The sequence below is a fragment of the Schistocerca serialis genome, chromosome 7 (assembly GCF_023864345.2).
Source record: "Schistocerca serialis cubense isolate TAMUIC-IGC-003099 chromosome 7, iqSchSeri2.2, whole genome shotgun sequence".
NCBI classification, from domain to species: domain Eukaryota; kingdom Metazoa; phylum Arthropoda; class Insecta; order Orthoptera; family Acrididae; genus Schistocerca; species Schistocerca serialis.
Window position 1 is genome coordinate 508,547,209 of NC_064644.1, and position 144,179 is coordinate 508,691,387.

Below are 144,179 nucleotides of genomic sequence, written 5' to 3' on the forward strand. Positions count from 1 at the left end.
TGGGACACGGGGATGTGACAGTGGTTTGATGGTGCAATGAACGGTAACGTGAGTGGAGGTGTACTAAAGCGCTGCAGACGCGTGGCCTATCCGGGTGGCCTGCACGCACTGTGATGTGCGAGTGAAAGAGCGGTTACACTTCGCGGGCGTTGGGTTTGCCGATGCTAATGATGGACGCACGGGTGCATGTAAACGTGACTGTCACAGCCGCGAGAATGCTTGTCAGCAGCCATGCGGATTTCATGTGCCTTCTCTCCCTGACCCATAGGTTGCGAATCTGCAGTGGGCATGTTCGTGATTTGCTTCATTCAGCACCAGACTTGGGCGTAATTTATGAGAATGATGAATAACGGATGCAGATATAAATCACGATTCTTCATTCATGATTAACAAATATTATTTCATACATTATTCACTTACAAGAATAAAAACTAGTAGAAGCGGACCTCGGGGAAGATCAGTTTGGATTCCGTAGAAATGTTGGAACACGTGAGGCAATACTAACCTTACGACTTATCTTAGAAGAAAGATTAAGAAAAGGCAAACCTACGTTTCTAGCATTTGTAGACTTAGAGAAAACTTTTGACAACGTTAACTGGAATACTCTATTTCAAATTCTGAAGGTGGCAGGGGTCAAATACAGGGAGCGAAAGGCTATTTACAATTTGTACAGAAACCAGATGGCAGTTATAAGTTGAGGGGCATGAAAGGGAAGCAGTGGTTGGGAAAGGAGTGAGACAGGGTTGTAGCCTCTCCCCGATGTTATTCAATCTGTATATTGAGCAAGCAGTGAAGGAAACAAAAGAAAAATTCGGAGTAGGTATTAAAATTCATGGAGAAGAAGTAAAAACTTTGAGGTTCGCCGATGACATTGTAATTCTGTCAGAGACAGCAAAGGACTTGGAAGAGCAGTTGAACGGAATGGACAGTGTCTTGAAAGGAGGGTATAAGATGAACATCAACAAAAGCAAAACGAGGATAATGGAATGTAGTCGAATTAAATCGGGTGATGCTGAGGGAGTTAGATTAGGAAATGAGACACTTAAAGTAGTAAAGGAGTTTTGCTATTTGGGGAGTAAAATCACTGATGATGGTCGAAGTAGAGAGGATATAAAACGTAGACTGGCAATGGCAAGGAAATCGTTTCTGAAGAAGAGAAATTTGTTAACATCGAGTATAGATTTAAGTGTCAGGAAGTCGTTTCTGAAAGTATTTGTTTGGAGTGTAGCCATGTATGGAAGTGAAACATGGACGATAACCAGTTTGGACAAGAAGAGAATAGAAGCTTTCGAAATGTGTTGCTACAGAAGAATGCTGAAGATAATGTGGGTAGATCACGTAACTTATGAGGAGGTATTGAATAGATTGGGGAGAAGAGAAGTTTGTGGCACAACTTGACTAGAAGAAGGGATCGGTTGGTAGGACATGTTTTGAGGCATCAAGGGATCACAAATTTAGCATTGGAGGGCAGCGTGGAAGGTAAAAATCGCAGAGGGAGACCAAGAGACCATTACACTAAGCACATTCAGAAGGATGTAGGTTGCAGTAGGTACTGGGAGATGAAGAAGCTTGCACAGGATAGAGTAGCATGGAGAGCTGCATCAAACCAGTCTCAGGACTGCAGACCACAACAACAACAACAAGAATGAAAACACGTATTCGTCATCTGCGAATAAAAATGGTTAATACTACTGGAGAAATCTGTAGCCCAACTGCATTTATAGCTCCAGTTCCTTGTCATTTATTAGACGAATGTATTTTTCGATTCTTTTAAATTTGTCTTCTGACAACCACATTTTTGTAACTTCTCATCAGAAACTTCCATTTGATTTTCGGAGATTTACTGTTGTAACACTAAGAAGATACGTTGTACATACGAAATGCACTCCTGAATTCGTCTTTAATCTTGACTTCTATGAAGGACTTTCAGCCTATAGTCATCTTCCGCAAAAATGAGAAATCATCAATTGTGCTATATTTTTTGGCAAATAATTCGTTAATTCGTTGTGATTCCACTTCACGTCTCAAATCACTTGCCAAATAAAACCTCCTTTTTATTTCATAATGTCATTCGAATCTCGCGACCCGATTTTTCTGACATTTCTTTGGCTATTATACGTCTGAAGTTAGTTGTAATCCTCCCTTGCTCATGGAATACTTGTCTTTCAATTGTTGATAAGACTTTGATGCACAATTCCAGATGGTATAGAAAAGCGAAAAACGTGTTCCAACCATCTCTTGACACTTTCACAATGAGAATATTTCAAATGTGCTGCGAAATTACGAACTCTTGTATGTACTCAAAGCCGTGTCTCTTCCGAAATTTATGAATCTCGATGCTCTGCATAATGGCATCGACAGATATCGGATCGAAGTACCATTCCATATTCTAACGGAAAGCTCACACAAAATTAACCTTAAAATATCCTTTGAATGACTTTGGATGTGCAGCAGCATTCCATAAATGTTTTAGGAGACTTTAGACTAAAAATTCAGTCATGCCAATTGCTAGGAACCACGGAATTCTTGTTTGGTTCACTCATTTTGTAGCATTGCAATCACGAATTGCCTAACTATATCAAGAGGACGCGCATATCCAATGGTGCTAGCAATCTAACAAAGGTGTTGAAGACTGAGAATGTTTGTCGGCCAGTGCTGTGATAGTGCCACGCAAAACAACAAGGGGTGCGAGCCCCCTCCATGAAAAACACGACCACACAATAACACCATCGCCTCCGATTTTTACTGTTGGCACTACACACGCTGGCAGATGACATTCACCGTGCATTCGCTATACCCACACCCTGCCATCGGATTGCCACATTGGGCACCGTGATTCGTCACTCCACACAACGTTTTTCCACTGTTCAATCATGCAATGTTTACGCTCCTTACACCAAGTGAGGCGTCGTTTATCATTTACTGGCGTAATGTGTAGCTTATGAGCAGCCGCTCGACCATGAAATCCAAGTTTTCTCACCTCCCGCCTCACTGTCATAGTACTTGCAGTGGATCCTAATGCAGATTAAATTCCTGTGTGATGGACTGGAGAGATGTCTGCCTATTACACATTACGACCCTCTTCAACTTCGGCGGTCTCTGTCAGTCAACAGACGAGGTCGGCCAGTATGCTTCTGTGCTGTACGTATCCCTTCAAGTTTCCACTTCACTATCACATCGGAAACAGTGGACCTAGTGATGTTTAGGAGTGTGGAAATCTCTCGTACATACGTGTGACACAAGTGACAGCCAATCACCTGACCACGTTCGAAGTACGTGACTTCCGCGGAGCGCTCCATTCTGCTCTCTCACCAAGTCTAATGACTACTGAGGTCCTTGACGTGGAGTACCAGGCAGTAGGTGGCAGCACAATGCACCAAATGTGAAAAACGAATGTTTTTGGGCGTGTCCGGATACTTTTGATCACGTAGTGTATTACACTGATTCGTTTATTTACTCAAAACATTGTATTTATACTTACGAAATTAATGAATTTCCTTATTATTATCTAAAATGAGATAACTCAATATTTTCAAATATTTGGTTTTATTATAAAGTTCGTTTCTCGTTTCTATGTATCTTCTTAGATATTTAATTTCTACATATTCGAATTTCCAAAAGATCGTCGATTTCTTACCTATTTATAATACGTTTTAGAGAGTCCAGAAGCACCGTTCGTCTTATTTAGATAATTTATACCGACATCAGTTTCTCTAATCATCATTCTTTCACGATTAATTTAACCTCGTTTTGAATTTAAATGTCCTATGGTGTACTAAATTATGAGTATTTTGCTTAAGAAACGAAATGTTGATACACAACAATTTTATTTACTTTTCGTGTTGAAAACCGTAAATCTACTGGTTTCAGCTTTGTTTTCCTTCCTCTATTAATAAAATATTGGAGCTTCTTGATGACTGTATGTTATAATGCAGTAATTTGGTCAAAACTATCTAACCTCGTTCCTTTGCTAATTCAGTTAAGTAGAAACCTCATTTTGTCGATTTCAGTTCTTGTATTACTCGTACTTTACACTGGACGATCCAAAGGTATTTTGCTGGGTTCTTTTACTTCCTTTCTAAAACGGCATTTGAAACCATTTTTATAAAGCAGGTCATCTAAATGGATGTGTTACCTCGAAAGAAAAGATATACCAGGGAAATTTTATAGTAGTCGTTCATTTCCCACTGATAATCACTATTTATAGCGTTATTTAGCATATTACTGACGGTTTTCCGAAGTTTCAGTTTGTTTCTTTTGCTTGTGTCCTATTAAGACACTTATTTCTTTTACTTTTCTTGTTTATTACTGTTCGAAAAGCATTTTGTATGGTTTGTAACTATAGCACGAAGCGGCTGCCGCCATTTCACGCGTTCTTATAAATATGAGGTTTTCTTTTTTTTCTTTTCGTGTATGTCTGTGGTGTGTTGCGTGATTTAGGACTTGATTAACGTTTGAGATGTTTGATTATGTGTGTAGCTGTGTGGGTAGACACACAGAGAGAGATAGAAAGATGGAGAGAGAGAGAGGGATAGAGAGAGAGAGAGAGAGAGAGAGAGAGAGAGGGGGGGGGGGCGGGGTGAGAAGGAGGGAGGGAGGGAGGGAATTGAAAGAGTGGGAGGGAGGGAGAGGGAAAGTGAGTTACGGAGAGGCAGGTAGAGTGAGTTGTGTGGCATATGGGGTAGAAAAAATGATTTGAGAGGGTCTCCCTATCCAGTATTAGAGAAGGTATTATTCTTACAGTTCTTATACTGTAGCGAAGATTTCTTTATTGCACAGTGATGTGTATCCGTTTAGTAACTTCCTTTCTTGCGTTACTGATTTTTGGGAATGATAATTTTCTCTTATTGTTAGTTTATGGTACAAGCTGTTACTAGTTTTGAGAATTTTTAATTTAGTTTCTATGTTCGTCTGGTGGTGATTCTGTGTTATTAGGTAATCTGCAAATGTTGAATGGGATCTACTGTTTTTCAGTACCCTGAGTTTTTCTGTGTATCTGGTTCTAAAATTACCACATTGTTCGCCCACGTATACAGAGTAACAGCAACGTATGTTAATTGGTATCTATCAGATTTACTGTATTTGTTAGTGCTGCTGGTATGTGTCGCAAATCTCTTCCTTATTGTGTTGTTCGTTTGATGTGTTATGTTGATTCGTCATCTTTTTAGTATGCTGTCCACTCAGTGTGTAACTTTATTATTGTGTGCCATTGTGTCCCATTTGTTGCTTGCTGCCTGCTGATTTGTTGTATCTTGTATTGTTTCTGTCTGTGTGCTTGTTTTTTGATTATGCATTGCCTGTTCTGCTCAGATCAACTCTCTAGTGCAATTGCTTTGTTGTGTTTAGTTCTTCTATGCAAGCCAGTTTGTACATGGGTGTTCTCTTCAGTCTCTTTAATATGTTGCTAAAATCGGCCTGTTTATTTCTTATGCAGTTTTTGGATTGGTTGCGATTAATTATAGGTATCCTACAAATTGTGAACTCATGTTTGTTGTTTCTCTAATGTATAGTGAGATCTATGAAATTGAATCTTAAATCTGTCTGTGTCTCAGTGGTGAAATGTGATTGTGGATGGATGGTTCCCATGTCATCATGAAGTTCACTTATGTGAAAATTTGGTAACATGACATAAGCAAGTGAAACAACACGGACAGTGTATTGCAAAGGTAGTGAGAGCGGGCACCTGCAGAATGTTGCTATTGTAATAGTTCACCAGGACCAGTACAGCGTTGCAAGGCAGGTTAGCTTGCTGAAACAGCAGACACAGCGTTACTGCACAGACTGTACTGCAAGGGGCAAGGCGATTTCCATATCGGCAGCGGCAGTTGTATTTTAGGACAAGTGGCTGGGAGCGGTGTATATGCACGAGTGCGCCACTGTAGACTAGGTGTACTGTCATTTTGTGAGGGTCACTCCAAAAGAAATGCACATTATTTTTGTAAGAATACAGTTTTCATTCTGCACGTGTGAAAGTTTTACAGTGTGTAGATACACCCTTCCCGCTTGTTTTCATACTTAGTTCAACCTGTTCCCGTGAGTGGCGCCGTCACAGCATGTCTACTACACTTGACGTCCGTCAAAAGCAACGTGCTGTCACAGAATTCCTGTGCTGTGAAAATGAGACAGTGGGAAACATCCTCAAGAGGTTGAAAAAGGTGTATGGAGATGCTGCTGTCGATCGCAGTACAATTAGTTGGTGGGCAAACAGGTTACGTGATGAAAGTGGGCATGGCAATATTGTCCTCGCAGCGACAGGCCTCGTACTGCACACACTCCAGACAATGTGCAGAGAGTTAACGAATTGGTGACTGCTGCCAGACGCATCACAGTGAACGAATTGTCACGCTACGTTGAGATAAGGGAAGGAAGTTTTTGCAGAATACTGAAAGTGTTGGCGTAAAAAAGATTTGTGCCAGGTGGGTTCCCAGGATGTTGACAGTGGATCACAAAGAAACAAGAAAAACGGTATGCAGCGAACTTTTGGAACAGTACGAGAATGGTGGAGATGAATTTCTTGGAAGAATTGTGACAGGTGATGAAACATGGCTCCATCATTTTTCACCAGAGACGAAGAGGCAATAAATGGAGTGGAATCATGCAAATTCACCCAAGAAAAAAAAAAATTCAAACCAATACCTTCTGCTGGAAAAGTTATGGCTACAGTGATTTTCGATTCCGAAGGCCTCTTGCTTATGGACATCATGGCAAATGGAACCACCATGTGACGACACTGAAGACACTTCAAGCTCATCTGAGTCGTGTTCGACCACATCGGCTACAGCAGGATGTTTTGCTGTTGCACGACAATGCACGGCCACATGACAGTCAAAAAACCATGGAAGCGATCACAAAACTCAGATGGACAACACTGAAGTCTCACGGTCCTGACCTGGCTCCATTGACTATCTCCTCTTTGGGAAACTGAAAGGCTCTCTTCGTAGAACAAGGTTTGAAGATGATGACTCCCTTGTGCATGCTGCCAGTCTGTTGCTCCAAGAGGTTGGTCCAGAATTTTACTGTGCGGGTATACAGACGCTGGTTCCAAAATGGTGTAAGGCAGTTGAGAGGGATGGAAATTATTTGGAGAAATGAAAATATTGTTCCTAAAGGATGTATCTACACACTGTAAAACTTTCAAACATGTAGAATAAAAGACGGATTTTTTTTAAAAATGTGTACATTTGTTTTGGAGTAACTCTCGTACAACGAAATATTCCCGGTATCGTAGCTCCAGGAAGACGGAGGTATGCTGCTTTTGAGTGCTAGCGTTAGTCACAAATCTGAGTTCCTGGTCAGGCAATACCTCTATGCGCTAAACCACTCCTGGATTCAGTGCCATGTGGCAGCAGGCCGTCCAGGTCTACTGCAGCAACACGTCGAACTCATACCTGCCTGAAAGGAGGGGGAGGTGTTACGCCCCAGTTTAGTATCGTCAGTGGACTCTAAAATTTCGTCCAAGTTGTGGCTTGGCAGCTCCTAGAAGCCGAACCGCCTGTGACAATTATTAGTAGACTGTCAGCTAGTAGAGATACTTAGGAAGATGCAGCAAATCCTGAAACTATCGCAGTTTAGGCAACGACCAAGGTCCCAAGCCTGCAGGCGAAGCGTAATGACGTTATGGAAGCCGAGAGAAACCATCATACTAGTGACAAGGCGGGGTACAACGCAGCTATAAGTGTTCATGCGCTGCTCCAGAAAGAGTCTGTGAAAGGTGAAGCTGCGGAAGTTTGAAGTCACTAGGATAGCTGACAGCGAGAGAAAACCAGGACACATGACGTCATAGCCACCCCTACCGCCTCAGAACGCACAGGGAGCGTCAACATAAATATCCTACCCTTCTTAGCAAATGTCGGATTGCTGAGTGCTGATAGCCGACCAGCCAGTGCGTAGTCTCAGGTCTTGTCAGTTGCATCTAGCCAGGGAGAGGGCAGGCTATGGAAGTCGACCCTTGGTACATCTACTTGTCTCTGTCGTCAGTGGAAACACAAGTCCAGCTGGAAGGACTCTGCCGATGGCAGCTGCGCTGCCAACTTCCGAGGGAACGCTGATGGAGTGTGGATGCTACCGTCGCTGGAGGCTTGACCTATGTGACCTGGATGCTGTCCATCATCCGTGTTTAAGAGGAGTGGTACTGCTGCTCCTCAATCCATTCCTGTGGCACACACGGATGCTGCTGACTCCTGTCTCCGAAATGGGGCCTGAGAGTCGACCACTGAAGGCCAGCGAGAACTTCTGGTAGACCTGAGGCGAGACTCCTGAGGGCAAATCTTCGATGTCAACGAGAGCACTTTGCTGATCCATACATAGAGCTGGAGGCTGCCAGAATCCACAGGGTGATGAACACTCCACAACGTAACAGCTGCTAACCCACCCTTCGCTGCCTTAGTGGTACTACCATAGGACGAGCGCACGAGCGCATGTTGGCCTTCCGCTGTTGATGCTGAGCTGCTCCACCAGCCTGACTGGCGTGGCGCTTTGGAAGACAGTTCTGCATTACTGCCTACAGAAAGCTGTTATTGCCAAAGATGTTTCCTGGCACTCTTACGCTTAAGTATGTCCTCGTCAATGCGTCCTGCCAGGTCTCTCCTGACAATTGTAAGAATCCGAGATCAGACTTCTATATCTGGCATCAGGAAGTGGTTGCCCCCGGTAGAGACGTCTACGCCTGGAATCACGATCGCACATCTAGGACAGAAGCAGCAAACCACCTACGTACTTCGACGTGAGGTCAGCCGCTATGATTTGAAGTTCCTAAGAGTGTCGTGAACCACTAATATTTGTTTGCTTTCTTTTTATTTATTATCATGTGGCAATGTTGAGCCTTAGGGACCAGCGCTACATGTTAAAAGTGTCGTTTGTTAGACGGCAGGAACCTACAGACTTGTCTCATTTCCTTGGGAACACTAGGGAAGTTAATTTGCAGCCATCGAGGTGTCTACACTGTAATTTAGCTGGGCAACGTGCTCAAACTGTGTCAGATATGCGTAGAAGGATTGGTTACGAAGCACACCAGCGCATAGAATCTCGTTGGGCTATGGAACGGCATACAGATTAAGTTTAGTTTAAACCCTATTTTTTATTTTTATTTTTATTTTTTTTTGCCTATTGGGTTTGCAATTTAATTTTTTCTGGTATAACGGCAGATGGAGTTTACTCAAATGCTAGACCATCGAGCAGTGACTCTGAATCAAACGGTAGAAGCTTTGAAGGGACAGCAGCCGAGTCGTTACAAACTACAGCACAACAAGAATAAGATAATGAAGCACTGCTTAGGAGAGTAGAGCAATTGGAAGCCGCTGAGGGGCAAGAACTCCTTCATTCAGGAGAAAATAAAACCGTGGCGAGTATACCTGCCCAGTCCAGCAACCCTGCAGCAGCTAACGTCATAGCGCCCCCTTTGGGAAAAGCAACTGACGATATATCTATTTTTATTAGTAATGTAAAGGCTGCCCCCAAGTTGGCAGAATGGTCGGAATAAAGGCTCTTAATATGGTCACATTAAGGTTAGTGGGTGCCGCAAAAGTGTACGTTTTACACAACGAGACTCTCAGTAAGGTCCAGCTGTTTGATGAAGTGGATAACGGTCTGTTATAGCGCTATCAGAAGCAGAACAGCGCGAGGTTCTTCTGGGAGAAACTCGATGAACTATCGCTGAAGCACGGCGAATCAGTGGAATCCTTTTCTGATAGAATTAGGAAACTGAAACCGCAAACGTATGAAGTAACGCAGAATGCCGAGGCCGATGGAATGTTTATGCACGAGGCAGAGAATAGGGCTGTGGATTTTTTGCCAAGAGAAATTTCTGCTGATATGTCAAGAAGGGTCACAATAGAGAACCGAAGCGACTTACCTGTTGCCAATAGGATTGCTCTTCACGAAGAGAGTGATCCCGGTGTTTTTTTTCTGAAGTGATGTGTTTTAGATGCGCGCATACGGGTTGCGTCAGGAAACATTGTCGTCACCCCTAGTGTTATGAATGAGGGTAGGTGGTCCAGAAAGCGTGTGATGTCTGTCGGATGACAGCACGGCACAAGCAACTTCCTAATAATTGGTCGATAAACGGGAATATAGGCGCCTCATCCGTCGGACATTTCCAATAGAACATTAGACTCCAGAAACGTATGCTACGCAAAGTAAATGGCGCGGAACATAAATTTCTGGTGAACACATGGATTCAGATGTCACTAGTCACTCTGCATCTCTTGCAGAGAAAGAGACTTCGGTCACCACGGTGCAGGCTATGCGGAGTAGCTGATACTGACCTGAAATCATTGGGGACAACGCAGTTCAGTTTTACAATGAGAAATAAGTGTTTTCGAGAGCACGTAGAAGTAGTGCAGTGTGTTGTTGAGGGGTAGTGAGCGACGATGGGAGTCGACTTTGTTGCTTAACATCATGCAACAACTGACCTTTTGCAGTGTATGACTGAACTTCGTGGGACATTATTTCCGCTAGGGGCGACAACTACAAGTATTACACTGTTACAAGATCCACCGATCATGAAGGTGGTACGCAGTCAACTGCGAACACAGGCTAGGTAAACGTAACAACTACGGTGTCCCAAAATATATTTTATTAGCGTGTTACCGTTTCTCTGTTTGCCGTGCCTTGTTATAGATTACAATTTAGGTTAATTTTTTTGTACAGAGTATGCTTATGTTGTACCAAATTTTTGAATGCAGTTCATTATCGCAGTGGTATGGCACTGTGCTGCCTCCTTGATTGTTGTGCATTCGTGCTAACGGCGTAGGTATCAATCGTGCACAGGTAGGGTGACGACTCCAGCGAGCGACCAAATGGTGTAGATTGCCCTGAAGATGACCCCATCGCGGGATGAAACCGGTTGGCGGCAAAATAAGTTATGCGATTGCGACTATCGGCCAGTCGAGCGGTTCAAGGCGCTTCAGTCCGGAACCGCGCGACTGCTACGCTCGCAAGTTCGAATCCTGCCTCGGGCATGGATGTGTGTGATGCCCTTAGGTTAGTTAGGTTTAAGTAGTTCTAAGTTCTAGGGGACTGATGACCTCAGATGTTAAGTCCTATTGTGCTCGAAGCTATATTTTTACTGTCATTTTGAATAATTGATTATAAATAAATCAATGGCTGTTATCTCCACACAACTATGCTGTCCAAAAAAAAAAAAAAAAAAAAAAAAAAAAAAAAAAAAAAAAAAAAAAAAAAAAAGCTGACAGACATGTCCATAGTGCAATTATCTGCTAGTATTTACACATTCCACATCATTCAATAATTCAATTAAAATTCTTAATAATGGTTTTACAGGCACTTACACCGCATAATGTTATACAAAATGTGGAGGACTGAATGTCTTTTAAACTATTCTTTACGAAGTCAGTAGAGTGGCATACAAAACAGCTCATCACCTAAATCAAACTGTACAAGAATACTGAAATATTTTAACACTCATTCAGAGTACGTATCAAGAATCCTTTATTTGCACCATTACACGCTGCACATCAGCCTCCTTCCACCACCGCAGAACGAGCGCCCAACTGCTGTGAGCTTCCCCGCTATGACACAGCCAAGGCGCCGCCGCGGGCTGCAGCAGATACTGTATCGTCGACCGTGCACGCCGCTTCAGCCAAGTCTCGTCGCCGGCCTACATATATATATATATGTATACTTGACATGACACTGTTAGTTACGTATCGCGATAGCTTTAATTGTAGTACACATTGTACAGTTTGTCATTTACACAAAGAGCAAAATACTTTCTATTTTCCATTTTTCGTGAATTTCCGGGTGAAAGTAACAATATACTGTTCAGTGTGCCCAGTGCAGGGAGGGGCACCAGGAGGCAGGATGGTGCGAGAGGATATAGGGAGTCCAGGGGAGCCCAGGAGGATCCGGAGGAAGGCAGCTGCTAAGTTAACACGTTCTTTTTCGAAGAATCCGCGGTGTCTGTGGCCGCTGAGTTATGCTGGACTGGTTGCATGCATGCTCCGCGTTGCTGACGCGGAGTGACCGCCGTGTGCCATCAGTCACGTCATGTAAGCATGCGTGTCCATTACTTATATCCGCCAACTGTGCGCTTCGTGTGCATAGTGGGTGACAACACAAGTCACGTACATATACATATATATATATATATATATATATATATATATATATATATATATATATATATATATATATATATATATATAGCGTAAGTCACCTAACGTTACTGTTGAGTCCCATAGTGCTCAGAGCGATTTTGAACCTAACGTTACCGCTGGATGTATTTCGTAAACCACATCAAATACAGACGAATCGATTCCACAGACCAAACGTGAGGAGAGGGGCTAGTGTAATTGGTTAATACAGACCATAAAAAAATGCACGGAAGTATGTTTTTAACACAAACTTACGTTTTTTTAAATGGAACCCCGTTAGTTTTGTTAGCACATCTGAACATATAAACAAATACGTAATAAGTGCCGTTTGTTGCATTGTAAAATGTTAATTACATCCGGAGATATTGTACCCTAAAGTTGACGCTTGAGTACCACTCCTCCGCTGTTCGATCGTGTGTATCGGAGAGCACCGAATTACGTAGGGATCCAAAGGAAACAGTGATGGACCTTAGGTACAGAAGAGACTGGAACAGCACATTACGTCCACATGCTAACACCTTTTTATAGGTCTTTTTCACTGACGCACACGTACATTACCATGAGGGGTGATGTACACGCACACACGTGGTTTCCGTTTTCAATTACGAAGTGGAATAGAGTGTGTCCCACTGGAAACGCGTCGACGTATGTGGTATCAGCATGATGGTGCACCTGCACATTCCGCAATTAACACTAGGCTGACCCTTGACAGGATGTTCGAAGGGCGTTTCATAGGACGTGGAGGACGCATAAATTGGCCAGCCCGTTCTCCTGATCTTACACTTCTGGACTTCTTTCTGTGGGGTACGTTAAAGGAGAATGTGTACCGTGATGTGCCTACAACCCCAGAGGATATGAAACAACGTATTGTGGCAGCCTGCGGCGACATTACATCAGATGTACTGCGGCGTGTACGACATTCAATACGCCAGAGATTGCAATTGTGTGCAGCAAATGATGGCCAACACATTGAACATCTATTGGCCTGACATGTCGGGACACACTCTATTCCACTCCGTAATTGAAAACGGAAACCACGTGTGTACGTGTACCTCACCCCTCATGGTAATGTACATGTGAGTCAGTGAAAAAGACCAATAAAAAGGTGTTAGCATGTGGACGTAATGTGCTGTTTCAGTCTCTTCTGTACCTAAGGTCCATCACTGTTTCCTTTGGATCGCTACGTAATTCGGTGCTCTCCGATACACACGATCGAACAGCGGAGGAGTGGTACTCAAGCGTCAACTTTAGGTTACAATATCTCCGGATGTAATTAACATATTACAATGGAACGAACGGCACTGATTACGTATATGTTTATATGTTCAGATGTGCTAACAAAACTAACGAGGTTCCTTTTAAAAAAACGTAGGTTTGTGTTAAAAAACATACTTCCGTGGGTTTTTTTACGGTTTGTATTAACCAATTACACTAGCCCCTCTCCTCACGTTCGGTCTGTGGAATCGATTCGTCAGTATTTGATGTGGTTTACGAAATATATCCAGCGGTAGCGTTAGGTGACTCACCCTGTATATATATATATATAACTTGCAAATCCTTACATATTACACCCACTCGTATTGCTGTGACCACCTGTCAAAAGCATAAATAACCACATTCAGCAGCATGGACCTCTTCGAGACGTGCTGGAAGAAATTCAGTGAGGTTCTCAAAGGTACCAACAGACACGTGGAGGCACGCCGGCTCAAGTGCTGTGGCCAGCTGCGCTGTGTTTCTTGGCTGATGATTCATTGCGCGAACAGACAGACCGAGGTGGTGCCACAAACTTTCGACTGGGTGTAAGTCTGAGGAGTTTGGTTTTCCCTAGCAGTCTCTGGTCATCGGGTCTCAGTTCGGAGTCGTACTAATCTCTGAAGACAATTCAAATGAAGGTCGATGCCGTAGACATGTCTGGAGATGCCGCAGACCGCAGTGGGATACCAAACTTACTGTCGCCGGCCATACTGCCCGAAAACCAGGAGTGGTGGCCTGGAGTGCCTTTCTTTCCATAGCGGGATCTCTTTGGTGGTCATCAGCGGCATCCTTACAGCACAGCGGTACGTCAACGGTATTCTACGCCTAGTTTGTTGCCCTTCATTTCAAGCCAAACCAGGCTTACATATCAGTAAGATAATGCCCATCAGCAAACGCCGATAGTTTCTACTCCTTCACTTCGTGTTTGTGTATCCCTACCTTGACCAGCAAAGTCGCCGGATCTCTTCCCATGTAAGAATGTTTGGAGAGTTGTGGACGGGGTCTCCAAACATTTCGGAGTTGGACAGAATTTGGCACAGTATGGAATACAACAACTGTGTCAATCAATGGCAAGCCGAATCGCTGCTTGCATAAGGGCCAGAGGTGAACAAACGCGTTACTGACTTCCTCAATTAGTGAATGTCTTCCTCTTGAATAAATTACCAAATTTTTCTAAAATTGTAATCATGTGATTTTCTGTACTTGTACATAAGAGAGTTGGCCGCATTCTATACTGATTGTGACAAAACAGTAAGCAAGATTTATTAATGGCAAGTATGTTACACAATCTGTAGTTTACGGGTTACATAAAGGTAATGTTTCTTAATCTTCTCCGATGTTGGCTGTGGTGATACTTTCTCAGTCTGAGTGAGATGAGAACTGTGGTTATTTTCCAGTTAAGAAAAGAATCCAAACAAATTCATAGATGTCCATTTCCTTTGCTCTTTTTGGTATGGATAATTTTCTTAGTGAAGGAAACTTGAAGCATGTGTATTCGCTCCAAAACTTCCAAAATAAAATGATGTAGTTGTGATACCGAAAGAAAATTATACATGACAGTTTCCTTTGATTCAAGTATTAAGTAACATGTGACAAAGTACGCAAAGAAATACAGTTATTCAGAAACAATACACTGGAAAACAAGCAAGGAACTGCTACTGCGGTTCTATCGTTAAAAGTATTGGTATGTTTTCCAATTGGGTGCGCAAAGTCATATCTACCTCCACCAGTTATGTGCAGAACCTTTCAAAGTACCCATTCAAAGATATTGTGAGTGACGCGGAGTGCACGCTGATGAAGTAGCATTGAGGAGATCGATGAATACGGAACAATACACGGATACTGGGAATGTAGATTCAGAAGTTCTTTTACGTGTACAAGAGGAATATGTAATAGCAATAAGGAATGAGAACTATATACAGAATTGTTTGCTTAAAATGCTTGCTGGAGACGCGACTATTTTCTGGATTTGATATGACCTGATTAATGTTTGATGTTTTGGTTTTAATGTGGAATTTCCTGTCTTATCTTTCTCTCTCTCTCTCTCTCTCTATCTCTCTCTCTCTCCCTCTCTCTCTCCTCCGGTCCATGTGGTCGAGCGGTTCTAGGCACTTCAGTCCGGAACCGCGCTGCTGCTACGGTCGCAGATTCGAATCCTGCCTCGGGCATGGATGTGTGTGATGTCCTTAGGTTAGGTTTAAGTAGTTCTAAGTCTACTGGACTGATGACGCCAGATGTTAAGTCCCATAGTGCTTAGAGCCATTTGAACCATTTTTTGTCTCTCTCCCTCTCTCTCTCTCTTTCAACATGTGTTGTCATTGACGTTTAGCTACCTGTGATAATGTAATTCGTAGACAATTTTTGTCGTCTCTGTCGTTTCGTTAAATGGTACTTAGGTATTTTATATCAACTTGTGGATGTATTGCTGACATTCCGCTACTAAATTCTAGTTCGTTAAGGAAGGGGATGAGAGCAGTAAAGTAGAGCTCATGATTGGCATATCACACGCCTCTGCAGACAAGCCTGTTGAGTGAGGAATCTGTTTTCGGCCTAGGTTTCAACTACTAGGAGCCTAATAATTCCATGTGTGCCCGTCATATATAGAATTCACTAACTATTAACAAAGAGTAGAAAATGACAGTAGTCAAGTCTCCTGCTGTAGGACATTATGACAGCAGCTGATTGTGCGATATTTTGCTGAGTACAAGAATTTCTTTACACTTGCATCGTTATTATTTTCGCTTCTACGTGTGGAAACCAGCGTAATAGTCGGTCCAGAAATTGATTAAAACGTTGTGTACGTCGTCCTTTTACCCGTCAGCAATGCATGCCAGAGAGAAGCACCATAAATGACGTCTGGTTGGCTCTGAGCACTGTGGGACTCAATTTCTGAGGTCATTAGTCCCCTAGAACTTAGAACTAGTTAAACGTAACTAACCTAAGGACATCACACACATCCATGCTCGAGGCAGGATTCGAACCTGCGACTGTAGCGGTCTCGCGGTTTCAGACTGCATCGCCTAGAACCTCACGGCCACTTCGGCCGGGATAAATGAGGTCTTCCCCGAAATTTCTCACAGGGTTTCGATGGTATTATCCTTCATATAGAGTGCCACCTACGTTCCCTTCCGTGAGATTACGTGGCATCGAACTCTGATACGCCGACGGCGACGTTCTGGGACGGTAGCGACAGCGACGGCGCTGGCTGTGGCGGCAGCCGCGGCGGAGGCGGAGGTAGGCGCGACGCCGCGCTGGAGACCGCGGGGTTGAGGATCGCAGGCGGCGGCGTGCTGATGATGACGCTGGAGCTGCGCGACGGAGGCGGCTCCTCAGACAGGCGGCCGCCGTCCACTGCGACGGCGCCCGCGTGGCAGGCGACGTGGGAGCGCAGCTGGTGCCTCTGGGCGAAGCTGCAGCCGCAGTGCGCGCACACCTACGGCGGCAGGCCCGCGGGCGACCTCTCGTGTACCGGCAAGTGGCTGCGCTCCGCCAAGCGCTTGCCGCTCTCCTGAAAAACAAGTCGCGGTAAGGGACAGCCGTGTAGCGCGCGCAGCGTGTCACGTGATGTTTAGTATTGACCAAACGGCAGTGCTACTCTTTGTTAGCTTATACGCTCTCTACAATGCCTATGTGTTTCACGAGATATTGTGATGAAGGCCTGCTGTGAAGAACAGCTGCAGGCTTTCTGCAGCTAGTCGCCACTAGCTCGTATTTGAAAAACTCATATTTTAAAGACTAACAGCTAGTGACAAATAGTTCATTATTGTTGTTGTAGGTGTTGTGGTCTTCAGTCCAGAGACTGGTCTGATGCAGCTCTCCATGCTACTCTATCCTGTGCAAGCTTCTTCATCTCGCAGTACCTACTGCAACCTATATCTTTCTGAATCTGTTTAGTGTATTCAAAAATGGTTAAAATGGCTCTGAGCACTATGGGACTTCACATCTGAGATCATCAGTCAGCTAGAACTAAGAACTACTTAAACCTAACTAACCTAAGGACATCACACACATCAATGCCGGAGGCAGGATTCGAACCTGCGACCGTAGCGGTAGCGTGGTTCCATACTGTAGCGCCTAGAACCGCTCGGCCACACACCAGCCGGCTGTTTAGTGCATTCATCTCTTGGTCTCCCTTTACGCTTTTTACCCTCCACGCTGCCCTCTTCTAATCTGTGATCCCTTGATGCCTCAGAATATTCCCTACCAACCAATCCCTTTTTCTAGTCAAGTTGTGCCGCAAATTTCTCTTCTCTCCAATTCTATTCAATACTTCCTTATTAGTTATGTGATCTACCCACCTAATCTTCAGCATTCTTCTGTAGCACCACATTTCGAAAGCTTCTATTCTCTTCTTGTCTAAACTATTTATTATCCATGTTTCGCTTCCGTACATGGCTACACTGCATACAAATACATTCACAAACGACTTCCTGACACTTAAATCTATACTCGATGTTAACAAATTTCTCTTCTCCAGAAACGCTTTCCTTGCCATTGCCAGTCTACATTTTATATCCTCTCTACTTCGACCATCATCAGTTATTTTGCTTCCCAAATAGCAAAACTCATTTACTACTTTAAGCGTCTCATTTCCTAATCTAATTCCCGCAGCATCACCCAATTTAATTCGAATACATTCGGTTATCCTCGTTTGGCTTTTGTTGATGTTCATCTTATATCCCCCTTTCAAGACACAGTCCATTCCGTTCAGCTGCTCTTCCAGGTCCTTTGCTGTCTCTGATAGAATTACAATGTCATCGGCGAACCTCAAAGTTTTTATTTCTTCTCCATGGATTTTAATTCCTACTCTGAATTTTTCTTTTGTTTCCTGTACTTCTTGCTCAATATTCAACCCTGTCTCACTCCCTTCCCAACCACTGCTTCCCTTTCATGCCCCTCGACTCTTATAACTGCCGTCTGGTTTCTGTACAAATTGTAAATGGCCTTTCGCTCCCTGTATTTTACCCCTGCCTCCTTCAGAATTTGAAGGAGAGTATTCCAGTCATCATTGTCAAAAGATTTCTCTAAGTGTACAAATGCTAGAAACGTAGGTTTGCCTTTCCTTAATCTATTTTCTAAGATAAGTCATTGGGTCAGTATTGCCTCACGTGTTCGAACATTTCTACGGAATCCAAACTGATCTTCCCCGATGTCGGGTTCTACCAGTTTTTCCATTCGTCTGTAAAGAATTCGTGGGAGTATTATGCAGCCGTGGATTATTAAGCTGATAGTTTGGTGATTTTCACATCTGTCAACACCTTCTTTCTTTGGGATTGGAATTATTATATTCTTCTTGAAGACTGAGGGTATTTCGCCTGTCTCATACATCTTGCTCACTGGATGGAAGAGTTTTGTTAGGCCTGGCTCTCCCAAGGCTGTCAGTAGTTCTAATGTAATTTGTCTACTCCCAGGGCCTTGTTTCGACTTAGGTCATTATTAGCAAACGATTTCCATCTAGAGATCATCATCGAGTGTCACTGATAACCCTCTCGTCACCCATTACAATCGAGTTTCATTTCTGCACATGGGGCTACTCTACATACTTAGATAGAGCAATATGTATGTAAAGGATGTCTACTGGTAATGGTAAAACCCGAGCGGTTGTAGGTGCTACAGTGTGGAACCGCGCGTCCGCTACGGTCGCAGGTTCGAATCCTGCCTCGGGCATGGATGTGTGTGACGTCCTTAGGTTTGTTAGGTTTAAGTAGTTCAAGGTTCTAGGGGACTGATGACCTCAGAAGTTAAGTCCCATGGTGCTCAGAGCCATTTGAACCATTTAATAGCAGACGAAGATTAATTGTGATGCTTGATCTGAAGATGTTGTAAATAGACAATCATTCATCAGTAGCTAATAGTGCTTGAAATTTGTTGTTTGTGATAATGAAAATTCTCTTAGAGAGAAACCGTTGAGGGGGAACTGCCTAAAACCAATATTAGGCCTAAATATCCTGTACAAACTACCTAATTAAAAGTATCAGGACATTAATATGCCGTGTGTCCACCGTTTGCCTTTACGACCGTTTGCGCTCTATTTAGGACTCTTTCAGTGAGGTACCTGAATGTGTCTGATGAAACACCATACGATTCTCTCTCAAGAGCCGCACCCAGGGAAGGCTGGATGTCGTGGAGGGGTGGGGGGAGTTGGGAGTTGGAGGAAGTCTATGGTGAAGTTGACGTCCTAACTTATCTCAAGACGTATGCCTTTGGGTTCAGATCGGGAAGCTGGACAGGACACTCCATTTCAGAACTCTCCACATATCATTGTGTGATAGATGCTGCACAGTGCCATGGTGTATTGTCATGGTGATACAATCATCGTCTTCGAATTACTCCAGTACACAAGGCCGACAGAGTGAGGTCGCGCAGTGGTTCACACAGTGGACCCACATTCGGGAGGATGACGGTTCAAACCCGTTTCCAGCCATCCTTATTCAGGTTTTCCCTGATTTCGCCAAATCGCTTCAGGCAAATGCCGAGATGGTCCTTTGCAAGGGCGCAGCCGATTTCCTCCCCGATCCTTCCATCATCCGATGGGACCGATGACTTCGCTGTTTGGTCCTCTCCACCAAATCAACCGGCCCACCAACACAATGCTTTAAAATGTGTTCAGATTCTTCAGAATAGAGCGTTTTCTTAAGCGCAATAGGGGGAGCACACAATAACCACCAATAAGTGTCCATACACTAACTGTGGACACAGCATATGATGGGCAGATAACGCTCTCCAGGCATTCACCAAATCCAAACCCTCCCATAAAATTACCACAGGATATAGCGTGATCTATCACTTCAAATCTCTCGTTTCTTGTCATCCACTGTCCAGTGCTATCGCTCTTTACTCCACTACAAACGTCGCTTAGAACTGTCTACAGAAACGTATGGATGATAGGAAGCTATTCGACCATTGTACCCATTCTTTTTTACCCTCTACGCTCTGCCACTGTGCTAGCCGGACTGATACTATAGCTTTAGAACTCACAAATGAATTCCACCGTTGATTTCATGTGATTATTTACATCCACCCTCTGCAGTACCCTACGGTCCCTGTCGTCAGTACATGTGGTCTCCCTGGTTTTTGCTTTAGCATTCTTTGTTCCTTCACAGTTCTACTTCACAATTACATCGCAGAAAGTAGCTTTCAGCAGACCAGAAAGATAGAAATGTCCCTGCTGGATTTGTTACTTGGGTGACATCGAATGACCACGTTCGAAGTCATTGAGCCCTTCTGATGGACCCATTCTGCTGTTACTACTTCTCTGCTGACACCGCAGTACTCTCAGCGTCCTTTTGCAATAGCTAGTAGCCCATTTCGCATTGCATATGGTTGACCGGACACTTTTGATCGGACAGTGTATGCTACCGTGCGAAGAAGTAGTCAGATAGAGCTGTCCTTAAACCGAGCGCTAAACAAGTTCCTCTTCTTACAGAAACTCTTCTAAGCAACATTTGCTGAAAGAAGCTACAGCGGTTGTCGATAGCTAAATTTATGTCTAACCTACGGCAAAGAGGAAGAAATAACTACAACCAGCCGCACTCTCCTTCAATGATAAGTTTATTTTATCGTAACCTGTCTGAGGCCTAAACACTAAGATGGTAGCAAACATACCTTGCTACAACTTGTTTATTTGAAACGGATGCTACTGAGAAGGTCTGAGCAAAGTATTTGAATAATGATAAGAAAACCAGCGGCTGTATTTCAATTCACATCGTTTATTCCTTTTAGAACATGCTACCAGATTTGACAACAAATGATGTCATCTTCGGACCCAAGCATAACCTCCCATTCACAACAGTTTTCGTGTGCAATAAACAGAATCGTACGCAGGGAGCCAAAATTAATAGGATTCCGTACCTTCGGTTGCAATAACAAGCCCAGCATGGTCAGACGAACTGAAGATGATACCATTTGGTGTCGAAACTGGTAGCATGTGTTGAAAAGAAGAAGCGATGTGGATTCAAATACAGCGGCTGGTTTTGTTATCATTATTCAAATACTTCGCATCCGGCAGCAGTAGCCGGAAGTTGTGGCCGAGCGGCTCTAGGCGCTTCAGTCTGGAACCGCGCGACAGCTACGGTCGCAGGTTCGAATCCTGCCTCGGGCATGGATGCGTGTGATGTCCTTAGGTTAGTTAGGTTTAAGTATATCTAAGTTCTAGGGGACTGATGACCTCAAATGTTAAGTCCCATAGTGTTCAGAGCCATTTGATTCGAACCGGCAGCAGCCTCACTTTCCTCGTTGTCACAAATGAAAAAGCGATAAATGACAGAAAGAAATCGTAGAGATGATAGTATAGGGTTCATAAATCTGTCATTAGATGGAAGGGTGACTGGTTTCAGTGATTTTTCCCACTGGAGTCGCATCATCAATGAACTAATGTATCTCCGGTAGTTTCATAAATACCAATTCTCGATATTTGTAAAATTTCTACTACAACCCTACGGAGGCGCTTAAATAGCTAACCCTCTGTACCTGTCATCGACGCTGCACTTTAAGACAAACTTCTTACATAACAGTGGGATCTGGTGAATTGTGGAACATTCTACGGAGGAAATGACAATCACTCCAACTCTAAAGAGAGATACATTTTTCTAAAATTTTAATTAGATTTACATTTCTTGTTATGTGCACAAACCTTGCACACGGATCACCGAAGTAGTTGACACATTTGTATTAGAGTGGAGGAGTGGGTATAATAGCGCTTTCTCATCATATTCTAAACTGTTGTTTGCTCTGTTTTATTATTATTCCTAATACTTTCTTGTGAACTTCTGTCATGTACAGTACTTTTCAGTTTTATAATTTACGACCGTCAGTGCTAGGCCTGCTTGCATTATAAAACGAATTTTCAAAATAAAATGGACGAATTGTAAAAAAAGGAAACATTACGGCCGCAAATGTAACGGTTAATAAAATATTCCGGGGTTTATGCCGTGGTGGGATGGACTTCACATTAAAACTCAACGATTCGTCCTCATCTGCGGAGGACATTTTCAAGGCGGATCGTAGCTTCTTTGAGTGTCCAGACCATCGATCGCTACTGACTGAGGCAAAATTCCGTTGACGCTTGGTCCTGCGCAGTGGCGTGACGTCACGTGATTTGAATACCAGAACGCAATCGGTCGTTATCGGCTAGTTTCATCCGCTGTTGGTATCACCCCATGGTGTAGGACCTGTACACATCATCTTCAGCACTGGGACACAGATGTCATTTAGTTTCACGACCTCCTCCTTTTCACTGAAATTCCTGGGATATCTGAAAATCTCTATGGCCTCTTTGTATAGCCTTACATGGTATCCGCTTGTGTCTGCTAGTACTTGAGTCCTAAAACAATGAATGTTATGACTTCCTGGCTGCAAAGCATGTTCGGCAACCGCTGGCCTGTCAGTCTCCCAGCTTCTACAATTGCCCTTGCGCTCTTCTAATCGTTTTTTGACCTATCTCTTTTGTAGCACCCAAGTTCACTTCCAAACAAATACATAAAACCTGTTAATTTCTGCTTTGTCCAGCTGTCTGCGAGCATCCTTGGCCAATTTTAAGTGATCACACAGGAAGTTATCGGATTTCATATAGTTATGGAGAGATGTATGTGGGTTCTACAAAAAGAACGGTGAAAGGGCGAATAAAAGAGCCCAAGGGTAATTGTAGAAGGGAGGAGATTAACAGATCAGCTGTTGCGGAAAATACTTTGCAGTCAGGAGACCATCACATTCATTGTTTTAGGACTCAAGTACTGGCACCCCAAAAGCAGATACCATAAAAGGCTATACAGAGAGGCCATAGAGATTTTTATACACCGCAGAAATATCAAGAGAAATGAAGAGGGCGTGAAAGCGAATGACATCTGGATCCCAGTGCTGAAGGAGATATGTACTAGTCTTCGACACATGGGGTGATGCAACCGCCGATTGTGCTCGGATATTCGAAGTATATGACGACACGCTAATGCTCGGCAGAGCACGTACATGGAATTTCGTTGCAGTCAGTAGCGAGCCGCAGTGTGAATTGGACACTCAAAGACGCTACTATCCTCCATGAGATGCACCCCGCACATGGGGACGAAATGTTGGACTTTAATGTGAAATTCTTCCGACCACGTCATAATAGGCCGGAATATTGTATTAATTGTAGAAAGGATAGATTCCTTTAAAAAAGATTAAGAGTCAGGAACATTACTAAATAGATTTGAAGCATAAATCCACCACCATTGTGTGCTATGTTTGGAAACCTCAAAAGATACCCTAAACCTCCCATTCGTGTCCTATTTCTGCTCAATCTGACTAGATCTTATGTTGTGTTCAATTACATCATTAACTTTGTCTCTTAAACTGTACAGTCGTTACCTCACTGAAGATGGTTTCGAAGACGCTTCATAAATTCAGCCTGCGTCGACCATCAGTTGTGTGACCTAGGAGATGCCACTTACTGACTGCGATGTTTACTGTGGTTCAAAGAGTTTACAGTGCCACATATTAATTGAGATTAGTGGCATTATGTACTCAGCGTCGTTTACTGTCGCCAGATTGTGTAATGGAATCAGCTTTCACTATTTTTTCTATGTTTATCGTCGTCACCGGATATCCGTATTTGTTGTTCGTAATCTCAATAAATAGAACCATCTTGCATGCAAAATGTTTTTTGTCACATGTGGATGCAGCCCTCTGTGTTACACACAACATGAACTTGGTACGACTCCTTGAGTCCTCCTTTTTCACCTGCACCTGCTATTCTTTTTTATTTCCATAATAATTGTTTTCCTTAACATACAAATGTGGTCGCTTAAAGTCAATCATTGGTGCATGTGAACTCGTAAGTATACAGTGATACAATTCATATTTCTGTTTCCTCGTCGAATTATCGGCATGTTTCGTTTTCAGCTTCAGACTCGTACATAACGTTTCCGTAACACCATGGTTCATTGGCTCTGTTGTGCAGTGTCCCGCGCTCTCATTGCTGCTGAGACTATGACCAATAGCTAGTCTTCATGGCTGTGGTATTATAACCTGTGCAATCTTCGCCTTATGTGCTGGAGTGATTCCCTTGATGGATCCAAAGAATGTACCACGTATAAAAATCTGTGGGTATCGTTGGTGAATTTTCCCAATCAGTTTGTGGGTGTCTGCGCGCATAACATTAGATTTTCTATATTTACCACTTTTCTGATTGCTGTTGTTTTCATTGCTAGACTTTGAATTTCTAAACCCAAAGTAGTGCGTGTTACGTCTGTGGAGTTGGCTACGAAGCTGTCGTTGCAAATGAGTATCCTCTGTTACTAGCAAATAAATAGGTCAGTATGTTTTTCGAGCTGTCGATACTTACCCAGATATCTGTAAATATTGTTAAATGCAGTTTCTTGTAATTCATCTGTTATTTTGCAGGTGGCAAGCACTTTTCCCTCTTATAGTAGTTCACCCAATGCTAGTTTGGCGTATAAGGATTATTTCTGTCGCATTATCCAGTAACTTTGGTGAATGAACACCGTCAAAGCAATGACCTATCCTTTTTGTGTTGGTTGGTCAAGTAGTGGATTTCATCGGTTAGAAGTTCATTCAGTAGAAATGCGCTCCTTCCCCTTCACGTAGTGGCATTGTTGATATGCTTCAACGTCGAGGACGGTTTCCATTTTCTCCCAATGTCTTTCAATGTTTTGTGCGTTGTTGCAACGTTTGGCTCTGTTTATGTTCTACAGTAGATTGTCATATTCATTGTTTGCTGTCACTCACTCACAGAACAGTTTGTACACAATAAATAAGTTTACATTTCCCTAAGTGTACAGAATGGCAACAAATCTCTATTATACCGGGTGATCAAAAAGTCAGTATAAATTTGAAAACTGAATAAATCACGGAATAATGTAGAGAGAGAGGTACAAATTGACACACATGCTTGGAATGACATGGGGTTTTATTACAACAACAACAACAACAAAATATACAGAAGTTCAAAAAATGGTCGACACATGGCGCTTCATCTGGTCAGAATACCAATAATTAGCATAAGAAAGCACGATAAAACAAAGATGATGTTCTTCACAGGAAACGCTCAATATGTCCACCATCATTCCTCAATAACAGCTGTAGTCGAGGAATAATGTTTTGAACAGCACTATAAAGCATGTCCGGAGTTATGGTGAGGCATTGGCGTCGGATGTTGTCTTTCAGCGTCTCTAGAGATGTCGGTCGATCACGATACACTTCCGAGTTCAGGTAACCCCAAAGCCAATAAATGCACGGACTGAGGTCTGGGGACCTGAGAGGCAAGCATGACGAAAGTGGCGGCTCAGCACACGATCATCACCAAACGACGCGCGCAAGAGACCTTTCACGCGTCTATGGGGTGGAGCGCCATCCTGCATAAACATCGTACGTTCTAGAAGATAGTTATCAGCCAGGCTGGAGATGATGCGATTCTGTAACATATCGGCGTACCTCTCACCCGTCACGGTAGCAGTTACAAAACCAGAATAACGCATTTCCTCGAAGAAAAAAGGCCCGATAACGGTAGATGTGGTAAATCCAACCCATACCGTAACTTTCTCGTCGTGCAATGGAGTTTCCACGACAGTTCTAGGATTTTCGGTAGACAAAATTCTGCAGTTATGGGCGTTGACAGACCCTCGGAGCGTAAAATGAGCTTCGTCGGTCCATAACACGTTACTCAACTAATCGCCATCTTCCGCCATCATTTGAAACGCCCACACCGCAAATGCCCTTCGCTTCACTAAATCGCCAGATAACATTTCATGATGCCGATGGATTTTGCACGGATAGCATCGGAGGGTACGCCGAAGTGCCAACCAAACAGTAGTGTATGGATTGCGGGTGCGACGTGCGACTGCACGAGCGATGACTTCCGCGTGCATAGACGAACCCACTACAGTCTCCATTTCTTCCTGAACTGTCTCAGCAGCATTACGTCTTGTGCTCGGTCGGCCACTACGGGGTCTATCGTCCAAACAACCCGTGGCTTCGAACTTCGAAATCATTCTCGCGACAGCTGCATTTGTCAACAGATCTTTACCCGTTCGAATCCCCTTCCTATGGCGATAGAATCGTAACGCTGAACTAGCACATTCCCCATTCTGATAGTACAGCTTCACTAAAAGCGCCTTTTCAGGTAACGTGAAAATGCTGCGACTACTGGCGCATCTGATTCTCTCTCTCATTACAGCTCCTTTTATACACGAGTGTCATGCACAGTCACTGACGTTTTGCTGTTCAGCGCCATCTGTCGGACATTTTGTGAAGTGTGTTTTTTTTTGTTCTAATAAAACCCGATGTCATTCCAAGCACGTGTGTCAATTTTTACCTCTCTATCTACATTATTCCGTGGTTTATTAAGTTTTCAAATTTATACTGACTTTTTGATCACCCGGTATTTCTATTCAGTCCTTTATCTTTTGATCTCGTTGGTCAAAATTCACACAAATTGCCGTTATTGCGTTTCAGATGAGGTAAATTGTGTGTTTGTATATCGGTGTGAAAGAATCACACACACACTCACACACACACACACACACACACACACAGAGAGAGAGAGAGAGAGGGAGAGAGAGAGAGAGAGAGTCGAAGTATACCTTAAGGCATAAAAGAAGAAAGTGATTTGTGTACCAGACAGGCTAGGGGCTTCTCTTTGGTGTGGTTCTCCATATGCTGCCTGAGCAGCGCCTTGCGATAGAAGGTCTCGCCGCAGACGGTGCAGCGGTGCGCCCGCTCTCCGGTGTGTGTACGCACGTGCGTGTTGTAGGCGACGCGCTGGTTGAACCGCCTCCCGCACTCGGTACAGGCGTACTCGCGCTGGTCGCGGTGGATCTTCATGTGGGAGCTCAGGTAGCCCCGGTCGCTGAACACTTTGGCACACACCGGACACGATGCCTCGAACTCTCTCGAACCGGAGTGTAGCGACAGGTGGTAGCGGTAGTTCCGGCGTTGGCTGAACCGCTTCCCGCACTGTGCGCACATGTGTGGCTTTTCTCCTGTGTGCGTACGCGAGTGGAGCTGTTGGCAGGCAGAAGATTCGTATTAAGGAAAGTCACGTTCAAACTAGTAAAAATAAGACTGTTAGTTACAGGAAGTCACATTTTAGAAACATCAAGCGCTGCAGATGAAATTTGATTCGTTACCCCAGTTTCCAATCTACATTCAGGTTCCATCCTATGTGCAGCGCTGTTTGCATGGTAAAGGATTAGTTAACTATCTTTAGATATTTACAAACTTTGAGAAACCAAGTCCTCAAAATAAATGACATTGATACTTAAAAAGGTAACATGGTTCAAATAGCCTGAATATTTCTATTGTCCATATACTCGTAATTAGCTAATTTCGACTATTGGTCATTTTCCAGCAGTTCTCAATAGCCTCTAGCTTCACATCACATTTCAAAAAATAGTCACTACATATGTAAAGGCACACGTAGCTCTCAGGTGCATGTGTAGCACAAGTACAATCCAGTTGCGCACTAGATCACATATTTTCGTAGCGAAACGGCCATGTTTTCTTTCTTAAAACATTAGTCTCTGATTATACTATCGTTTGCATCAAAGCAATTTCGCCAGACAACTGTAGGAAAATAAAGACTGGGCAGTATTTCTGTTAGCTATGTATAATGACGGATCTCCTTGAATGAACCTTTTACTTCGATTAAATTCAACACACATAGCATCGTAAAGTCAAGGATTTGGCTAGTGCCCATTTGCCAAATTATTTGTAAACCTCTGGAATCTGCCACACAATTTAAATATGTATGAATAATACGACGTAGAAATATAATATGGTATGCACTTGTAAAGTCATCAGCGTGGAAGGCGAATGGATGACTAGTTTGATGAGGACATTCTGAGAAAATCTGTTAGATCTGTGAAGTAGAAAGCATACAAGGTACTGTCGTAATTAATCCTGAAATTCTACTCCAAAGATGGCAGAAACCAACATGCAGACGTAAGAGCACATATAAAATTAACTTAGATACGCCCATCCAGGATCGTTAAGGACCGAACATGCCATATGAAAGCACAACAGAGACGTTCATTTAAGTGGTAACCTTTGGAATAAAGTCAACGTCGGTCATATGTAACCTGATTATTAGGTGTAGAGCGCTGGTGCTAAGACTGTGCAATAATTTCGCATCGTATATCACGCATACAGATAAGAAAGAATACGTCACGTATTGAGGTATGTACAGACACTTTCTACTCACTTAATACGAAAGTCAATTGTTGTAAGGAGCTACTAATAATGGTACAAAGAAGTCTCCGTCATATACTCAACAGTGGCTTACAGAGTTTCTATGTAGATACAGCTATCAGCTTATTCAGTATTATGGCATTAATTGCAAGACTATTAGCTTATCATTGTTATTCTGGTTACAACAAACAAACGTTGCACATCTTTCATCCTTATTTTACTCAAATGCATTTATGTGCCAGATTACCAAAATTATTGAATTACATGTGCAAAAATTGTTTCTTGCAAATGACGTCAATTCTCTAAATTGTTGTAACTTAGAAGCAATAGGAAAGGAAATACCTTTTTGCAAATAGACGATTTAATTTCTTTCTTGGTTAATTTCTTTATCAGTTAGTGGGAAACATCTTCATAAATCTCGCTAATGTGGATTTTATTATAATTAATGGCATAAAATGGAGAGGGTAAAAGTATACGATAATCGTAACATTAAAAGGGTTGCTAATATTTGTACACAAACGAGCGCATGCGAGATATTTGGAATGTGTGACTACAAGTCGTTAATGACTTCAGCATGGTATATTGTCATTGCTACTTAAAAGCATTTGAAATTCAAAAGTTTAGATTCAGTTTCTACTTAATTTGGCTGAAATTCTACGTACTCACATACTGTTCATAACTCATCTCATTAGTAACGCTTCTGAATGAATGTCTGGTTAGGGGCACTTAACTAATTGTCTCATTGAGCCGTACAATATTACAAGAGAGCTGATGGGGTAGGATATGCTACTACGCTATCTTTGTCAGTACGGGAACAGTACAGTCAGCACTTTCCAGCATCATAGTATAGGAGACGCAGTTTTTCATGTCATATTCAAAGTCGCTGGTGACACATATTATCGTCGGCTCAGGCAGAGAGCGACGAAGGAGGAATTGAGAGTAGAGTGTAGATCGACCTGCATGCAAAACGAAATGAAGCTTCCCCACACCCTCGTTTCGCTTTCATCCAACAAGGATCATTCAAGGTCAGTGCTCTGTATGGAGGAGACCACAGCCTCCAAAACGCAGGAAACAGGCAAATATTTATAAGAAAAACGACCTATTAATAGATAATTAAGGTGACGATACGTTTGTTTACACACTGTGTAAGTATGCACACTTCTCTATCTGACTTAGGCAGCATATTTGTGTACCCTTCAACATTAGCTGAGCATTGACATTCCAAGCTCCAACACGTCAATATGATGTGTAAATGCGACATCTATTAAGGTGAAGTAAAATAATCAAAAACCTAATGAATAGCGTACGACAATGTGCACATATACTGCCTAAAATGAATAATAATGTAATGAATGGAGGGTGACGATGTGTAAATAAGCCACCTAAAACGTGTAAACGTAAAGAATGGCGTGCGTATATACGCCGCCTATTAAGATGAAGTGAAACGCATAACGAATGGTGTGCATTCAAACATCTGTAGAGTTAACATATACAGTGTGTATATTAATAAAATCGACAAACAACAGTGGCGGATTCCTGACAGGAAAAAGAGGAAAGAAGGTTCTATGAACATGTGTCCCGAAATGGACGGTGTGTGTGCAACGACAACAAATCGTCGAGGAACACAGTACAGAGCTGTATCGCATCCATGTCACAACAAATGTTTAAAGTGGCTTCCATGGATGCAATGCACACGTTTACATGTCGCATCATAAATTGCCGCTCTTTTTGCATGTGGCGGCCTCTCTCCGAATAGCATCATAGGTGTAATGAATACGCTGTTGAAGGGCTTGCACATCAGCATACAAGGTGATTTTGAGACGCCCTCAGAGGTAAAAATTTAGGTGACATAAGTCCGGTGAAACAGCAGGCCATGCTACAGGGCTTCCGAATCCTACCCAGCGACTGGGGATGATGTTGTTTAGGTGTCAGCGAACCGTAATGCAGAAGTTGGATGGTGGTCTGTCATGCAGAATCCATATAACCTGTCGTATTGCCAGAGTCACATTCTGAAACGACCCAGGCAAAGTATTCTCCAGGAAGTCCAGGTATGTCTGGAATAATAACCGATTCAATTATGTGATTGCCAAGAATCCCTACTGACACATTAATGCTGAGCTGATGCTTATGAGACACATCAGTCATTACCCGAGGATTATCTATAGCCCACAGATGACCATTATGCAGATTGATGATGTCCATTCTGGTAAAAATTGTTTCGTCGGTAAAGAGGACTGATGACAGAAATCCCATCACTACGATACTGTGGCGCAAACACTGTAGACAAAATTCTCCCTATAGAGGGATATCCGCTACTAATAATCCTTGCACTCGTGGCAAGTGATGAGATAGTAGCGGTTATGGAGGATAGACGTAGTTTGGCTTACATCGTGTTGCCAGGTAACTTGCCTGGAGCTTGCAGTAGCGTTCACGTCAATATCCTGTACAACCTCTTCCTCCAGATCCCCCTTGCTGCACGTTCGTCTACCTGAAAGGATCCATGATCACACAAACGCCCAAAAAGGGACTGAAGTGTAATGTGGTTGGTCTCTGTGAGGGTAATTGTTTTGGTATTGACACGCTGTCTCACGACCGTTTCCATCGGCTTGGCCGTACACAAATACCATCTTGGCTCCTTCCTGACATTGATAATTGACTATTCTGCTGCTTATAGTATTCTGGGTCGATCACACAGTCTGCGACACGCAAGGAACACATGGCACACTGCCAGAAGAACCTTCATTCGTCAGCGCCATCTGCCATGGCACTGATACATTTCCGGACTCATGATCATAGGACCCTGTTTCCTCCATTTCTAGTCAGAAATACGTCCCTGCACTTTCTCGGTTTTATTATGTTCACTCTGTATAGCAGAAAGAACATGATCATTATCTGCATATCTGGCTGAAAAGTGTACTGAACAACATTACACATATAAGACAATGCGGTTTGTTCAAGTAACATGTCGTAGGCATGATGTACTCACTTAGGGCGCCAGCTTTATGGCATCTATGATACTCAATGTGCGACTGTCAGCAAGCTATGAATGTGGCGTGAGGCACAATGCGGAAGATATAAGACTGTCACATAGCGCATCTTCTGGCAGTGGGCTTGGTGGGATACCAAAAACGTTTGTTGTAATAATTCTAATAAACAAATGAGTGTGTTAGTAACTTCACAGAGAAAAAGGAGAGAAAATTAGTCGACAGTCATACATTAAAATAAAACGGGTATAGATACCATATTTTTCAGCATAAGTCTTTCCTTTTAAACATTACGTATATTGCTGCCACGTATATATTAACAGCTATCGATAAATCGATTATCCAGGCATATGAGAATTATCGAAGGTAAATCATGTCGAATTGTAATAGACTACAGTTGCCTCATGTGGAAATTATGCTGTTTAAGCTCAGTTGCAGCTTAAGGAAGAGCGCCCTTAAGCAGGTCATCATGGCAATGGTATCGGGAACGAGTTTTATCCAGCGGTGGTCTCTGAAAACCAATGAGGTAGCGACGTTCAAGTAGTATTATTCCTAGAGAAGTGGAATCGTCTATGTAGTGTCTCACTACATATTTCTACTTTATTTCATAGAAACATTCTCTCCCCGTAAGTTGTTTTCAGTGATCATGCTATCACAGAAGAAAAATTCCCGTCAACAATTAAAATATTTTGTGAGGGCGAGGGCACTGATTTACAGGAAAGCGCGTTTAAAAATTTCATGTATTTCAGTCACGCAACTCAATATGCTCTAGACTACTGACAAAGCTGACAACCATGTGACTATCGAATCTACAAGAGAATGTGGAGCAAACCATTGGAGACGGCGTCCAAAACGCCTCACCGACCAGAAGAAGTCTTCAGTCAACTCTACTATTCATGTTGCACATCAGTACACGAAGATTTATGAACTAAATGTAGGCACATAACTACAGTCTTTCGTCACTACCTTCATATAGCCTAATGTATGTAAGGGTATATAAACAAAGAATTGTAGCTACAAAAGCTCCCTGTACACTAATGTAATTGTATAGTTGTCACCATCAATCAGCGGATGAAGCACCTCCTCACATAAGCCTTGTAGAAATGACTGGTCCTGCAGTGGTACTGTTAACCAGGAGAAGCAGAAAAATAGTTCGCTACTTTGTGATAATATAAGTGCTTTTCTAGCAGGCCTACTGATTTCAGGAAGACTAAAGTTTTTCTGTCACAATTAACATATACTGAGGGGACCAACTTCAAACACACACACTATATATATATATATAATGTTGGTTCCTATGTGAGCTTAGTAAATATGTTTTAAATTCATTCTGTCCCGTCTGAATGTAATCACAAGATTCTCAGTATCCCTAACCAGCTACTTCAGAATCCTGGATTATATCTGGTGCAAATAAAAGACATTCTCCTTTTTTTTTTTTGCTATGGCATGATCAAACATGAAAATACTGCTTGGATTTACTTTCTAAGGTGGTGGAATGTTACTGCTTCACTAAATGTCTGATAGGTTCCTTGTAATATCCGGTAATTGGGCTGAAATTTATATATTCAAAAGCATAGGTTGGGCTGAAATAGTTAGAAGCACTATTTCAGTCCAAATACCAGCTATTACAGGTAACCTATCAGACATTTACTGAGGCAATAATATTCACACATGTCATACACTGTTTTCTAATGTACAAACCGCATTTGTCTATACATTGACAGAAAAATCGATACCATCAACGCAGAATTAAAGGAAATGGGAAGTCTTATCGAGGCAATAGCTAGAAAATGTGAGATGTTAAATGACAGAGTTCAAGAAGCCAATACAGTACCAATGGATGCATTTATTTTCTTCAAGGCCATAGATATGATGTATTTTTGCATTATATAATGTTGTGTGTTATGTCGAAAACAGTTTAGCGGACTGCATCATATCGATGACCATTAATAAATTTTTTGATATGCAAAAGGCTATTTGATCAAATTAATGATTGCTAAAATTACAACAGTTGCAAAGAGAAGAATCTGTCTGAGAAACATTTAAAACCACAAGTGAAAGTCTGGAATGGCACAAGAAATTCTGGAATTGTATAAGAGTAGACGAAGAAGAAAAAGAAGAAGGAAACACAACTATGAATTACTTTGACGAACGCAGTGATAGAAAGGTAGATACCACATACGAGGTCAGCAAAGATGGGCCATATAGCGATAATGTTGAACAGCAGTGTCGATTGTCAAAAAATTAATTTTTACAGGAGAGTGAAAGAATACTATCGTTAACTCGATACGAAACAAATGTGAAGTTATTACCATTATAATACATTTCATTAGTAAAATATTAGGTGAAGAAAGATTGGAAAATTAATTTCAGGCCACATCTTAAATATAAATTGATCTAAGATGTTGCTGCGTGAATAAACTGACATATGAGATTGGAATTCAACACCATTAGAGTGTTAGGTAGCCACAATACAGGGTGTCATTAATTAAAGTTCCAGTTCCAAAAGACTCTAAAAAGAGAACCACAGCTAAGAATGATATCAAATTTGCACAGAATATTACTGATGCAGTGAGAAACGCCAAGGAACAAAAAAAAAAATTGTCGAAAATTTGACCAGCAGATGGTGCTGTAAGCATCAGTCTGTGCACACCAACGAAAGTGCGTCATATGGCTGTTTTTTAATTTGTTTCCGAGACATCCAACATGACTTACTCCATGAAGGTTCATATACTGCCTTTTACAACAATGGTGATTGCGTCCTTAACGCTCAAAGGCATGAAAAATAGGCAGTGCTCATATTTATGCTAAGCATATGGAGAAAATATTAGAAAATTCGTAAGGACAAATTATTTTGAAGTGACAGAGGGAGGAGAGCAGCTGATCCTACATCTGTTGAAGATGTGGGCAAAATAATGCAGGAAACGGTGGTGTGCAAACATACAATACATGGAGAATCGCCTGAACTTTGTAGATGTCTGTGACGATGGTGCATAAAATCATACGAAACATCCTGCTTGCTAGCCATGGAATATCACCCAGCTTCAGGAGCTGCTTCCTGCTGACCTGTCGGCAAAAGGTTTTGACTCTGAAATTCCTTGCTTGCATAGATGTGGACAATGAAAGGCCATGGATTATTCTGTGTACAGACAAAACCCATTTCCGTCATTGCGGAATGCGGACAATGGAAAATCTGCATGAACATCAACCAGTCCCCTTCCTTTCCCAACAGATTACTGTGTGGTGTGGGCTGTACCGTCACTGGTAAACGCTAGTAGATTCTTTCGTGCACCAACGTCATTACAACCCTTCAACAGCAGCATTTTTTTTTTTTTTTGCAAGATGGTGCTCCTTCACATACTGCACAGCCAGTGAAGCAGCTGCTGCAGGAGCATTTCAGAAATGGTAGCATTATAAGCCGTCGTTTCCCTACAGCCTGGCCCTCCAAATCACTTGATCTTAACCCATGTAACTTCTGACTGTTGGTTACCTGAAAGATGTGCTCACCACTCCAATTACGAATGTAACTGAATTGAATGCATACTCTGTGCAACGTATCGCGAGCATGACCCGTGAAAAACTTCGATTTGTTGTGAAATGTGACGTTTCTTGATTTCAACTTGTGGCAGAAAACGGTGGACTGAAAACTGAACTTGTCTTGCACCAGTCACACGACAGTTAGGTAGCGAGGTGATTTGGCTTTGTATGCGGTTTTTTGTTTTAGGACAAATAAAAGACATTGTGATTTTGCTTTTTATGCTGATTTTGACCTAGGGAGAGTTAAAAACTGATTTTTCCCATCTCATGTATTCTGATCTTGCCGTGGAGCATGGGCTTACCTAACTAACAATACCGTAAATGTTGACTGTCGAACTTAAGCACTTAAGCAGTCACACATTGAACAGTATGGAAGGTGTAATGAGCTACTCAAACCACAGTCATTGTTTTGCTATTCATGTGTCGTTTGTAGGTGAACCCATTTATGTTACTATGCTTACAGCGCCATCAGTTTGGAAAATTTTGGTTAAGTTTTTTTCTATGACGGTTACTCTAATGTCAATAATTGCTGTTCAAATTTGACGCCGTTCTAAGGTGTTGTTCTCTTTCTACAGCGTTTTGAACCTGCAACTTCATTTATGGACATTCTGTACATTTAACCAAGAATGCAGCACCGCTTTGGACCAAAAAATGTAAGAGAACACCAACTTTGTTAGAGCTAGTATTCATCAAAGCTTCATGTCATTAAAAGTATTTACCGAAAGTGAACAAAGCATAGTTGAAATGTTATGTATGACAAGTACAAATACAAAATTTAGCGATACAAAAGGACGAAAAAAGGCTATAAATGTAATAAATACATAAATATTATAAAACTCTTTTAAAAGACACATACAGAGTAGATAAACGCAATGATACTCACCATAGAAGATTGAACACGCTATCTCTGCAGTGTATATACACTCCTGGAAATGGAAAAAAGAACACATTGACACCGGTGTGTCAGACCCACCATACTTGCTCCCGACACTGCGAGAGGGCTGTACAAGCAATGATCACACGCACGGCACAACGGACACACCAGGAACCGCGGTGTTGGCCGTCGAATGGCGCTAGCTGCGCAGCATTTGTGCACCGCCGCCGTCAGTGTTAGCCAGTTTGCCGTGGCATACGGAGCTCCATCGCAGTCTTTAACACGGGTAGCATGCCGCGACAGCGTGGACGTGAACCGTATGTGCAGTTGACGGACTTTGAGCGAGGGCGTATAGTGGGCATGCGGGAGGCCGGGTGGACGTACCGCCGAATTGCTCAACACGTGGGGCGTGAGGTCTCCACAGTACATCGATGTTGTCGCCAGTGGTCGGCGGAAGGTGCACGTGCCCGTCGACCTGGGACCGGACCGCAGCGACGCACGGATGCACGCCAAGACCGTAGGATCCTACGCAGTGCCGTAGGGGACCGCACCGCCACTTCCCAGCAAATTAGGGACACTGTTGCTCCTGGGGTATCGGCGAGCACCATTCGCAACCGTCTCCATGAAGCTGGGCTACGGTCCCGCACACCGTTAGGCCGTCTTCCGCTCACGCCCCAACATCGTGCAGCCCGCCTTCAGTGGTGTCGCGACAGGCGTGAATGGAGGGACGAATGGAGACGTGTCGTCTTCAGCGATGAGAGTCGCTTCTGCCTTGGTGCCAATGATGGTCGTATGCGTGTTTGGCGCCGTGCAGGTGAGCGCCACAATCAGGACTGCATACGACCGAGGCACACAGGGCCAACGCCCGGCATCATGGTGTGGGGAGCGATCTCCTACACTGGCCGTACACCACGGGTGATCGTCGAGGGGACACTGAATAGTGCATGGTACATCCAAACTGTCATCGAACTCATCGTTCTACCATTCCTAGACCGGCAAGGGAACTTGCTGTTCCAACAGAACAATGCACGTCCGCATGTATCCCGTGCCACCCAACGTGCTCTAGAAGGTGTAAGTCAACTACCCTGGCCAGCAAGATCTCCGGATCTGTCCCCCATTGAGCATGTTTGGGACTGGATGAAGCGTCGTCTCACGCGGTCTGCACGTCCAGCACGAACGCTGGTCCAACTGAGGCGCCAGGTGGAAATGGCATGGCAAGCCGTTCCACAGGACTACATCCAGCATCTCTACGATCGTCTCCATGGGAGAATAGCTGCCTGCATTGCTGCGAAAGTGGATATACACTGTACTAGTGCCGACATTGTGCATGCTCTGTTGCCTGTGTCTATGTGCCTGTGGTTCTGTCAGTGTGATCATGTGATATATCTGACCCCAGGAATGTGTCAATAAAGTTTCCCCTTCCTGGGACAATGAATTCACGGTGTTCTTATTTCAATTTCCAGGAGTGTATTAAAATGACCCAAACGAAATTATATCATGACTATAACTACTCACATCATTGGCTACCGCATGCAATACATCACACAACGATGAAATAATATCAATAATTTCAGAGATCTGATCATCAGGAAACTATGGAGACAGTCCTTCACGAGCTTTACAAGCCTGAGTGTGAAACGTTTCCTCATATAAATGTTATAATAAGAGGTTTAGACAATTTATGTAAGATCGGTCTCGTAAATATGTACCAATAATCATCATTAAATAATGGTTTCAAATATATTTTAATGGTCCTAAATACATATTCAAAATTCGTCTTTGCCCTCCCTGTGATGGCGAAGTTGGTGAAGGAATTTGCAGAGGTGTTTGAACAATTGCTCTTGAGGGGGACAAGTTGATGTCCTGTCAACCGTCAAAGGAGGTCAATTTATAACAGACATTTCAAGCTGGTAATGGATCGCTATGGAATAAACTACTAGTCAGCACTCTCCCACATGAAAGCACTAGTCGTCAAACGTTTTATAGGACAATAAAAATCCACATGTGTATGAAGTCTAACATTCAGCTGTCATACACGTGGTTAGGAAATCTTCCACAAGTAAGTGAGGAGAATAGTTGAATAAGGCATTGCCGATTAAAATGACACAATTTTGGACATGAAAATTGACTTGTTTTGCAGCATATTATTGTATTAAGCTGACGGATGCATGCAAGCAGACTTTGATGTAGGTGATTTGCTGTATATTTTGAAATACAGAACAGCGCTTTAGATGTCTTAGCTATGGAACTAATCAAATGAGACATTCGCAACGCACAAACCTAAGCACTTAAATCTTAAGGGGCAACTAAGTGAAGAAAATTGCCTGAAGCATTTGCACAGAGAAATTACAGAAGAGCACTGAACTACAGATTGCTCGCTGAGCATGTTATTAAGATGTTTAGGGAGTAAAGGTTTCGTGAAGCAGCTCAGTTTTCCATCGAAATTCAACAGCTGAGTGAACCTTCACGATCTGGAATGTAAACAAAACACATAAACCTCATACCATGACACGAATGCTAGGAAGCACATGTGAAATGTTGGTGGTATTCTCAATATGCTACCACTGGCATTGTATACCCATGGGTACAACTGTTGTGGATCAGGAAAGTGTCTGCACTATGGCAATAAGGAACATTATACATTAGACATTGCCTGTGACGAGCACAATATTCCTTACATGACAAAATGTAGAGAGGTATGTTGCAGATGAAATATTATATGATGAAACTAGGCTAATACATGGAAGAGAAGACAAAGGCATAGGACAAGGTATTGTGTCATTTTTGGATGATAAAGCAATGCCTGTCAAACTTAAAATCGTTGTTCGAACAAATTTCAAGCAACGAAGCTCATTGTACACTAGAGGAGAATCCTGTAGGGTAGTTAAAAATAAATTACATGCAATCTGCAGTGGCTATCGCTAAAAGTGCGTGGGAACGGAAAGAAGAAGAAGAAGAAAGTTTTGCCAATACCTAATTTGCATCGCCAGTGTGACAAAGAGCTATCTGCAGTCTGTTCTTTGATTGGAGTAGCTGCTGCGGTAGTTCGAACATTGAAGAATGCTTCAAATGCAGGGGAGTAACTACAGGAAGCTAAAATAAATAGAAGAGTAATTGTCGCATAGCTATCAGTAAAAGCCTGTGTTTAAACGTGCACAAGAAAGGGCTTATGCTGTTCATAAAAGAAGCTCATAGCAGCACTATCAAACAAACTGCTTACAGATACATATCTACTTACTTCCTTCAAGGTCACTGTGAATAAGAATTCCTCTCTCATCCTTTTGATAGCCTCAAAATGTATAATCTTACGCTTTGAGAATTTGGACCTAGTCTTCTAGTATGTATATATGTTGGACCATTTTTCACCAATTATTCCTAATTCAAAATCAATCGGGAGAAACAATGATCAGACACCACGACCTTATGATTTATTACGTTTGTTGGAAAATCTGGGTCATGTACTAACGTGAGTAAAACTTTCACATTTTCTTCGCTAATTCTATCAGAATATAAAATTAATGTTTGTTGTTAGAGGCATTATCTGACAAAACTGGAAATATCTTGAAACTTCCTATAATTACTTTACCCATCCCAAACAAGCATAAATCCTTCATCAGTATTAAAGCAATGGACTCCCATACTGAGCATATACATGTTTCTTTTGTAGTAAGCAGTTGAGATTGTAAGCTTCAGAAAAGGTAACGTCTTTTTGAGAGCAAATGTACTAGTCCAAACAATATATGACGTTTTTTCTTTGTCTCTATGGAGTGCTGTTCTAGGCTGCTCAGCACTCTGAATGTTAAGTTCCTTCTCTGCAAAGAACACCATTTCTTCAGTCCTATTTGCTGCACATATTTTGATTTCTAAAACAGTATGGAATCAACAAGAATCTTCATTAGGACACTTAGAGCGCAAATTAAATTTGTTACTAAAATTGTAGTAATACATTTTTCGGTTTACTGGTTCTATTCCCACTCATTGACAGTTTTTCATATAAAGGAGATAAATTTTGTGAAGTGACAGTTCAGGATGAAAATACTTTCTGTCTGTATTATCTGTTCTGGAATAGTAGTGCTGTACACCGGAAAGATTTTGTGTTTGCAGCTGCACTTCTATGATCTGTCTTACCCCCTGGGTTATGTTTCCCATAGTTACCTGTGAATGAAAAACAATCCTCTTTCCACAGCGAATGTTAAACAATACGTAACCTCCCTTGTATATATCAAGAAAATACTTCTGCAAGCAATAACATTTTCCTCATTTATCTGAAGATTGTAGTGGTAGACGTAACATTTTGATGTTCCAAACCATGAATACGGTGGGATCTAATACGTCTGTTTCTTTCACTAAGCCCCAAAGATATGTACTCTGTTTTGAATAATTCCCTAGTTTACAAAATGAAGAGAATGCTATTTTACTTTCTTCATTGGCAAATTTATCGGGATAGCATCTGGAGCAACGACAGATAAAATTCGTATGAAGCGTCTTAGCACAACCATCCGTTCTATGACTGATCCTAGTGGCCACTATTTCGCAAGTCATTCCTAGTAATCTTCTTCAGATTTTGCTTGTGTCGTTTCCACTTTCTCCCACTTTTAACATTTTCAGTTAGACCAGACTGATAATTTATATTGATATATTCTTCAAATGGGGGAAATGCTCCTTCACACACTGAAACAAATAAAAGCAAACTAGGTAACGTGTAGAAATTAATACCTGACAGTAACGATATTTATATAGCAGTAAAAGGCAATTCTTCATTTATGACAAAGCGGTAGAAGCAGATTAGTGTAATCGTCCACTTACCAAGAGTAGAATCACAAGGGAAATCTCTACTTCTGACGCAGTGAACCTTACGTTTGCTGCTACCAGGTTCAGAAATAGAATCTGAGAAAAATATAAATGGTGGAAAATTATAACCAAGTCTTAGTTGTGTGGTCACTTTTGAAACACTGACTGGACCTTAGCTAAGACAAAATTGATGACAATATACATTTGCAATCACTCTGTTGGTATATAAAAAACACCCTATAAATGAGAAAAGCTGTATTTTCACTCCACTAAATATTAAAACTGCTTACTAATTCTGGTTCCCATAAGTAGGTCTCAATCTGATGATGTGTCAGATAATGAATTAGATATACAGGGTGTTACAAAAAGGTACGGCCAAACTTTTAGAAAACATTCCTCACACACAAAGAAAGAAAATATTTTATATGGACATGTGTCCGGAAACGCTTACTTTCCATGTTTAGAGCTCATTCTATTACTTCTCTTCAAATCACATTAATCATGGAATGAAAACACCCAGCAACAGAACGTACCAGCGTGACTTCAAACACTTTGTTACAGGAAATGTTCAAAATGTCCTCCGTTAGCGAGGATACATGCATCCACCCTCCGTGACATGGAATCCCTGATGCGCTGATGCAGCCCTGGAGAATGGCGTATTGCATCACAGCCGTCCACAATACGAGCACGAAGAGTCTCTACATTTGGTACCGGGGTTGCGTAGACAAGAGCTTTCAAATGCCCCCATAAATGAAAGTCAATAGGGTTGAGGTCAGGAGAGCGTGGAGGCCATGGAATTGGTCCGCCTCTACCAATCCATCGATCGCCGAATCTGTTGTTGAGAAGCGTACGAACACTTCGACTGAAATGTGCAGCAGCTCCATCGTGCATGAACCACATATTGTGAAGTACTTGTAAAGGCACATGTTCTAGCAGCACAGGTAGAGTATCCCGTATGAAATCATGGGGGTGAATCGAGAAAGTACAGTACATACTGACGAAACTAAAATGAGCTCTAACATGGAAATTAAGCGTTTCCGGACGCATGTCCAAATAACATCTTTTCTTTATTTGTGTGTGAGGAATGTTTCCTGAAAGTTTGGCCGTACCTTTTTGTAACACCCTGTATAATCTTCATCACCATAATAACATCCTTTGGGAGGCATGCTGTTTAACACGAAACACACGCACAGAGTGAACTATGTTCACTATGGCGATGAAAATCGCTTAATAACATTCAAATTATACAGAGTGTGCGGCATGCTGTGAAAAAGATAATGAGTTACTGTCTTAGTGCTTAGTAAATCAGTCTTTCTAGTATCAGACAGCATTTATTGCCAAACTTGGCACAAGGGTCTTGGTCCTCTATGGCTATGAACCATTCAGTTGAACTTCGCAAAACAAAAGGTGAATGTAGTGGATTTTTGCTGTGAGGAAATTGCGATATGCCTTTATCTGAAGCAGCACCATGGGCATAATATATAAATATAATGTATTTAGTGATCAGAAAACTTCTCTGCAGTAGAAAAAGAATGCAGTAACCGCTGAGAATTTAGGTTTTAAATCGATAGGACTGAAACCTCACAATGACGTCACTCACTATAAAAGCTCCAGTTCAGTATGGTGACCAGATCATTATTCAGGAATATTTCTCTCACAAACCTTTTGCTTCGATGAGTTTTAATATTAAGCATGATATAAGAATTTTTATTCATCATCAAGAATAATTAACAGTTGCCTGTACATGGAAGAGAGATCTGTGACATCAAAGTAACATGGTGGCACCCCAAGAACAGCGGCAGCATCGCTTACAAATAATGCTTTTGCCTTTCTGTGTCAAGAAATAAGATACAAACTTAACGGTCGCAAGCTAGACAACACATGTAATGTTGGAATCACATCGATCCTCTAAACATATGTATCTGTGACAACTTCAGTCCTGAATGCATTAGAAAATGTCGGGTGGTTTGTAGATGGATTGACAGACAGACACTCTCAAAATGTTTACTGGTTTCTTTGAGGGTCATAAGTGGATTGTTATGAACGTCATACAGGAACTGACTGCAATTTAATGAGCCAGGGATAAGCATTGTTATCTTCAACAAATACTAGAAGAGGAGTAAAAAATTGTACTGTATAAATTGGTGTGGAGAGTAACTCATGTATCAATATCAGTCGATGAGTCTCTGACACTTTTATGTCTGTTGAATGATGATGCTTAACTGCCATGAACATTCCTTCATGAGAACTTCCCGTGACACCACATAAACATGGACGATTAAGACGGCTGTTCAACTAGGAACACTTAGATATATTATTCTAGTGCCGCAAACAGACATGAAGGGAATCCATAAATTGGTTAAACAGTATTTCTCTACAGTAGACAAACCAATGTGAGAGTGTAGTTAAATTCTGAATGTATTCCAAGTGATAACTTACAACTTGACTGGGTTGATAACATTATCACTCTACTGCTTGATACACATTAAAGAATTCGCTCCTCTTATAATAAGGGCAAGGAATTTGGTTGTATGATCAGTCTTAAAAAATTTAAATAATTAATACCCGTAGCAGTAATCTACTGCTCAAAGCAGAATAAGTTAGTGAAATCTGGCATTGGAGATGTACATATTGAATTTGAATCATCACAAAACTTCCCGACTGACATTGCAGCATATTACTTACTACTACAAGATCGCCTCATAGACTACTCACTTTTCACAGGAACTGTGCAACGTGTACTATAAATGCAGAGGTGTTGCACCATATGCAGCACATTTCATGATAACACCTCGGAGAGTGAACATGGTTGTCGATATACAAGAGTTTACTATGGGCTTGGACGATTTGTGTTTATAGTTGTTGCATCTACTACATTCACGAAAGGTGGACTGGTTGTAACGAGTGTTCTACAATCCTTGCTTCACCCAACCGTTTAGTACAATACGCTGTGCTAAGACTCTTTAAAGAATTGTATGGGTGATGTGCTATCATATACATCAGGGAGTGTGCTATAAAAATGTGGTGACATTGCTTCAAACCTATGACCACAGAGACATCATAATTTATGTCAAAGGACGTGAAAAAGATTTATGGCTGCACGAGGTCTTGAAGAAAGAATTAATAAGGAATCGTACAGATTACAATGGCCCTTTGGTTCAGAGACTCAAGCAAATGTATGGTGACAACATCAGCAGTTATACATATGCTTCGAGAAAATGTACCAACACTTTTATGCTCGATTATCAATTAATGGTATTGTCTTTTAAAACTGTGTATTTTATTTTATTCACACCTCTTTCCATCATTACCCCACTGTCTATGCAGGACATAAAACAGGAGATCTAATTTCGGACATCTTATCTATATGATATTGGAAGAGGCTGCAGTCGATGGCTACTTGCAGACAATCGTCTCTTTATACTGAAATAAAACGTGAATTAATGTACACTCCTGATTCAGAACACAAACCTTCTTCTTCTTCTTCTTCTTCTTATCTTCCATGTCCAACCGTTCTCGATTGTCAATAAATGACATGGTCTTTCAAAAAGGTGTGTATTTATTCGCTGAGTGGTTACAAGATAAGTATTCAGACCACACATTGTGGGAGGTATCTTAGCACTCTGTCTCTCAGATAACGTCTCATGAGGCCCGTGGCTCACTTATGCCAGTGGCACAAGTCTCATGTTCAAAGGGCCCATGTGCAACAACGCCTACGAAATATCGTCACACAGATGCACCAAGGCCAGTGTGGTGTCTGGCCCAGCTCATGGTCCTGAGGTATACGCAGGAGAAAAAGACATGACGTGATCACACGCACAGCAGATGATACACATGATGTCAGGATATACATGCTGATGTCTTATATAAATAAAGCAAGTTGATCAGTTCTGTGGGGCTGGAGTCGAAACATTGACTGCTGTATAAGTACGAAATGTCAGTTCAGCTTTGGTAGTGGTGATAGTACCTGTAAGCACACTCATGTTGACGACTTTGTTCCAAGCGTACCATCACCACTGTTCCATGATGAGACCATGGCAGCGCTTATAGACGATATATGGGAGACATAGAGACATAGCCCCAGATGTAAATACCGAATTGGGTTATACAATATTGGAGTATAAATGAAGTTAATAAGTGGCTAGCAGCATTTGTGGGCTTTGGTGTAGCACAATGTAAACATCAGATTCATATTGTTAATATAATTTGTGATGAGAGAGGTATATGAATATTGAATGAATGTATGTGTGCAATACTCCCCGATATCGCTTCTTATTTCTTCTTTGTAGGAGTATTGGCACCTTGTGGAGGCGACTTGCAACACTGTGGCCAGTCCAAAGTATGAAGTGCTCATCAACATCATCGTCATTATCATCGTCGTCGTCGTCATAATCAACGTCACCATCCTCATCATCATCATTACCACCACCATAATCATAATTATCATCATCACCACCACATCTCAGACCACCACACTGACGCCCGCAAGCACTACATGTTACCCCACATGCTCTACCGAGACCATTATCATCTGCAAACATTGAGTGTGACCCCGTCACTGCAATCACTGCAGCCTGGAATGTATCTTTGCAACGTCATCACAGTTCGATACTTGATCTAGCAGCATGATGCATCCTACAGCCTGCCATATTAATGAACACCAGGTAAATCATGCAGTCACAATGAACCACTCCCTAGCTGTTGATGCTTTCAGGGACAGGATTTTGCAATACCACATCGATAACACTAATTCAGGATACTGTGATCCTGCTACTGACCTTCATACTTGCAAAGCACCGTTTGAAAGGGTACTGCCTAAAATCGTCGACGAACTTGTTATCCCGCCATTAGATAATGCATTAGTTCAGCACACTGAGCTTACACTCGCTCCCCCCCCCCCCCCCATCAAATAAGGCAGTAATGTCGTGGAGGAAAGCGTTGTTAATGATCTGAGCTTTTTCTGGCAAACACTTTGAACATGTCCTTTCGTATTACAGAAAAAGCAAATAGCTTGGCGTGACGGGCAACATTCACGTGAATGTCTAGTAGCACACTGCGGGCATGATTTCACTGCATTTGTATGCTGGCGCGGCACACCTGGTGTAGAGCGTGGCGGCAGCTGTGCAGACGTGCGCGAGGGCAATTGACCGGGCCGCGCAGCACGCCCGGCGGGCCGGTGAATGTTACACACGGCCGGCGAAGTTGCAAAAGATTCCTGAGCACAGTCAAGTGTGTCTTGCCGATCCAATATGTCTATCACTTGTTGAAGGGAGGGATTAACTAGTTTCAAAATTTGCTCCCGTATGCGAACATCAGAAACGTTCTGTGCAATTGCATCACGTACCATTGTATCTGAATAAGGAAGGCCACAGTCACATTCAAAGGCACAATCCCTAGTAAGGCCTTGCAAAGTTGCAACCCATTCCCTATTAGTTTGACCGGCCGTACGTTTCGTACGAAAGAACGTATACCTTTTGGCAACTACATTTACTGTTTCTTTGAAATAGGCGTCCAATGCCGACAAAATTTCTTCGTAGGACAGAGTTGCTACGTCGCGTCGGGGAAACAATTTCACTATCACACGGTAGGTGGACACACCTACACACGAAAGCAAAAACGGCTGCCGCTCATTACCTTGAATTCTGTAGGCGGCGAGATGAAATCCAAACTGGCGGGACCACTCAGTCCAGGTGGGTTTGGTCAAACTGGCGAAACTGTGGTGCAACTGCATGTTGTGGCAGCGGCAGCGATGAAGCGGCGGCTGCCGCATCGGTTTGAATGGCACGTTGACCCTGGACGAGCTGTCCAAGGGCATCCAATAACGCCTGCGTCTGCTGATTCTGCAAGCGATAAAATTCGGACAGTACATCTGGCGAAGCCATGACACAAGTAAATGTAAGCAATCAGAAAGAACACTTTTCCCTCGTCGCCAATGATGTGTTGGTAAATGTGCCAACACCTTGTAGATAGAAGCGGCCTAAATGCACGCTATCTAACGCAGACGGGCGTGAGTTCTGTAACAGGATAAGTAGTGAATTCTCATAAGAAAAGTATGCAGCTCCTCGAATACTTATCTTTTATTTATCCTTGTGGTACATCGCTCTTGATAATACAAATAAGACTCTCTTCAGATACGGTTAATGGCGCCTTGCTAGGTCGTAGCCATGGACTTAGCTGAAGGCTATTCTAACTGTCTCTCGGCAAATGAGAGAAAGGCTTCGTCAGTGTAGTCGCTAGCAAAGTCGTCGTACAACTGGGGCGAGTGCTAGTCTGTATCTCGAGACCTGCCTTGTGGTGGCGCTCGGTCTGCAATCACACAGTGGCGACACGCGGGTCCGACATGTACTAAATGGACCGCCGCCGATTTAAGCTACCACCTAGCAAGTGTGGTGTCTGGCGGTGACACCACAGTTAAAATGTTCGGGAAAGATGGCGTGATATCACGAAGTGAGCCAATTACAGAGTGATACTGATGCTGGGAGCGACATACTGAACCATGTTTCCGATATTCAGGATAGAGAATTTGGTAAGGTACTCAGTCATGTGCTTCACCTTGATGTGTATTTGCACGCCTTCAATTCACTTAATGGGGGTGTCAACTTTCATCCCTCGTTCAGAGGATATAGTCATGTTGCTGTTGTGGTCTTCAGTCCCGAGATTGGTTTGATGCAGCTCTCCATGCTACTCTATCCTGCGCAAGCTTCTTCATTTCCCAGTACCTACTGCAACCTACATCCTTCTGAATCTGCTTGGTGTATTCATCTCTTGGTCTCCCTCTACGATTTTTACCCTCCACGGTGCCCTCCAATACTAAACTGGTGATCCCTTGATGCCTCAGAACATGTCTTACCAACCGATCCCTTCTTCTAGTCAAGTTGTGCCACAAACTTCTCTTCTCCCTAATCCTATTCAACACTTCCTCATTAGTTATGTGATCTACCCATCTACTCTTCAGCATTCTTCTGTAGAACCACATTTCGAAAGCTTCTATTCTCTTCTTGTGTAAACTATTTATCGTCCATGTTTCACTACCATACATAGCTACAGTCCATGCAAATACTTTCAGAAACGAGTTCCTGACACTGAAATCTATACTCGATGTTAACAAATTTCTCTTCTTCAGAAACGCTTTCCTTCCCATTGCCAGTCTACATTTCATATCTTCTCTACTTCGACCATCATCAGTTATTTTGCTGCCAAAATAGCAAAACTCCTTTACTCATTTCCTAATCTAATACCCTCAACATCACCCGACTTAATTCGCCTACGTTCCATTATCCTCGTTTTCCTTTTGTTGATGTTCATCTTATATCCTCCCTTCAAGACACTATCCATTCCGTTCAACTACTCTTCCAAGTCCTTTGCTGTCTCTAACAGAATTACAATGTCATCGGCGCACCTCATAGTTTTAATTTCTTCTCCATGGATTTTAATACCTACTCCGAATTTTTCTTTTGTTTCCTTCACTGCTTGTACGATATACAGATTGAATAACATCGGGGAGAGGCTACAACCCTGTCTCACTCCCTTCCCAACAACTGCTTCCTTTCATGCCCCTCAACTCTTATAACTGCCATTTGGTTTCTATACAAATTGTAAATAGCTTTTCGCTCCCTATATTTTACCCCTGCCATCTTCATAATTTGAAAGAGAGTATTCCAGTCAACATCGTCGAAAGCTTTCTCTAAGTCTACAAATTCTAGAAATGTAGGTTTGCCTTTCCTTAATCTAGCTTCTAAGATAAGCTGTAGTTATAATTAATGCCAACAGCTTAAGCCTGTGGGTATTATATCCTTCAAGACTACTCACTCCCCATTAAAATAAAGAACGTACCAAAATTTGAGACGCAAAACCACAATTATTCAGTTCATATTTATTATATGGAGGAAGATAAAGACAAAGCCATGAGATGACGATGAGCACTCTTTCAAACAATGCTCGGCAAATATGAAGGATGGTGTCAGCACCTCAGTATCCTGATATAGCGTTAGCAATGTCGGAATGAAAAATCCTGTCTCTGAAAGAGTCAGCAAATATGGAAGTAGTTCATTGAACTGTGTGGTGTACCTGGTGTTCAGTAGCAAGGCAGGCATAGGACGCATGAAGCTGCTAACCAAGGATTTTGGTGTGATAACCAATTGCAAAGTGACACTCCAGGCTGGGATGATTGCAATGTACCAAATGATATGCTTACATGCTTCAAATCTCCAGTCACATGTTAGGGATAATCTGTGAGTCTGTAAAACTTGCTGTGAGTTTTGATCAGATTTATCTTAAGAACACTGCTGTTATCAGACTGCAGAATAATGGTCCCTTATGCAAATAGGCAGCTGACTGTCGTGCTTGTCGGCTACCAATGAAGAGACATGCACGAATTCGGTGTAGAGACCACTGTCATTTAATGGGGAGGTTAGCAGTGCAAATAAAAAATGCATGCTACTTGAAGTTCAAATTGCCATGATACACACTTTCTTCTTCCACAATTTGAGTGGATATGATTCTCACTTTCTTGATGAGCACTTGAGTGATTTTGGGTTGAAGAATGAAAAGGTAGTGCCATACCTGACAATGTAGGAAACTACATTTCATTCCCTGAATGAATCACGTCAAGAATAATGCTGCACTTCTGGATTTATAACGATTCATGTATAAATCTCTTCATAAACTAGCTGAGACATGGCGTCAGGACAATGTGCATATCACATCCTGATGATGCAGTGTTGCAGACTGTGGAAAGAAGGGGGTCTCTTCTTGTAAATACGTGGATATAATGGAGGAATCGATGAAACGATGTTGACCAACAGAACTGCATTCACCAGGAAATTCACAGGCGCTGCCATAATGGATGTAGAGTATAGACAAGGATTTCAGGTTCATAATTTGGAGGGATAAGCTGAATTGTACATGGAGACAAATGTGCATCTGCCCACAGACAATTTTGAGAAGTTCTGGAGCGTACGCCTGGAGATATACACTGTGGATCCTGCCTTCTACTACACAATGTTTAAAGTTGAAAAAGGCAAATATCAACATTGAACTGTTGACTGGTCCTGAAAAGTTGTTGTATTTGTTCTTTCTTTGGAAAGCAGGTTTTGTTGGGTCTTTGTCAAATTTCCCACAGATGAGAGTGGAGGAATGCAGATCATCTGAAAATTTGATTTTCGGCTTTATTTGTATATAAACAATCTCTACTGGTAGGCCATGGAACAATCTCTGTCATTTGGAGCATTCTCATGGTTGTCTGAAGAGCAAACCATCACATTGGCAAAAGAATTTCAAACGATGGCTGCAGATGCTGTAGTGGGATATGACCTGGTGGCAGACTTGGAATATACCACCAATTTGCTTAGCTCACATGGATCACAACTCTGGGGGATAACCAGAAATAAATTCTACATTTCAGAGACCTCCAGCAATGTCTAAGGTTGGACGGGAGGGAGGGGGGGGGGGGTTAGGTGAGACTTAGTCATCTGTTGCATCTCCTTCAAGCAGTGTCCCTTCGACACTGCCTGAAATAGTATGATGATGTCAATACCAAGAAGAGAGCTCTCCGGATGTGTGAGTTAGAAAAATACCTTTATAAATTAATGAATAACTTTGTATTGAAAAAAAAAACCATGGAAAATGTTAGTAATCTTCACGAAATTCATTTAGCTTACTTTAGGAAAGGCTTTATAGCATTAGAGGTTACATGCCCGGGGCACATTTCAAGTGAGCCACAATCTTCCATGAAGGACTTGTCGCTATGAAGATGACTAAGACATCAGTGGAGCTCAGGAAACCCGTCTATATCTTTATGGTCATTCTGAATCTATCGAAACAGTATGTGTACCGATTCCACTATTAGTTTGCAGAACCATACTTCCCTGATTCCAAGTTATTTTGTATGGACATACACACTTTCATCTACTTGATAAAAGGCTGAAATCCATGTGAAAAAGTAAGGTCTGAGGAAATCGTCATGTCTCGGTATGTGGCTCATAATTCTTATGGAATAACACCTCAGAGAATGAGAAGGTTGTTGGCCTAATGAAAGACAAGGCGAATGGCTCATAGACTTGTGTTTGTGAGGCTCGGATCCTTAACGTATCTATATTGTACAGGTGCAAGTGCTATCCAAAGGCAGGTATGGGTGTGTATCATGGTGATTCATATGCTATCACAACTGACAACTACAACAAGTACCTTCTTGGGGGTGCTGATCATTCATCACATATAGTGTGCCATATAATCTTTCTGTTGCAGGCTCAGGAGACATATATTGCACTTTGCATTGCGCTGGAAAGATGGGCTGTTGCGTCATGACGACAAAAAAAAATGGTTCAAATGGCACTGAGCACTATGGGACTTAACATCTGAGGTCATCAGTCCCCTAAAACTTCTTAAACCTAATTAACCATGCCATCCATGCCCGAGGCAGGATTCGAACCTGCGACCGTAGCGGTCGCGCGGTTCCAAACTGAAGCGCCTAGAACCGCTCGGCCACTCCGACCGGCCATGACGACAAATAATTAATCTCTCCAGATGGGGTCAGGAGCCTCCCATTCTAACATTATTCATTTCTGCATGATGGATGATGGAGATGTGTATTTTGTTTGTTTGTGTGTGTGTGTGTGTGTGTTTGTGTGTGTGCGCGTGCTTTTGTGTCGTTTGTCTCTGCTGGCTATGTGCTGTGAGTCCCCTATACCATATATATATATATGTGTGTGTGTGTGTGTGTGTGTGTGTGTGTGTGTGTAGTATATTTGGATTTGTATATACAGAGAATAAATCAATAGTAGTAGTAGTAGTATTTTAGATTCTATTAGTACTTATGTGAACAAAAAAATGTATCTCAGCTACCAATATTTGAGAACTAGATGACGTTTATTAGTTTTATTAATTTCAAAAATAGTGCATATGGATCTCTGTTTTTAAAAAGTACAAAAAAGTCTGACACCTCTTTTCACAGCTGTATATAGGTCATATTTTTATTAATTTCATAAAAGAATGTATATTTTTATGCATCTCCAAGGTGCACAAAAGAGCTAAATAATTACTTTTAGTAAAACCATTAGTTACTTTTTGTTATATTATTGTACCTAGTCTCTACAAGTGAGGAGTTAATTAAAAAAAAGATCTATGAGATATAGCTCACTATTTTAAATAGTCACAATGTGCAGTTACATTTGCAGTGGACATAACTTTTATACAAGAATAGATGCATTTACATTTCAGCATGAAGTGTTGAATGTTAAACTGCAATGTAATATAAGGAATCTGTTGGGCATGTTGTTTCAGGTGGCTGGCCGTGCGTGTTGCTGGCAGTGACTAACTTTATTCTGGTGGGGAGAGTCAGGGTGAGTTGATGTGGTGGTGGCCATTGTTGTGTAGCGGCATCGCTTTTGCAGGCCTTAATCAGCAGACAGGCTGGTAGCTAAGCCCAACTCTGTGGTCCTTACTTAACTATCCGACTGGTTAGAGTGGTGCTTCCCTCACGCCCCACATGTGGGACTTAACAAGCGCGCCTTGCAGGTGCCAACATCAGTGCCTTGTAGTGTACAGTTACATGTACTACTCAGTTGACACTCAGCACAGCTCACTGATGGGTCAGGTGCGCGAGCAGTGACTGTCAGAGAACGTAGCGATTGCTTCAATACATTTCAGTAATAGGATGGGCATGGTATGTTTCATAGTATTATTTCCTTATTCGGAAACACACACACACACACACACACACACACACACACACACACACACACACTAACACACACCATCACAAAATAGTTCAGTTTCCTTCTTACAATAACATACATAGGCATTCCTTCAGTAAATTCAGTTTTGACCGTTTCCTTAACACATACATTTTTTGAACTGATTGAATTCAAGCAGTAATACATAGTTCACACTAATGCTATCTGCACACAAATGCTCAACAAAGTCACAATATGCAACTCTAACATATGGATGCCAGCAGCTCAGTTCGTCTTCTGCAATCACTAATGCACGTTCTAGACCATACAAACCCACGACAGGCAAATGTTTTATGTACGTGTCCTCTGAAATTAATTCAGGCATAGCTTCACTGTAGATATCCATGGTGGAAACCTTCCTCCCAAACTTTCAGGTGACTGTTGCTGTATGAGACGGATTGTAATCCATCATCATTTTAGTCTGTAAGTACTCCCTCATGCTGCACAGTCAGTCCTACTCACACCACGACTACAACACTTTAGTACCAATACATTCAACATTTTCTGCTTCTGTAGCTACTCCAAAGTCACTGTCAGTTGCTAAGCATATAGAGCTGGATCCACTAGTAATGAAACTGGATGTACTGTCGAATAACTGTGTTCTGCTGGCACTTAGCTGAGACGGATTCCGGCTGCTGCTGCGACTGTGCTACAGCGTACTCCAACAGCAACAGGTCTCATAGGTCAGCAAGACATCCTGAGGACTGTGGATCTGTTGTGGCGGTTCAGGACCTCTTGCATCACAACATTCAGAACCAGATTACGGTCTGTAACAATAATGACAAAACCTTAAATACAACGAAACACACAAAATAAAAAAAACTGTAATTATTAGAGATGCTGGACGAAATAATTACTGAAAAAGTCTTCTTTTGCATTTTGCCAGATCTCTGCTGCTGGGACTTCATTACGATTCTTTCACATAAACTTCAAATGATCCCTACTGGGCGGGAGAAAACTGTTCGAGTTGAGGGGATGAGATGGGGGAGAAGAAAGGCTTCTGTCGCCACTGACCTTTAATACGACAATCACAATTGCGTCGACTGTTATTTGACAATAGAAAGTGCTGACTTTGCTGCTCCTGTACTGGCATAGCTATACTGCTTACAGTCGGTTAACTAGGAGGGATCTTCCAGTATACATTGAGATTGTTCTCCTTGCTCTGTGTTCAATGATGTGATAGACATGGTAGAGTTGAGGCACATTTTCCAACTGATGCTAGATGACTTACTACGCGCCTATACTGTCCGATAGGTAATAAGTCAAGAGTGATCTGTACCTTGGCCTCCACAATCACCTAAACTCAATTCTCCGGGTTTTTGGGTAAGGTCGTCGCAAAAGTGAAGTGTACATCACTCCCGTCGATACGGTAGCAGAACTGGTTCTGTGAACCGTACAATTTTGTCAAGCTTTTCTAAATAATCTTTTTGTGGTTGAAGGAATTCGTAACTAACTGCAGACATCAGACACAAATGCAGTCAAATGCGAAGACGGCATGTGGAATAACTCTTTTAACACGTAGGAGTGTTGAAATTTTAATTTTTTTACGTACTATAAGAACCAACCTGTGTGAGAAAATTGACATAAATTACAAATATTAATGTTTATCTTAGTAATCAAAGTAAATAGCTCTCGGTCTTTTGGGCTTTCGCAGAATCGCTACTCCGTGCTGTTTATGAAAAACGAATGGGTAAATACATTTTTCTTGAAACGTATCTGTACCTTTTTCTTGCATGAGTTCGGAAAGACGGGAAATAAGTGCAATGTGATTCCTGTTTGCTGGCAATAACTGACCTATTTATTGTGCTCATTTGTCAGTAATTATTTAAAAATCATTAGCCTTTCTCAGTTCTTTCATAAAGAACATAGTTTTCCTTGTATTTTTGTGATTCATAGCAGCAGACAACGTGAAGTTGGAGCAAGTGATTCGATGAGGAAACGACAGAATACTATTCGTGTTCTATAGTTCTCTCTTTTTTAATCGTAGGCAGAATTCGTCTGCGATTAATTTTACTTTCGTTTTTTGTCTTACGTAATTTTCTGTGTAAGACCCATTGTCGGACCACTACTGACACGACGCGCTACTACATCTTTTTTGCTGACGGCAGTACATTTGAATGATAAATAGCCTCATTTCTCGGAATTACCATTTAATTTGCGTTTCATTGTGCTTCCAGGAAAATGAGAATTTCCCATCGTCATTGCAATATACCTTGTTTTCACGATAGTTGACTTATATATCGACTTATATCTCTCTCGAATAGCTTGTATTGTTGTCCATTTGAGAGGTTTTCCATTGTAATATCTCAGTATTCAAGAAAGGAACGTTTCAGCTGGCGCCCAAGCCCAAGGTGGGAGACAGAGTGAATGAAACTTTTCTTTTTCGTTTGTAATTACAAGCCGTATTGTTCCTCTTTTGCATGTTGTTCGTTGACCAACACTGGAGGGAAATTCTAAATCAATGACTGGTTGATACAAAACAGACATAACAGTAGAAGAAAATTTTACGTCGAAGCTGGTATAATGATTTTTGGTACTGAAAGCGGCAGAGGTACATCACTGTTAAAGGTAAGGACATTATAATTCTATCGCTTGTACTTCCAAGTCACGATTTCCAAAACATTGCATTGAGTGGTTCAAAAGAAGTTCGAATGTGTGTGAATTTCTAAGGGACCGAACTGCTGAGGTCATCGGTCCCTAGACTTACACACTACTTAAAGTAACTTATGCTATGAAGAACAAACACACCCATGCCAGAGGGAGGATCGGACCTTCGACGGGAGTTGACGCATTGAGTAGGTCGTGACTCGTATTCGGTAGTTAAATTTTTTATCTGCAGAAGTTTTTAATTAGTGGATATCATTGTCGTGATAAATTGAGTGCAAAGCAGGCGATTGTTCGGCGTAAGAACAAGATGGATTGAAGATGCTCTTCTGTTGTTTTATATGTTAATATCCGTTTTTTAATTTGCATGTTACATTAATTTTGCAGCGTGTGATTTAGTTGAATTGTTTAAGTGTTGCAAAATATGTAATTTTAATAACATTACCTGTCATGTCATATGGCTAAGTTGGAAACATTGGTAAAGGTGGATGCGATGAATGATATAGATCACGAATATAATGCCGATGGCATCAGTGTTGCCGATGCAACTATGAGGAAAGTGAATCCCGCCACTTCTGAACATGAATCAGATCTGCAGTCGTTAACTGTTGAGGAAGTTCTAGTAATTAATTATTTATCCGTTTACTGAATTATTTAATAAATGAACGTCTTTGATAAACGCAAATTTTGGGACTATTAGCGTAGGAACAGGCTTTGCAAATAAATACTGCTCGTGACAGAGGTACAATGGAACAGTTGAAAGTAAATTTTGAACGAATTGCCAAAGTGTAAGCTAAACGTGCCGATATCACACTTGATTGTGTTGTAGAGGAACAAGCGGCACAGATCAGTGATAGCTTCGAAAGCATTATGAGAGATATGTGATTTAAGCAAATCTATAAAGAAATACCGGAAGCGGTTTAAAAGTTAATATCCAAAGTCAATGTATTAAAAACGGATCACATCACGTTGGACAATAATGTCAAACAGTCTAGAGAAATTTAATGATTTGACATTAAATAGATATCCAAAATCAACGACGGTCTTGATGCACAAGGAATAAAATTTTAGGAAGTATTTAATGGTGGATAAACGAAGAAGATTCTCTGACTACCGAAAAGATTGAGCTTTAGCTACGTGCAGTTGTGCAGTCTCTTAGTGCAGAAGTCTCATTAGAACCGCGTATTTTAGGTGAGACTATCCGAGATGAATTAGGGCATATAAAGCATTTGGTTGTAGAAGACGTACCCGAGTGGTGCAACAGCGTGACTACTCGAGTCACTGACCGGCGTCGCGAGGTTGCAGTACTGGCAACGAAAGGCACAATGCGTGTTAAGTCACCCTCACCTGCTAACATTAGTGGAATGTATGTGACATGAACTTCTTATAAGAAAGTCTTTCACGACGAAATAGGGCGAGTCAGCCTGTATACCTAATATTCACATGAACTGGTAGAGGCAGCACCTGCGTTAAGAGCTATACTTTCAGAAGAAAGTCTTCTAAAGCATCACCAATGTCAAAAATTCTTCCAAGAGAAAAAATCCCCAATCCTGTTGTTCTTAGAAGAGCTTTAGCGGTGTACTGCCCAAGATCGGGAAGGAGAAACGAAACATTCAGTTCACCACCGCTTACATCCAGGGCGATGGAGACCTCGAGGGAACTGAATCTGCAGAAAATGGCACTACCCATGATCATTTTGATAGAGTGTTCCTGGCTAAATATTAGTATGTGTACAAGAACGACTCCGAATAGTATTCTTCAATCCTGAAGTGCATGTTGTCAAGCAAGGTAGCCTCAGCGAGAACTTCGAGCGCTATATCAGCAAAACTCTCTATTACGACGAGCCCATAGCACATAAAGACATACTGTGAATACTGAGGGCAAAAATACTTCTGTATTCGTGAGAAACTGATCAGCTACCAAACAGTGATCTGGAACATTTCTCGCCAGTTCTCGATTCTATAGATGTCATAAAAGAAGATTCGGAATAATAGTGGCAACGGTGGCACCTCTTCAGTGCATTACAGAGTGTCTACCAACAATCACAGCCAGAGCAGTGAATATCATGGCGGAGATGCAGCACCATACACAGGTCCTGAGAACCGAACCAGATATGTAAACATACAAAATTTGTCACATTTTTTAGACTACGAGCAGTAAGAACAATAGGTACAATTTGGGGTAGAATATCGGCGACAGCCTCATCATGGGAATCAATGGCAACTGAATTTACGGCACCCGTCGCCACACCAAAACAACAACCAAAACGGAAGTAAGTCAACACAAATGTAGAAGGCAGAGAAACGGAACTCCATCGCATTCCTTGATGACGGTCACGGAATGAGTGGAGCAGCGTTATAATGAAGAACTTCAGATGCTACGCTTTAATGACGGTATTGACATCCGACATGAACTCTGTGATGACTATGAGTCATGTGGATAATCCACACAAGAGCTAGTGCTGGTAGTAGTTAATCTTGTTGTGGGAGGAATCCCCATAACAGTGACACTTGACACAGGCACGAGTATCAACGTGATGGTGACCAACTTTTCTCGAAAAGAGGACACGACAAAGACATCGACTCACCTGGTTCAAAATTGTGCAGCGTGAGGTTCTATAGACGCCACAGGTCAGAATGTGAAAACGCAGATACAGATGGAAGAAGAATTCGAAGGTGGAGCCATAAGATGCAAGTTCCTCATGGGCACGCTGTGAACCGTTTGACGGGAATAGATTTTCTAGGAAGAGGGAAAGCTAGAACTGACCTCACAAGCGGCAGACGCAGTTAGATAAAAATTAAATTTATCTTTCTAACCAAAACACAATATGGCAGATTATGCCAAGGAATAAATGTCAAGATGAAAAAACCTAAGGTGCTTTGTACTCACACTCACCGATCCTGCTTCTGTTATGCACCAGCATAATAGAACTGTGACTAAGTACACTGTCCACGTGAAAACTGTGGAATCAACGTGTTTACGTCCTCAAAAAAAAGCTGAAGTAGCTAATTTAGTATTGGTATATGCGGAAGACTTTCCCAGTAAAGCTGGAATAGTACAAGGATATGGAGAATTTTAAGGATGTTGTCTTAGACACAGCATCTTTGAAACTTAATTATTTCTTTCGATATGAAGACGATATTTTTGTCGTCTGACCGCACGGAAGCTGGAAACTTGAGTTCTTGGAACACTTCAACGGCATGAACAGTAACAGTCAGTTCAGCATAGAGGTAGGGAAAGATGTCCTAGTCCTCCGGAAGGAAATGTATGCATTAGCTACAGCATCTGTGGAACTAAAGGGAGGAGGTGAACAGCCACTATCGGTTGCGGAATTCAGCTTATGATAAAAAGTTTGTCCTTACTTATAGCTTTCAAGCAGGTAAGAAAATACTACCGAGGATGCATCCTAAACCCTTTTGTTTGCAAAAGGAAAAATAAAGAGGTGGAAGTTATTATATACTGGCCCATTCAAAATAGTAAGAATCCCACACAATGGATGCTACCTTGTAGCATATCTCGATACCAACGAAACTCAAGGCTTGTATCATCAAAAGGACCTGAAAGAACATGTACATTGAAACTTTTGTATTTGTCCTAATTTCATCATCTCCCGTCAAATTTAGTTTATTCAATTATTTATGTGTATATGTGTATAATAATTTTTTTTCTTTTAAATCACATTGCGAAGATATTACTTGTAAATGAAGTGCCTGCCTACTCAAAGATCGAATCCAAGCACAACATATACATTTCTATATACTGTATATACATCTATGATGTAGCTTACGAAGGTAAGATTACGTAGTGTGTGAGTGAAATATTCAAGTAATTATCAACTTCACTTTTTGTACATACATTGAGTCCAAAAAGTATTTGTCTAGTTGTAATTTTTGAAAGAATTAAGTATATTTCACGTGAAAGGAAGGGAACATAAAATGTGAACATCCAGCCATATGCATCGAACCTTGGTAAGTCATTTTTATTGCTAGACAAGAAAATAAATACATCCATAGCGATAACAAATTTGACGAAATGGAGAATTTATTCAAGGGAAATTTCAAAAAGAATTCGTCCACTCATATTCTTTTTAAATTTACAATCTGAAAATACGATTTCAGTTACAAAAATAAATATTTAGTGGGATTTCCCTTTGCAGCTATTAATGCTTGGAGTCGTCTGGGCTTCGACTGACCTAGTTTTCCGTCAGAGTGGCTGGAATTTTGTCCCATTCTTCATGAAGTGCTTCTCTTAGGTCTCTCTTGTTAGGTCTCCTGATACTATCGCCTAGTACATTCCAAAGGTGTTCAATAAGATTAATGTCTGGGCTCTGTGGAGGGGTGTTAAGTTGTTTTGGGGTATTGTATAGGAGCCATAACCTTGTATTTAGAGCCGTATGTTTTGGGTCGTTATCTTGTTGAAAAACATAATTTTCTTGCAGACCTAATTTTTCGGCCCTAGGATTCAGATTGTTCTTTAAATGTTGATATACATATGGTGATCCATTGTACCGTCTATGACATGTAATTTTCCAACACCTTCAGCCCTGATACAGCCCCTCACCCACTGTGTTTAACCGTTGGCACAAGATTGAGTGGCAACATCTCAGCATTCTTCTTACGCCACACCATTCCCCTGCCATCCGACCACAATAAGCTATATCTACTCTCATCATAAAATATTACTCTATTCCAGACGTCTTCCATTTTGAATCTATGTTCCATCGCAAAATGAAGACGTTTCTTTCGATTCTACTCACTGACCCAAAATTTCTTGCGAGCTACCGGGCCGTGATACCCATACGTTTCAAGGTATTTCTGATGGTGCTGGAACATACCTTCTTTCCCCTACTCTGTAACTCCCCTGTCAACTTAGGAGCGCTGAATTTAGGTTTCTTCTTCATTTCCCTCATGATAAATCTCACGTCTGTATCAGTCCAAGTGTGAGGGCGTCCGGTAAGTGGTTGTTTTCTTAATGATTTTGTTGCGTAAAATCGATCTCGATCTAGGTCTACTGACTACTTTAGCAATCTTATAAGAAGATTTGCACTCATTATGTAAGCGCAGAATAAGTTTCCTTTCGATCAGCGTCGTCTCACAACCCTTGCGACCCATGACGCTAATTGCAATGTATCGGCACCGTTCAGAATCACCACAGGCCATAGTGAGGCCGCACACAGTTGAGTGTAGTGTGTGCCGTGGGTCAGCGTTATAGTTTAATCACTGCGCGCAGAATTTCGGCATGTTCAGATGGTGGACGAATACTTCATAAACTAGCTCTTGTATTACATTTTCTATTTTGCTAACCTTGCTGCCGATTTGGATGTATTTCTTTCCTTGCTTTTCCACAAAAATGACTTACCCAGGTACTTCTTACATGATTAGCTATTGTACACAATTTTTTTCATGTTATGCAGACTTTGTTTTCTAAAAGATATGCAGCTAGACGAATACACTGTATGTGGACAATCTTTGTATATTTGTATGAAACACTGTCACAAAGGAAAGAACAACAGTTTACATTGTCTACAAACTTCTTGTACTTACTGATACAGATATTAAGTGAAAACAGACAGTACCTATTTTTTTCTCTTTAGCCTTCATAGAATACTTTCGCCATCTGGAGGGTTCAAGGAAAGAGGAAGGTATCGAGTTTGTCCATTATTAACGTGTGTTTACCTTTTTTTCCTTGATTCATCAGTCTCCTGGTTGGTTAGACGCAGTCAACCAAGAATTCCTCTCATGTGCCAGCCTTTTGATCTCAGAGTAGTAATTGCGTTCTACGTCGTCAACTATTTGCTCGATGTATCCCAATGTCTATCTTCCTCCTTCTTTTTATCCTCTACAGCTCCTTCTACTACCATGGACATTATTCCCCTAATTATTATGGATGTCCTATCGTTCTGTTCATATTTTTGTCAGTATCTTCCATATGTTCCTTTTCACGTCTATTCTCCGGAGGCCCTCTTCATTCCTTACCATCAGTGCGCCTAATTTTCATCATCTGTAGCACCACATCTCAAATATTTGTTCTCTTCTGTTCCGGTTTTCCCACAGTCCATGCCTCACTGCTATACAGTACTGTAATCAAAATCTACCCATCTTGAGACCTATATTTGATATAACAGACCTCTTGGCAAGGAATGCACTCTTCATCTGTGCTAGTCTGCTTTTTATGTCCTCTGTGCTCCGTCTGTCATGGGTGATTTTGCTGCCTAGGTGCCGGCCGGTGTGGCCGTGCGGTCTAGGCGCTTCAGTCTGGAACCGCGTGACCGCACCGGCCGCAGGTTCGAATCCTGCCTCGGGCATGGATGTGTGTGATGTCCTTAGGTTAGTTAGGTTTAAGTAGTTCTAAGTTCTAGGGGACTGATGACCACAGATCTTAAGTCCCATAGTGCTCAGAGCCATTTGAACCTTTTTTTTTTTTTTTTTTTTTTTGCTGCCATGGTAATAAAATTTCTTAATTTCGTCTACTTCGTGATAACCAATTCTGATTTAAGTTTCTTGCTTTTCTCATCTCCGTTACTTGCCATTACTTTCGTCTCTTTCGATTTACCCTTGCATACCTGGTGAATGTGAACCCAATTCTGATTTAAGTTTCTTGCTTTTCTCATCTCCGTTACTTGTCATTACTTTCGTCTTTTTCGATTTACCCTTGCATACCTGGTGAATGTGAACCCAATTCTGATTTAAGTTTCTTGCCTTTCTCATCTCCGTTACTTGTCATTACTTTCGTCTTTTTCGATTTACTCTTGCATACCTGGTGAATGTGAACCCATGAGTGATGGACACTTCGAGTGCAGTATGGCATTTCTGAGGCATGACACTCGTTTTTGTAGTGTGCCAGAATATTCTTCATTCAAATAATGATTACGTACAAAAATAAAAGGCAAATCACCTTTGTTTTAAGACATACTAAAGTCAGAACAAAATTTTTAACATGTAATGAGCGATGGAGTGTTTTTTTATATTTTGAGCTAGATTGAGATCAATAATTAATTTTTGTTTGAAGTAACTAAGTTATCCTTCATTACCTTTACATCTAAATAACTTAATTTTACGGTACTAGTTGGAAGGTGGGCTATGAATTATTAACTGCATGTTGGTTTGTAGTTAAGATCAGGCATTTAATGATGTACACGTCGATGCATATTCTCATTCAAGTGTGCAGTGGATTTTGTTTTATCCACTTTTCCTTCGATTAGCTCTGATGTTAGTTAGAATTCGTCATGTGTGGGTGAAGAACAGTGGTATCATGCCCGTTGAAGTACTTCATTTGATTGTTTAAGGGGGAAATTTTGTTCATAAGTCTGAGGCGATAGAGGTTAATACACAGTAACGATGTCACATATTTCAGAAAATGAAGGCTTTGCAATCTAAGCTTTGTAGCTACTGTAAATTTAATTTGCCCATTTGTACCCCAAGCAGTTCTTGATCTGAGGAACTAAAAAGGAGAACTACATACATTCTAACATAAAAGTAAATCAGAATGTGCATATGTGGTGAACCGTGAATTTACTTTCAAATTTTTTTTTTCAAGAATTTACTTTATTTACTGGTGATTCATCAAGAACATTGACACATTTAATCACAGTAGGTGAGCGTGGAAGTAGTTGCCAGGAAGTAACTGATGGAAAATTACTTTTAACAAATGTGAATTTATTCCTAGAAGCTTTTTCAAACAGATTTAAAATTATAAGCAGAAAAGCACCCTCGAAATATCAAGTTATAGTTTTATTTAGAGGCAAGGAACAATATTAGCAGTAGGAGCCTTCGGGCTGAGAAGCTTGTCTGCTTCCTTTCAACACGGCCGTAGTCATGACCGCTCATAACAACCTCTGAAAGAGTACACTGGTGCAAATCTGCAACACACCAGATTACTTAAACAAAAAAATTTTAGCAACTCACACAAACATGTAAACTATGCACCCCGTAAGAGGAGTGGAAATGGTACAACCCTCAAATTATTTGCCACCGAAATGGCAATTTGTTTTTCTTTTTTTTTTTATAGGACTCTTACGGTGGTAGGGTGACAAGCTTATAACCTAAAATAACTATTTAAATAAAACCCATAAAATGCAGACTTACATAAAATGTACAACATGATCTACATTACACATATACCACCCCGCAAGATGATAAGCAAGATAGAAACATATTTCAACAATTCGGCCTTTAAGCAATAACTTCGTCAACACGGAATCCGACAACCACGACAGAGGCAGGTATTAACGTATGGCAGATTGACAGGGGGGGTTACTAAACAACCCGAACCGCAGATAACTTTAAACCTCCCTAACTACACAAGGGAAAAACGGACCACAAAATTCCAGATAACCACATTCCCACGTGTGGGCAAATGGAGAAGAATGGTGGGACGACCCCAAAACAAAGCGGCTGGTGACCTCACCAAGAAAACAAGTAGAATTTAACAAGTAAATGAAACAACATATCTCTAATCACTTAACTTCTAATAAACTGCGATTTCTGGCGAAGACCTGGCGCAGCACCCCCAACGCTCTCCCGAACCGTCCGCTGCCAGCCGCTTCAACGGACGCAGGAAGGCGCGCCGATCTCCCGTCGCACGGCTTCGCAGCTCGCCCGGGCCAGCCCGATGTCGTGGTTTCACTCCTGTTGCTCTCTTGTGACCCGCAAAGCCACTACCCCTTTCTATACGGCGCTGCCCACTGGACTCACGTGGGGACATGCGCCAACGCTCAGGGCGGACAAGTCATCTCGTGTCGCAGTGCGCGACCAACCAACCGACCAATCCAACCGCCAATGAGCGTTGCCCGAGCAACTCGAGCAGACTGGTGGCCTAACGCGCAGACTCATATGCAGGAACTCAGCCCCGACCGGGCGACCACTGGCTGAGTTCTGGTACTGGCGGAGTGGCAAGACTCTCATCTTTTGGCTTAAAGTTTGATCCAAACTACAGACAAACTCGTACTCCAACGACAGACAGACACTAACTGCCGCACAAATGCAAACGAGAGACAGACCAGCAACTGGTGACGCGAGACTGACACAGCCTCACTCCGACTGACCCCCAGACGAGTTTTTTTTTTTTTTTTTTTTTCTTTATTGAATTTCAATTCCCCCCAAAGGGGGCGGGCTGGCAGCAGCTTAGGACGCCGCTCTGCAGCCTACAGATTTTCTGACAAAGAGCAGGAGAATAAATAACAATAAAAAACAGGCGATAAAATCGGGGACTTAGTGAGTAACAAGGTGAAAAGAAAATGGGGAAATTAAAACAAGCAACAGAGGGATGATGAAGCGAATAAAAATACATACGGAGCAGACAGGGAAAACAACAGACAGTTAAAAAAACACGGCGACAGTCTGGATTCTGTTCGCAAAGTATATAAAATTCGCACCCAGCGACAGCATGGTTTCTGTTCGCAACACAACACTGAATAGGCACTAGAACACAGCACGAAAAAGTCGGCAAAGGTGACACCACAGTCGAGAGCAGGTGGGGGAAACTGGACAGGAGATGGGAAAACAAAAGGGGGGAAAGGAGAGTAAAAGCGAAGGGGGGGGGGGGAACCGGGAAAGGAGCTGATGGAGGATGAGGACCCATAAGAGGGGTAGGGGGCAGACGCGACAGGGAGGTGGGTAGGTAGAGGAGGGGAATACAAACGGACTGGGGGGGAGAAGGGAGGCCCCAGACGAGCTGATAGCGCCCCTTAAATGCACGTGGACAGGCAACCTTTCCGCTTTCCCACCAGAGGGAGGCACCAAAGCTGCGATTACCACAGCGGCGCCACCGCCAGAAACGGAGGGCAACTGCTTCACACAACGCGCTCTTCAAAACAGTATTTTTTTTTTTTTTTTTACCACGGCTCATGTGGGAATTAATGTTTGTGAATAGAGCTTGGGTTTACTAAAGTGGAAAATAAAGTATACCCACTCAAGCAGCACTATGAGTGGATGCAGATGGACAAATATTTGAAAATGCGAAGTAAATGTGTGCTCACTCACCCAAGAGGAAGTGCATTCTAATCATGTGAGCAATCCACGGATCCCTACTTTCATGTGCAAAGACCGAAGGTCATATTAATTACGAACACTTCTGAGCACACATGATTACTGTACAGTTGCTGTAACGAACTGAACGCTGTCATGCTGGTTGCCAGCCATAAAGATTGTTTCAGGCATACTTCTTTTCGTGTGTCAATTTACATTCATAATGTGTAAACATTCCAGTGTGAGAAAGGCATGCATATGTGCAGTGTGTGGTGGACACCCATGTAAATAAAGAATGTTAGCAAGCTGTAAACCATCTACAATGAAGAAGAGACTGTTTGGTTTAAAAGAATGCACTAGGTTGGACTAACAAACGATGAAAAATATCAACTCTTGACAACTGTGGAATCTACTAATGTGTGCATAAACACATAAAATTTTGTCATACGATGACTGTATTAACCAGACTTTACTCCATGGCAGCATATCATTCTCCAAATTTTTATGTAACGTTCATGCTGCCCTATCGACTGTTTGATGCTTCCTGTGACGAGTTATTGAAGATGTAGAGAGACGAGCTGCCAGCCCAACTAGGAATACGACCATCGGCTGTTTCCTGCGGCTTCAAAACTTTGTTCAGGCCGATCTATCAAAGGGCATCTGGGAGTCAACGACCTAACACCTTGTGTCAACGCCGGATGTCCACCTCGCCTCCTTGACATCCTGCCACACATCTGAAGGACAGATTGTGGTGTGCACTGGCGGCTAACTGATGGCCAGTGGGAAAAGATTCCCATGCCAAGCAAAGCTGACCTAAGGAAATGCTCATAGGCCTGTTCCCAAGTTAGGTGTGGCATGACTGCTTGCAAATGGTGCCAGTAGTGAGCAAGACTGCCAGATAACTTGCTGTTGATGCGAGCCCATAGTGTAGGATTTTACCAATGTGAGTGGCATTGTGTGGCACCAAAGCACCCTTACCAACACAGAAGAGCGAGCAGCGGTGTTAGCCTCAATCTGCTGCCTGCCAGGACTGTAGTGACCCTGTTGGTGGCTAAGCAGTGGAGAGCTACAAAGTCCTAGAAGGACGCCTTGGTGCTAGAAGACAGTGTGATAGAGAGAGCTCAATTCGTGGCGTCTGTTTGCTGTCCTATGTTACTCCAGCACTTGGAGTAGACCTCTCATCGAGATGGGCACTGCTGGACTGTTCATACCTCTTCCAAAGTTGTCTGTCATTTATACTGGCAATTGCTTACCCATTGTGTCAACACATGGCTTCCATCCACATTCTGAACAGCCTGGCCACGCAGGAAGAGCTTCGCTAAACCTGCAAGATCCCCATGTTAACCATGCTTCCTCTAGTTTGCCCCCTAATGCATAAACAGTACTCTTGCACCAACTGGCATGCCAACACCAGAGCGTCCACTGGCTGTCTATGGCTGCTTTTAAACTTCTGGGACTGAGGTGCTAGTTTCTGCAGTACTGCCCCAAACACAGTGGTGTTGCAACGAGACCTCCCTCCCTTGGGTGACCTGAACCCCAAGTCTCTACTTTGGTCTGGTCTGCAACACAAATTGAACATAAATGGACAACAATATATAATATCTACATTTTTTTCTTAAATACTATGTTGATTGAATGGCAAGGTTCAGAAGATGTGAATGTACACTACACATTTTGACTTCTGGTTGCAAATTCGTATATGTTCCACTGTTCTCCCAAGATTTCCCTTAAAACTAATAGGTTACATCTTCCGCTATCGGTTTTAACAGACAAACAGTCCTCATGAAATCCTACACCCCAATTTACAGCTGCTATCATCACAATCAGCTTGGAATGTAACCATCCAGTTTTTTCGTGTATTGCTTATCATTATCCACGAATCCATCATGCTCAGTAGTGGTTTACAACATTTTAAATACTGGGAAACGTATTTCTTAACACCACTACCGCCGTAATGATCATGCCCACTGTATTATCTTTGACTCTCATGAAAAAGACACTTAAAGATAGTGACTTTGCCAAAACATCTCACTTATTTACACATTTACAGAGTGAGCCACATTTCTTGCCCACTACCACTGCCTGTTTCAAATGACGCTAACTAATAGACTTTTCCTACAATTCTCAGAATCAGGCATCGTGAAAACTCCATTCACTGAATAAAATAAAACCGCAAAACTAAATAAAATTGCCACAAAGGAAACTAACCATAAAACTACTATCGTACGTTTTACCTTAAATTAATTATTCTGAATCGCTACTCGTAATAATTAATTTATGATCTGACAAACAATGAATATTCATTGACAGCACTCGGCTTCATCTCCATAATCGCTACAAATGGTTAACATCTTGTATGCCCCTCGACAATGCGTCACACGCCTTGCTCTTGATAACACATATTGCAAAACTAAAATTCTCATTTCCAAACCTGCAGAACAGTGTCTGCGACTACATGCCACTTTCCTAACAAGAGATACAATTATACATTTCGCAGAAGACCCATTGACTCTCCATGATACTTGCTGTAATCTCAAACAAGCAACTTCAGTACTCAAATATTGTATTAAAACTCATCTGACTACATCCACACTGTTCTATCTGCAGTCCTACACCCCTTCTTAGCACACGGTGAGAATTACCCTTGGTGTGCAGTGGTGGCTGTCTTTCGGCCTGTTGGTCATGACATCTGTACCCAGGATTGCTGACACGTGGAGGTTGCTCAATTGCGAACGCCACTGAGTTTGGCATGCCAGTGGCGTGGAAGACTGCTGGATGCCAGTCCGTAGTGTTGAATGTCACCTCTGCGAGTGGTGAAGAATTGTCCCTAGGCGCCTGTACTTGTGCAGGAGGGTGAGCAGTTGAACAGCCCTGCACTGGCTCAGCTACCCTCCAGAGCAGGAATCTGACTATAGGTGGAGGCAGACTGGAGGTGGAGCAGATCTGAAGAGGCACGAAGTCTTGGTAAGAGGACTTGGCACAACAAGATGATCTTGGCTGCTTCCCTGCTCCCTATCCTATATTTCTCTGGTGCCTGGTATGGGACTATCACCATAGTAGGGATTGCTGACTGCTGACACCTCTGCAAAAATAGATGCTTATTTGTATGGATAATGGTCTACCTGTTGTGCTGATCCACAGCTTCCAGACATATATGGAACAACAAATTGGAGCTTTCCTTAACTTGCAACAATATTGTCTTCCATCTGCATTTTTAGGAATGCAGTTCATGGCTTAGTCTGGCTCACATTGCATAAACAGCTCTGTTGCTGCAGTTGGCATGCTGACAATTTAGCACATGCTGGCTCGCTCTGCCTTCTTGAACTGCAGCAGCTAAACAGATATTTTCCGTAGTAACGCCCAAAACATAGAGGCAACATCACAATTTGAATTAAATCTGTGCTAAAACAATATTTCATACTAAAGTGAGTGGCAATTCTTAACATCACAATCACAATTACTTCGCCATAAACTTTTTTGTGTACCCTTGTGCATGCCACAAGTGGTTGACCTAATTATACCCCACACCTCAGCCCAACAAAAGAATGTCTCACACCTACACTTCGCCCCAATCCCAAATTTGGTGTGATGGAGACAGCCCACTTGTGAGAAGGACTATGTGAATGACCAGGAAGATTGTGAGATTGAGTCACGTCAATTTTTTAAAAAATTGAAGTGTTTCAACATACTTCAATTATCAATAGCCCATTACCACATACAAACACTCCCAAAATCCTTGATACTGCCACCACCTCCCCTGCCACGGTTGCTGGCAGGTGCTACAGAGTCATAGTGCAATTGAGCAATAGCAGGGCCCACTCTGACAAGTGCCACCTGGAAAGGGGCTGTAATTGTGTGTATAACACTCGTCAGTTAGCAAGTATAAGCAATTACTTTCAGACTGTTGTTTGTTGTTACATGCCAATTGACATCTTGTGGGTTGAAGAGTATTTTTTTATTTTATTTACACGTCAAGTTCCATAGAACCAAATTGAGGAGCAAATCTCCAAGGTCGTGGAGCGTGTCTGTACATGATATTACAACATAAAATTAATTACAGATAAAAAGTTCATGAATCCGAAAAAAGTCAGCCGATAAGTTTATGTAAAAGCAATCAACAATGTAATAAGAATCATCTCAATTTTTCAAGGAACTCCTCGACAGAATAGAAAGAGTGACCCATGAGGAAACTCTTCAGATCTGATTTGAAAGCGCGTCGATTACTGCTAAGATTTTTGAATTAGAGAGGTAGCTTCTTGAAAATGGATGCAGCAGTATACTACACACCACTTTGCACAAGAGTTAGGGAAGTCCGATCCAAATTCAGGTTTGATTTCTGCCGAGTATTCTTGGGAATAAGCTAATATTGTTAACAAGATATGACAGTAAGGAATATATATATTGAGAGGGCAAAGTCAAAATACCCTGACTCGTGAACAGGAGTCGACAAGAGGATCGTGAACTTACACCAATTATTCCCCGAACCACCCTTTTCTGAGCCTACAATATCCTGTTAGAAGGACTGCCACCAACATATTGGAAGCGTGCCAGTAGATGGTGGCCCACATCAACAGAACTGCGCCGGGAAGCATCACCGTGGAAACAATCACCGTCCCAGACTGCAACCCATTTCCACGACCCAAGCGACTGGCGACTCTCTGGATCGTCGCCATGACGGCACACGCCATCGAAGTGAGTTACCCCAAAATATAATACCATACGACATAAGCGAATGAAAATAAGCAAAGTAGACTAATTTTCGTGTCGAACGATCTCTTATTTCTGATACTGTTCGAATAGTAAAAATGGTAGCATTATGTCTTTGAACAAGATTCAGAACGTGGGCTTTCCATGACAACTTACTGTCTATCTGAACACCTAGAAATTTGAACTGTTCAGATTCACTAATCATATGCCCGTTCTGTGAAGTTAAAACATCAGGTTTTGTTGAACTGTGTGTCAGAAACTGTAAAATATGTGTTTTACTGTGATTTAGCGTTAGTTTATTTTCTACAAGCCATGAACTTAGTTCATGTACTGCACTATTTGAAACCGAGCCAATGTTGCACACAGTATCTATTACTACCAAGCAAATGTCATCAGCAAACAGAAATATTTTAGAGTTACCCATAATACTAGAGGACATATCATTTACATAAATAAGGAACAAGAGTGGCCCCAACACTGATTCCCCCCCCCCCCCCCCCACTTGACAGTACCCCACTCAGACCCCACATCACAGCCGTTATCAACTTTGTGAATAATGACCCTTTGCTGCCCGTTGCTAAGGTAATAGGCGAACCAATTGAGAGCTACTCCCCGTATTCCGTAATGGTCCATTCCCGTATTCCGTAAATGCCTTAGTTAAATCAAAAAATATGCCAAGCGTTCGAAACCTATTGTTTAGCCTATCCAGTACCTCACAGAGAAAAGGAAATATAGTATTTTTAGTTGCTGTACGACTTCTAAAGCCGAACTGTACGTTTGATAGCAAATCGAGTGATATAAAATGATCAATTATCCTCATATTCACAGCCTTTTCAAATACTTTTGCAAACACTGATGGCATACAAATAAGTCTAAAATTATCTACATTATCCCTTTGTCCCTTTTTATAAAGCGGCTTCACTACTGAGTCCTTTAATCGCTCAGGAAAGCGACCATTGCCGAGCGGTTCTAGGCGCTACAGTCTGGAACCACGCGGCCGCTGCGGTCGCAGGTTCGAATCCTGCCTCGGGCATGGATGTGTGTGATGTCCTTAGGTTTAAGTAGTTCTAAGTTCTAGGGGACTGATGACCTTAGAAGTTTAGTGCTCAGAGCCATTTTGAGCCAAAGTGACCATTCCTAAAGGAAAAATTACACATATGGCTAAATACAGCTCTAACATGTACAGCGTAATACTTTAATATTCTGCTAGACACTGCATTATAACTGTGAGGGTCCTTAGTCTTCAGTGATTTACACTCCTGGAAATTGAAATAAGAACACCGTGAATTCATTGTCCCAGGAAGGGGAAATTTTATTGACACATTCCTGGGGTCTGATACATCACATGATCACACTGACAGAACCACAGGCACATAGACACAGGCAACAGAGCATGCACAATGTCGGCACTAGTACAGTGTATATCCACCTTTCGCAGCAATGCAGGCTGCTATTCTCCCATGGAGACGATCGTAGAGATGCTGGATGTAGTCCTGTGGAACGGCTTGCCATGCCATTTCCACCTGGCGCCTCAGTTGGACCAGCGTTCGTGCTGGACGTGCAGACCGCGTGAGACGACGCTTCATCCAGTCCCAAACATGCTCAATGGGGGACAGATCCGGAGATCTTGCTGGCCAGGGTAGTTGACTTACACCTTCTAGAGCACGTTGGGTGGCACGGGATACATGCGGACGTGCATTGTCCTGTTGGAACAGCAAGTTCCCTTGCCGGTCTAGGAATGGTAGAACGATGGGTTCGATGACGGTTTGGATGTACCGTGCACTATTCAGTGTCCACTCGACGATCACCAGTGGTGTACGGCCAGTGTAGGAGATCGCTCCCCACACCATGACGCCGGGTGTTGGCCCTGTGTGCCTCGGTCGTATTCAGTCCTGATTGTGGCGCTCACCTGCACGGCGCCAAACACGCATACGACCATCATTGGCACCAAGGCAGAAGCGACTCTCATCGCTGAAGACGACACGTCTCCATTCGTCCCTCCATTCACGCATGTTGCGACACCACTGGAGGCGGGCTGCACGATTCTGGGGCGTGAGCGGAAGACGGCCTAACGGTGTGCGGGACCGTAGCCCAGCTTCATGGAGACGGTTGCGAATGGTCCTCGCCGATACCCCAGGAGCAACAGTGTCCCTAATTTGCTGCGAAGTGGCGGTGCGGTCCCCTACGGTACTGTGTAGGATCCTATGGTCTTGGCGTGCATCCGTGCGTCGCTGCGGTCCAGTCCCATGTCGACGGGCACGTGCACCTTCCGCCGACCACTGGCGACAACATCGATGTACTGTGGAGACCTCACGCCCCACGTGTTGAGCAATTCGGCGGTACGTCCACCCGGCCTCCCGCATGCCCACTATACGCCCTCGCTCAAAGTCCGTCAACTGCACATACGGTTCACGTCCACGCTGTCGTGGCATGCTACCAGTGTTAAAGACTGCGATGGAGCTCCGTATGCCACGGCAAACCGGCTGACACTGACGGCGGCGGTGCACAAATGCTGCGCAGCTAGCGCCATTCGACGGCCAACACCGCGGTTCCTGGTGTGTCCGCTGTGCCGTGCGTGTGATCATTGCTTGTATAGCCCTCTCACAGTGTCCGGAGCAAGTATGGTGGGTCTGACACACCGGTGTCAATGTGTTCTTTTTTCCATTTCCAGGAGTGTAATTACTGACTCAATCTCTCTCTTGTCTGTATCACAGAGGTGTGTTTCAGACATCAATCTTGGAAAGGCATTTGCCAAGGATGCTATATGATTTCCTGTGGAAACTAAATTTTTATTTAATTCGCCAGCAATGCTCAGAAAATGGTTGTTAAGTACTGTACATATATCTGATTTATCAGTAACAGAAATATTTTTACTGTGAACTGACTTTATATTGTCGACTTTGTGCTCCTGACCAGACACTTCCTTCACAACTGACCATACGGTTTTTTTTTTTTTCCTGTGAATTAGCTGTTCTATTTGCCTACCACATAATCTTCGCCTTCCTAATAATATTTTTAAGCACCTTAAAATACTGTTTAATGGGCTACTGTAGCTTGATTGTGACTACTTTCAACATTCTGAAATAATTCCCGCTTTGTTCTACAAGATATCCTTATCCCACTAGTCAGCCACCCGAGCTGCCTGTTACTGCTAGTACCCCATTTAGAACGTTCTAATGGAAATAAACTCTCAAAGAGCATGAGAAATATGTTAAGGAAAACACTGTATTTATCACCTGCGTTATCAGCACTATATACATCCTGCCATACTTGTTCCTCCGCAAGGTTTAAAAAACTCTCTATTGCTGCTGGATTAACTTTCCTACACAGTTTGTAATTAAATATGACATTGGTCTGAGTACAAAAGCCTTTTAGTGTTCAAATTTGTGCATCATGGCCTAAAAGGCCATTCACGCTTTTACTAACAGAATGCCACTCTAGTAATGAAGAATGAATAAAAATATTATCTATGGCTGTGCTACTGTTCCCCAGCACCCAACATGGAAAAAACGCAGTATGCATCAGATCATATGAATTTAGGAGATCTACCAACATCCTTTTTCTTGCACCATCATATACAAAATTAATGTCTTAACAGCTAAGTCTTAGGTGACCGCATGTAAAGACATTTTTGAAAATGCAGAATAATAATAATGAATTAGTAGATAGGTTATTATATGCTGATGGTATTAGTTCCACAGACTTGAACTGTTAAGCTACTATAGCCCTGGACATGTGGGAAGCTGGGTCTACTGCATATCAATATTCCTTTCCATTTTTCATTGCTTGTATCCCACGTCTTCACAGAATCGACATGTTAGCCTGGATTTGGCAATGTTAACGTAGAGCCTGGCCAACTACTCTTTGTATCGCCATCTCCCCCCTCCGTCCTTAGCCAGGACAGGCTACCTGCAGTTAGTGATATCTCATGCGAATGTATGGGAATGTCTTCAACAAAATGTCTGTGAGTCATGTAACTGAGGCAGGACGTGGGCACAAGGCGAGTATTCATCTTGTCAGACGAGGGAAAATGTGAAAGAACTACATCAAGATCCTTATTTTCAAACTTCCATATGGAGTCTACCCAGGCCTTGTGTGTCTCCCTAAATTCTGAAAGATGCAGAATAATGTGTGAGAGTGTTAAACTGTGTCACTGCACATAAAAAAATTCTTTATGCCATATTGCAAGAAGCTGAGTGAGGTAGCTGTAGAAGGAAATAACACACACGGAATGTTTAACAGTATCTTATGTTCAGTTCAAAGACCACAGAAAGCAAATACATCTTAAAGTCAAAAATACTTCTAATAATTTCAAAATTTATGTGCTAATGAAATGATGTTTATAAGTTGCTTTACGTTTTATATTAAACAGTTAGAGTTTGTACAGTTTAGTGTAAAATTAGATTCTTTTGTTGTTATGTCTGAGAGACTTTGCAGTTTATACACTTCCCTGGAAAACAGAGACGATGGATGCTTATAAGACATAACCATCCCCACGTTTCAATTTTGATATGAATCCAGTTGTTGCTATATTGAAAAGACTCAGCAGTTAATACATGCACATGAAAAATGATTTCCTTGAGAACATAGATGATAAGTGATTATGAGACTTAGCAGTTCACACAGTTCAGTATTGATAAGTGTACCATTAATGCAGTGTCAGAGAGATTCAGCAGTTAATTTATTTCTCTTGACAACATCAATATCATCATCAGTACAAGCTTTTGTGCTCACTGTTGATTGTTCTGACTTCATGAATCAAGTGTCTCCTTTGCTATGTCGTTACCAGCTTCTATTGAAGATGTAAACATGAGAACTTTTTATCTCTTTTATTTGAACAATCTATCTGCTCTCTGCACTCCCCTTTGGTCTAATGCCCTCGAGCTGCTCTTTCAGAATTATTTTTTCTAGATTTACTCTAACTCTTCTCATAATATGGACAGTGAAGTGGACAATACTTTGGTTGATACGAGAATAAAGGAGCCTTCAAATACTGAGTAACTCAATGATGAAGACAACAGAGCCATTTTAGGCCCAGAATCAATATTCTGCTAATCCCTGGCCTTAAGGGTCCTTGTTTAATAACCATTAAAAAAGAACGAAAACACCAGTGTTCCAACAAGCCAGACCCTTTTGGTGTTCGTTACTGCCCTATTCTACCAGTTTTTGGCGTATATCTTCATCGCCAGGCACCATAGGGAGCCTGGAGTAGGGATCTAGGACCAATTTCCATGTGGCAGGCTATAATCGTACATGTGAATGTAAAACAAAAAGAACTAGAAATTTCCTGGAGGCGCATTCTTCAGATTCAAAGTATCGGTTTTCTATCCCAGTTTTAATTGATTTTTCATAATAATCAAAAAGCCTGACATCGCCCGAGTTTGCCCCCACCTATGTCTGGAGGCTGAAGCATGTTTCATGACAGAAATCTCACAGTATAAGGTAGTGTACCGTTTTATTATGAGATAATATAGATCGTTAAGGATAATAGCAATACCCTGTTCTTAATCATGGTGACACACATTCAGACACAGGAATGCACCTCATGGTCTTAATCAAACTTTCGTTTCTGACATGCAATGTCTTATTTCTATGAGCACCCTGAAACACTATAAACATTAACTTTGTGGCTTGAGATACCTGGTATTCACTTGGTTCCCAAAATAGTCTATGCCAGCTCGTGATTGGGTGTGTGTGTCAAGTCCAGAACACATAAAGTGGGATGGACATGAGTTTTGGAGCCCATGGTATGAGTTCACTGACCACATTTCTGAGAAAAATATGAACATTTATCTACTGTGTAAGTGTAAGGCTTTTTTCATGTGGTGAGAGATGAGTATGAATTGCTACTTATGGCGTACTTGGCTATGCTCATTACCATACATGTCTGAATCGAGATGATGGTGGGCCACATAATTGTTGATTCATCATCAAGTTCCTCTAGAAAAGATAAAAGGAACCACCGAATAACCACTGTGTAAATGTAACTTTTCTTTCTAGGAACAATGTGTATAGGATCATATTTGTGCATGAACTCAAATTAGGTTATGATGGTGGCTGACTAAAGTGCATCCTTTCCACTGCTCATATGGGATCACTTACAAATATTCGCGCTGTCATAGCATACAATTCGAGATAAATACAAACGTAATAGTAGTTACTCACTACTCAATACTTACTAAAATATCGTGTATACAATAAGTCATCAGCTGTTGTAGTAAGTCTGTAGATGCTTGATGAGCTGGTTCCTCATGCATTCAAATGCGTCTTCTCCTCAGTCATGTATAGAAAAGAAAAGAATTATCATATTATCATAGTGTAAAATATTGAAACATATATGAACTGTTACTTACAGACACCTTCATCTACAGCAAACTACATACAGTTGAGGAGTGCTGATGGGCTGGCCATATGTACTATCCCATTTGTAATATAGGAACAGAATTCATAGATCAAGAGCACACATGCACTGAGACAAACACACCCACCCATCCACCCACCCACCCAAACACACACACACACACACACACACACACACACACACACACACACACACACACACATACAAACATGCACACACATGCACACAAATATAAAAAATATTTCAATAGCTATGCTCAGACACTACCTGCTAATGTTGGTGTTGTTGACACATGGATGCATATATCCAGTCATCATCTGTAACAATATATATCACTTACATAAAATGTATTACATCTTGAAATCTTTAGTATGTATGCCAATATTAACACAGATTGTAAGATTTTTCAGTACTTACGCTGTATTTGGTGACTGCTGCAGCAGCTAGCTGTGGTGGTCCTGCTATTCTTCCATTTCGCTATGATAATGATAAATTAACTACGAAACCAACCCCTTTACATACTATAGACTGTACGAGCCTGTAATGTGAATGAAGACCAGCGTTTGCTATGGAGTTATTTGAAATCTGTATCAGGGCACAGGGCTCTGGCTCATGAGTGCTGACTAGCTCTTCCAGGATGTGGAGATACAACTTAGGGTGAAATGTAATACGCACACTATTATTCTTTTTAAAAAATCGTTTATTGTTTCACAGTAATTTTTCAAATCAGACATGGAGTTGTTTATTTTCTTCTAAAGGAAGAATGGTGCACATCTATATGACTCCCCTAGATTCAATATTGAGGCGTTTTCATATACAGTATGCATTTATAAAACAATCAACTGTCGATTAAACAAGTGTATCGTAGTCAGACGTCCTGATCGTTGGTAGCATGTATGTGTAGATTATTCATGGATAATTTCAGTTTTTTTTAATTATATGTTAACCATACTTGAATTTTTCATGTCTGGATACATTGCACAGCTTTGATTGCCTTTTGTGATATAAAATTTGTACTGATGGTGGTAATAACAAATCACACAGATTTCCATAAACAAGCGCTACATTATTTATAATGAATTTATCACATTTTTCATACAGTCCATGGGTGTTGGCAATGGCTTTTACACTTTGAAATGCTATTGTGAAGTACTTTCAATATGTAGCTACATCCGTGCATTTGTGCTAGTCTTTCTACTACTCATTTGAGTGGTGATTAATTCACAATGCAGTAATGTAATATTAATGTATATGCTGCATTGTTGTGGAGGAAATTTTCTGACCCTTCAAATTATAAATGAGCATCAATAGTATGTGATTTTACAGATCCATTCTGTTGAGTCTTTTGCCACAATGGGTGCCATAGACTGAAAGCTTCCTTCAAAAAGATTGTCATGTTATCAAGTATGAAACCTTGTATACAAATCGAACAGCAATTTGTACACATAATAACTCCAGTCTTGTAGTACATTATCATATGGAAAGAGCACTGAACTGTACTAAATTATGGTGTTCGTTAATTTATTATAGTCAAATTCACTAGTATCATCTTTCAAGATCCCTTCCTCTCAGTCTGCAATGACAGTGAGATGTATCAAGGTACTCTAGTTAAGCTTTGATAGTCCAAGTGTATCACGCAGTGTTCAGTAATACAGGATATTCAGACAGTTTTCATAAAACGAAGCTAGAGGAAATTGTAAACAGGCCTCCAAAATCTGGATACGAACAATATGCACAAGACATTTTTATTGCCCCATATAAGTAAAACCTCCTGAGTGATGATTATTCTGGGGATAAAGAAGCAGAATTCCTGGAAAACTTAGCTGAATACAATATCTTGCTGATGCTGAAGTTAGAACATCACATGGGAAGGGGATATTATCTCAGTCACAGGATGCACAAACAGGAAACTTTCAAACTGATGTGAGCCTATTTGATACACCAGTGAAAATATCTGTCCCAGTACACTATAAGTGCCGTAATATCTTAGAACACTTCAAGACAAGTGACCACTGGTATCGAAGTGTTAAGTGTTCCAAGATTTAGGTTAGCGTCTGATTTTTGTAGGGTGTAAATGGAGTAGCTGCCACTTTCAACAGGAACTGCCATAAGTTTAATAACATAGACACTCATAAATTTTTCCTAGAGCAGCATATGGAAGCAAGTACAGCAGAAGCAGAATTTCATAATAAAATATTCATAATAGTAAGTGACTACTGAGTACCAGCAGATAATTTTAATCAGTTCAGAAACTACTTTGTGGCTCTATGGATCAATTTAACAAAAAAAGTGAGAATTACTGGTTGCTGGTGACTTTAATGTAGATGTTTCCAGAACCCTTCCAATCAGTAGCATTGTAATTCAACTTAATTTATATTGTTAATTTTCCTACTAGAGAAGCCAAGGGCTCAAAGTCATTGATAATATCTTTATAGAAATGTATAATAAACAAAATTACACTATAAAACCAATTATAAGTAACCTCCTAGACAATGACATGTAGTTCCTTTTGCTAAACCTTATTACTGATCAGGGTATAAAATCTACTAAATATTAGTTCAAGAGTGTAGTCAGTAAGCCGAAGTGGAATGTTTTAAGAAAATCCTTAAACATGTGAACTGGAGTGATGTGTACAATGTTCATAGCATGAATGAGAATTACAGCAATTTTATTAATAATATCCTTAACTACTTTTCCCCCAAAACTAAACCAGATAAGACCAAAGTCTAGAAAGAGCCATGGATTACTTAAGGAGTAATGGTATCCTGTAAAACAATAAGGAAATATAGGTATCAGTCATAAACAACTGTGATGTAAATCTATAGACTATTACAAAACATACTGCACAATACTGAAGATAGTAATAAGGAAATCAAATATAATGTATTATCAGAAAAATATAGTGATATCAGATAAGAAAATGAAGACAATATATGATATAGTGAAGAAAGAGACTGGTAGAACCAGAGGCGAAGAGGACATAGCATGATACCCAGATAAAAGATGTTTGCAGTGTTGCTGAGCTTTTAAATAAGCAATTCATAATTGTTACAGAAAAGATGGGATTATCTGGTTCAGTAGATGTTTGTATGGAATATCTCAAACCAGTCACTACAAATATGTTAAGTAATATGAATATGACCCTGACAGTACCTGGAGAAGCACTATCCACCAAAAAATCCTTAAAATAAAGAAATGTGTAGTGGCAATGACAATATATCAACAAAGTTGCTGAAACTCTGTACCTTTTAGTTTACTGACATTTTAAGTTACTTCTGTAATCAATCTTTAGTCAATGGAACATTTCCTGAATGGGTGAAATATGTCAAAGTTAAGCCTTTGTGTAGGAAAAGAGATAAATAAATACCTTTGAACCTACACCAGTTTCACTTTTTCCTGTGTTGTCAAACAATTTCGGAAACTCAAATAAAATATTATCGGACAAAATTGTGATTTCTGAAGTGTTCAAATATCGAGTAGGCTATCTACACATACAGTGAAAATGTGCTTAATGCATTAGACAATAAATTATAGGATACTGACATATTTTTAGAAACATTTGACTATGTGAATCACACTATCATTTTATGAAAATTAGAATACCACAGTGTAACAGGAAATGCTGCAAAATGGTTCAAATCCTATATATCTGACAGAAGCCAAAAGGTGTCAATAAGAAAGACATGTGTATTAAGCCATCAGGCATCATCCACCTGGGAGCCAAAAACGTGTGGTGACCTTCAAGTACCATCTGAAGGCCCTTACTTTTTATTTTGTATATCAGTGACATTTCATCAGTAACATTACCAGATGCTAAGTTTGTTTTGTCTGCATATGATACCAACAATCCAAGAAATAATAAATCAAGTACAGCCCTGTAAGAGTCAGCTAATAAGATTTTCATGGCCATTAATAAATGGTTCCTAGGTATTTCTCTGTCACTAAACCTTGAAGAAATATGCTATATACAGTTCAGAACTTGTAAAAGATTCCTGTCAATATGTACCTAAAATATAATGACAAGCAGACAGAAGAAGTTGATAATTTTAAATCCTTGGGATTACAGATCAGTAATAAATGTTTCTGGGAGGAGAATACCACAGAACTGCTGAACTATCGAAACAAATATCTATTTGCTATGCATCTTTTGTGAGATGTAGGTGACATAAAACTAAATAGGATACTGTACTATGCTTAGTTCCATTCCATAATGTCATATGGGATTACTTTTTGGGGTAAATCACTAAGCCAATTTGAAGTTTCCTGAGCCCAAAAACGTGAAGTACTACTTATTTGTGGTGTGATCTCAAGAACATCCTGCAAAAGGCTGTTTAAGGAATTGGGGAAGTTGACTGCTGGTTCCCAATATCTTTATTCGTTAGTGAAATTTGTCATTAAAGACATATATTTTTTCAAAGTAACAGAACAGTGCATGGAACAAATACTGGATATGAGAATAACTTCCACAAGGATATAAAGTCACTTCCTTTGGCTCAGAAAGATGTCCATTATTCAGCAAGACACATTTTAAATAAGATGCCAGCAGCCAAAAAAGTTTAATTTTTAATGAAGTTCAGTTTGAAAAGAGTGTAATGATGTATTGGTGACCATCTCCTCCAACTCCACTGATGAATTTCTTAGCAGAATGAAATTAAAATGATGCATGTATGTTATTAAAAATGTCACATAATGTGAATATTACATACAATCTGACTTCTGAACGAATTTTGTGCAGTAAAATGATCATTGTAAATAAGTACTCCAAAATATTTATTCTTTTATTTAATTTTTTTTGATGATGTGTGGCATCAAGATCCTAAGAATTATGGTATGCACCTAAGTCTATTAAAAATTTAATACTGTGTGACAAGTTTTATATCCTTATAGATATAATTATGCTTAAGATTTTATTTTTTACTGATTCAACATCCACAAGGGTAATTTCATTTGTTATTTGTGGAAGGTGCATTAGCACATATGTTCTCATTTTGTAAATATTTATTGTGTAGTCCATATCCCAGAAGATCTCCTCACTGCATACCAGTTGGTGAGGAAAGCATATCTAATCGAATGTAATCCATATGCATTGTGATAATATGGCCGCCTGGACTGATGGAGATCTTGAAATGAACTCCAGACAATTCGACACGCCTCTTGTCCAAAGACAAGGTATCAATATCTCTGTTGAGTCATTTGAGGTATTCTTTGATGATGAAGTTATTGATATCATAACCACAAAAACGAACAGGCATGCCTCATCTATGGACTATTATGCTCCTACTATTACCTGTGAGGAAGTGAAGTGTTTGTTAGACGTTGTAGTTCTTAGTAGGTATAGGCAGAGACAAGTTTCCAAATATTTTGGCCTGAAAGAATTTGTCCAGTGGTGAAATAGTAGTGAGGTATTTTGGAAGGCGTAACATTCATAAATATATTTGCGGTAAACCAGTTAGCTCTATATACCAAGTCTGGTCACTGATTACACCTTATGGTTATCAAGTAGACTTCAGTGTGTATCACAACTGATCAACTGTTCAGGATCCCGAAACAGAGCAATATTTTGGCAAAGCATCTGTGTCTCTCATAAAAATGATTGAAAATCCTTTTTCAGAAATAAGTCACTTCCATTTCATTTCTGTTTTGACAACTTAAAAATAACTTTTAGTTTGTAATTTTTCTTAGTTAACAAGGTTTTGGGGGCACTGGGAGTGTGAGAGAAAATTGTATCTTTCTAAACCACTCCCTTGAATTGTGCCGGATGAAAGAGGTACCATTCATCTTGCAATACGAAAGGAAAATGGTATGTTTCGGTATAAATATCATTGTTAACCTATTATTTTCGCAGCATCAAATAATGCCAGGATGAACAAAGTCGACTAATGTTAAAAGTTATTCTTAGTGGCCAAGGAAATGCACTGAAATTCCTTGATACTCTGCCATGACCAAGTTCAACAACCAAATGGGCGGAACTGATAAAACGGCTCTAAAGGTGAATCCATACGCAATTGATATCCATAACAGCAAATGCCACAGGACTCTTTTCGATCACTTATAGGGTATCACCGCACACAGTGCGTGGATGCTCTGGCAAGACAATGGAAATAGAGTCTCTTATGTAATTTTTTACTGATGGTGTGCTTGACATAGAATGTGATACCACTGACAGGACCTGGTCAAACCACGATTTGCAGTACTGTAACAGATAAACTCAGTTTTGATTGAATAAACCACCTGATTGTGAACACACAGGATATCAAAGGAAGATAATGTGTTTGGATGTACTTTTGGAACTAGATATATTCATTTCAAGATATGAAATGTCAGACTATGTATTAAATATCTTTGTAGTGAACATAGTGAACAACATGTTGCTTTTATTTCTGATTTGTAATTTGTACTGTTGTTAGTTTTTTTCTGTACAAAAGTGTGGAAACTTCTTATATAAATATACGATTTGCTCTCAGTAATGGTTAGCATGACATACGTTGTACAGCTTATAAAATAAAAAATAGTAAGCACAAGGTCGTTTCAACAATTTCACGCAACAGTGTCCCATATTGTGGAGAGAAATATGTATAAACAGACGGAGGACTTACGGAAAAGTCACCTCGAACACTAAATCCCTCCATTTTCCCAACTTACAAAAATGTCACCTCGAACACTAAATCCCTCCATTTTCCCATTTCAAGAAATAAGATAATTATGAACAGAATAATCTTCAGACTGATGATACGAGAAATGTAGGCATAGTACATATCCTTAAAACACATGTTTCCATATCAGAAACAGGTATGAATAGCTTGGAAAAGCAGGACGGATCACCAACAAATGAATAAATAGACCATTAATTGAATGTAGCAGTTTAGTATCCATTTAGCTCAAAATGGCTCTTAGCAATATGGGACTTAACATCTGAGGTCATCAGTCCCGTAGAACTACTTAAACCTAACTAACCTAAGGACCTCATACACATCGATGCTCGAGGCAGGATTCGACTGTAGCGGTCGCGTGGTTCCAGACTGAAGCGCCTAGAACCTCACGGCTACGCCGTATGGCGTACGGGCACCGTGCTGTAAGTGTTAATGATCTACCAGTTCTATCCTTGAACCCATTGTACTAAAGAAAGTTACATTTGTGCCCTTTATTGCACAGTACGAAACAAATGACACATGCTCTCGGAATCAAAACATTAATGAATATTTGATTCCATCTGTAACATTTCATATCCCATTAGCAGCTGGAATGCTAAGTGGATGCCGGCCACTAATGTGTTAGATTGCAAAGAACAGAAAAATGATAGGAATATGTTTCTTGCATCATTTAAAAGGAAAAGTAAGAGGTTTACATGAATGTAAGTTTATTTTACAATATGAAATACATTTTCGTTTGCCGGCCGGTGTGGCCCTGACGTTGGCGACGGCACCCTTATACCGTACGGGCGAGCCTTTTATTCGGCTCCGTGAGCGAGTTTAGCGCGTCTCCGAAGCAGTTTCGTCAACTGATGTGGAGGTACACTCCTGGAAATGGAAAAAAGAACACACTGACACCGGTGTGTCAGACCCACCATACTTGCTCCGGACACTGCGAGAGGGCTGTACAAGCAATGATCACACGCACGGCACAGCGGACACACCAGGAACCGCGGTGTTGGCCGTCGAATGGCGCTAGCTGCGCAGCATTTGTGCACTGCCGCCGTCAGTGTCAGCCAGTTTGCCGTGGCTTACGGAGCTCCATCGCAGTCTTTAACACTGGTAGCATGCCGCGACAGCGTGGACGTGAACCGTATGTGCAGTTGACGGACTTTGAGCGAGGGCGTATAGTGGGCATGCGGGAGGCCGGGTGGACGTACCGCCGAATTGCTCAACACGTGGGGCGTGAGGTCTCCACAGTACATCGATATTGTCGCCAGTGGTCGGCGGAAGGTGCACGTGCCCGTCGACCTAGGACCGGACCGCAGCGAGGCACGGATGCACGCCAAGACCGTAGGATCCTACGCAGTGCCGTAGGGGACCGCACCGCCACTTCCCAGCAAATTAGGGACACTGTTGCTCCTGGGGTATCGGCGAGTACCATTCGCAACCGTCTCCATGAAGCTGGGCTACGGTCCCGCACACCGTTAAGCCGTCTTCCGCTCACGCCCCAACATCGTGCAGCCCGCCTCCAGTGGTGTCGCGACATGCGTGAATGGAGGGACGAATGGAGACGTGTCGTCTTCAGCGATGAGAGTCGCTTCTGCCTTGGTGCCAATGATGGTCGTATGCGTGTTTGGCGCCGTGCAGGTGAGCGCCACAATCAGGACTGCATACGACCGAGGCACACAGGGCCAACACCCGGCATCATGGTGTGGGGAGCGATCTCCTACACTGGCCGTACACCACTGGTGATCGTCGAGGGGACACTGAATAGTGCACGGTACATCCAAACCGTCATCGAACCCATCGTTCTACCATTCCTAGACCGGCAAGGGAACTTGCTGTTCCAACAGGACAATGCACGTCCGCATGTATCCCGTGCCACCCAACGTGCTCTAGAAGGTGTAAGTCAACTACCCTGGCCAGCAAGATCTCCGGATCTGTCCCCCATTGAGCATGTTTGGGACTGGATGAAGCGTCGTCTCACGCGGTCTGCACGTCCAGCACGAACGCTGGTCCAACTGAGGCGCCAGGTGGAAATGGCATGGCAAGCCGTTCCACAGGACTACATCCAGCATCTCTACGATCGTCTCCATGGGAGAATAGCAGCCTGCATTGCTGCGAAAGGTGGATATACACTGTACTAGTGCCGACATTGTGCATGCTCTGTTGCCTGTGTCTATGTGCCTGTGGTTCTGTCAGTGTGATCATGTGATGTATCTGACCCCAGGAATGTGTCAATAAAGTTTCCCCTTCCTGGGACAATGAATTCACGGTGTTCTTATTTCAATTTCCAGGAGTGTATTTCATTCTTCTTCCGCAAGAGGCAAGCACTTATCGGCTATCTCATCCTGGGAGCGGTTGAGAGCACTGCAAAGACGAAGTTACCTGCAGTTCATTCACAGGTGTTTACGATCGTGAAAATATCGCGGAGCGAGTTGACAGAGGCAGAGATCTTACATATTCTTTATGGAGATGCACGATGTGAAGTTGACGATACTGACAAAGAGGATTCGTGCTCTCCAGACGAAAGTACAAGTGATGATTCAGGTATATGTATGTCTCAATTGTTTATAAAGTGAAGAGTTTATTGCCGTATTTTGTATTGTGAGTAGTGTTCATTTCTTCACTTAGTACCTCTTAGTACCAATCTTAGCATTATTTTTTTTTCTATGCAGACAGTGGTACAGACTATCAGTCACCATCTGTGGTACTTGGTCGTGTGTGGCTCACTGAGCACAAAGAGCAAGACTGGTCCGAACTAGACGATCAGCCAGTACTGCCGGATTTCCGGAAGTAGTCGGTGTAGCATCACATTTTTCAGATGCCACTGAGGAGATTCAATATTTTAGTTATTTCTTTGATGACGACCTTATTTGGCTTATCAAAAGTGAAACGAATCGGTACGCTGGTAACGTTATTACGGCAATGAAACGCAAAGGTAGCCTGAAAATAAACTCTGTTTGGCATAAGTGATCTGCAGTAAAATTGCAAGAGATTTACTGGTCTCTCAGTATTATTTTCCATATGTGCTTCGTCAAATTCCCGAAAATCAGTCATTATTGGTCAGCAGACCCGTTTTCGCAGACAGAATTTGCGAGTAAATTGTTGAGTCGCGACCGATTTTACACTACATTGTCGATGGTACACTTGAATGACAATGCTACGTTCATTAGCAGAGGCGACGAAAAGCACGACCCACTTCACAAAGTGAGGCCTTTGTTTGACTTCTTTGTGAATAAAAGCAAAATTACTTTTCGTCCAGGCATGAATCTGACAATAGATGAGGCTATGTGTCCCTTTCGTGGTAGAACAAGCTTAAGAGTATACATGAAAAACAAACCCAATAAATAGGGAATAATGTTGTATGCTCTCTGCGATTCATCAACAGGTTATATGCTAAACTGTGATGTATATACAGGTTCTGCAGGCAGTGCTGACAATAGTATCCAGGGCCTTGTAAAAAGGTTGTGTTCACAGTACTTTGGCAAAGGACATTGCAGTTATATGGATAGTCCATCTCTTTTGGACATGTCGTGGGAAAATAAAGCTCTTGGAGCGGGAAATGTAATGAAAAACAGGAAAGGTTTGCGACGAATATTCAAAACACTAAAACTAAGAAAAAGGATAGTTTTTCAAAGGAAACACCATCTCTTGGCTGTGAAGTGGAAGTCAAAACGAGATATTCTTTGTCTTTCCACAAAACATAAGTCTACCAGCACTAGTATTCAAGTGAGGGCCAAGGGTGGAATAGCAGAAATTGTAAAGCCAGACGTTATTATTGATTACAATAAGAATAAAGCTGGGGTTGACAGAGCACATCAGTTTTCCAGCTATTATCCGATTGCCTGAAAAACTTTGAAGTGGTGGAAAAAGCTGTTTTTCCACTTGTTTATCGCGTCAACTGTCAACAGCTTTATTTTACATAAAGAGAAGACTAGGAAGAATGTATCCCTAGTAAACTTTATTCACAAAGTGGGGAAGAAATTGGCTGAGAAGGGCGGAAATATTTTTCAGCAACAAGCTGCTTCATCCTCACAAATTGAGAGGAAATTTGCAAGGCAGTTTCCAGAGAAGGTCCCACCCACTACAGACAAGGTGAATACTACTAGGTATTGCGAAGTATGTTCAGCCAGGGGGAGGAAAGAGACGGGTAAGCGCATGAGGAAGGAAAGTAGATGGTGGTGCAAGGACTGTGGCGTTGGCCTTTGCGTCCCACAGTGTTTCCAGAATTTTCACACAAAGGCTAACTACATCTGAACTATTAAAATACTCTAGTTTACAGATACCTGCAGTTAAACAGTCCAGTGATAATTTTTTTAAAAATTAGATACAGTAATAATGGCATTACTCAAGAGAGACATCATTTAAAACTTTTTTATCCACGACATTTTCGTGTTTCCTGTTTTTTAATTATAATACCCATTTGTATTTTAAATTGTAAAGTAAACTTACATTCATGTAAAGCTCTTACTTTCCCTTTTAAATGATGCAAGAAACATATTCCTATCATTTTTCTGTTCTTTGCAATCTAACTTCAAACATCCATTAAATGTACCAGTTCACAGGCAAGTGCCGGGTGTAAAGACGGCAGTGTTGAAAGTGTTAAGAATTCAAGCCATCAATGTTTCTGGAGTATAATGAAACAAAAACCAGGCATAGACACAACAAGCTGGTTAGAATGTACACTACAAAGTGTATGAACAGAAAGTGGCCTATGATGCCGTTTTCGAACATGACTGATATTAGTACACTGAATATATTTAGAATATGACAATATATTACACTGGTCTGGGCAGAAAGGACTAGCTGAAAGTGATGGGCATTCATGATAGAACTAGGAGGGCTACTTATTGTTAGAAAACGAAACGACACAAGTTCCCAGAACTGTTATCAGTACCACAAATTATTAAAAAATTGATGGTGTTCTTTCTGTGAGAGATCTGTCCACAGAAAACACACTGATAAGGGTAAAAAATGTAGATATTCTGTATGTAAAAGGCGCTCAGCAATTTCTTGCCTCAAATGAAATGCGCCATGATTGCCACTTTGGAAGCTGATCAAAAATGTTTGCAGTTTAATCAGAATGTTTTGTACCTTTGACTGAAATGAATGATTAAAAATAAATCTGAATTCTCATTTACGGCCCGCATCTCGTGGTCGTGCGGTAGCGTTCTCGCTTCCCACGCCCGGGTTCCCGTGTTCGATTCCCGGCGGGGTCAGGGATTTTCTCTGGCTCGTGATGGCTGGGTGTTGTGTGCTGTCCTTAGGTTAGTTAGGTTTAAGTAGTTCTAAGTTCTAGGGGACTGATGACCATAGATGTTAAGTCCCATAGTGCTCAGAGCCATTTGAACCATTTTCTCATTTACGTTGATGCCACCATCATCGTTCTCAAAAGAGAATGCCCAAATGACGACAGTCAAAAGTTAGTGGAAATTGTGGCGCCAGTAAAAGGATCTATGAGCGAAGCATAAGACTACTAGCGTCATACCTTAGCAAAAGGTCTTGCCGGAAACACGAGAAAATTTTGATCCTACGCAAAATGCATAAGCATTTCTAAGGCTTGTATCCATTCACTCGTCGAACAAACTGGTGTGGCAGTGGAAGATAGTAACTGAGGACATAGATCCGATGGAATCATAGTTCGGTTTTACAAAGACTACTCCACAGCATTGGTCTTATACGTGGGTTTTGTTTGCCGTGAATCTCTCGCCGAGCGACCAGTAGCAAGGTTGAAAGAACGGATACGCAGAATCACAGATCAATATCGTTAACATCGGCAGCTGCAGAATTCTTGAACATATTCACAGTTCGAATACAACAAATGTCCTTGAAAGAGAGAAGCCTCTGCCCACGAATCAGCACAGTTTTAGGAAGCACCGCTCATGCGAAACTCGGTTTGCCCTTTTCTCTCATGATGCTTTGCGAACTATGGATGAAGCCCATCAGGGAGGTTCTATACAAAATATTTCTAGGTTTTCGAAAAACATTTGGCAGATTATCCCTCTCTAAACTGTTAACGAAAGTACAAGTATACAGAATAGGTTCCCAGATACATGAGTGGCTCTAAGAGTTCATAAGTAATACGAGGTGGGAGAAATAAAAGTAGCCCAGAGAACAGAGTTCCAGGATAGAAATAAATATACCAAAGGAAATGAACTACAGTACTAATTTGACTATATCAGATGTTGTAAGTGACCACCATTCATCTCTTGGGACTTTTGGGCCTTGGTCAACAAATTGCTGAGGGTAGATCGAACCTGGACTGCTGGAATTGCTGCAGTCTCATCCCAAATGTTCTACTTCACTTCCTGAAGACTATGAGGATTGTTGCGATACATGTTAAACTTGTGGGCTCTCCACTCCAAGAAATCGCACACTGGCAGATCAGGTGACCTCGGTGGTCAGCTAAGCCGTGACAAGACTGACCTTTGCTAATAACTCTGTCAGACGTGAAGATCTGTAAATGTGCTCCAAGGTTCGGTTGACTGAATGGTCAATTGCTCCATACTGTTGGAAGTAATTGTAGGTCTTTTCCGCCATCGCTAATGCTGCCGCATTTGGTCTTTTAAACGTATTAACTCGTCTGAGTAACTTTAAATTGTCCCCCTCTATAGAACGCAGTACGTGGCACAAGGCGGCCTATGTTCATCAGAGAAAAGGGTAGCGTTGGGAGTGCCCGACGGAGGTGTGCCAGGACGACTGTTATTCTCTCTCTCTCTCTCTCTCTCTCTCCACAATCTGCGGTTGTTTGCTGAAGATGCTGTCGTGTACAGAAAGATGTCGTCATTGAGTACATTCGGAAGGATGAAATATAATTTCTAGTTGGTGTGGTGAGTGGCAGATCGATCTAAATGTAAAATAACGTAAGTTTATGCGTATGAGCAGGAAAAGGTAACGCGTAATGTTTCAATTCAACGTTTGTTTGAATTCAACATTAGTACTGTGCTGCTTGACACAGTCTCTTGGCTTAAATATCTTGGCGTAATGTTGCAAAACGATGTCAAATGGGACAGACATGTAAGGATTGTGGTACGGGAGGCGAATGTTCCACTATGGTTTATTTGAAGAATTTTAGGAAATTGTGGTTCGGCTGTAAAGGAGGCCGCATATTGGATACTAGGGTGACCCATTCGTGAAAACTGCTCAGTGTCTGATATTCTCGGCTGGTCAAACTGAAGAAAGACATCGAAGCAAATGAAAGACTGGTTGCTATCTGATGAGTTACTTGTAGTTTCGAACAACACGCAAATATTATGAGACACTTCAGGAACTCAAATGGGAATCCATAGAGGGAAGGCGATATTCTCTTGTACGGACACTAATGAGGAAATTTTGAACCGCGTTTTGAGGCTTGTTGAATAACGATTCTACTGCTGCCTACGTAAGTTAAACGTAAGGACAATAAAGATGTGATAAGATGACTTAAGGGTCGTTTGGAGACACACAGACAGTCGTTTCTTCTTCCATTTCTGAGCGGAAAGGAAATGACTACTAGTAAAGCAGGGTACACTTCACCAAGCACTGTACAACGGCTTGTCGAGCGTGTATATAGATGCTGATATAGATGTAGATATTCAAATGGTTGTAGGCAGCAGTAGTTATTTGGAGATGAAGAGCCTTACAAGAGATAGCCTATCGTGGACAACAGCATAAAATCAGATTAAAACTATGTGCCGGACCGAGACTCGAACTCGAGACCTATGCCTGTCGCGGGCAAGTGCTCTGCCAACTGAGCTATCCAAGCACGACTCACGACCTGTCCTCACATCTTTAATTCCGCCAGTACACTCGTCTGCCCGGACGTTTCATAACAGCGCACACTCCGCTGCGGAGTGAAAATCTTGTTCTTGAAACATCCCCCAGGCTGTGGCTAAGCCATGTCTCCGCAATATCCTTTCTTCCGGGAGTGCTAGTTCTGTAAGGTATGCAGGAGGGCTTCTGTGACGTTAGGAAAGTAGGAGACGAGGGACTGTCGGAATTATAGCTGTGAGGACGGGTTGTGAGTCGTGCTAGGGTAGCTCAGTTGGTAGAGCACTTGCCCGCGAAAGGCAAAGGTCCCGAGTTCGAGCTCGGTCCGGCACACAGTTTTAATCTGCCAGGAAGTTTCATATCAGCGCACACTCCACTGCAGAGTGAAAATCTCATTCCAGCATAAAACCAAGTCTTCGGACTGAAAACCACAACGCCAACTTACCTTAAGAGAATATCGTGTGGCGAACTTCTTGGAGCATGTTTTGCAAATATGTTCTTTGCCGTGGCTTAGAGCGTTTTCCTTGGGAAGTAGCCGCTGCTGATCATTGGGCAGTACCACCTGCTGTAAGTGCAGCGGTGGTTCGTAGCTCCTTGTATAGGTGGAGTTCACGTTGTGTTCATTCTTTAGTTCCGCGCACCGGCTATCCTGCTGCCCGTCTACTCTGAAAGACATGGCGAACGACACGTTGATTGTAGGCTGGGGACTGGTCTTTGAAGGTAGCAGCTCGGTGAGGACGCGCGGCGGGCTGCTGGCCTGGACGGGTGGCCGCTCCATCTGCCGGACGTCCTCCAACTGCCGGCCCTGCGGCACCGACTCAGGGCTCCAGGGCGGTGGTTGGACTCTACCGGCCTCGGGCGGCGCCTGCCCTTCGTGACTGGGGCGGCTCGCAGGCGGGCTGAGGTAGGTGCGCTCCTGCTGCTGCTGCTGCTGGTGCTGGTCGTGCTCGTTGTCGCCTGCTTCTGCCGTTGGTAGCTTGCTCAGCCGTTTACGGGTGGGCTCCTTCAGTGGGTGACCACCTTCTCCCAGATTGACCTGCACAACAATACGGCGTCATCACCTTTCTATCCAGGGAAACCATTTTGTACCGATACAGTAGTTTTTCCTCAAAATCAGATTTAGTTATCATTCTATTCAGTCTGTATAAAAAGCGCCTCATTTTGCCTCTTGTAATACATGAAATTAAGTGCAATTATTGAAGCAATACGAAGTGGAATGATAACATAGCCTCATTCCTTGAGAAAGGAGACAGCTGACTTCTTTTAACTGGCTAACTTTCGTTGCCTGTATGGCACCTGTGGCGACGAAAGCAATCTTACAGTAAGTAAAAGCTGAATGCTTGACGTGTTCTCGGAGTGTGAATATTTTCTCCATTGTCAGGAGGCTCCATTCTCGTATGGGTTGAAGTGATTGTCGTCTTTTAATTTTAATGCTCTGCCATGAAGAACGTCCTTAGTCACACGGTGGACGAGTTTCAACATTTAAATATAACGATATTTGCACTTGCTAAATCTGTTTCTCCTTCAACTTTCACTAGCTACCCTCCAAATGTTTCGGTTGTAGTACTGTTTCAGACTGAATATTTGCGTTGTACCTAATGATGGATTTATGTGCTGTAGTAGCCGCCAGTGTTAAAGGAATTTAGGAATGCAACTGTTTTGGAGGGGTTGGTTGAGCCACGATGGACGTCGCCCTCAGCCAGATGTGACGAGAATGTGTAAATCATGAGAGGCTGTTGGTCAGTAGTTATGTATTAGCTCATCTTAATTTTGATACTAAGATATAGCATTATCTAGTCATCATTTAGCCGTATGTAATTGTACGCCGTATGGTCATTTACAGGTTTCTTCATTGGTATTTAATGAAGTTTAAAAACGATTATTAAAACGTGTTATTGGTAATTTGATGCCATGGCCTACTGAGCACTTTACCTGTAATGAGTCAGCAGTATGTACGTGATAAATTACGCCGGAAATAAGCTGATTTCGTACTTAACGTAAACTCATTTAAGCAAATATGCTTTTCAAAAATTATTATTGTTGTCATTTTAACGCTGTGTCTGCCTTTCGTTATTTAACGCTCATTACTCATTATAAGTCAGTGTTGATGTCGTCGAAGTACTGTTTAACCTGCCACAAGGAAAATTATCCTTTTGACGCTGCGTTGTATTCCACAGTTTAACTTAACATTAAATACTCATTAGTATTTAAGCCGATATGTCGCTCCTGAGTTTCCTGAAGCACATTCTAACCTGCCTTAAGGAGAATTTTATTAAAAGTAATTTTTTTCATTTTGGTGATATATTGTATCCCACAGCTAAGTTTTATCGGTGACTGCTCATTAGTATTTAAGTGTCAATGTCACAGCTGAGGTTGCTGAAGTATTATTTAAATTGCACTTAAAGAAATTTTGATGAAAGTTGTTACTGTCATTTGGAGCTTTGCTACACTCTACAAAGTGTAGTCATTCATTATTGCTGTTCTTTCGGATTTTATTAAGGTCTTCAGGCTAAGGACATAACATGTGAGTCGAAGGCAAATATCAATAAAGCCTGATATTCCTGTTAAATAAAGATTATACTTGGCACCAACCTCTTCCCAGACAAATCCTCTCCCCCCCCCCCCCCCCACACACACATCAGAAGGAATTGGTATCTTTTCCACTGCAAAATTGTTCACGGTCAGAAATTATTAATAGATTATAGCAACAGGGAATTTAGCAATGGAATAATTTAAATTGTGATCTATGTGTGAAGTAAACATAACCACATAGGCTTTTACTTACAAACAATTTTTGTATAGGCATTTCATAGTCGTGTGCTATAACTATTCTTTTCCTGCCTTCTTATTTTGAACACGTGGCACTTTACTCGTTCAGTTAACTTAACAAACGGTTTAAAAACTTTATAGATAGTATATATCTCAACAAAGTGGATCACTTTGACCTTCAACCATTTTCTAAAGGTTATAAAACATATACATTGAGCCACCGTTTGCCCCCTTCAGACGCTGCGCTGAAATTATATCTATCACGTGAGAAACCACAAGTTCCTTACAAGTGACGTCACCATCATAACGTGGCAAGGCACGCCCCAGCCCTTTTCAAGCCCTATTCACCCTCCCCTAATGTCCCCACCCTCCCTTATCCCAAGTCCATATCCAGCCAACATCAGCACAGAATTGAAACGAAAAGCCCTATAGTAGCATATTACTGTAGTCCACATTCAAATGAGATAACAATGTAGTCCGCAGCAGACATGTTGGCTGTGACCAAAACCTTTTGAATGACGTATATTTTCTCTGCACCATTTTCAAAAGAATTTGTACTAAAAATTACGCGAAGGGTCTTGCAGTATTTCCAGATCTATAATACTTCATTATAGCAAGACACACACACACACACACACACACACAGGCGCGCGCGCCCGTAAGCGATGTGTATCGCAAGAATTTACAACTTAAGCAGCAGTAGTGAAAATGTAAGGCCTGAAGGATGATTGTGAATTCTCAGATTAAGTGCCTCAGTTCTATTTTGCTGCCTAAATACATGTGGCTAAAAATAACACGCTAAAGAAGCAGCTAAATTACAGATCCAAGTTTAAGTTACACGATGAAGTAAAACTACGTAGACGAAGCTAACAACTGGAGAATACACGTGTTGCTTTAACACTATGGTAAGCCGAGAAGTAAGCAAATGAACTGTCTTTTTGAATTATTACCAGCTACTATAACAATGTAATGAATTCCATCATTTATTCCTACAGTCTGTGTAAGACACAGTGAACCCTCAAATTAAATGTTTCCTTATCTGTGTGGTTCTACGACACTTCATCAAAGTACTACTATGCTATCTCCACGCTTAAAATATGTGAAGAGTGTTGTGATGTTGAACTGTAGATGTGTTGTTGGTGGTTCTTAGAATGAACTGTTATCTGCAAGCGTTTTTACAAAAATCCTCGTCATTCTAAAGGGATGAAGATAATGCGTCTTGTTCTACACGTGGAAACATAATCGATGTTATTAACAGCCTAATATTGCTTTTTTATTTTCATATGAATTAAATCTACTGGAAGTTAGATACAGAATAAACTATCGAAGAAAGCTGCAATGCATATTGACTGCAACTATGGTGCGAAGGCTTTCTAAAATATTTAGAGAGCTCACTTCCTATACAGAGCCGTCTCCAGGGGTTTTGCTGTCTCGTGAGAAAATTTTAAGCACCGTTTCTCTCCACCTCCCAGAATCCTCTTCATGCATTTTCTTACGTAGTCAAACTGTGTCACAACGTCACTCATCCATGGCGTATTATTTTGCCGTATCACACTTACTCATGTGTCTTTCTGACGTCAATACATTCGTAAGACCAGAGTCAGGTGTCGAGTACAAGTCAGCGAAGCAGAAATGTAACGTTTGCAGCATAATATATCTCGGGTTTAGCTTGAAAATTAGTTATGTCAACCAGAATAAAGTTATTTACTTGTGGAGCGTATAACTGTAAAATCGCTCCCTTTTTCTCGATCCCTGAGCAGAGCGGAACATGCGATGTGGAGGAGTAACATCAAAGCCGCAGCTGGGAGAGCAACAAGCTGAAGTTGGGTTGGGTTGTTTGGGGGAGGAGACCAGACAGCGAGGTCACCGGTCTCATCGGATTAGGGAAGGACGGGGAAGGAAGTCGGCCGTGCCTTTCAAACGAACCATCCTGGCATTTTCCTGGAACGATTAAGGGAAATCAGGGAAAACCTAAATCAGTACGGCCGGACGCGGGATTGAAACGTCGTCGCGAGTCCAGTGTGCTAGACACTGCGCCACCTCACTCGGTACAAGCGGATGTAATTCTCGCAGTACTTCCAACATTCAAGGTCTGTGCTTCAGACATTGCTTTCTGTGGTGTAAACAAAGCACAGGAGACACCGGTTTCGTGATACCACGAATTTACATACTTGTTTATCTGCAGATGTGGTACATATTTGTAGCACACCACAAAGACAAGGAAACACACACCTTCCACAGTGCACTGATCTGCTGTTCACTGCAACCCTGAATAGGGGTCGAAAACTTTGGTAGAAGTTGCAAAAGGCACGAAACGTCCCAAATTATGTCAACGAGTTCCGAGCAGAAATGTGTCTCAGCGAACAAGGAAAGGTAAACAGAACGTGGAATATCACCTCCCATAATGTGGTCGGACAGGCGGGTGAAAGTTGGCAAACCTGTTTCGCATTTACATTAAAACATAAGTAGGGCTACCCCATAATAAATCTTTATTAAGTAAATGAATGAAAGTGTACGAAATACATAAATAAACCAAAACTAAAATTAACGATAAACGTGTTTTTTACACTATTACCATATATTAAGGTATTTTTCATGCCTTGGTATTATCAAACTTCTGTATTGTTTCGTTGAAATCCAATCATCCAGCAAGCTCGTGTTCAGTCGACACCTTGGTAGCCCACACAGTAGTGCCTATCCTATTGTTGATCACTGGTACCTTTTAATCACATTAAGTTTAGGAAAACTTTTTCCACCACTTTCCTCTGTCACCAGTTGTGTTCTCAAAACTCATTAAGGCTACTCTTTACGCTGCGCTTAAATCCAACTCTCTGTATGAGTTTCAGAGTTTCACTTGGTGCGCTACTGGGGTTTAGCAGCGTTGAGATCAGCTTCAGTTCACCTTTAAAAGTGACAAAACTGATGTTGTTAGCCTGCCGATGTCTAAAACTGTCACACAATTGCGAACACATCTCACTTAGAACGTCAGGTGACAAGTGATGGCACACTGCACATTTCACTTATTTTTTATTTATTTATTACAAAGTGTTTTTCTCGGTGATGCTGCTATATGTGTTTGAGGTTGGTGTATATTAACTGTTAGTTCATCATATGTACATTTATTTTTATTTATGTATCACAAAATTTTTCACTTCTTATGGAGCTTTCAGGTTTACAGCCGTGTAGCCGTATGGTTGGTAATGAGGTGTCATTACGGCAATCACATACTTTACTATGTTGAAATATTCAGCAAAGATGAGAAAGTCTATTGCTTACATTGTTGTCTGCTCCAAAGTATCGTGGATAGTTTCCAGTAAATAATATATTTTATGAACGATGTGCATTTCAGACTTATTCTGACATGCCTTCAGTTATGCCAAACCTTCATTGTCTCCTTAAGTTCATCTTCTTGGAATTAAACTGAATTATAAAATTTTTCGGCCCCAAAAACCTATATCCCTGGGCGGTGATGCAGTTAACCCCACCCCATCCTCGAGTCGGCCCTGTTCCTGTAAGCAGTTATTAAATATCGCTAACTCGAATCAGAATAGACGATGGAAACACACACACACTCACACACACACACACACACACAAACACACACACACATACACACACACATGCGCGCGCTTGTGCGCGCGCGTAACGGAACGTAAGTACAAACGAAATGCCCAAAACACCATTTAGGGAATGATGGAAGTAAATCTTTTGATATGATTATTATTGTGATGTACCACTTAAACTGCATATTTTCTTAATATACAAAGAGAACTACTGCAAAGTTTACGTTCATCACAACATGGGCAAAGCTGATGGTGGAATACGACACATGGATACTAACTTACTCAGCAGAACAAAACACTTGTCAGGGGAAGGTAAATGACACTTCGATAGAGTAGTATACTGAACGTAGTAATACAAATAGATATAGGTAAGAAACTAGTGTTGTTTTCGTTTCAAAGTTATCTAAACGCTATGGCGACACCATGCAAGGGTATTAATTTTAGCTTGCAGAACAAAACGTTCGTCATATTCTGTTAGTAATGCTAACATGTGCGGTCTCGTAGTAGTGAGTACATAACACTTGGAAGACATAGCACACTGAACAGCAGTGATACACATTAATATGAATAATAAACAAAGCTTCCTGCGGTTTCAAAGTGACCTAGGCTTTATAACAACTCCATGCTAGATTACTAATTTTACCTTGCAGTACGAAACGTTTGTCACCTTATGTTGATAATGCTAAGAACGCAATGCAGTCATATATGACACAGACAAATAGGCATTCTAAACTCAAATAGGATTCTACAGAGTGACTATCACCACCCTGACTAAGTATACAATTATGTCTTACCACAGATTCCATTACGTCACCAAGCAAGTACCGAAATTTCCGAATATACCCAAGTTGTTTTGACTGCTTCTAACTAGTTCCAAGAAGCCAAATCTCCATGTTAAAGCAAAACTGTGGCTTATTTCCATTACTCTTGGATACTGTTTGGTGGGGCAATGAAGGTCTGTTAAAAAGTTGATGGCCACTGCCTCCAGGTACCATGAGGACGCCCAAACATGGTCAGTAGACAAGGTGAAAGTCATTACCCCACAAGTGCGTTTCTCTCGACTTGCTAAAATACGAGATGCTTGGAGATTATATCAGAGTAGATTCACAGATGTCACCAAGTCTAATAATGACGTTAGTTAATCAACCTGATACTTTTTCTGGCAATCTGAGACTTTTTCCAACTAGCAAAATTGACTCATCAGCAAGCTGAGACTTATGAAATCAAGCCTTTTCCCAAAAAAAAAAAAAAAAAAACAGTAGCTGTCAGCTACTGGATATAAAATGGTATTCTGTAGGTGCAGTGAGTATCACCTACTTGAGGAGGTATGAGCTACTGGCAGTGTCAGCCAGTCGGTGGTGTCTCAGCTATGGTGAGGGGCGTTAGCTGCTAGGGGTATTAGAAGGTGTGGAAGATGTCAGTTACTGGGGGTGTCAGATACTGAGCAAAACAAATTCCTTTCATTCCTTCCCAATATACTGTGCTGTTGTTGCATCATGAAAGTAAGCACTACACGCAGAGAGAGATAGAGAGACAGAGAGAGGGAGATAGAGAGACAGAGTGAGAGATGGGAAAATTACTTAGATACGTAACTCAGAGAGATGATGATGATGAGGCAGATGTGGACTTGCTGTACGTAACTTTTGAAATGTGTACACACATAAACTACACCAATGTGTCCCAAAATTATATCAGCTCTCCCAGAATTGTTAACAGTTTGCTGTGAAACTGTATCAGCTTGCATCAAGACTGCATCATCTCTACCCCTGAATCTGTATCAAACTCCCTCGAAACTATATAACAACATTCCCCTAAAACTGTGACAACTGTTCTCACAACTGTAGCAGCTTACCCTGACTCTGGAACCACGTAACCCCTGAAACTGTATTAGCTTGTCCCTGAAACTGGCCCTTGAAGCTGTGAGAACTTACCTTGCCACTGTAACAATTTGCTCCTCCACACCCTTACCAATTTGCCCACAACTGTAACAACTGGCAATGAGACTTAACAAATTATCCTAGAACTGTAACAACTTGCTTTCCCAATGCTACAATTTGTCCCACAGCTGCAACAACGTACCTCAAAACTACGCAACTTAGCCCCACAGCTCTAATAAGCTGCTTCACAACTGTAACAACTCGCCAAGAAGAAGTAAGAAGTTTCCCCCTAACTGTCAAAGTTTGGCTCACATCAGCGACGACTTGCTCCATAGCTGTATTAGTTTGTGTCAAAAGTGTAACAACTTGCCTGGCAACTGTAACAATGTGTACAGCAACTGTAATAACATGTCCCGTAACAGTAAAACTTGCTTCCAGCAACTGTAACAACGTCCCCTACAACTGACACGCAATGCCTTGAAACAGTAACAAGCTACCTTGAAACAGACCTCATAATATTGTGTGGCACAATGATGATCAGTTTGCTACAGTTTGAGGACAGGTTGTAACTGTTGTGGGGTAAAGTGCTACAAATGTTGGGGCAGGTTGTAACAGTTGTGATGCAAATTCTTACAGTTACAGTGCAAGCTGTTACAGTTGAATGGTAACTTGTTACATTTCCTGGGGTTAAGACGTTACACCTTTGGAGAAGACGCTGATATAGTTGTGAGGAAAAAATTGATATAGTTTTGACAGGCAAGTTAATACAGTTTCTTGAGGGAACTTGATACAGTTTTAGGGCAAGTCGGTACAGTTTCACAGCTAGTTCTTACAGTTTTGGGGGACAAGTTGATAGAGTTTTGGGGCAAGCCGTTACAGTTTAGGGGTCAAGCTGTTATAGCTCTGAGAGAATGTTCATACAGATACAGAGCAAATAAGTACTGTTTAGATGTAACATGATAAAGTTGCAGGACAATTTGATAAAGTTTCAAGTGTAAGTTGATAAAGGTGTTGGATAAAATGCCATCCCCAGTTAAACTCCACATTTTATTTTGAAAACCACGATTTTTTTAGAATTCCAAAAGCTATTATCCAGTGGTATATGTCACGTGTCAAGACATAACAACAAATCATTCTTTGATCTCTCAAGTTTGTGTGGGCCAAGTAGCCCGTATGCCAGATGGAAGACAGGCGAAGATGGCACTAGCGGAGAAACCAAACACCAAACGCCTCATTGGACGACCAAGGCAATGCTGGATGGACGATCTGGTGAAGGACCTAGCAGCCCTGGGGATTGAAGGCACCTGGAGGAACCGGGCACAAAACAGGAAGGAATGGAGGCAATTTGTGGAAGCAATGCGTGGTCTTCCGGGCCTGTTATCGCTGGATATCTACATATCTATTGTGTTCTCTCAAGTCCAAAATCAATGGTGGTGTTCCAAATCAAAGGCAAAGTATACAGCGGCTGGCAATTTACACTAAAATAAAAACTACAGTTGCCGAGCTAGCGCCAAGGTGCTTGAAATGCAGGAAAACAAGTTAACTAGTTAAAGTTTTGGAACAGTATGATATACACTCCTGGAAATTGAAATAAGAACACCGTGAATTCATTGTCCCAGGAAGGGGAAACTTTATTGACACATTCCTGGGGTCAGATATATCACATGATCACACTGACAGAACCACAGGCACATAGACACAGGCAACAGAGCATGCACAATGTCGGCACTAGTACAGTGTATATCCACCTTTCGCAGCAATGCAGGCTGCTATTCTCCCATGGAGACGATCGTAGAGATGCTGGATGTAGTCCTGTGGAACGGCTTGCCATGCCATTTCCACCTGGCACCTCAGTTGGACCAGCGTTCTTGCTGGACGTGCAGACCGCGTGAGACGACGCTTCATCCAGTCCCAAACATGCTCAATGGGGGACAGATCCGGAGATCTTGCTGGCCAGTGTAGTTGATGTACACCTTCTAGAGCACGTTGGGTGGCACGGGATACATGCGGACGTGCATTGTCCTGTTGGAACAGCAAGTTCCCTTGCCGGTCTAGGAATGGTAGAACGATGGGTTCGATGACGGTTTGGATGTACCGTGCACTATTCAGTGTCCCCTCGACGATCACCAGTGGTGTACGGCCAGTGTAGGAGATCGCTCCCCACACCATGATGCCGGGTGTTGGCCCTGTGTGCCTCGGTCGTATGCAGTCCTGATTGTGGCGCTCACCTGCACGGCGCCAAACACGCATACGACCATCATTGGCACCAAGGCAGAAGCGACTCTCATCGCTGAAGACGACACGTCTCCATTCGTCCCTCCATTCACGCCTGTCACGACACCACTGGAGGCGGGCTGCACGATGTTGGGGCGTGAGCGGAAGACGGCCTAACGGTGTGCGGGACCGTAGCCCAGCTTCATGGAGACGGTTGCGAATGGTCCTCGCCGATACCCCAGGAGCAACAGTGTCCCTAATTTGCTGGGAAGTGGCGGTGCGGTCCCCTACGGCACTGCGTAGGATCCTACGGTCTTGGCGTGCATCCGTGCGTCGCTGCGGTCCGGTCCGAGGTCGACGGGCACGTGCACCTTCCGCCGACCACTGGCGACAACATCGATGTACTGTGGAGACCTCACGCCCCACGTGTTGAGCAATTCGGCGGTACGTCCACCCGGCCTCCCGCATGCCCACTATAAACCCTCGCTCAAAGTCCGTCAACTGCACATACGGTTCACGTCCACGCTGTCGCGGCATGCTACCAGTGTTAAAGACTGCGATGGAGCTCCGTATGCCACGGCAAACTGGCTGACACTGACGGCGGCGGTGCACAAATGCTGCGCAGCTAGCGCCATTCGACGGCCAACACCGCGGTTCCTGGTGTGTCCGCTGTGCCGTGCGTGTGATCATTGCTTGTACAGCCCTCTCGCAGTGTCCGGAGCAAGTATGGTGGGTCTGACACACCGGTGTCAATGTGTTCTTTTTTCCATTTCCAGGAGTGTAGTTTAGGTACATATGAAGTGTAAAAAATGATTGATAATATTTTCACATATCCCTCACCATATTCATCTCTCTGATTTACACACCTCGGCAAATTTCTTCATTCTCTCTGTCCGCCAGTCTCTCTCTCTGTCTGCCTATTTCTATATCTTCATGTAATTATTACTTTAATCAGGCAACAGCATTACAATGTGCTGCAGAAGTGATAAAAAGACTGTTATCTCTAGAGTAGCTGTCACCCCTAGCACCTGACGTCTGCCCAGCTGCTGACAACTCCACAAGAATCTGATGTCTCCTTAGTAGGTGATACCCCAAGTAGCTCACTCTTCCCTAAGTAGCTGACATCCACTGCGCTATCAAAACGCTATTTAAAATCATGTAGATGACTTTCAGTGTACTGTGAGAAAAGTCTTGACTTGATCAGTTTCAGCTTACAAACGATTCACTTTTGCTTTTTGGAACAGGTCTCGACATGCTTAGTTAACATCATGTCTGTCTTACTGATGTCTGTCCACGCACATTGCTTCAATCTCGAAATTCGTCACATTTTACTGAGACGAGATAAATGTATTTGAGGGATAATTATAGTCACCTTGTCAACTGATCACTGACCCTTGTAACAGTATCTGTGGATAAAGGCCATCACATTGTCAACTGACCTGCAGTGTCCAACCCTAAAGTATCCAGGGGTAATATCAGTGTCCCACAGGTTTGCTGTAACATGAAAATGTTGTCTTTGGGTTCGTCGGAAATACTTGGATTTGTTTGGAAGTATTCGTGTTTTGCTGGGTGGTGTAATAGAGGCTGTGCTAAGACGTGTACGCATCTTACGTCGGTGATTGTAGTCACTCAGCGGAATATCATTTCAGTTCAGAACGCTTATTTGTTTCTGTATCAGCTATCCCTGTCTAGGCTGCATAGCATTATCAGCATAATAAGGCAAAAGTTGTGTGCTGTAAGATGAATTTGATACCCTAGCATGGAGTCACCATAATGTTTGGATGCTCTGAAACCACAGTAACTTTCTTCTTTATGTATATAAATATGTATTACAACTGTTCAGTAAGCTATTTTCCAAACTGTCCTTTAGTTTCCTCTGTGTAACAGCGGAATACTACAAATGTTTGGAACTGCAAGATGAAGTTAACGCCATAGTGTAGGGCCACTATCAGTTTCACTGGCCTTAATATTAGTTTTAGAGACGATTTTTTTATTAATTTAGATGTGGCAGTAACATTGCTTATATTGACAATTCTCATCTTGCACTTTTATCTGTAAATTAGATCGGCAGTAGTGTTCATATCTTGTAGAATCAATCCTGCGAAGTTTGAATTATTTAATACAGATATCGTGTTTAGACCTTTGGCCGTCTACTAAACTAAAATTTATTTCAGTGGCGCCATTAAAGGAGGCACATGTAGTTTAATAAGTAATACACAGAGGTGTGGAAATATTCAAAATGATATTCCACTGATATTGTGAAGTGTAGTATAAGAATGGAACATTGCTCATCAGCAAGAGCTGGTTGACGTGTAAATTTTATGAGTAGTGTCAACACCTAACCGATTTTTTCATTCTTATAGAACAATCAAATTACGACAGTAGTGTAATATTTTTTCACAAGTTTTCCATATTTTCAGAAGTTATTTTATTTTGCTACAAAGAGTGAATTTTTCCCTATAATCAGATATCTGTAATTATACTTGCGTAGTATGATAAGCAACCTGTGTGTGCATGTGGGTGAACTGGTACTTGAAATCGTTATTTATTACAGTAACTACGTATATTTTGTGGCAAATGCTACGTTTCTGAGGGACAAACTTTTCAATTATGTCTTGTTGCTCCATTTGGCTGTCTCGGTTACTTTCCTCCACTGGTGCTCATGTTGTGCTGAATGTAGGTTCTCTAAGTCCACTACGACAATATGCAGTCGAAATGCTACAACTGGGTAACAATTACATCACTACTTGTCTTTCTTCCTTCCTACAATGATGTTTAAACAATTAGCTTGTTCTTTGGCTATGCTGTGTGTGTTTGTTTTTACTTGGCGTATTTCATTTAGGTATTCGTGTTATTTGGTAGTTGATTACAGGAAACACAGTCTGTCAACGTATTAGAGAGCCTCAGCTCCCTATTTGCGTTGAAAAATTCATCAAAAGTCAATTTCATAGTTCTAAAAGCACTTATATGCGAGATGACTAGTACATCCCTCTAATATTACCTCCATAATCTTTAACGTGAAGTGTACGTTGCCGGTCGTTCTAGAATCAGCCTCAAATACTTGTTCCCTAAATTTTATCATTACAGCTCTTCGGAAAGAACGTTGGCCTCCCTCCAGTTATTCCCATTTGACATCCTGACCGTGTCCGTAATAACTGTATGTTGCTGTAACTTATCGGTAACAAATCTGGCAGCCCACCTCTGAAATGTGTCGATGTCGTCTCTTAATCCAACCTGGTGCAGGTACCTAACACTTGGTCAGTAGTTATCAATGGGCCGCAGTAGTGTCTTGTATGCGGTTTCTTTTGCGGATAAACTACAGTTTCCCAAAAACTCTACCAATAAACCGAAGTCGAGCATTTGCTTTATACTACAGTCCTTGCATGCTCATTTCATCTCATTTTGCTTTGGAGCGTTACGTCTTGATATTTTTCCGATGTGACTGTGTGAAGAAGCACACCACTAAACCGTATTCCAACATTATGGGTTTGTTTCCTTCTGTTCATCTGCATTGACTTAGATTTTTCTACATTTAGAGGTAGCTTCCATTCATCACACCAGCTAAAAATTTTGTCTAAATCATCTTGTACCCTTCTACAGTCACTCAACGTCGTCACCTCTTCATACGCACAGCGTCAGCAAACAACCACAGACTACTGATTGCCTCGTTCACCAGATCGTTTATGTGTATAGAATGTAACAGCGGAACTGTCACACTTCCATGGGGTACTCCTGATAAAACCTGTGTCTCTGATGAACGCTCGCTGTCGAGGAGAACATAATGGGTTCTGTTACTGACGAAGTCATCTAGCCAGTCAAATGCAGGGGAACCTAATCCGTATGCTTGTACCTTCGTTAACAGTCGGCAGTGTGGCACCGTGTAAAGCGCTTTACGGAAACGAGGAATATGGAATCAACCTGTTGTCGTTTACCCGTGTTTCGCAGAATCTCACGTGAGAAAGAGGCATGCTTAATTTCGCACGAAGGTTGCTTTCTAAAACCGATTTGATTTTTGGACAGAAACCTATTTCCCTCATGGAGAATTTATTACGCTGGGAGTAAGAATATGTTGAAGGACTCCACAGGAAACCGATATCAAAGATATTGGTCTGCAATTTTGCGGGTCCGTTTTGTTAACCTTCTTATGTACATAAGTGACCTGCGCTTTTTTTCCCAGTCGCTTGGGACTTTGCGGTAGATAAGACTGGTGATAAATACAAACTATGTAAGAGACAAAAGCCGTAGACTACCTTTTGTAAAACCGAAATGGAATTCCATCCGGAGCTGGCGACATATTTATTTTCAACTCTTTTGGTTGTTTCTCTCCACCAGGGATGCTTATTACGATGTCATCCATAATGGGGACTGTACGATGGGCAAAGGATGATATGGTTGTACGATTCTCCTCCGTGAACGATTTCTTAAATGCGAAATTTAAAACGGCGGCTTTACTTTTGTTATCTTCTACTTTCATATCAGACTAGTCAACGAGTGAATGGACAAAAGCCTTCGACTTACTTGAAGATTTGACGTTGGACCAGAATTTTCTCAGACTCTCTACGAGATCTATTACTAAGGTACGGCAGTGGTATGCATCGATCTGTTTACAGACGCATGAATTTCTGTTAGCTTTTGCTTGTCGTCATTTGGGCATTCTCTTTTTTCTAACGGAGAGTGTAACAGCCCTAGCTTCCTCGGCACTTTTCGAATTTAGTTGTTAAAACCACGGTGGGTCTTTTCCATCCGTACTCCACTTACCTGGCACGCACTTTTCCAGAGTATGTTTACAATCCGTTCAAACATCGCCCATAATTTCTCAACGTCCATCGTACTGAAACTAATGATTTACATTAAAACAACGTCCGAAATCTGGTTGGTTAAACAGCGAACTGTCGTTTTAGATCACATAAGAAGACCGTTAGATCGGAGAGAGATAATCTGAGTTAAGAAACTCCACAATAATAATAAAATGGCCATTATTAAATGGATGTCCCTCTGAAGTTCGTTGAAGAACAAAGACAACGAAACATTTCTTTGGAATTGAAGGGCTTGTTTTAAAGAATTTTAATATCGCGAAATTTAAAATTATATATGCCCCGATTTCTATTCACGCTTGTGCATCACACTTCGTCAGATAAATTATGCAGGTATTGTGTGACAAATATTACTGATTATTATCTCAGTGAGATGATAACAATGACGGGTGAACAGGTCACGACCAAGCCTGCGAATCTCGTTACAAAAACTCATCGTTTCTTCCTTAAGATGAGCTGTTAAAATGCGATACTGTGATTAAAAGGAATGAGACCAGAATACAATGGATTCTATTCTGTTCTCAAGGCACTGTTGAAGAAAAGCTTGACTTACATGGACCATATATTTACAAAACCGAGGGCATATAGGAAGGGAAGAGTGAAAAGTGCAAGGCAAAGGTTATTGACAGTGAAACTATTTTATTTATGTTAACAAAAGGTTAAAAAGGTTACAAAATGATCAATGTAATTGAACATTCATGTCAAAAAACTATACGAGTTTCTTTGTCGTCTGAAATGTATTGGTTTCTGTTCCATAAAAAGTCACTGTCCATTCACATAAATTGCATAGGCTGAGATAAAAGTCATCGTGCCACTACACTGGCCCCTTGACTGAGACACGGGAATGGTGATGTTTCAGTGCTTAAATCAACTAAACGTCACTTGTCACTAAATTGCAAGTTTCGCACTTCACGAGCATTTAGTGGGATAGGTATATTATAAATTTTCGTTTTAGAATAGCAGATTCTCCCACATAAATGTCTTGAATTATATAATTCACACAGGGGCTTATTCGCTTTTTGGCCACTCATTAGGATGAAGTGATAAGGAAAATCCCAAGAACAGAAATTTAACGCAGGACCTTCAACCTTTATCCTTACTTACCACAAGTTCTTGTTTTTATTAGGAGAATGTTAGTCATATGACGATCACAAGTAGTAGTTTCGTTAAGTCTCCTGTTCACTCAGTACCTTAACACAATCACCCAAATACCTCATTGTTTATGATCATCTTTTTAAAAGAGATTTAAATTTAAAAAAATTCTTAAATTTTAACTGGGATGGATTCACGAAGCTCGCATTGTAGCAGACAGACAGATAGCGAAGGACTGCCGACTCAGCTAGATGACGACATGGGATCAATCATCGGAATATAGGACCATCGAGGAAAGGGTTTCAGAATCAGTGGACAGGATACCTCGAGAACTCTCAGGACAGGATACCAGGTCATGCAGATGTCCATGTTTGGTATAATACGCGAAACATTAGTATACGTATTCGAGAATCCGAACAGCTGCACACCCGAATTACAAGCGTGTGCAAAAACAAAAGTTTATTTTATCATTGATTTAATTTTTTCTGATTCACAAAATTAATATTATTTTACATTAAAATTAATTTAGAATTTTCGTGAGTTTGACGTGATGCCGTACTTTCATTTCGCACCTATGACAACTTTAGCCTTAACACATATTATCTATACGAAAACAGATGGCTTTTATATTGTCTTTATTCGTTTAGGATCAATCTGAAAGCAGTTAATCACAGGCACAGCATCTTGTGTCCCTGCGTACCATTTTGCCAAAGTACCCTACACCATTTATAAGTTCGTTAAAGCTTAAGAATCCAGGCGTTAGTATCATGAGGTGGATAACAACAGAACTCCTCTGTGACTGCACGTATCTGTTGCACCACGTCTTCACGTCAGTCGTTCAGTGTTGCCACTTTAGTTGTACATTCAAGTATTATTGATCTTTTGCAATGATTAAGGTTTACTGTTCCTTATATTGCTAAATTAGCTATACCGAACGTAGTAATTTATGTGCTTTGAAAGTCTCTCTTTTCTGTTAGGGGTTTACAGAAGTAACTTTTCCCACACGTTTATTTGGTAACATAATGCAACAATATGTTCTAGATTCTATTCTGTGTGGTTTTGTGAACCAGTTTACAGTTCAGGCGGCAAAGTAAGTAAAATGTTTCTTTGAAAATGAAACCCTTGTGTCATACACTTACGACACTTCGTGTGTACCCTATGTCAATAGTCAACTCGCAGAATTCACCTACCTTTGAATAAAATTACGGTTATTTGAAAGTGAACTACCACAAAATTATACGTACATTGAGGAAAGTTTTTCTCTGTTTAGTCTCTAATGCAGTCAATAAATTTAATTGCAAACACGAAACTGCTGCATCTATTCATAAACCCTTCTACGTGTCATGTAGAATGTAACAGATAAGTTTCTTTTTCTAAACATTTCAGAATGTAAATTATTTCAGGTAGTTATATCGATGTGAGTTACAAATGGTCACGGGAGAGAAATACCGTAGATCAACCCTTTCTGACCCTCCGTTTTCAACTGTGAAATTAACTTCTACTGTGTCTTAGCTGCACAGTTGTATTTTTTCCCAGTGGAAACCTGAGGTACACATTTGTTACTGTTCAACCGTTTTATCATGCATCAATATTAAAATATCATCAATCAGTGTACCAGTGCGTAGCAGCTACTGACCACCAGATACACAGATCTGGTTGGTTCGCTGTATTCCACTGTATAACTGAATATCTTTATTGCTATTTTTCATGGTAATTATTTAATTATTGAATGATCATTTTCCTATTTACTACAAAAGATAATATTTCTTAATTAGTTATTTTAGTCCAAACAAAGTGTACAAAGTAAGTTTCGAAAATAAAATCTCCTAAGAGTAGTACCACATAATGTAAAATGTTCTGTTCTCCAGAAAAAAATTGGGTCTGAAATGGCTAAAAGTGTGAAGAAGAGCAGAAAGAGAAGAGCAGTAAGATAACATGACGAAACGAAACATCTGTTATTGAGTTACGAATTATTTCCTGTTAACTGTAGTTGATTGCAGTGAAGGGTACAGGTCGTTAAAGTGGACAATGAGTAAGTGATGTAGGTGATTGTCACTAACCTGCTGTTGCAAGGGGAAGAAATACAACTGCGTTTCCCATGCAACCCTTGACTGCGGTGGATGGTGGATGGGGTCACCGTGGTCATCTGGCTTCACAAACAATCCATGAAACTTCTCAGCTTGAGGGATGGTTGGGTTGGTGATGCAGATATTGCCTGTGTCATGGAGCTCGATGACTGACACTGCATGACGCTGAAAGCTGTCGAGTGGCGAGACAGCCATTAGGCCTGGTGCATTTGGTATGTGGACGTCAGCTGGTGTCATGTAACTCGAGACGCAAGCTGCGTTCGGGTCCCCTTGTCCCTGCGACGCTGAGCCTGGCTCTTTAGGGCGCTCCTGTTGCTGCTTTTGTAGTTGAGGCAACTGCTCACATGGGGGATGCTTCTCCAGAGAAATGTGGGACCAGTCCATGGTGTATGGCTGCTTTTGAGTGACTGCTGCGAATACTGTGGGCGACAGCCGTGGACCTTCAGCAGCTGGTGGTAGTGGGGATGCAGGCAGAGACAGTGGTGGCGGTGGTGATGGTGGTGGTGGTGGTGCGGAAGCAGGCAGTATTTGTGTCGCTGGAGACAGCATGGCGTTGCGGCTCTGGTGGAGAGAATGCGTCTGTGAAGGAACATGGGACTGGTCCATAGTGCAGGATTGTTGTGGAGGGACTGTTGTGAATAACGGAGGCGACAGTCGTGGGTTGTCAATAGTTGGTGGTAGTGAAGTTGCAGGTAGAGGTGGTGGTGGGGGCGGTGGTGGTGGTGACAGTTGGAGTGGTGGTGACAGTGGAGGCAGAATGGCGCTGGATCCCTGACAATCACTTGCTTGGTCTTCAGCCTGGTGAACACCGCTGCACGATTCGTGTGACTGGCTGGTGGATGAGGCACTTGTGCACGGTGGTATGCTACCCATCGTCAAAAGCTCAGCAGTCCCAATGTCTTTCTCTGAGGGATTCTTCGTCTCCTGCATTCATATAAAAAGGTTCAGTTCAATGACACCAGCAAGTCTACTTTAGCAAGAGTCATAATAAGCAACTTAAATGGTTATTACACGCTCTTTGATTTAAATTACTCTTTATATATATACTCTATACAATTGTATACTATATATCACAGTTTGTATACTATATATCACTGTTCACATTACCCATTCAATTAAAATGAGACTCAAAGTCGTAAAACACTTGAATTGGTATGGTACAGGATGTCCATACAGATTTCAGGAGGTGTTGCATAATGAGGTTGGAGGAAAAGGTATTGAACAAGTGAGGAAAGAGTATGGAACGAGAAGAAATACAGATTACACCATAGTGATTAAAATCAGCAAACATGGGGTTCCATTGAGAAATTCATCGAAGTGAAAGACAATGGAACAAGAACAATTCTTATACGCTGAGGGCGTTGCTGGGAGGATACAGAAAAAGTTAGGAGAAAATAAAAAGTAAAGTATCTACGCTACTGGCCATTAAAATTGCTACACCAAGAAGAAATGCAGATGATAAACGGGTATTCATTGGACAAATATGTTATACTTGAACTGACATGTGATTACATTTTCACACAATTTGTGTGCGTAGATCCTGAGAAATCAGTATCCATAACAACCACCTCTGGCCGTAATAACGGCCTTGATATACCTGGGAATTGAGTCAAACAGGGCTTGGATGGCGTGTACAGGTACAGCTGCCCATACAGCTTCAACACGATACCACAGTCCATCAAGAGTAGTGACTGGCGTGTTGTGATGAGCCAGTTGCTCGGTCACCATTGACCAGACGTTTTCAGTTGGTGAGAGATCTGGAGAACGTGCTGGCCAGGGCAGCAGTCGAACATTTTCTGTATGCAGAAAGCCCCGTACAGGACCTGCAACATGCGGTCGTGCATTATCCTGCTGAAATGTAGGCTTTAGAAGGGGTCGAATGAAGGGTGCAGCCACGGGTCGTAACACGTCTGAAATGTAACGTTCACTGTTCAAAATTCCGTCATTGCTAACAAGAGGTGACCGAGACGTGTAACCAATAGCACCCCATACCATCTTGGCAGGTGATACGCCAGTATGGCGAAGACGAATACACGCTTCCAATGTGCGTTCACCGCGATGTCGGCAAACATGTATGCGACCATCATGATGCTGTAAACAGAACCTGGATTCATCCGACAAGATATCGTTTTGCCATTCGTGCACCCAGGTTCGTCGGTGAGTACACCATCGCAGGCGTTCCTGTCTGTGATGCAGCGTCAAAGCTATCCGCAGCCACGGTCTCCGAGCTGATAATCCATGCTGCTGCAAACGTCGTCGAACTATTCGTGCATGTGATCGTTGTCTTGCAACGTCCCCATCTGTTGACTCAGGGATCGAGACGTGGTTGCACGATCTGTTACAGTCATGCGGATAAGATGCCTGTCATCTCGACTGCTAGTGATACGAGGCCGTTGGGATCCAGCACGGCGTTCCGTATTACCCTCCTGAACCCACCGATTCCATATTCTGCTAACAGTCATTGGATCTCGACCAACGCGAGTAGCAATGTCGCGATACGATAAACAGCAATCGCGATAGGCTACAATCCGATCTTTATCAAAGTCGGAAACGTGATGGTACGCATTTCTCCTCCTCACACGAGGCATCAGGTATCTTCAAACCTGTGACCGCCCATCGTGATTTAAGTGTTCTGTGATGTTTCTAAATCGCTTAAGACAAATGCGAGAATGATTCTTCCGAAACGGCACGACCGCTTACCTTCATCGTCCTTCCCTTATCCGAACATGTGATCCGTCTCTAATGACATCGTTGTCGAAGGAACGATGATCCCCACCTCATCCTCCTCCGCGAATTTTACACTGAATGGAAATGAAGTCCCATGCTTCTTTACAGAGCGTAGGGGACCGATGCGGGAAACCCGCACCGCCTTACTAGGCAAGGTCCTAATGGAGGTGGTTTGCCGTTGCCTTCCTCCGACCGTAATGGGGATGAATGATGATGATGAAGACGACACAACAACACCCAGTCATCTCAAGGCAGGAAAAATCCGTGACCCCGCCGGGAATCGAACCCGGGACCCCGTGCTCGGGAAGCGAGAACGTTACCGCGAGACCACGAGGGGCGGACGAATTTTACACTACTGGCCATTAAAATTGCTACACCACGAAGATGACGTGCTATAGAGGCGAAATTTAACCGACAGGAAGAAGATGCTGTGATATGCAAATGATTAGCTTCTTTGAGCATTCACACAAGGTTGGCGCCGGTGGCGACACCTACAACGTGCTGACATGAGGAAAGTTTCCAACCGATTTCTCATACACAAACAGCAGTTGATCAGCGTTGCCTGGTGAAACGTTGTTCTGATGCCTCGTGTAAGGAGGAGAAATGCGTACCATCACATTCCGACTTTGATACAGGTCAGATTGCAGCCTATCGCGATTGCGGTTTATCATATCGGGACATTGCTGCTCGCGTTGGTCGAGATCCAATGACTGTTAGCAGAAATCGGAACCGGTGGGTTCAGGAGGGTAATACGGAACGCCGTGCTGGATCCCAACGGCCTCGTATCACTAGCAGTCGAGATGACAGGCATCTTATCCGCAGGGGTGCAACGGATCGTGCAGTCACGTCTCGATCCTTGAGTCAACAGACGGGGACGTTTGCAAGACAACAACCATCTGCACGAACAGTTCGACGACGTTTGCAGCAGCATGGACTATCAGCTCAGAGGCCATGGCTGCGATTACTCTTGGCACTGCATCACAGACAGGAGCGCCTGTGATGGGGTACTCAACGATACTCAGGGTGAACGAATGGCAAAACGTCATTTTTTCGGATGAATCCAGCTTCTGTTTACAGCATAATGACGGTCACATCTGTGTTTGGCGACATCGCGGTGAACGCACATTGGAAGTGCGTATTCGTGATCGCCATACTGGCGTATCACCCGGTGTGATGGTATGGGATGCTATTGGTTACAATTCTCGGCCACCTCTTGTTCGCATTGACGGCACTTTGAACAGTGGACGTTATATTTCAGATGTGTTACGACTCGTGGTTCTGCTCTTCATTCGATCCATGCGAAACCCTACATTTCATCAGGATAATGATACAGAAAATGTTCGACTGCTTCCCTGGCCAGCACATTCTCCAGATCTTTCACCAACTGAAATCGTCTGGTCAATGGTGGCTGAGCAACTGGCTCGTCACAATACGCCAGTCACTACTCTTGATGAACTGTGGTATCGTGTTGAAGCTGCATTGGCAGCTGTACCTGTACACGCCATCCAAGCTCTGTTTGACTCAATATCCAGGCGAATCAAGGCCGTTATTGCGGCCAGAGGTGGTTGTTCTGGGTACTGATTTCTTAGGACCTATGGATCCGAATTGCGTGAAAATGTAATCACATGTCAGTTCTAGTATGATATATTTGTCCAGTGAATACCCGTTTCTCATCTTCGTTTCTTCTTGGTGTAGCAATTTTAAGGGGCAGTAGTGGATATGGAACTAAATCACAAACGAATGCAGAAATAATTTAAAGCCTTAATCAATGAAGAGAGACCAAAAGATTACAACGATCTGCAGAAGCGATTCGTTGTTCTGCACAAAATTAGCACTGAGTGCTACGCTGAGGTGATAGACAAGGGGCACCAATTAATATCGTGTCGGTCCTCCTTTTGCCCGGCGTAGTGCAGCAGCTCGAATTGCAATGGTGTCAACAAATCCTTGGAAGTCTGGAAGCCCCTTCAGAAATATTGAGCCATGCTGCCTCTATTGCCCTCCATAATCGCGAAAGCGAGTCCGGTGCAGGAATTTGTGCATGAACTGACCTCTCGATTTTGTCCCATAAATGTTCGTTGGGATTCATGTTGGTTGATCTGAGGGGCCAATTCATCCATTCCAACTATCCAAAATGTTTTTCTAACCAAATCGCAAACAATTGTGGCCTGGTGTCACGGACCATTGTCATCCATACAAATTGCATCGTTGTTAGGGAACGTGAAGTCCATGAACGGCTGCAAATAACAATTTCGAGTTAAAGATAGGCTCATTTAGACTACAGGACCCGGTCCATTCCTGTAAACACAGCCTATACCATTATGGAGCTATCCCAGTTTGCTCTTTGCCTTGTTGACAATTTGGTTTAAATGGCTCTGAGCACTATGGGACTTAACTTCTGAGGTCATCAGTACCCTATAACTTAGAACTACTTAAACCTAACTAACCTAAGGACATCACACACATCCATGCAGGAGGCAGGATTTGGACCTGTGACCGTAGCGGTCGCGCGGTTCCAGACTGAAGCGCCTAGAATCGCTTCGCCACTCCGGCCGGCTATGTTTGCAACTTGGTTCCGTGACTTCGTGGGGTGTGCACCAAAATGGAACACTACCATGAGCTCTTGCCAACTGACATCTGAACTCATTTGACCAGGACACGAGTTTCCTGTCGTCTAAGATCCAAACGATGTGGTAACGAGTTCAGAAGTGGCGCTGCAGGCGAGGTCGCGCTGTTAGCTAGAGCACTTGCTTCGGTCGTATACTGTCATAGCCGACTAACGCCAAATTTCGTAGCACTGTTCTAATGGATACGTTTGTCGTACGTCGCACATTGATTTTTGAATTGATCCAAGCAGTGGTGCTTGTCTGTTAGCACTGAGAAATCTACGTAATCGTCAGTGCTCTTCGTCTTTAAGCAAAGGCCATCGGCCACTGCATTGTGAAAGGTACTGCGTAAAATATATAATATTCTAGCCACACTCTTGACACTCTGTATTACCGATTATAGCATTCGCTATCGATTTCGGAAATGGAATGTCCCATGCGTCTAGCTCCAACAACCATTCCGGGTTCAAAATTTGTTGGTTCCCGTCGTTCAGTAATATTCACGTCGGGAAAGTTTTCTAATAAATATCTGAGTTCAAATAACATCTTGCCACTGCAGTGCCCTTTTATACCTTGTGTACGTGATACTATCGTCAACTGTATATGCCCATATCGCTATCCCATTACTTCAGAAGTCCTGCAAGAAAGGATACTGCGCAGTCATGGCCTAGCTACAGACTGGGGGATGTTTCCAGAGTAAAATATCTACTCTGTAGAGTAAAAGGCTTGGGTAGCTTAATCGTTAGAGCACTTGCCTACCAGAGGCAGAGGTCTCGATTTTGAATCTAGATAGGGCACGCAGTTCTAATTTGCTAGAAAGTTTCATATCAGAGCACACTCCGCTGCAGACTGAAAATTTCATTCCGAGTACATGCGTAGTTTTCTTAACGTTTTGATGACTGCCAACTTTAGATCTGTTTTGGAGAGAGCCACTGACCACGTGCAAATGGAACTGATTTATCAATAAAGTAATTCCTTTATATGTAAATTGAAGGTGGAGGTGGAGGTGAGATAGCAATGACACGCGAGCTAGAGCGCTGCCTGAGTTCCGAAGTCTTTGCCGTCCCTGGTCTGTATGATCTTGAACCAGAACTCAGCACAGTAGTCTCAAATGATGTTCTGTTTTTGTGAACTAACATGGAGGCCGTCGAACTCGTGTCAGAGATATTTTCACAGCTTTGAGACGTGAAATTTACTTGTCAACGCGGTAGAAACACAAGGCAGAATAGTGGAAGCCGCTGGTCACGTAAATGGGGACGCACCGTGCCAACTGTCCCCTGCCGCGTAAGCAGTTACATAAGACCACACACCCGAAATACACTGCAGAAGCAAAGAAACTGGTACACCTCCCTAATATCATGCAGGGCCCCCACGAACACGCATGAATATCGTAACTCGGCTAATGTCTGAAGTAGTGCTAGAGGGAAGTGACACCATGAATCCTGCAGGGCTATCCTCAAATCCCTAAGACTACGAGGGGATGGAGATCTCTGCTCAACAGCACGTGGCAAGGCATCCCAGATATGCTCAATAATGTTCATCTCAGGGGAGTTTGGAGGTCAGCGGAAGCGGTTAAACTCAGAAGAGTGTTACTGGAGCCACTTTGTATGAATTCTAGACGTGTGAGTTGCCACACAGTCCTGCTGAAATTGCCCAAGTCCGTCGCAATGCACAATGGATATGAATGGTTGCAGGTGATCAGACAGCATGCTTCCTTACGTGTCACCTGTTAGTCATATCTAGACGTATCAGAGGTCCCATATCATTCCAACTGCACACGACCTACAACATTACAGAGCTTCCACCAGCTTGGTCAACTGCTAACATGCTGGGTCCATGGATTCAATAGGTTGTCTCTATACCCATACACGTCCATCCACTCGATACAGTTTCAAACACGAGAAACGAAATTCATCCGACCAGGCAACCTATTTCCAGTCATCAACAGTCCAAAGTTTTTTCTCTTTTTTCTGCCTTCTATGGTCTGAGCTAGCTAGCACTAGGGGCGACCCAGCGACCCAGTACAATCAACGGCTGTCAGCTGTAGACGTTGCGGTTCATCAACGCCTTCCTCAAATGTTGAAACTACAGCTCCACAGGTTCGCCACTTGCCATCCCCGTTCTTCGTACACTGGAGATCCAATTAGCTTTGAGAATGTACTTATCTCTCATCTACAGATATGGTAATTTTAGTGCAGTTCGCTCAATACAATTTATTTCGAAAGCAATACAATTGAAAGGTAGTGTCCAGAGCCTGAAATCTGTCCATAAAGAAAAGTTTGCATGTGCAGAAATGTTTACACGTTTGCCTTTCCTTTTCTGCACTATGTGCATACCATAAGACAGAAAGAAAATCAAAGACATTTCCCATTGTGTAAAAAAAATCTTAATGCCTATTGATCAGACCCATGGGGCACATACGGCCCGAGAGTGCAGCCTGCCCCTTACTGTTCATTCTTGCTATTTTATTGTATCATGGCACTGTTCTTTTGAACTTGTGGCCTTACATAGTCACATTAAAGGGTTTAGAGCCTGCGGTACTTAACATACTTGCGATAGATTACCGAAACTTTCGTTATTGACTCGCAGCCGAGATAGATAGCACATTTCTCCTCTAATGTTATGGCTTTTCTCAGAGTTACGTTTAGCTTTGCACTGAAGTGCATCTTATAGACAGCCATTGCCATGTATGAAAGCAAACACCAAGAAGTGAGTGTCATGGTCTGGGGAATGTTATGATTGGCATTCCTTGGGTGATCTCTTGTCATTATGGAAGCCACCAATCGATCACCTCAAGTATGCTACTGTCCTTGGAGAACAAATCCACGCCGCGCGGAATTAGCCGAGTGGTCTAAGGCGCTGCAGTCATGGGCTGTGCGGCTGGTCCCGGCGGAGGTTCGAGTCCTCCCTCGGGCATGGGTATGTGTGTTTGTCCTTAGGATAATTTAGGTTAATTAGTGTGTAAGCTTAGGGACTGATGACCTTAGCAGTTAAGTCCCATAACATTTCACACACATTTGAACAAATCCACCCCTATATACAGTTTGTTTTTCCTCAACACAATTCCATCTTGCGGCAGGACAATGCAACATGACACACAACTCACTATATATGTGCATGATATGAAAAGCAACAGGATGAGTTTATATTATTTCCCTGTCCTCCAAACTGCTCGGATTTAAACCCAAGGAAGAATATGTGGTATCAAATCCACCGAGAGCAGCTGCCCATGGCACTGCAGATGGTATGACTCCATATCCCGGTCGGTACCTTTAAGAACATCTTTCACAATCTGCATGTATTGCACCCAAATGGTGCTTCAAGAGGATGGGCCACTATTCTCCATATTCAAGGGTACAATTTAGTGTTGATTTTTCATACAAGACATCGTGTTTGCGATACGATAGGAAGAAAGTATTAGCATGAGCAGGCATTGATGGAAGTGTGTACATTATTGATGCATGTGGGGCCTTTATGGTGCCTGTTCTTTGAATACTATTTTTCTGGACCTGAGAACAAGCAGGCCATTTGTTCATCTCACAGCAAATCTTGCAGTCGATGTTGGGGGTTATAAGGGAAAGGCACACCTCAGTACACTTACTGGGGACAGATTGCTGGAATGAAGAAATCTTCCCGCAGTGTGCAGACAATGCATTTGGTCGATGACACGGAAAAATCACCTACCTTGCCCTAACTGTGAGGCACCTCTTGCTACAGAAGAGGCCAGGGGCGTGGCAGATATCTACGTCACCCATAAAATGCAATAAGACAGCGTCATAAATAGACTTTGTGAAGAGGGATGGGGGACCATAAAAATCTCTGAGTTTCCATGTTCACTGTGTGCAGGATGCTACCAAGGGAGCCGTCAGATGGTGTCATCCCTTGGCCTGCAAAGTTTTTCGAGATGCCTCACACCTCTAAAACAATTTTAGAGGGAACGCAACATTTATGGTGGCTCTGAAATTACCTGTGATGGAACACAAAAGCACTTCTCTTGGTTCAGCTAGCATCCCTGGTCGGACATGTGGTAACATTCCGGCTGTCCAGATAATGATCTCCATTATATATGTGTTGTTCACTTTAGAGCAATACAGAAATTCCTGAAGTGGTCTTGGGAAGAAAAAACGAGTGAGGAGCACAATGTCTCCCCATCTCTGCATGGTAATTTGCAAGTCAGGGATTGGCTACTTCTCCTGAAAAGAGAAGCATATTGTTAACTTTGATTGGGATTGGCCAATGTGTGGAACAGATGAGTTAGAGAGGAGACATGGGGATTGTGTAGTCTTGTGATTGGCACAAAACCTATGTGGGGGTATTTGTGGGAGTGCTTTTGCGGAGTTACCAGGTTTGATGGAAAGTGAGGAGAGAATGTACTTTTCCTTCTGATTCAGACCCCTGTCTGGAGTGGGGCTACGATTCAGACTGATTGGATTGGATCTCCCAAATCAGACTCTAGTCTGGAGTTGGTCTTCTGATTCAGACTCTGTCGTGGAGTGCACTGGTCTTGACTTTTCTTATGAGTGGGGTGGACTTGGGACACTTCTCCTGAGTTTGTCAGCTGTAGCACTGTCCTTGACTGGGGAGCCTGTGGTGAAGGCTTAGCTGTACTGACAGTTTGGACAACTCGCTGTGTCGCGGTCTGCCGCTCTGACGTTGGATATCCTTGTGTGCACTGCTGTAAAGTGAGTCAAATTGGTCCACGGTATGACCAGTGAATGGAAGTGTCACATGTTGGAATCTGCCGAAGTTATAGGGCTCCGTTAGAGAATAATGGCGATCTGTCTAACAGATCAGTAACCGCTATCTCGCACATTTCACGCCCGCGATAGGGATTAAAGGCGCCGCTCATCGCTGGTCTGAAGACGCTTGAATCATGAAAGTCACCTGAAACAGTGTCGACATCAAGAAAAGGGGTACTGTATTGCTGCTCCCGCTTGTTAGGGCAAACAAGACCACCATTTCGCCACTTGTTCTCATATACACCAACGTAGTATAACTTCTATGTAGAATAAATCCATCAAGGTTTATTCAGTGTTAGATAATGTGAGACTCCGTCATCCATATATAAAGTCTGAGCAAATAGTTCAAGAGGGCCAGCCTTAGTCTTTGCCAACCAGCCGCAACACAGGGTTATCATTTGTTTGTTGCATATTTCTGCTACCATCAGTTCATGTTTGTTTTTGTCTTCACGCTTACCATTTATTTTTATCCAATTTCAATCAATAAACTTGTGCCATGACTTTTATAAAAGATAGGGCCACCACTTCATTATACCTATTTCAGCACTCAGGTTCATTTAGATTCTGATAACCGTGATAACCTCTACTGCAGGGTACCAACAACGAACACGATTAAAGGGCAAAATCAATTTAGGAGACGTAAGGTATAGCTAATCAAGGGGAATGTATACTGGTTAAGGTGATAACTGGCAGGACGGTAATACAGATACGCCTGTCGCCTTCTAAAACATACCGCAAGTCCAGTGTGATTTTGCAAAGCTTATTCAGACTTTTGACCGTTGATCACAATTATATGACTGGACAGCGTATTTGGAAGATAGAGACTGCTGGCTGCACCCTTGTATCGCCATATGTGCCGTGTTGGAAATGAAGTTAAGCAGCCGTTCGCTAGAAAATTATAGTAGATCTCTGTGCATTAAAATGACGTTATTCCTTTAATAGTTCACATTCGCAGACATTGTTTGGGCAGTTGAAGACGCACGAATCAAACAATGCTTTCAGCTCTGTCTGTCAACTAGACAAGTCTGAAGCACTTACAACAAATATTAGGTAGCAAAAATGTCGGCAATGAATGAGAAAAACTGGGCCGTAATGAGGACATAGCCGAAAAAATCATTTGAGAAAACCATACATGGCCAAAAACTGGTAAATATTTAATCCATTGCTGAAACAAAATACAAGCAGACAATGATTTATGTTTTCAAAATGCAGTCAATAAAAAATTTTCATTGAAACAGCCAGTTTTTGTGATGATTATGATATTCCTCAAAGAATTATTTAAGATGGAGATGTGTTTCTATCAATCTACCAGCGACTAGATCACAAATTTTCCAGTACATGTAAGCATTTCATCACATTTTACTCGCTGAAAGTAGTGGTTTAATAGGATCCCAGACTTATCAGAAAAACACACAAGCACTGCCAAGTTCCTGTAAAATGACACATTTCACTAAATAAAACGTGTTGTCGATGCCAGCTACTACATAATAGAGAATATCGTATTAATTACTTTTTATGACGACCAATCACGTTCTCAGGAAGCAGTTGTGAGTCGACACATGTACACTACTGGCCATTAAAACTGCTACACCAAGAAGAAACGCAGATGATAAACGGGTATTCATTGGACAAGTATATTATACTAGAACTAACAGGTGATTACATTTTCACGCAATTTGGGTGTATAGATCCTGAGAAATTAGCACCCAGAACAACCACCTCTGTCCGTAATAATGGCCTTGATACGCCTGGGCATTGAGTCAAACAGAGCTTGAATGGCGTGTACAGGTACAGCTGTCCATGCAGCTTCAACACGATACCACAGCTCATTTAGAGTAGTGACTGGCGTATTGTGACGAACCAGTTGCTCGGCCACCATTGACCAGACGTTTTCAGTTCGTGAGGGATCTGGAGAATGTGCTGGCCAGAGCAGCAGTCGAACATTTTCTGTATCCAGAAAGGCCCGTGCAGGATCTGCAATCTGCTGTCGTGCATTATCCTGCAGAAATGTAGGGTTTCACAGGGATCGAATGAAGGGCAGAGAGCCGGCCAGAGTGGCCGAGCGGTTCTAGGCCCTACAGTCTGGAACCGCGCGAACGCTACGGTCGCAGGTTCGAATCCTGCCTAGGGCATGGGTGTGTGTGGTGTCCTTAGGTTAGTTAGGTTTAAGTAGTTCTAAGTTATAGGGGACTGATGACCTCAGAAGTTAAGTCCCATAGTGCTCAGAGCCATTTGAAGGGTAGAGCCACGGGTCGTAACACATCTGAAATGTAACGTCCACTATTCAAAGTGCCGTCAATGCGAACAAGAGATGACCGAGACGTACAACCAATGGCACCCCATACCATCACACCGGATGATACGTCAGTATGGCTTTGACGAATACACGCTTCCAATGTGCGTTCACCGCGATGTCACCAAACACGGATGCGACCATCATGATGCTGTAAACAGAACCTGGATTCATCCGAAAAAATTACGTTTCGCCATTCGTGCACCCAGGTTCGTCGTTGAGTACACCATCGCAGGCGCTCCTGTCTGTGATGCAGCGTCAAGGGTAACCACAGCCATGGTCTCCGAGCTGATAGTCCATGCTGCTGCAAACGTCGTCGAACTGTTCGTGCAGATGGTTGTTGTCTTGCAAACGTCCCCATCTGTTGACTCAGGGATCGAGACGTGGCTGCACGATCCCTTACAGCCATGCAGATAAGATGCCTGTCATCTCGACTGCTAGTGATATGAGGCCGTTGAGATCCAGCACGGCGTTCCGTATTACCGTCCTGAACCCACCGATTCCATATTCTGCTAAGAGCCATTGGATCTCGACCAATGTGAGCAGCAACGTCGTGATACGAGAAACCGCAATCGCGATAGTCTACAATACGACCTTTATCAAAGTCGGAAACGTGATGGTACACATTTCTCCTCCTTACACGAGGCATCACAACATTTCACCAGGCAACGCCGGTCAACTGCTGTTTATGTATGAGAGATCGGTGGAAACTTTCCTCATGTCAGCACGTTGTAGGTGTCGCCACCGGCACCAGCCTTGTGTGGATGCTCTGAAAATCTAATCATTTGCATATCACAGCATCTTATTCCTGACGGTTAAATTTCGCGTCTTTAGCAAGTCATCTTCCTAGTGTAGCAATTTTAATGTCCAGTAGTGTAAATGTGAAACGATGCTTTCACAGCCTATTGGTGGGACCATAGTTCAAGACAGGTACGACTGGACAGAGGCTGGCAGTACACGTGCCCAGGGTGTCGAAGTGTTCTTCAAGGGTACGGTAGTACGACGGCTCACCTCTAAGTAGGCACTGCAAGCGGACAACATAACGCGATGCGCCTTGAAACGACGGCCAGAACACCACAGCGTCACGTCGACAAAAGCTTCTCCAGACAAGTAGCGGAACAGGTGGGACAGCAGCGCTGTCTCGTGTTTGTCCCACTGTACGGACATCATCTTGCCAGAGGACACCTGGAACAAGTACAGTCGGTGACAGAATTTGCAAGACCACTCCCCTTTACCTTACGCTTAACTGTATAGCTTTATTGTCTGTTACACAACATGCATACTAACACACTACATAACAAAAGGATTCAGTTTGTTCTAATATAAAACGTGGAAGCAAAATAGTCATTTAAAATCATCACAGTCAATGAGAAGAGCGTTATTCCTGATGAGTGCTGTTCGTATGACTTGATGAACTACTAGTAAACGGATTCAGAAGCTGATACGCATTTCATATTTCCCACAGAATTTCAAGCTGTTGAGGTTGAAATGCTTTTCTACATAAGTGTCAACGTATATCAGTGAATAGAGAAAACAATAGGACTTCGCAAATGTTAGAACTCGATGACCCACTGAAATGAATCGGTGCTTAGCTTATCTGAATCTCTGTGAATTTCATCATGGACATCAAATAGTTGACAGAAACCATTACTTGAAGTCTCAATCACCTTGATGATTCCATATCATTGAGACAGGCGTCTACAGGTCGTGAAGCTACTGACAATGATAACTTGAACGAAGTATGAGACGAAGCCTTTAGGCATATATCTTTATCGGTATTAATAGGTAGTCCTCTTAGCTGTACTAGTGTTCCAATCAACGAATGATAATCACAGGACAAATTCGTGTATTCGCTAACTTTTGTACAGTTGTAGCGATGAGGGTAACGAATAATATATTAAACACCTGTGGTGGTCGGCTGCCGTTGGCCGTTTGAAGGAAAACTTTTTAAGCTCTTCTTGACTGTTTCGAAAACAGTCACTTATAGCGAAAATTTTTCCCAGTACAAAATGAAATTAAATTTTACACAAAAATGTCTTATTAAATTTTTCTCTGGGACGACGCAGAGGGTGGAAAAATTGCAGATTATTAAAAATGGCATTTCAATCGTATAAAATTTATGTATGTTGTTAAATGGCGTGGGTTTAGAACAAATATTGTATGTTTGTACCACGCGTGAGTGCGGCAGAAACATAATAAGAAATACACTGTGCTCTGAGGGTCTTACAGGTTGACAAAACGGCGGAAGCAGGAGGAGGGGGGGGGGGGGGGGGGGGGTGAGATTAGAAGCGTCAGGAAAGATAGATCGCCAGATTGTGGTCATGCACTTCACTTCTTATAGGTCTGCAAAATGAAAAGCTAGCAACAAATTCCCCAGTCTTCTAACGCATAACTTTACAAAAAGCCACTAAAGGTGTAAGTAGCCTGTTTAGGTTTTTATATTGGTAACGCCACGTAGCGCTCTGTGTGAAAATCACTGGCTGTGCTGCGTGTAGTCTGTGGCTGGTTTGTATTGTTGGAATTTGCTGTTGTAGTGTTGGGCAGTTGGCTGTTAACAGGGCGTAGCGTTGCGCAGTTGGAGGTGAGCCGCCAGCAGTGGTGGATGTGGGGAGAGAGATGGCGGAGTTTTGAGAGCGGATGATCTGGACGTGTGTCCATCGGAGAGAGTAAATTTGTAAGACTGGATGTCATGAAATGATATGTATATATTATGACTTTTGAACACTATTAAGGTAAATACATTGTTTGTTCTCTATCAAAATCTTTCATTTGCTAACTATGCCTATCAGTAGTTAGTGGCTTCAGTAGTTAGAATCTTTTATTTAGGTGCCAGTAGTTGCGCTCGCTGTATTGCAGTAGTTAGAGTAACGAAGACTTTTGTGAGGTAAGTGATTCATGAAAGGTATAGGTTGTTGTTAGTCACGGCCACTCTTTTGTAGGGATTTTTGAAAGTGAGATTGCGTTGCACTAAAAATATTGTGTGTCAGTTTAGTGATGATCAGAATAGTTAAAGAGCGAAATGCCTGGGTACGTTCAGTTCTGCTCAGCTGTTTGAAAATCAAATAACGTAAGAGGTTTATCAGTGCAGTCATTCATAAATTTTTCTAAGGGGACGTTTCTTATGTCGACCCTTAGCCGAGGATACCTCACTGGAATCTTCTGTTTTTTTTTTTTTTTTTTTTTTTTTTTTTTTTGTAGTTCATGTAATTATCGTAGCTGTTGTTTATTGCTAGAGCGTAATTGTAGAGAGAATTTCTTTTGTAGTTGTAGTTTTTCATTGTTGTACAGTAAAACAGTTTTGGCATGCATGTAGATTTGCACCAAGTATTTTGTAGCTGCGCTTGCAAATAACTAGATATTATTTTCAGTGCTATGTTAATGAGTTTTCTTAATTTTGCTCTTCAAATTGTGCTTTTCTTGTTATCGCGTGAAATACGTGATAATTATGGCGTGTGAAAAACGTATCACCTTGCTCCAAAGTAAATTGAGAAATGATAGTGACGACGAGCGTAGTTTATCAGCACCACCGTGTAATGAATTAACAGACATTCAAAGTAGTAATTTGGTAATTGTGCATAGGGAAATGGAGCGGGCGGTAAATAATGGTGTAGACAGTGGAACAATTAGTGAACAGGGAAGCATTATCGATCGATCGGTCAGCAACAGCTCGCCTCAGGAAACCGAAATGACAGGACACAATCTTGCAAATGCCGTAGATTCAGGTTTTGCGTCCTCACCGTTTTCTCAAATAAGTCAAGACATATTTTCTCCTTTTCAAAATGCGAATATTGCCGGTTCAAATGCACTGTCGAATAGCACTGAGGAGCATGTTTCAGACACCAGTGCATTGTTATTACGATTAATGCAACAAATGGGACAAAAGCTTCAAAAGGTAGACACAATGGAACAAAATCAGAGACAAACAGCAAAAGTTAGACACAATGGAAAAAAATCTTCAAAAGTTAGGCAGGATGGAACAAACACTTGAACAAACACGTGAAGATTTAACTGCTGAGTTACTTAAAATCGAATCGAAATGTCAAAAAGTCTGTAATGACGTAAAAGTACAAAGTTGGGAGCATTTGCAACCTATTTTTTCACGTCATGAAAATGCATTACAGAATCACGAAGCAACCATAAAAGGACTGCAAACTACTGTTCATGAAAATCACGAGACCTTGCAGGCTAAAATTGACTCAGTTGCATCAACCGATTCGGTTACGCAACTTGCAAAAACTCAGGAAAACTTAAAGCACACAGTAGATACGATTTCAACACGAGTGGACACTCTGAAACTTGGTTCATAAAAACACACTGCGGAAATCAGTTCACTATCGGAGAAAGTAGCCGAACTTTCGGATCAGTTCACTAACTTATTTACAAAGGTAGATGATGATTTGAATAACACAAGACCCGTAGCCTTCACTGACACCGAAGAGTATCAACAAATTAGAAAATTCAAACAAAGACAAAATCAAATCAATGCACAGTACAAAAAAGAAATCCGAGAAGTACAAGATCACACAGGTAATACAAGAATTTCATATTTCAGAGGACACTCGAGCTCCAATAGGGGAAGAGGACTATATAAATACGGAACAGCCACAAAATAATAACACAGGGCACTTCGGAAATTATGAAAGAAATTGGCAAGGTACACAGAATTTGGAGATGAAACCACCGAAACGAAGTAACAATGACCGATATGCGACTCGCCGACATGATGATTTTGACTAGGAAGCTGTTCATTACAACACGTATATTCAAAACATTTAAGAATCCTGGGAATGACATCCCCAAGCATGGCTTCATCAATTCTCTCATTGTTTTCCTCCCAACTGGTCATTGGAGAACAGGTTAGAAGTTATGTGTGGCTACTTAGTGAATGCGATCGGTCATTCACGATTGTCACAGTGAAGGAGAATTTTATCATGCCTTCCTCTCAGCATATTGGTCTCAAGCTACACAAGACCGAGTAAAACTTAGTATCATAATGATGAAACATTTCGAACAACCTGAATTTTCCAGTCTTGTGAATTATTTTGAAGACATGTTGCACAAGAATCAGTACCTGTCAAACCCATACAGCTCCTCAGAACTCATCCGCATTTGCTTAATCAAATTGCCTGAACATTTACGACATATTATTTTGGCAGGACGTTGCAAAGACGACGTTGAAGCCTCTCAGGGACTGTTACAAGAATTGTAAATTTACACTGACAATCGCGGAATGCGAAACAGGAGCACAACAATTACAGGTCACATCCGTCACAATTCCACGATGACAGAAATAATAACAGGACACGACAAGGCTATTCTTACAACGTAAATCGTGACCAAAACAGACACCACCCGTATGACAACCGTTGGCAGAGTAATAATAATTACAGGGAAAGATCACCTAATGACTATCACAGAGACAATCAGAGAAACAGACAATATGGGAACCAAAATAATTATTATCAAGGGAGACAGAATAACTTCAGATGCAACGGTCCACCTCGCAGTTATGATTCCGGGAGAAATTCTCCACCACATGACCGACAAAAAAGAAACTATGTAAACTACCGACAAAACGACAGACCTGAATTTCATCAGAACTGGCGGGATTCAAACAGGGCAGGGACCTCTCGGCAAGGTGAATTTGTAGAAGTTAGAGACAATAGGCAATGAATCACACCGCTGGCAGCCACAAAACGTACTTAAGAAGCTGACGACGTAGCTGCCGTGGCTATTAATTTCGTAAAAATGGAAGACATTAGGGACATCTTACTCCAGGAACACGACGTAAAACATAACAACATTGCATATCCTGTAATTCACTTAACAGCAAACGACGTAAAATTTATGGAATTACTTGACTCTGGCAGTCCCATTTCAGTAATTAGTGAAACAGCCTTTAGCAAATGCAACAAATCGAACGATTTCCCCACACTTCCGTTACGTAAGATTAAATTACATGGTTCAGTCGTTGGAAAAAGTTTAGATATACGCCAACAAATAAACTTAGAATTTTTTTGTCAAAGCCACAGCTTCTCTATGAACTTTCTTATTGTTCCATATTGTCGACGGAAATTATATTGGGAGTAGACTTTTTGAATGACTACAAAGCAATCTTAAACTTTCACAATGCTGAAATAAGTTTAGAGAAAGAAGATAAGTCAATAGCTTTGAAATTTGAAGATTGGCTCTCAAACCATGACGAGGAAATTATTGGCTTTACCTCCTGTTAGACAACAGTTCAGAATTTTCGATAGAACTTGACACTAACAATCACTCTCCAAGTACTGACAGGGATGATATCGACGGCGTATTTGATACTAATGAGTTAATTCAGAATAAAATTCAAACAATTGAGAATTGTAATGACACTGTCAGGCTGTACCTTTTTGAGATTTTAAAAGCACATTCCACAGTTTTTACTCACAAAACAGGAACAATCAAGGGATTTCAATACCAGTTTCGTGTTCGTGAGCATACTAAATTTTGTATTAGACCATACGTAATTCCAGCATATTATAGGTACCGTGTTAGAACAGAAATACAATCTATGCTTGACGAGGGCATTATTAATCCTGCAGTAAGCTCATACAACAATCCATTATATGCTGTTGTTGAGAAGAAAAATGAATCGATCAGGCTTGTCTAAGATTCGAGACAGATCAAAACTATCATCATTCCTGAAACAGACACGCCGCAAACGATGGAAGAACTTCTACAAAATTTTAATGGTGTAAAAGTGTTGTCTTCTATTGATCTCAGATCCAGCTTTTATCAGATCGAACTTCATCCAGAATGTAGAAAATACACAGCTTCTCTTTGTTTCGGCGTTTGTTATCAATTTCGGAAACTTCCTTTTGGTTTGAACATTTCTTCGGCAGCATTTATTCGCAGGCTAAATTCCATATTACCTGAGTTCTTAAAACGTCACATCACCTTATATGTGGACGATATTCTAATAGCAGATGCTTCATGGGAACAACATAATCGCATTCTCAACAGTTTGTTACGTATTTTTGCAGAATCTGGAATTACAGTTAACTAGGAAAAGTCGGAATTCGATAGGACAAAGGTGAAGATTTTGAGACGTATTATTTCTTCTGAAGGCATTCAGCCGGACCCCGAAAAGTTAGAAGCAATCAGAGCCATTCCAGTTCCATCCACAAAAAAAAAACAAGTCCGCAGTTTTCTAGGTCTCGTAAATTTTTACCATCGTTTTCTCAATGTGCAAATTCTAGTTACACCAAACCTTTGTTCTCTCACTGGAAAGAATACTATTTGGAACTGGGACGAACAGGTACAGCTGGAACTCAATTCTTCGATAGAAGCGCTACTTAACGCGCCAATACTAGCTCATCCAGATCTGTCACAAGAATTCTGCCTTAGCACACATTCTTCTAAAGTTGGTCTTAGTGCCCATTTATTTCAAGAAGCCATAGAAAATGACACTACTGTTCAGAAAACCATTGCTTTTGCTAGCCGAGTGCTAACAAAATCTGGAAAAAATTATTCCGTTAGTGAATTAGAAGCTTTAGCTATCGTTTGGGTATTTAACAAGTTCCGTTTCTTTCTTTCTGGTAAGCACGTAAAAGTATACAGTGATCATCGTGCATTACAATTTCTTATGTTTTCAAAATTAAATCATGACGACTTAAAACGTTGGGCATTGTTTCTGCAAGAATTCCACTTCAATATAGTCTACATTCCCGGCAAGGAGAACATTGTTGCGGACGCACTGTCACACGCACCGGCTGGGCTTGAGAAAAGTAACACAGAAGGCAACCTCGAGAAAAATTTCAGTATTCTTTACATTCAGAAAGTCACCTTTGAAAACTTCATCATCACGTCTTTAAAGGACATTGCTCATGAACAAGATAAAAATCCGATTTGGAAAGACATCAAAAGTAAATGGCATGAAAAGACATACACACACACAGATTCGGCATTATTATCTGGTTATAAACAACATACTCTTCAAACGCTGCACTGTTGATGGCAAGCTATGGGTACTTTGCATTTCAGACGATTTTGTTAATAAGCTCATTTGGTACATTCATTTCAGCTATGCACATTTTGGTCCACGAAAATGTTACCATATTCTTCGGAAGACTTGTTATTTTAACAATATGGAAAAGAGAATTCGAAGAGTCTTGTCTATTTGTAAACTTTGTCAAAAGTCTAAACCATCTAATATCTCACATCGTGCTCCGTTGTTTCCTATCATTCCTTCTAAATTAAAAGAATTTGCTGCTATTGATCTCTTGGGACCCCTTGTCAGAACATCTAATGGATTTTCGTACGTTCTAGTCGCTGTTGAACTTACTTCAAAATTAGTTTCTTTCACACCGTTACGTAAAGGCACTGGACCGTCTGTATCCAACGCCTTCGTTAAAAATTTCTTACGTGAAGTTGGACACGTTAGTAAAGTCATTTCAGATAACCGATCGCAATTCAGGTCTGCTGTTTGGTCACGCATGCTTCGGAATCATGAAATCAAACCAGTTTTTATTACATTGTACTCACCACATTGTAACCCGTCTGAACGGATTATGAAAGAAGTTAATAAGCTTTGCAGACTTTACTGTTACAGAAAGCATCAACATTGGGACAGATATTTACACTTATTTCAAAACGTGCTGAATGAAATGCCTCATGATTCCACTGCTTTACCATCTATTCGTGTACTGAAGAATGAAGAACCACCGAACAGAATCAGAGAGATTGTACCTTTTCCGAATACACGTAGACTTTGACACAAAGACATAATTGTTTTGGTTATTAAAAATATAAAATCTGCAGCAGACAAAAGGAGAAAACTACATGGTAAAGCAAAAGCAAAGAAATTATATATTGGTCACAAAGTTCTCATTAAAGTTCATTCATTGTCACATAAGAAGAAACACTTGAGTCACAAATTCTTTCTGATTTACAATGGACCTTACAGAATCCGACGTATACCATATAATAAATGCGTTGAAGTTGAAACTCTGCGTACTAGGAAGAGTAAGGGATTGCACCACATTTCACATGTAAAACCGTTTATTGAAAGATAGTCTGCTTTTCAACTTAGTCTTTGCCATAAAATGTTTCACTTCACGCTACTAGTAAGCTTTGTCACACTTAGAAACTGTTAACATGCAACTTTGTTTTAAAGTTAACTATCCAGTCAAGAACCTAGGGAACTTATTTAGACCAGTAATTACAAATGCATTGTTATAGTGAACAGAGGACACAGTGTTATTGTGTGTGTACATTCTTGCTTGTTAGTTGCACTATTACGTAACGACTATGAGGCTTATATACTTAGAACGTATACTGCTAATGAGATTTTAATGCAAAATTTTGGTTTACTTGAAAAGACATTCTTTATTTGAAGTACATTCTGTGAGATTAAAGATGACTTAGTATTTGGTTTCTTTGACAGCTACACTATTATATCACTACGCTACTAATGTATGACACAATTTATATTATTGCTTTTGTGCTGCATCTGTTTTATATCTGCACAGCTTTTCTGAATTCTTATGGAAAGTAAGACATGTTTTAGTAGTAACTTTTGTGGTATAGCTACAATTAAACCGCCTTTTTTGTAACACAACAATACGTTACAGTATAGTACTTTCTTGATCACAGTGATGTACGTAATAACTACGATATCTATACGCATAGCATTTCACTTTGTTTATTACGAGGTAAGTACATTGACTTCTACAGAACTTTGCATATGGACGACGATAATTATGACACTTGGCACATTTTCTAGCTTTAAGTAATGACAGAGATTATCTTACAACAAGACGCACAGTTTAGCGCTACAGTACACGTATTTGAGTGATTAATTTTGTACTTAAAACATTCATTTTTAAAGATTTTTGAAATACAAAGATACAAAGGTCTTCCATGATACACTTCATTCCATTGCTGTAATCGGTAACACCTGAGGGTATGATTACATTAATCCTCAGGGGGTACACGCCTACTTTGTGTGCTAAGCGTGTAGCGAGCGCTAGGAGCCCTAGCTAATATGGTATTTGCTTATACAACTTTACACATCGGTACCATATTTCTCCAACACAGAATTACACAGCTATCTGATTATTTAACAGAGAAACAAACATATTTTTTTTTACTACGTCAGTGACAGATGTTTGCGTAATTACACCGCTGGATAACTTCACACTTATGAAATTGTATTTTGTCTGTACTTTGTGAACTGTTCATATTTTTTCTGAACCATTATGATACTATGAGAGCTTTGAATGATGTGTTTGGTATGGAATCATGATTTTAAAGTACGTTTGAGGTAGATGACACTATTGAAATGAGCAGAGAATTGTTTTTAGGTTTTGAAATTAATGCAGAAAGCTACGACGTTTTTGAGATTTGGCTGAGTTTTTATGATGTTATTTTTACGACGACGATGTGTATTATGCTGTTGAGGTATGTTTATGATCAATAAGCTGATGATATATGAGGAATTTGATTATGCTATGTATTTATTATGATGAAATATTGAAGAAGTGTCGACGAACATGTATATGTGTAATAAGGTAAGGAATAATGAATAGTTGTTAGGGACTCTGATTTGTGAAAATGGATGTTGAAAACCAAGAATCGTACTTTAAGAGTTATGAAATGTGTGTACATGCGTGAATGTTTCACAGTGCCGGCGAAAATTTTTTGGACACCTATATTTATAGGATTTCGTTTCTAAACATTTGTAACACAAATTCTCGACCTGTGAATTTTTTTTTAAATGAGACTGTCACTGTAGTACAAACTGCTGTCGTAAATATTTCGGTAAGAAAGCTAAGTGACCTTGACGTAATGCATTGTGGGCACCCACCTGGTTGGAGAAAAAGCCATTAGGTGGAGAAAAAAGAGGTCATTAACCTCACTATTGACATTCCTTTGTAGAAAACATCGCAAATATGACACGCTATTACTTGGAAACATATGATTATACTGTAGAGCTCGTACTTTCTGATATTTACTGAAATGCCTAATGAAACGATGAGAAATATTTTATGTCTATACACCTGATTATGTCTACTGTCTTTCTAGTTGAGAGATTTTTTACTGCCTTACGAAATGCCATATGGCTAGTGAATGATGTTTCATGCCTTGCTTTATGTATATATTTGCCTATTTTGTTTAATATCTAGTTTCTAGCTGCACTGCAGCATTGGTTAAAATAAATTTTAATAGATGTGCTAATGTACATATTTTCTGTCTACACATCCATTAAACTATAATTTTATGATCTACTTTCTTAAAAAAAGGAACACAAATAGACATTTCCCTTCACAGGAATTTCATAAATAATTTTGAACGATTTGGTAACTTGTCTGCTAGAGTAAGTTATCGTGAAGCATCACTCTAGTGTTAAGATGTGACATAGGTATTAGACATGGCCATCTTTACTGTAATATTTTTTCTGCTTGAGCTTTGTCATGTTTAGATAGAAGTTATAGCATTTGCTGCTGCTGTTTGCCGGACATAGTGCTACTGAATTTCATTTTGTATTACTCTGTTAAGGCAGTTTTACTTCGGATTTATTTTTCTTGTTGCTGCACATTGGCTCTTATTATTTGTAATATTGCATTTGCTTTGCTAATTTAGATATACTGCTGCTTGCTTTGCCAATTTCCATTTTCTTGTCATTGCTGTTTGTGTTAATTTGTTATGTGCTGCTGCATTGCCTGTCCCTTATATATATATATCTGAGCTCAGTAGATTTAAGTTAGCTTAAGAGGGGGTAGACTATATAAGAAACTATGAGGAATAGGGAAAGAATCCATTGAGAAGTTATATGAAAAAGATTTGGGCAAAAGTGAGTATTGTACAATGAGAATTTTTTTTTTGCAAGAGGATATGAACAAAACAGTAGGGTTTAGGGACAACAGGGTTAGACAGGACTTTTTTTTTGTGCTGCAAAGATCTATGGAATGAAATTTTGGGTTGGACTGCAGTACCAAATGTTACACTGAAAGCGAACCCTGTCCTTTCCATTCGTGTTACTCCGCTATGTTTTTGTGTACCCTTGTGTATTTGTGTTTTTCCTGTCTTTATGTGTTTACCTAATAAGATTTATGGTGTAGAATTTTTTAATACTATGTTATTTTCTTTGTAAAGATGTTTAGACATTATTTATCCTGTTCTGTTTTAATGCTCATGTGTGAAACTTACGTTTCGAAAACTATTCTCATTATTTTATATATTTACTTGTGTCATAATTCCTGTAACACTGATGTATATGTCTATTTTTATTCTTTTGTAAAGCCTGTATTACTACAAATGTTATGCGTATTATTATGTTTTTAATGATGTTTTCTGTACCTTTGTAATTGTATTCTCATTTTATAAAATTGTAATTGCACCAGTTCATCAAATTAAGTAACTTGTAAGCATTCATTTCAGTGCACACATTTCTGTTGGTCATAGTATATGCACAATATGTGAGAAGTTGGGACTGTTAGTGTTTGCACGTGTGTTAATAATTCAGCAAGGAACTGGTTAACAGCATTGCTGGTTCTAAGGACAATTCCAGAAATTTTGTGAGTGCACAAATGGTGGTTTATGCACTTGCTATATTGTCTGCAAGACTCTTCGATGGTGATTGTGCACCTGCACAGTCGCCACAGATGGCTGCTGGCCGTCTCTACAAGGACAACAGTGGGTTTGCATCTTTGATGGCCCACCAATACCATTATTTCTAAAAGTACTGCAGTGGGTCTGCACCTCTGGTGGCACACCAATACTATAATCTCTACCAGGACTACAGTGGGTCTGCTCTGTGATGACCTACCTACCAATATTCTTCAAAACTTCGACTGACTCTGCTGTGGGTTTGCTCTGTTGTGGCCCATTATCTGTCTGCATGTCAAGAGTCAGCACAGTCTTTCCGTTGGAAGGACAACACTACTTCCTCAAGAGTGCATGGAAATCCACTACTTCCGTGTGAATTTTCTTTTACTGATGAGACTTTGTGAAAAAACTGTAATTACTATTGTGATAAATGATCAGGACTGTCTTTATGAGAACAATATTTGCTTTTGACCAACAGTGTATCAATAAGTGTGTGCATTTGATATGTTTGTTATTGTAATTATGAAAAATTTTTTCAAATCTGTATTGGCCACTGCGAAAAAAATTTGGAACAATTTTTGTGGGGAGCATGGGGGCTATGTAAGTAGGCTGTTTATGTTTTTATATTGGTAACGCCACGTAGCGCTCTGTATGAAAATCACTGGGTGTGCTGTGTGCAGTCTGTGGCTGGTTTGCATTGTTGGAATTTGCTATTGTAGTGTTGGGCAGTTGGCTGCTAACAGCGCGTAGCGTTGTGCAGTTGGAGGTGAGACGGCACCAGTGGTGGATGTGGGGAGAGAGATGGCGGAGTTTTGAGAGCGGATGATCTGGACGTGTGTCCATCAGAGAGAGTAAATTTGTAAGACTGGATGTCATGAACTGAGATATATATATATATAATGACTTTTGAACACTATTAAGATAAATACATTGTTTGTTCTATATCAAAATCTTTCATTTGATAACTATGCCTATCAGTAGTTAGTGGCTTCAGTAGTTAGAATCTTTTATTTAGGTGGCAGTATTGGCGCTCGCTGTATTGCAGTAGTTCGAGTAACGAAGATTTTTGTGAGGTAAGTGATTCATGAAAGGTATAGGTTATTGTTAGTCACAGCCATTCTTTTGTAGGGATTTCTGAAAGTCAGATTGCATTGCACTAAAAATATTGTGTGTCAGTTTAGTGTTGATCAGAATAGGTAAAGAGCGAAATGCCTGAGTACGTTCAGTTCTGCTCAGCTATTTGAAAATCAAATAACGTAAGAGGTTTATCAGCACAGTCATTCATAAATTTTTCTAAGGGGACGTTTCAAAGTTTGTTTCACAAATTTATACAGATTCTTCTGCAGCTTGGATTATGAACCACTTGCGGTGCAGTTTCCAGACATGCCTGTGGCTGTTTATTTTCTACAAAGTACGTTGACACTACCTAGAATACGCACATGGCTTACTAGTAATACCAAAGGAAGAAATGGTTTGGAAAGGTAATTCCTTCTTCCCACTGCCCTCCTCCCTCCCCACGAATGCCGCTCATTGTCAGTTTAAGAGTCCTGCCCAGTTCTCTCATGCGAGTAGGAAAAATAACAATACTGATCTCATGTTTATATAACGGCGATATTTTCAGCTTATTGAGTATTTATTTGCAGTTGTTAAAAGAGCTATTATTAAAAACGCTCAACAACTGGAGCTGTTAACTGTCTACCACACTGAAGAGCCTGCCAGTGGGCAACATGCTGTCAGTATGTCTTCGACAATGTTGGTATCGACGAATCCACTATCAACGGCTGCAATATCTTTGACAACTCGAGGATATCAAAAGCATCACAGCAGGCTAAGCTCTCCTAATATCTAAAGAGGCTAAAGTCTTAAACTGGCTCTTTCTGTAACAGCAGTTGGTAACGCAGGTGTTATAGATCTTCAGGTATTTCAGCACAAGTCAGGCACAGCGTTCTAACACAGTAATGTTCTATACTCAAACATTATCAGTCCTATCCCCTCATACGTATTGATATCCACCTTGCAAGGTATACTCATAATGTTTTCTCCGTAAACTGCACAGATCTCACCATGAATATCTATCGCTTTTAGGCCGTTAGCACTAAGAAATCTTATAACAGCCCGTACTTCACAGTCGGCGGGACTCACGATTATCGGAGGCATCTTAAACACTCAGTACAGCCTACCGGAGTGGCCGAGCGGTTCTAGGCGCTACGGTCTGTAGCCGGGCGACCGCTACGGTCGCAGGTTCGAATCCTGCCTCGGGCATGGATGTGTGTGATGTCCTTAGGTTAGTTAGGTTTAAGTAGTTCTAAGTTCTAGGGGACTGATGACCTCAGAAGTTAGGTCCCATAGTGCTCAGAGCCATTTGAACCATTTGAACCACTCAGTACACAGCGTAAACAAGCAAGAATCAGACTGTAATGGCGTCAGTGTGTAGGTTAAGGTACAGGCTTTCATGTAAAAATAAAATTATTGAGATATCTTAGCACGTCTTTTTTAAATTTCAAAACGGTACTTAGTTAAAAAACATGCCTCGTAAGAAAACTGGACAGGAATTGCTGGGGAGGTACAGCGCCAGTGTGAACTGGAAAGCGAGCAGAGCTCACTGCAGAAAAAATCATCTTTCCGTGAAGTACACTACCGTACATAATGACTAAGAATCAGTTTCTCCTGCATCAGTGTAGAATGTTACGAAGGGAAGATTAAGTGCAGGGAGCAGTAAACGCTTCAGTAGGAGGTGTACCACCCACTACAGTTACTGACAAGAGAGCGAAATTAAATGTTAGTGCTTTGTATTTTTTCAATGAGACGTGTGAAGTAAAAAAAGGTGCCGATTTTTCCAGCGCAATGGAGCCTCAGGACACATTGGTGCATGAACACAAGGTGCTGAAAAGCTGGCACAGATTGACGTGCTGCTTCAAAGCGGAGCAATAGAAATCACGTTTTTCAATTTTAAGGCTGTGTGTGTGTGTCCTGTATAGCCGGTACGCAATTTTTACAAAGCGCGAATGCTAAGGTGGATCTTCGGAATGGAATATTTAATTTAAATGTTGGAGGAAGAGAAATTATTTTGAATTTGGTGCGCATTAAGGTAAAGTCCCCAGAACATGAAATTAAAGATACTAGCCACCTAAGTGCACTGAGTAAATTGTGATCTTTTTGTGTAAAGTAATGGCGAACTTGTCTCAACTGATGTAAACTCAAATTTACCTGACACAAGTGAAATTTTCGCTAAGGCACAACAATCACAATACCTTAGCGAACAGTGTAAATCTAAGCTATCTGAATTGTTATTGTCATTTATAAATGTTTTTTCCCCGTAGTCCATGAGTCATCAAAGGATATGTTTACAAGATGAATGTCGTTCTCCATGAGGCTTTTACGCGACAAATTTGTTCCATTCCGTGGGTGGAGAAAGAGGCAGTTAAACAGGAAATACGCGTAAATGCTAGCTTGGAAAATAATAGAAACTTCATTGTCACCGTACTACAGTACATTGCTAGCAGTCAGTAAGGCATGAGGAGGTCTGCGTTTGGTTCTGGACGCACGCAACACAAGTAAGTTTGCTACCTGTTATTACTGGACCAGAAGTGCTCGAAGGACAAGTTCAGAGATTCCATCACATAAAGTACTTGCCCATGGACGATCTGTGGTCTTCATTTTACCAGGATGCGTTATCGTAAGAGTCCCAAATGTGTAAGGCATTCATTTTTTCCGTACGTTCGTACCAGATTAAAGTATTATCGTTTGGATTAAATGTTAGTTCTGTTGTATTTCTTGCAGTTATTGACACTGTCTTAGGTCCTGATATGTTAGACGAAGCCACAGTATATGTTGAAGATCTATTGATTGCAACGCCTACATGGTAAGAACATATTTTATTGTTGAAAAGAGTACTTATGAAGTTTTCAGATTAAAGGGTTACCACTAAGCTTGACAGATCAAAATTTGCCAAGGCAGATATAAAATTATTGGATTATGTCATATCCTCTTCCGATATTGTACTTGCTCAATAGAAAACTTGTGCGATAAAAAGAATTCGTCCTCCTACGCAAAAAAAGTGAAAGGGATTTTATGGTCTCGCATCATTTATCAAAAATTCTGTTCTGCTGAATAATCAGGAACTACTAATTTGTTGAAGGTCGAGGCTCTCTGAGTGCGGTCACAAAAACGTCAGGAAGGTTTTGATAACCTAAAGAAAGCATTACAATCTTCTGATATACTTCGTCATCAAAACACGAGTAAAGACTTTTGTATTCCTGCTCAGGACTCGGCTCATGTCTCTTTCAAATAATAAAGGATGAAAGGAAGACTAAAATACATTCCATTAGCATTACGAGCAGAGTGTTGGCTCAGTGTGAATGAGCTTACTTGACAACAGATTAAGAGGCACTTGCTGTCTTGTGGTCATTTTGTAAATTCAATTACTATATCTAAGGTCATCACATAAAAGTTCTCTGTGACCACAAGGGTTGAGTTTTTTGCTGTTCTGTAATTTGGTTAATCAGAGATTAACCATATGGTGACTTTACTTGAAGAAATGTGATTTTCAGGTTTTTATATTAAAGACAGTGAATGCATAACTGCTGAGGCATTTTCCAGGTTGTCTCAACGGTTACCCGAATTTGCTTAACATATAGAACAAGCAAATGATTGTAAGATACACTTTATGAATGAAAGAGCACGCAGAAAACATTATCTTGACATGTGTAAAGACATGAGCGCTTCACAAAATGCTTATCATAGATGGAAAAGGATAATATAGAAAATCGACATTAGTCCAACTACAAGACAGCGAAATTTTGCTGGCTGTACAATAATGTTTTGTTGCATCGCATTCCTGCTGAATACGAATCAAAAATGTTTAAATGTGTGTGAAATCTTATGGGATTTAACTTCTAAGGTCATCAGTCACTAAGCTTACACGCTACTTAACCTAAATTATCCTAAGGACAAACACACACATCCATGCCCGAGGGAGGACTCGAACCTCCGCCGGGACCATGAATCCGAATCATAATGTGTTTGTATATAACAAGGACATAAGCAACACCTCTTCTGCTACATGCACTTAGCGTGGGGGCATGTAGAAGTAGAGAAGTGTAAACAAAAAAATAGCATCGTATTGTTATCTGCCGAAACTGCGCAGATGCGTGCATCAATTGTTGAGAACCTGCTACATCTGCTAAAGAGCTAAGTGAATAAACACACTAGCTAAGGTACCATTGCACCCCATTCTAACAACTAAACCTGGAGAGATAAAAGCTATTCACATTGCTGTACCATGTCCATGTCAGCAGGACATGAATGGTTCACTACACCTTTTGACAGGTTACACCCGCGGCGAGTTCATGTTGCGCAAAGAACATAGAAATGAAGGGGTAGACCCATTTCCTCAAGTACTAGACAACAGTATATCTTCTCAAGAAAATATAAGTGAAGCTATCATATCCTTAAACAGATGTGTGGAAACAAGAAAGTGTGCGTACATCAAACGGCTAGGCCGAACTGAAAAATCCTCTGTAGGAGATTTAATTCTACTTAAAAGTCACGCCAAACTATCTATGAAAAACGGAAGAACAAAAATAACTTTTTTGTACAATAGTTCATTCAAAATTGTTAAAACTGGCACGATGGATCATATTTATTAGCACGCCCTAATTCCAAAAGGATCAAAGGCCTGTACCGTCATCATGATCTGAAACCTTTTATCGAGTAAAAAAGTATTTTCCTGAAGTAAAGATAGCTATAAATGGGAATGTATATACAGGGTGTTACAAAAAGGTACGGCCAAACTTTCAGGAAACATTCCTCACACACAAATAAAGAAAAGATGTTATGTGGACATGTGTCCGGAACCGCTTAATTTCCATGTTAGAGCTCATTTTAGTTTCGTCAGAATGTGCTGTACTTCCTCGATTCACCGCCATGATTTCATACAGGATACTCTATCTGTGCTTCTAGAACATGTGCCTTTACAAGTACGACACAACATGTGGTTCGCGCACGATGGAGCTCCTGCACATTTCAGTCGAAGTGTTCGTACGCTTCTCAACAACAGATTCGGTGACCGATGGATTGGTAGAGGCGGACCAATTCCATGGCCTCCACGCTCTCCTGACCTCAACCCTCTTGACTTTCATTTATGGGGGCATTTGAAAGCTCTTGTCTACGCAACCCCGGTACCAAATGTAGAGACTCTTCGTGCTCGTATAGTGGACGGCTGTGATACAATACGCCATCTCCAGGGCTGCATCAGCGCATCAGGGATTCCATGCGACGGAGGGTGGATGCATGTATCCTCGCTAACGGAGGATATTTTGAACATTTCCTGTAACAAAGTGTTTGAAGTCTCGCTGGTACGTTCTGTTGCTGTGTGTTTCCATTCCATGATTAATGTGATTTGAAGAGAAGTAATAAAATGAGCTCTAACATGGAAGGTAAGCGTTTCCGGACACATGTCCACATAACATATTTTCTTTCTTTGTGTGTGAGGAATGTTTCCTGAAAGTTTGGCCGTACCTTTTTGTAACACCCTGTATACATAGAAACCAAATCTGTGAATTTGTTAGTTTAATGTGATAATCATGAATATCAGTTAATGTAGCATCCATGAAATTACATGGCAAAGTAATGTTGATAAAATATGTCACATGAGCAGAAAGTTGAAAAATCTGATATGTTACTACATATTTTAGTATGCTGAGTATTTACAAGAAGAATCACTTGAGATATCCTTAAGTGGGCTAACAAATGAATACAAATGTGCATTTCAAGCTTAGTCACAATCTTACTCATTTACTAAAAATTCACGACATGGGTTAACCAAACTAGTGTTATGGAGAAAATACATATTTATGTTGTAAGTAATAACCTAGATTTTAGGATTTAATTTCAAAACAAACAATCTGTCATAGAAATAATGGGTTATGAACCCATAACGTGTGAAATGTTGGCAATTTGCTTAGGGTACAAAGATATACTGCTACGTGCTCTACAGAATTTGAAGACTTTTGACATGTTGAAAAGGCAGTGCATAGATTTGTACGTAATTTCGTGAATTACTAACAGTAACTAATAAACGCAGTTGGTTATTTAGATTAGAGAAGATTATATTGTGACTGTCAATTTTCACGACTGTATAACAGACAAGTGATATTATTTGTTTCTGTTTCTTCACTCTCAGTGCATTTATTGGTGCATGTTTCTGTACCTATGTTGCTATAGACAAATAAGAGCGAAAATGGAGATTGCGATAGGACACTTTTCCATTTTTTATTCATGAACATTTGTGTCATTTGATTCTGCTGACGTTTTGTCATTTAGATTTTTCCGTTTTGTTATTTTCGCAGCCGGTGTATGACGCTATTGGCAGATCTACACAATACAGTGTCCTACCCTTTTCCATAAAAATAATTCTCGTGTGTGGATTATTGAGGCAAGACGAAAGTATCTGACCGAAATGTTCCACACTTGGAGATCTGCAATTATGTAAATATTCTCTTTGAAAGGAACAAATTGTATCATATCACTGTACTAGAGACGAAAAACTTGTACAGTGAACTGTATTCTGTAAATTATGACCACGATCGACTTTGATAACGAAAACAATACTAGTTACTGATGTGGTGTTTATTTTAGTGCGTAAACACACGGACAATTTAAATAGGAAATGCTATTTCGGTGACGTAACGTAGAGCCCAAGACCTTTTAATACAAGCAGTGTTACCGAAGAGAAATAAGTGAAGGTAGTGAAATAAAAGTTACTCACCTGTGTCGGGCTGTTGATAGTAGAAACAAGTCATGAACTCGTAAACACAGTATCCTGTGAATCCAAATTTCATTGCCAATCTAACCGTAACACCATGTACCGTCTGCATTCAACAAGTCGACGTACCATTGAATAAAGAAAAGACCATTCAAAACTAACTACTTTTCCATAAATCAAACAAAATGAATGAAATACACACGGTTCGTTATACAGTGGAAGGAAAGAACTCATACTTTCCAATAATACTATGTGTATAAACTCAAAAAATCAAATCGTATATATGACTACTAAACTACTGTTGTCATTTTCACATAAATGTACTTGTTGTTTCATTTGTGTCTAAAAGCAAAACGACATATTTAAAAGTAAGCATACCTGCTACGAAGAAGAACTAAACATTGCAAGCAAAAGACATTTTTCTCAGCTACACTCAATTTTATGGAGATTTCTTAAAGTTTTTCCGAAAGTGTGAAGGTGATTTGTATGTACAATAGCTTTAAGCCTTCGAGGGGTCGATGGAGTGTTACTTGAAGAAAGATGCGTATCTATAAATGTAAATGTAATTGAGAATTACTTTCTGGCATGAATGTGCACTCTTTTCTTGAGGAAATGTTTAATGTGGTCCTTAAAAATGTAATAAATCGCGTGTGAACTGTGAAATCAGATACAAAAAGTGGATAAATCAGCCCGTGGCTGAAGTAAATCGGAACTGTCAGACTTCTTACGTTTTCATAGATGTAAAACAAATTGAATCGAGAAGTGAGCCTCTTCTCCCCGAACTGAACGACTTTGTTTCTTGCTTTTGTACAGAGCACACGTAATGTATGTAAATCTTTCTTTGTGTCAGTATAAGGTCCTGAATAATAATTAAATATTTCCAAATTTGGTTGTATTGGTGTTTCATTTTAAAATCAAAGTAATTCTCACAATAATTCAGAGATACGTGATTTAAGATTTTGTAATGTTTGTTACAGATTGATGACATGCGATGTGTCGAATGCAGTTCGCGTTCAGCTATTGAATTTATTCTGCTGTAAGGAAGCTCATCTTTGAAATTATCTGCCGATCATTTAACCATGACTTGCGATCATGTTGAGAAAGCACAAATACGCATCACCTGGTCACGATTTACGAACTGTGAATCTCCTGCTTTCGCTTGCGTCAGATAAACGAACCAGACAACTGATTTGGTATTAGATTACTACGGCACGTGAATCGCTAAACCTCAAGAGCAATTTTTTTTTCAGATCAATACATGGTTTTTAGTTGCGTAGAAGGAATTCGCGCCTTCATCAGCAATAACAGTTGATCCAGTGCTCTTATTTGGTAATCAGTTTATCACAATTTCTGTTATCCTTCCAATTTCAAGGTCAAAGGCACTATTTAAATTAACGTTTCAATTTTCATGTTAAAGATATATTTCGACAGAGATTATAGTTTGATAAAAGACATAGCGCACATCAGAGGATACGACTATAACTTCGTAAAAAATGTTTACAGAAGTGTTAAAAAACACCAAAGCCGCCCACCCTTGGCGGTCATTCAATTATATTGACGAACGGACGAAATCATATACCCCACAGTTCCATACTTGGGTATTATTTCCGATAGAATTGGTTCCACACTAAAAAGAATAAGTATAAAAACCACCATAGTTCCTTCCCATTAATGTCGGAAATGAGTATAGGCAGAGGTAGAAACCCCCATAAACTGAAAATTATGTTCATTAACATAGAAAATAGAACTGTTGATCCGGGCTACGTGCAAATTATATGCCTTCATACTTCTTTCATCTGTAGATCTATTTGTCTCATTTAATGCATACTAATTAGCCTGCTCATTCAATGTCCCTCCTTGTTCGGTCCCCGAATATTGTAAAGAATTCAGATGCATGTACTGATGGTTTCATCGAATCTCTCCTACGACTTTCTTTACGTATTGCTTCTTGGTACACTCAAAGAAGACGATTATGCCTGCTCCCACGAGTTATTTTATCGAGACTGCCAAAAGGCTTACGAGCTGTGCTCTGAAATCGAATACAGTTCTTAAATACCTGTAATTTCCGTGACACGTAGCTGTGTAAACAAAAACAAGAAGTATCCCTTATTTACAGATTGGCATAACACATTCGAACACCAAATAAACAACATTAACAGACATAGTCTTCGTTTACAGTTATAATGCATTTGGTCATATACAAATGCCCTGAAAATAAGACGTTGGGGTACATGTATACAATAGGTGCGGCGAAACATCCAACATTCCATTGTTCCAGGTTCACTGATCATGTATATGCGTCGGTACGAAATAGGGATAGAAATTTCATGCGCGTAATCTAATAACAATAATAGTAACGATAAGAAATTAATAATGAATGTTGCTTATTGCATTACACGAGATGGTAGATGATTAAAAATAATATTCAGTAAAAATAGACTGATCGTTCAGTTCGGTCAATGCAGAGGTTTCCGTAGCATTTTGTTACTGATTTACATTCTGGATATTTGCAGACGAAAAAGAAAAGAAAGCCGAATGGATCCATACCGGTAGTTGCTACAA

General features: G+C 41.4%; 1 protein-coding gene across 1 annotated transcript; it reads right to left on the bottom strand.

Annotated features, from left to right (window-relative positions):
* Positions 1–16,503: 16,503 nt before the first annotated feature.
* Positions 16,504–109,286, bottom strand: LOC126413179 (zinc finger protein 2-like). The gene is made up of 4 exons (XM_050083075.1): positions 108,876–109,286; positions 90,932–91,417; positions 26,976–27,362; positions 16,504–16,800 (listed from the first exon to the last, which is right to left on the bottom strand). The coding sequence occupies exons 1-4, from the start codon at positions 109,284–109,286 to the stop codon at positions 16,504–16,506; spliced, it is 1,581 nt and encodes a 526-aa protein (XP_049939032.1).
* Positions 109,287–144,179: the final 34,893 nt, after the last annotated feature.

Bases quoted from the DNA above. Each gene is read 5' to 3' on its own strand.
- LOC126413179 (XM_050083075.1), bottom strand. From the start codon at position 109,286: ATGGACTGGTCCCACATTTCTCTGGAGAAGCATCCCCCATGTGAGCAG. The intron at 91,418-108,875 runs GTTAGTGACAAT...GACCAGCACCAG, and splicing joins TCTTCCCCTTGCAACAGCAG to CAGCAGCAGCAGCAGGAGCG. The intron at 27,363-90,931 runs GTAAGTTGGCGT...GCCTGCCAACAG, and splicing joins CCACACGATATTCTCTTAAG to CTCCACTCGCGTACGCACAC.